Raw genomic sequence first — 144,179 nt, forward strand, 5'->3', positions numbered from 1 at the left:
TCAAATGATTTCCCCTTTTCTGGGTCCCCACTCCCCACAAGTCCCATAAGCCCTTTTCCCTCCCCCTGTTCCTCCATCTACCCCTTCTCACTACCCTGTTCTGGAATTCCCCTATACCCTTGCACTGAGTCTTTCCTGAACCAGGGGCCACTCCTCCATTCTTTTTGGACATCATTTAATTTGTGGATTATGTCTTGGGTATTCAAAGTTTCTAGGCTAATATCCACTTATCAGTGAGTGCAGACCATGATTGATCTTTTGAGATTGGGTTACCTCACTTAGTATGATGTTCTCCAGCTCCATCCATTTGTCTAAGAATTTCATGAATTCATTGTTTCTAATAGATGAATAGTACTCCATTGTGTAAATATACCACATTTTTTGTATCCATTCCTCTGTTGAAGGACACCTAGGTTCTTTCCAGCTTCTGGCTACTACAAATAGGCTACTACTGCTATAGTTGAGCATGTGTCCTTATTGCATGCTGAAGAATCCTCTGGATATATGCCCAGGAGTGGTATAACAGGGTCCTCAGGAAGTGACATGCCCAGTTTTCTGAGGAATCCCCAGACTGATTTCCAAAGTGGTTGCACCATCTTGCACTTCCACCAGCAGTGGAGGAGTGTTCCTCTTTCTCCACATCCTCGCCAACACCTGCTGTCTCCTGAGTTTTTGACCTTAGCCATTCTGACTGGTGTGAGGTGAAATCTCAGGGTTGTTTTGATTTGCATTTCCCCAATGATTAATGATGTTGAACATTTCTTAAGGTGTTTCTCAGATCTCTGAAGTTCTTCATGTGAAAATTCTTTGTTTAGCTCCATACCCCACTTTTTAATGGGGTTATTTGGTTCTCTGGGTTCTACTTTCTTGAGTTTTTTGGTATATATTAGATATTAGCCCTGTGTTGAATTTAGGGTTGGTGAAGATCCTCTCCCAATCTGTTGGTTGACATTTTGTCCTTTTGACAGTGTCCTTTGCCTTACAGAAACTTTGTAGTTTTATGAGGTCCCATTTGTCAATTCTTGATCTTAGAGCATAAGCTATTGGTGTTCTATTCAGGAAATTTTCCTCTGTGCCCATGTCCTCCAGGGTCTTCCCCAGTATCTTTTCGATTAGTTTTAGTGTGTCAGGTTTTATTTGGAGGTCCTTGATCCATTTGGAGTTGAGCTTAGTACAAGGAGATAAGAATTGATTGATTCACATTCTTCTGCATGCTGACCTCCAATTGAACCAGCACCTTTTGTTGAAAAGACTATCTTTTTTCAACTGGATGCTTTCAGCTCCTTTGTCGAAGATTAAGTGACCATAGGTGTGTTGTTCATTTCTGGGTCTTCAATCCTATTCCATTGATCCGCTTGCCTGATATTGTACCAATACCATGAAATTTTTTATCACTATTGCTCTGTAGTAAAGTTTTAAGTCTGGGATACTGAATCCCCCTGAAGTTCTTTTACTGTTGAGTATAGTTTTAGCTATCCTGGGTTTTTTGTTATTCCAAATGAATTTGAGAATTGCTCTTTCTAGCTCTATGAAGAACTGGGTTGGGATTTTTATGGGGATAGCATTGAATGTGTAGATTGCCTTTGGCAAGATGGCCATTTTAACTATCCAAGAACACATAAAGAACAATCATCCACCATGGTCAAGTAGGCTTCATCCCAGGGATGCAGGGATGGTTCAATATAAGGAAATCCATAAATGCTATCCACTACATAAACAAACTCAAAGAACAAAACCACATGATCATTTAATTAGATGCTGAAAAAGCATTTGACAAAATTCAGCATCCTTTCATGCTAAAAGTCTTAGAAAGGACAGGAATTCAAGGCCCATATCTAAACATAGTAAAAGCAATATACAGCAAACCGGTAGCCAACATCAAACCAAATGGAGAGAAATTTGAAGCAATACCACTAAAATCAGGGACTAGACATGGCTGTCCCCTCTCTCCATATCTTTTTACTATAGTTCTTGAAGTCCTAGCTAGAGCAATTAGACAACATAAGGAAGTCAAAGGGATACAAATTGGAAGGAAGAAGTCAAACTATCACTATTTGCAGATTTGCAGATCGTATACTTAAGTGACCCTAAAAAAACTCTACTAAAGAACTCCTACAGCTGATAAACAACTTCAGCAAAGTGGCTGGCTACAAAGTCATTGCAAGCAAATCAGTAGCCTTTATATATTCAAAGGATAAGCAGACTGAGAAAGAAATTAGGGAAATGACTCCCTTCACAATAGCTACAAACTGTATCCATTCTTCTGTAGAGGGACATCTGAGTTCTGTCTAGCTTCTGGCTATGAACATAGTAGAAAATGTGTCCTTGTTATGTATTGGGATATTTTTTTGGTATGTGCCAGTAGTGGTATAGCTAGGTCTTCAGGTAAAACTATTTCTAATAATGTTAGGCACTGACAGATTGATTTCTAAAGTTGTTTTACTCACTTGCAGTCACACCAAAAATGGAGGATTGTTCATTTTTACCCACAGCCTGGCTATCATCTGCTGTCACCTGTGGGGTGGATTCTCAAAGTTGTTTTGATTTGTATTTCCTTGTTGATAAAGGATGTTGAACATTCTTTAAGTATTTCTCAGGCATTACTGAGAATTCTCTGTTTAGCTCAGTATTCCTCTTTTTTCATAGGGCTATTTGGTTCTCTGGAGTCTAACTTGATGAGTTCTCTGTATATTTTAGATATGTGCCTACTATCAGATATAGGATTTAAAAAAAAATTACTCAATCTGTAGGTTGCTGTTTTGTCTTATTGACAGTATACTTTGCCTTACAGAAGTTTTGCAATTTTGTGAGGTGCAATTTGTCTGTATTTGATCTTAAACCATAGCCACTGGTATTCTGTCCAGGATGGTTGCCCTTTTGCCTATGTGTTCAAGGCTCTTCCCCACTTTCTCTTCTATTAGATGCAGTGTATGTGGTTTAATGTTGAGATGCATGGATCACTAGGACTTGAGCTTTGTACAGTGACAGGCAGGTAGATTAATAGAAATGAATTGAAGACCCAGAAATGAAACCACACTTCAATGGTTACTTGATGTTTGAAAAAGGAGCTAAAACCATCCAGAGGGAAAAAAGATCGCCTTTTCAACAAATGGTGCTGGTTTCAACTGCCGGTTAACATGCAGAAGAATGCAAACTGATCTGTTTTTATCTCCTTGCACAAAAATCAAGTCGAAGTGGATCAAAGACCTTCACATGAAACCAGACACACTGAAACTAATAGAAAAGAACCTGAGAAAGAGCTCTGAGCACATGGGCACAGGGGGAAAATTTCCTGAACAGAACACCAATAGTTTATGCTCTAAGATCAAGAATTGACAAATGGGACCTAATAAAATTACAAAGTTTCTGTAAGTCAAAAGACACTGTTAATAGAACAAAACATCAACCATCAAATTGGGAAAAGATCTTTGCCAAGCCTACATTCTACACAGGGCTAATATCCAATATATACAAAGGACTCAAGAAGTTAGACTCCAGAAAACCAAACAAACTTATTAAAAAAGGGGGTACAGAGCTAAACAAAGAATTTTCACCTGAGAAATATCGAATGGCTGAGAAGCACCTAAAGAAATATTCAAATTCCTTAGTCATCAGGGAAATGCAAATCCAAACAACCCTGAGATTTCACCTCACACCAGTCAAAATGGCTAAGATCAAAAACTCAGGAGACATTAGGTGCTGGCTAGGATGTGGAAAAAGAGGGACACTCCTCTGCTTCTGTTGGCTTTGCAAGCTGATACAACCACTGTGGAAATCAGATTGGTGATTCTTCAGATGAATGGGTATAATACTAGCAGTGGACCCTGTTATACCACTCCTGGGCATATACCCAGAGGATTCTCCACTATGTAATAACGGCACATGCTCCACTAAGTTCATAGCAGCCCTATTTGTAATAAACAGAGGTGGAAAGAACCCAGATATCCCTCAATGGAGGAATGGATACAGAAAATGTGGTATATTTACACAATGGAGTACTACTCAGCTATTAAAATCAATGATTTCATGAAATTTTTTGGGTAAATGGGTGGAATTGGAAAATATTATCCTGAGTGAGGTAACCCAATCACAAAAGATCACTCATGCTATGCACTCACTGATAAGTTCAGAAGCTTGAAATACCCAAGACACAATTCACATTATCAAACGATGCTCAAGAAGAAGAACAAACTATGAATACTCTTGTCCTTCTTAGCAGGGGAACAAAATTCCCACAGAAGGAGATACAAAGACAAAGTGTGGAGCAGAGTCTGAGGGAAAGACCATCCAGCCACTACCCAATCTAGTGATCCATCCCATATACACATACAAAACCCAGACACTATTGTGGATGCCAACAAGTTCTTGGTGACAGGAGGGAGATATAGTTGACACCTGGGAGGCTCTGCTGGTTCATGACAAATACAGAAGGGGGAGACTTTCAGCCTGCCATTGAACTGAGCACAGGGTCCACAATGGGGAAGCTAGAGAAAGGATTCAAGTTGTTGAAGGGGTTTGCAGTGCCATAGGAGGAGCAACGATATGAGTCACCCAGTACTCCCAGAGCTCCCAGGCATGAAACCATCAACCAGAGAGTACACATGGAGTTTCCCCTGGCTCCAAACACATAGGCAGCAGAGGATGGCCTTGTTGGACATAAAAGGGAGGAGAAGCCCTTGGCCCTGGAAAGATTAGATGCTGCAGTGTGGGATAATGCTGGTACAGGCAAGTGGTAGAGGGATGATTGGGAAGAGGGGAAGGGATGATGGGTTATGAGACTTGCATGGGTGGGGAATGAGAAAAGGGAACAGCATTTGAAATGTAAGTGAAGAATATAGCTAATAAACAAAGTAAAAAAGGAAAAGTGTGAAGACTAAATGTACACTAGGTGTTGGATTGCTGTGAGAGCTGTTAAGATGGGCTGGTGGAATCTTCTTTTACACACACACACACACACACACACACACACACACACACACACACATATTTTATTTTCAATATTCTTTGTATACATTCAAAATGATTTCCCCTTTCCCAGTTCCCAACTCCCCAAAAGTTCCTGAAGCCATCTTCCCTCCACCTATTCTCCTATCAACACCCTCCTACTTCTCTGTCCTTGTATTCCCCTACAATGCTCAAACAGGCATTTTCAGGACCAGGGACTCTCTTTCCTCCTTCTTGGGAGTCATTTGAAATGTGAATTTTGTCTAAGGTATTCAGAGTTTCTGCGCTGTCTGCTTTTAAGTGACTGTATTCCATGTGTGTTCTTTTGTGATTGGGTTAGTTCACTTAGGATGATATTTTTCAGATCCAAAAATTTGCGTAAGAATTTCATGAATTCATTGTTTTGAATTGGTGAGTAGTATTCCATAGTGTAAATATACCACATTTTCTGTATTCATTCCTCCATTGAGAGACATCTGGGTTTTTTCCAGCTTCTGGCTATTATAAATAGGGGTGCTAAAAACATAGTGGAGCATGTGTCCTTATTGCATGCCAGGGAATACTCTGAGTATATGCCCAGAAGTGGTATTGCAGGGTCCTCCACAAGGGTTATGTTCAGTTTTCTGAGGAACTGCCAGAATGATTTCCAGAATGGTTTCACCAAGTTGCATTCCCACCAGCAGTGGAGGAGTGTTCCTCTTTCTCTACATCCTCACCAATACCTACTCTCTCCTGAGTTTTTAATCTTAGCAATTCTGACGGGTGTAAGGTAAAATCTCAGGGTTGCTTTAATTTGCATTTCCCTAATGAGTAATGATGTTGAACATTTTTTTTCAGGTGCTTCTCAGCCATTCAAAGTTCTTTAGGTGAAATTTTTTTGTTTACCTCTATACCCCATTTTTAATAGGGTTATTTGGCTCTCTGGAATTATAAAATCACCTCAAGCAAATTAGTAGCCTTCCTATATGCAAAGGATAAGCAGCTTGAGAAAGAAATTAGGGAAAGAAACCCTTCACAATAACCACAAACAATATAAAGTATCTTGGTGTGACTAACCAAACAAGTGAAAGGTATGTATGAGAAGAACTTCAGGTCTCTGAAGAAGGAAATCGAAGATCTCAGAAAATGGAAAAATCTTCCATGCTCGTGGATTGGCAGGATTAATATAGTAAAAATGGCCATCTTACCAAAAGCAATCTACAGATTCAATGCATTCCCCATCAAAATCCCAACTCAGTTCTTCATAGAGTTAGAAAGAGCAATTCTCAAGTTTATCTGGAATAACAAAAAACCCAGGATAGCTAAAACTATTCTCAACAGTAAGAGAACTTCCAGGGGAATCAGTATTCTGGACCTCAGGCAGTACTACAGAGCAATAGTGTGAAAAACTGCATGGTCCTGGTACAGTGACAGGCAGGTAGATCAATGGAATAGGATTGAAGACCCAGAAATGAACCCACACACCTATGGTCACTTGATATTTGACAAAGGACCTGAAACCATCCAGTGGAAAAAAGATACCCTTTTTAACAAATGGTGCTGGCTCAAATGGAGGTCAGCTTGCAGAAGAATACGATTCAATCCATTCTTATCTCCTTGTCCTAAGCTCAACTCCAAGTGGATCAAGGACCTCCACTTAAAACCAGACAGACTGAAACTAATAGAAAAGAAACTGGGGAAAACCCTTGAGGACGTGGGCACAGGGGAAAAGTTCTTGAATAGAACACCAATAGCTTATGCTCTAAGATCAAGTATAGACAAATGGGACCTCATAAAATTACGTTTTTGTAAGTCATAGGACACTTTCAAGTGTACAAAATGGCAACCAACAAATTGGGAAAGGATCTTCACCTACCCTACATCCCACAGATGGTGGAATCTTGAATGCAACAGCATTACAAATAGGCTAGAAGAAATTCAAAAGTGGGTGTGGTGAACCCCCAAAATGCCTGCCCGTGAACAGCTGTGGACTGGACCACCGTCTAAATATTAGTAGCTCCCAAGCTCCCAGATATACATACCTGTTTAATGCTTTGAAATACACATTAAACGAATAATATAAGATTAGAACTAGTAAAGGGTCTGTCTGTCCTGATTTCTCATATTGGTAATTTTCTGCAAATCTGTGACCCATGTCTTCCTCCTGTCTTCTCCCTCTGTGCATTGGCCTGAAAGATTTTACTAGCCCCATAGCTTCAATCACCTAAACAGGCCAGGTTTTTCTCCTATGTTTGAGACATGGTATTGTCCATTAGATGTAGAATTACCTCAAACATCTCAGGTTCAGCACTTCACTATATCATTATTCTTAGTTCCTGTTCAGGTGTTGATCATTTGCAGATTAAATTCAGATACTCACAGAAATTAGAGGCCATTACAGGAAAGCCATCTGTGTTTAAGTGACACCTAAAGTATACTTGAAGAAATGTGTAGACTTGCAGAAAGGCCTCAATGGGTTGACCATTCTAAAACAGCAGGACTTGGTGCAAATGCTTAAAGATGGGTGGGAAGAAGGAGAACTGCATACAAGCATGATAACTTGTACCTCAGATCCCAGAATCCACAAAGGCTTGAGTGTGCTTGTGGGCATCTGCAGCCCCAGTGCTCCTACAGAAAAGAAGCTGACAGAGACAGGAGAGTCCCTGAAAACTTATGGATCAGCTAGCCTGGCACACAGAGCAGCAGGTGACAAGAGAACCTGAAACCATCTGGTCCTGTGCTTTTTTTTTTTTTTTTTTTTTTTGATTGGTAGACTTTCTATGACGCCTTCTATTTTTTTAGGGGTTATGGGACTGTTTAGATGATCTATTTGGTCCTGATTTAATTTTGGTATTTGGTGTCTGTCTAGGAAATTGTCCATTTCCTCCAGATTCTCCAGTTGTGTTGAATATAGGCTTTTGTAGTAGGATCTTATGATTTTTTGAATTTCCTCAGTTTCTGTTGTTATATCTCCCTTTTCATTTCTAATTTTGTTAATTTGGATACTTTCTCTGTGCCCTTTGGTCAGTCTGGCTAAGAGTTTATCTATCATGTTGATTTTTTCAAAGAACCAGCTCCTGGATTCGTTGATTCTTTGTATGGTTCTCTTTGTGTCCACTTGATTGATTTCAGCCCTGAATTTGATGATTTCCTGTCTTCTACTCCTCCTGGGTGAATTGGCTTCTTTTTGTGGGCCATCTGTGTGCCAACCCGGCCAGGAGGTTTTTAGCCCAGCAGTCTCTTCTGCACTTTCAGGGAGCACATGCTCGCCACCATCCTGGCCACCTGACAGAGCCAGTTAACACTCAGAGCCTGAGGGGAACTTTGCTTGGGCCTTGGCCTGCCAGGTTTTGCCTAGACTCGGGGCCTGAGCAGCTAGGCTAACCTTGTGTGCACCAACCCAGATGGGAGATCGGCTGCCCAGCAGAGTGTACATCACTCAGAAAAGGTCTCGCAGCATACACCATCAGCACTCCCTGAAGGAGCAAATGGGCACCAAACAGGCACCACCTGGTTCACAGAAACAATCTGGGGCAAGGCACACTAGGGCTCCAAGGGCACCCAAGAGGAGGACAGCCCATCAGCAATCTGTGACCAGGGGAATCCCAGCCATCCAGTGTTGCGGAAATAGCCCTAGAGCCTCAAAAGAGGATCAAATACTAGCCAGAGACAAGACCAATTAACTCCAGAGAACAAGATGCAAAGGCAGGAACGCTACTAACCGAATCTAGGCAATATGGCAGCATCTGAAGCAAACTCTCCAACATCAGCAAGTCCTGGTTACACCAACACACCAGAAAAACAAGATTTGGATTTAAAATCACTGGTCATGATGCTGCTAGAAGAACACAAAAAGGACATAAATGAATCTCTTAAAGAAATACAGGGGAACCTGAATAAGCTAGAAACCTGTATAATGGAAACACAAAAATCACTTAAAGAAATCCAGGAGAATAAGGCTCAAGAGATAGAAGCCAATAAAGAAGAAATGGAAAAAAAAACCTTAAAGAAATGCAGGAGAACTTGAGTCAACAGGCAGAAGTCATGAAAGAGGAAACACAAAAATCTCTTAAAGAATTAAAGGAAAATACAAACAAACAAATGAAGGAACTGAGCAAAACCATCCTGGACCTAACACAGAAGCAGAAACAACTAAGAAATCACAAAGGGAGACAACCTTGGAGATAGAAAACCTTGAGAAGAAATCAGGGGCCATAGATACAAACATCAACAACAGAATACAAGAAATGGAAGAATCTCAAATGCCGAAGATATGATAGAAACCATTGACTCAACAGTCATAGAAAATGCAAAATGCAAAAAGCTTGTATCCAAGAACATCCAGGAAATCCAGGACACAATGAGAAGACCAAACCTAAGGATTATAGGTATAGATGAGAGTGAAGATTTACAACTGAAAGGGCCAGCAAATATCTTCATCAAAAATATGGAAGAAAACTTTCCCAGTTTGTTTTATATAAGACAGGGTCAGTATCTATGTAGCTCAGGATAACTTTGAACTTCTGAACTGCTTAGTGAACATCCCAACTTTAAGCACTACATCTGTGTACCATCATGTCCAACTTATGTGGGGCTGGGACTCAAACCAGGGTTTCATACCTGCCAGGCAAGCACCTCTCAGTTATGCTACATTCCAAGCACTTTTCTTGTCTTTATTTGGAAATTAAGTGTAACATAGGAAGTGATTGGGTGTTAAAGGGGAAAGCATGTGATGGTTGGTCTCATTACCAACATAATGGGACCTAGAATGACCTGAAAAATATATTTCTGATTGTGTTTGTGAGAATGTTTCCAGAGATTAGCTCAACGTCCATCTTCAGATTAGGTGGCACCATCTAATAGGTAGCCTGTATGTAGAGAGGATCAAGGAAAGTCCAATGTGTGCCTGCCAACCTTCAATTCTTCCTGAGTGCATCTATCATTACTTTTGCCATGCTCCCCCAATATTATGCTCAAGGTTCTTCAGCCTTCCAACATGATCTCAATATAAAGGATCAGAGACTCTTGTGGGGAGTGGGGTGAGAGAGGGAGGAGCACCTTGTGTCCTGTGTCTTTAGTGCTGAGACATCCAACTCTGTGGACTGAATAGCCACTGAGTTCTTTTGTCTCTAAAGTAGTGGTTCTCATAGGGTCCCCCAATGAAAAGGACCCAAGGAGATGAAGGGGTTTGCAGTTCCATAGGAGGAACATCAGTATGAATCAACCAGTGCCCCCAGAGTTCTCAGGGACTAAAGCAACAATCCAAGAGTACACATGGCTCCAGCAGCAAATGTAGCAGAGGATGGCCTTGTTGGACAGCAGTAGGAGAAAATCTCGGATTCCAATGAGTAAAGGTGCTACTCATTGGAATAGTAGTATTTCCATTTTTACTCATGGAAACCTATTTAAGGAAAGCCAGCTATGCTCCCATGCTAAGTAGCATGAATTCAACCAGGAAAAGTGGCAAGCAAACAGCCAACCAGGACGTTCTGCGTGCAGAAGTGATTGGTTGGTCCCTGAGCTGTAGGCGTGTCCTGAAGCTCTATGGAAGCTGCCTGTGCATGATTCATGACCAGCCTCCTGTGCCCCTGCCAAGATTGCAAATTCTGGCAGGGAGAGATGCTGGAGCCCAGGACTTCATAGCGTGGTAATCTCCATGGAGTAGGAGGCAACAGCAGGCCTCATTGGAGGAAGACACAGGTCTGGTCCTCTTTACCCTCCCCTGTCCCCAGTCCCACTGCCCTAGGGATCTGCCTAGTGCCAGAAGGTCAGGAAGGCACTATTAGCCACTGCTCCCAGTCCCTAGCCTAGCTCCCTGCTGCTTCCAGGTTCCTCCCTGTCCCTTCAAGGCTCTGGGCATTAAGGACACAGAGGATTCCTGGTGCAACCTTTTCACATTGTTGGCTGCTAACGTCTCCCTGGAGAACAAAATCACATAAAGAAAGTTAAGATTTTACAGTTTTGTGTTTGCCCTGTATTCATAGCTGCTCTCAGCAGCAGGTTGGATTAGTCTGAGCAGTTAATGATTCAAACTCTTGACCAAGTAATTTATGTCTAATAAAATATCTCCATGAAAGGGGTGGGATTTGGGGGAGGGGGGAGGGGAAAAATGGATCAATTGGCATTCTACTATATTCTTAACTCCACTTGAACCAGCACTATTTCATGGAAATGCTGTGTTTATTCCACTGGATGGTTTTAGCTTCTTTGTCAAAGATCAAGTGACCATAGGTGTGTGGGTTCAATTCCGGGTCATCAATTCTATTCCACTGAACTACTTGCCTGTGCCTGTTCCAATGTCATGCAGTTTTTGTCAGTATTGCTCTATAGCATAGTTTGAGGCCAGGAATAGTGATTCCACCAGAAGTTCTTTTATTGTTGAGAATACTTTTCATTATCGTGTGTGTGTGTGTGTGTGTGTGTGTGTGTGTGTGTGTGTTATTCCAAAAGAATCTGAAAAATTCTCTTTCTTTTTTTTTCATTCTTTTTTTTATTCGATATAATTTATTTACATTTCAAATGATTTCCCATTTTCTAGCCCCCCCAACTCCCCGAAAGTCCCGTAAGCCCCCTTCTCTTCCCCTGTCCTCCCTCCCACCCCTTCCCAGTTCCCCGTTCTGGTTTTGCCAAATACTGTTTCACTGAGTCTTTCCAGAACCAGGGACCACTCCTGCTTTCTTCTTGTATCTCATTTGATGTGTGGATTATGTTTTGGGTATTCCAGTTTTCTAGGTTAATAACCACTTATTAGTGAGTGCATACCATGATTCACCTTTTGAGTCTGGGTTACCTCACTTAGTATGATGTTCTCTAGCTCCATCCATTTGCCTAAGAATTTCATGAATTCATTGTTTCTAATGGCTGAATAGTACTCCATTGTGTTGATCCTCGACAAAGAGGCTGAAAACATCCAATGGAAAAAAGATAGCCTTTTCAACAAATGGTGCTGGTTCAACTGGAGGTCAGCATGCAGAAGAATGCGAATTGATCCATCCTTGTCTCCTTGTACTAAGCTCAAATCCAAATGGATCAAGGACCTCCACATAAAGCCAGACACTCTGAAGCTAATAGAAAAGACCCTTGAGGACATCGGTACAGGGAGAAAGTTTCTGAACAGAACACCAATAGCGTATGCCCTAAGAGCAAGAATTGACAAATGGGACCTCATAACGTTACAGAGTTTCTGTAAGGCAAAGGACACCATCAAGAGGACAGATCGGCAACCAACAAATTGGGAAAAGATCTTCACCAATCCTACATCAGATAGAGGGCTAATATCCAATATATATAAAGAACTCAAGAAGTTAGACTCCAGAAAACCGAACAACCCTATTAAAAAATGGGGTACAGAGTTAAACAAAGAATTCTCACCTGAAGAACTTCGGATGGCGGAGAAGCATCTTAAAAAAATTCTCTTTCTAACTATGAAGAATTGACTTGGAACTTTGATGGGGTTTGCATTAAACCTGTAGATTGCAAGATTCTGAGATGTCATTTTACTCTGTCAATCATGCTGATCCCTGAGCTTGGGACATTTTCGCTAATATCTTACTCAGCCAATTTATACTTTGAGTAGAGGAAGGGCTGATGATTTGGTAGAATTAATTTTACATCCAGCCACTTTGCTGAAGTTGCAGGATATCTCTGGTAGAAATTTTGGGGTCCCTTTAGTATACTATCATATCAACTGAAAAGACTGATATTTTGTCTTCTTCCTTTCCAATTTGTATCCTTTTGTCCTCCTTGTGTTGTCTTATTGCTCTAGCTAGAACTTCAAGTACTATTTTGAATAGGTAGGGCCTTGCCTTGTCCCTGATTTTAATGGGATTGCTTTGAGCTTTTCCCCCATTTAGTTTGATGTTGGCTATTGGTTTGCTGTATATTGCTTTTCTTATATTTAGGTATGAAGCTTGAATTCCTGATCTCTCCAATACTTTTAACATGAATGGGTGTTGTCTTGTGTCCAGTGCTTTTTTTTCTGTATTTAATGAGATAATCATGGGTTATTATCTTTGAGTTTGTTTATAGAGTGGATTACATTGATGGATTCCCATACATTGAACCATCTCTGCATTCCTGGATGAAGCCTACTTAATCAAGGTGAGTGACTGTTTTGATGTGGTCCTGGATTCAGTTTGTGAGAATTTTATTAAGTATTTTTGCATTGATATTCATAACTGAAATTGGTCTGAAGTTTTCTTTCTTTTTTGGTTCTGTTTATGGTTTTGGAATCAGTATAAATGTGTCTTCATAGACTGAATTCGGTGATGTTCCTTTTGTTTCTGTTTTTTGAAAGCATTTGATAAGTATTGGTAGTACATGTTCTTTGAAGTTCTGATAGAATTCTGTACTAAAATCATCTGTCCCTGGATATTTTTGCTTGCAGGACTTTTAATAACTGCTTCTGTTTCTTTGGGTGGGGTATGGTGCTATATAGATGGTTTATCCTGATTTAATTTTAGTAAGTGGTATCTGTCGAGAAAAATTAACTATTTCATCCAGATTTTCCACTTTTGTTGAATGCATTCCTTTTTAGTAGAATCTGAATCTGAGTAGAATTTTTTTTTGTATTTCCCCAGTTTCTGTTCTTATTTCTTCCATTTCATTTCTTATTTTGTTAATTTGGAGAGTGTTTCTATGCCCTCTAGTTAGTCTGGATAAGTATTTATCTATCTTGTTGATTTTCTCAAAGAATCAGCTCCTGGTTTTGTTGATTCTTGGTATAATTCTGTTTCTTTCTCCTTGATTGATTTTCATCCTGAATTTCATTATTTCCTGCCATCTACTCCTCTTGAGTGTGTTTGTTTCTTTTTGTTCTAGAGCTAGGACATGAATTTAGTTCCAAGAACCAGTTTCAGGGAATCTGGTGCCTCTTCTGATCTTTGTGTGCACTAGGCCCTATATGCAGTATACATACATACATACATACATACACATATACATATAGGTAAACACTCATACACATAAAAAGTAAAAATAGAAATACAATTTGGTGCTGTCTATGGTGGCACATGCCTATGATTCCAGCATTTGTGAGGCAGAGGCAATGGATCTCAGTGTTTCAGGCCAGCCAGGGCTACAGTGTATTGAGACCCTGCCTCCAAAACTAAACAAGTTGGGGATAAAAGGAAATGGGGTGGGGGACAAAAGATGTTCACTGATAATGAGTCTTTTGCTAATTCAAGTGTGATTTTGCTATTTAATCCTCTTGGATGTATTTGCTTCTTTTTGTTTTAGAGCTTTCAGGTGTAGTGTCCAGCTTCTAGTGTATGTTCTCTTAATTTTCTTTATGGATGCATTCAGAGCTTTGAGTGTTCATCTTAGCACTGCATTCATTGTGTCCCATAAGTTTGGGGATGTTGTGTCTTCATCTTCATTAAATTCTAAAATGTTTTCTTATTTCTTCCTTGACCAAGTTATCATTGAGTAGAGTAGTTCAGCTTCCACATGTATGTGGGATTTCTGTTGTTTTTGTTGCCATTGAAGACCAGCCTTAGACTGTGGTGATCCAATAGGATACATGGAATTATTTCAATTTTCTTGTATCAGGTGTAGCTTGTTTTGTGATTGAGAGGATGATCAACTTTGGAGCAGGTACCATAAGGTGCTGGGAAGATATATTCTTCTGGTTTATGATAAAATATTCTTTTGATATCTGTTATAACAGGGTCAATAACTGCTGTTAGTTTCATTCTGTATCTGTTTAGCTTGGGTTTCCATGATCTGTCCAATGATGAGGATGTGGTGTTGAAGTCTCCCACTATTATTGTGTGAGATGCAAAGCATGATTTGAGCTTTAGTAAAGTTTATTTTGTGAATGTGGGTGCCTATTCATTTGTAACATAGATGTTCACCCAGGAAGACTTAGAGTTTCAGTTTGAGAAGCTGTGTTTTTGTCTTACTTTAATCTGGTACTTTCTCAGTATGACATTATTTAAATGGTGGTATATATCTTGTGATATTAGATACCTGTGATTTACATCTTTTGATTTTATAGGGGATTACACTTTAGAGATTGTGTGTATGTAAGAAGAGACTTTGAATTTTGGACTTTTAATATTTTTGAACCTCTTATGATCTATGGGACCTCTGAGTTGGATTAAGAATATTTTCTGTTATGCTATGGATTGGTATGGCCACAATAGACTCATCCATTTGATCAAGCTTATGTTAGCCAGAGAGTGGAATGTGTGGCTTCAATAAGCTTGACCAAGGCAATAACACTGTTAAAAGTTGTGGCCTACTTGGAGTAGGTGTGTGAGAGTGAGATTGGTCTTTGAGACCCTCCATGTAGCTATAAACTAGACAATCATCTGTTTGCATGCAGAAGAAGGCACAGCTCCTTCTCACAGCTCCTCCAGTGCCATACCATCTTCGACTCTGCTCTACTCTCAATGATGATAATGGACTAATGGACTGAACCTCCGAACCTGACACCCAGACCCAATTAAATGTTGCCACTTATAACAAAGTTGCTTTGGTCGTTGTGTCTTTTCACAGTAAAGGAAAACCTAACTAAGACACTGGGCTTTTTGTTTATCCATATGATCAGAAGAAGGGATCTATCAAGACCTGTAATTAATTGTGTTGGGATTTTAATAGGAATGTATTGTATCTGTAAGCTGCTTTCCATCAGATGTCTATTTTCTCTATGGTAATCCCTGTTAACTCTGACCATTGGAGCTCTTTCCTTCTCATGATAATTTTTTCCAGATTTTTCTTTGTATGGTTCTCTTTGTTTCTACTTGATTGATTTCAGCCCTGAGTTTGATGATTTCCTGTCTTCTACTGCTCCTGGGTGAATTAACTTTTTTGTTCCAGGCCATTCAGGTGCGTCCTTAAGGTGCTAATGTATGCTCTCTCCAGTTTCTTTTTGGAGGCACTCAGGGCTATGAGTTTTCCTCTTAGCACTGCTTTCATTGTGTCCCATAATTTGGGTATGTTGTGCCTCTATTTTCTTTAAATTCTAAACAGTCTTTGATTTCTTTATTTCTTCCTTGACCAAGGTGTCATTGAGTATTGTTCAGCTTCCCTGTGTATGTGGGCTTTCTGTTGTTTTTGTTGCTATTGAGGACAACTCTTACTCCATAGTGATCTGATAGGAGGTATGGGATTATTTTGATCTTCTTATATCTGTTGAGGTATGTCTTGTGACCAATTATATGGTTGATTTTGGAGAAAGTACCATGACATGCTGAGAAAAATATATAATCTTTTGCTTTAGGATAAAATATTCTCTCTATATATATCTGTTAAATCTAATTGTTCCAAAACTTCAGTTTGTTTCACTGTGTCCCTGTTTAGTTTCTGCTTTCTTGATCAGTTCATTGAGGAGAGTGGGGTGTTGATGTCACCCACAACTATTGTGTCGGGTGCAATGTGTGATTTGAGTTTTAGTAAAGATTCTTTGACGAATGAGGGTGCACTTGCATTTGGAGCATAGATTTGAAAATCTTGTCTTATAGGTCTTTCCTTGCTTGCATTAACTTATTCCAAGATAGTTTATTAATTCTGGGTACTGTATCTTGTGGCTTTTCTAATATTTTCAGCTTCTTTATCCTTTCAATAAAAACAGCTACTGACTTTTTTAAGTCCATTATGAATCAAGAGACTTTCCCTGTAGGTGCTTTTCATGTATAGTTCTTTTGTACATCTTTAGGAATCACTTAATTATACTATCATATCATGTGTAAATAGCAATACTTTGACATTGTCCCTTACCTTTTGTATGCCCTTGATGTCATTTTTTTGTCTGATTGCTCTAGGTAGAAATTCATGGGCTATATTAAATAGATAGGAGCTGCGGTCTCCATTCTAATAGAGTTCTATATTTTAGGAGTAGGAGGGTACATGACAGCATGGAGAGTGTATGTCAGTGAATACATCCTAAAGTGTGTATCCATGGGAGAAGCCACATTATTCATACAAAAGACCATTGTCTTGTATACCCTAGTAGGCTTGAAATCAATCTGTAGCCAGGCTTCCTGGGGCTTACAGAGATCCATCTGTGGTTGTGAGGTCTATGTCTACAGGATAGGACAGAAAACCTGAATAAGTAATATGGTCTCAAAAGTGAGGAGTTACAAATTTTTATTCATCAGAAATACATTTCAAAAACAGGCTTTTAAATATAATGACTATAAACAGTGAAAAGCATAAGGAAACAAAGCAATAACCATAATATTTAATATCCAATAACATAACAAGTAACAAAACAGCAAAAAAACAAACAGCAACCAAAACTCTAACAGTAAATTCTATGAACCAGAGTTCTCTCACTGCCCCTTCAGCAACAGGGACATACAGTCTGTTTCTTCTCTTGGACATGTGGTGGCAGGGCAGTCACCTCAGTTCTCCCCCAAGGGGTATTGTTTGTACAGGAAAGGGAATAAGTTCCTGAATTGATTGGCTCACTGGCTAGGTAGTTAGTGCCTATTCAACCTGAGGAGTTCAATTATGTGGTAGAAGACTCATCCAAGGTATTTTGTGGCTGTTGAGGATAGAGCTCAGCAGTGTCTTCCTGAGGTGGCAACTCATTCTGCAGGAGGCCCACTTCCTGGGCTATGGAAATTTCAGCTCTTGCTACACTCTCTGCATCCTAGAAGAGGAAGGCATCAATTAAGACAGAAGCTTGTTGGGAACCTAAATGTCAGCTGTCAGGCTGCTGCCTCCCACCCTCTCAACAGGAATGTTATCATTGATCTTTTAACTGACACCATTGCTGTTATAATTGCAGGCACAGCAAAATATCCAGCAACACTAACCTATTACATGGGCTGACAAGCTGCTACTCATTTTTATCATGGCACACCAAGAAATGGGCAATTGGAAGAGACCTCACTGGATTACAGGAGGAAAGGAAAATGCCACATGCCACACAGATCAAAGACAAGGAGAATAACATATTTCTTATTAGTGTTTGAATTTTAACCCTGTAAGTTACTTCCCACTTGGGAAGTCACATGACCCTTGCGTGACCTCTGTCACAGGACCTAGAACTTACTCAAAGCTCTGCAAAGTAGCCCACTTATCATGAGCAGGTATAGGAATTCTGCATGATATTGACCTATCACCCTTACTGGTCTTCAGAATAAAGAGGAGAAGAAAGGTATACTTGCCGTATGTCAGCTTATCTCAAGAGGTTCACAACCCAGAATACTTATGCATAGCCCTAGCAATGACCAACTACATTCCATGAGGTGGGTGGCTGCTTGGGACTGTACATTAGAATGGTGCTGTGTGAAAGCAAAGATGGATGCAGTGGGAAAATGTTATCAGTCAGTATAGGCCAGGCTGAGTTGCTTGTACCTACCTGATGTTGTTGGCCCTGGAGGATGCTGGTCTTGTCCTGTTCATCTTTATGATTCAGGTTCAAGTCAATCAGGTATTGCTGAATGATGGTCCAATCAGCATGTACTTCCTTGTTCTCCTGCTTCAGTGTAACCAATCTCTTATTCAAAATGTTCTTCTGCATCAGGAGCCGGCTGTGCAGGTTGCTAGAGACACAATCTTCATGGTAAGATCCTGCAGGCTCCTCCTCCCATTCCTACATCAAGGTTCCATTAACCCAACCAGGACCTAGGTTCCCAGGAATACCTAATGCAATACATCTCAATACATTCTTGAGAGGTATACAAACAGCAAATAGCAACTTGAGGGAAGAAAAAAAAATGATTGCTGCAGCCCAAACACCAATAAGGTTGCATGTCACTCCAAAAGAACTCGGTATCTGAAACTATCCATGACAACCCAAAGCATTTCAGCAACATCAATTAGTAGGTTGCAGATACCCTCAATGCGGTCAGTAGAATCAAGAGGAGGGCATTGTATCCTTTTGTTAGATTACATTTAGCTCTGTAAAACGATGCCTGAGTCCCACAGATCTATTACTGTACTATAACCCTCTCATGATCTGAATTACTCTTCTAAAGAGAGGCTCCTGATGATGCCTGTACAATGTTGGAGGAGTGACAGTCTCTTTCAGACTTTGAAACTGACAGGAGAAGTCTGAAGGCACAGTGATGGCTAAAAGGCAGAAGGGATAGAATCAGACCTGCAGACTCTCCAGTCCAGCAACAAAGGAAGTCAGAAATGGCCATTGCACACCTGGTGACCTCCATGAACAGTACTTACCGATAGAAGTTAATCTCCTTCTTGAGATCCTGGAAGGTCTGTTTGGCCTCAATATTCTCCTTCTCTAAGGTGTGTAGAAATGTCATAATCTCCTTCTCCTTTAACTTCAGTTTTTCATATAATGGATTTGGTGTGTAGTATGGCCTGTCCCCAGGAAGATAGAAATCCGTGAACATGTGCTTTTTTTTAAAAAACACCTTTTCAGAAACCAAGACACATACACATCTAAGTATTTTAATTTATTTTTATTTATTTATTTAGTTTGGTTTTTTGAGACAGGGTTTCTCTGTGTACCCATGGCTATCCTGGAACTCACTCTGTAGACCAGGCTGGCCTCGAACTCAGAAATCTGTCTGCCACTGCCTCCCAAGTGCTAGGATTACAGGCATGTACTACCATGGCCCAGCTGAAAATGTGTTTCTTTTTTTTTTCCTATTTTTTCTTCGATATATTTTTTATTTGCATTTCAAATGATTTCTCCTTTTCTGACTTCCACTCTACAAAATTTCCATAAGCCATCTTCCCTGCCCCTATTCCCCAATCCACCCCTCCCCACTTTCCTGTTCTGGTATTGCCACATTCTGCTACTGCTTTCCATAACCAGGGGCCACTCCTCCGTTCTAAGAACACATGAACACAGCCTGGGTCTTGTACTCCCAGCACAGGAAGATCAATTCCTGGATTCTGCATGCTGGGATCTTTTTCATCTTTGGAAACTTTTTAGCCTTTCCCAAGGACAGCATAAGCTATGTATCCAGATGGAGGGTGCCCTGGCTCCCTGTGTTTACTCATTAGCTCTGGAGGGGCAGTCTAGCCACTTGTGCTCTCAAGAGCCTAGGCCACACAGGTCGTTGCCAACTAGACACCTGTGATTATATTTTCCCTGTTTTGAGAACAGGGATTGTAATTCCTGGATAACTAATACTTCAGAGGCAGACATTACACATAATTCTTGAGGTGATACCATACATAATGACCTCTTTATAATCTGCCCAAGAGATGCAACTGTATGCATAAGTGTGCCCATTAAGGGAAGGATCAATACTATTTAATTGGATTCCTACTTTAACCACAAGAATCTCTGTCTCCTCTCCTCTCCTCTGCTCTCCTCTCCTCTCCTCTCCTCTCCTCTCCTCTCCTCTCCTCTCCTCTCCTCCTGTCCCTTCCCCTCCCCTCTTCTTCCCTTTTCTCCCCTCCCTTCCCCTCCCCTCCCCTCCCCTCTCCTCTCCTCTTCTCTCCTCCCCTCCCCTCCCCTCCCCCCCTCCTCTCCTCTTCTCTCCTCTCCTCCCCCCCATCTCTCTCTCTCTCTCTCTTTTTTTTCCTGAGGCAGGGTTTCTTTGTGTAGCCCTCGCTGTCCTGGATATCACTCTCTAGACCAGGCTGGCCTCGAATTCAGAAATCTGCCTGCCTCTCCCTCCCAAGTGATGGGATTAAAGGCATATGCTACCTCTGCCTGGACTGAACAGAACTATTTAAAGTAGGGGCTCCCAGATATCAGGACTCAGATCACCTTGAAATAGCATTTAAATCCTCAGTCCAAAACACAGAGCCCAAGATACCTAAGTGTGGAGGTAAGTATAAACACACAAAACAGAAGCACATGTATGTACATGTGGAAGCAAACAGACTCATAGACTGGCACACACAAATTAGGCGAAAAGGACAGAGAGCCACAGAATGAGAAATAAAGACAGAAACAGAACCAGAGAGAATAGGATGAGATTCAGAAAAAGTGTATGCAACATTACTGTCTCAGAGTATCCTGGATTTCATAGATCCCTGAATTTAAAAGAGTAGAGAGGAATGTAAACATTCAAAAATTCATTCCCAGGAGATAACACAATCTTGTGCACCCCCACACATGTACACACAAAAAAACAGACATACAGTCATGTATACACACATGAGAGGGAGAAAATTAGACACAGTCACAGAATGAGAGAGAGTGAATCTGAGACAGAAGCAGAGAGAACACAATGATATGCAGAAGAAATACAAAATTACTGTCTCAGAGTATAAGACACACAGAAAAAGAGGAACAGGCAGAGAGCCTCAGGTTTCTAGTCAAGAACTGAGATGAACAATGTGGGACCAGGCCCCGCCTTCTGCATCTAGCAGTTTCTAGCACTCAGTCACCTACCAGTCCAGTACAAACACTCACAGTAAACTCTCAGCTCCTAAAACCTCACAAAAGCCCCTCCTTTCAAGGGTTTTCAAAATGCTTTCTGGGAACTCACTCTCCATTTCCTGTATCCCTGTATCACTTCTACCCTGAATCTTCACTCAGACCACAAGTCCCACTTTTGACCTGGAGGATGCAGAGGACTCCATTTCCCATCTTACTCCTGTGAAAACTGAAGGTTATGCCTCTGCTCTAATAAGGGTTTAGGGACATGAGGTTTTGCCCAGGGATATCATGAAAATACATCTTCCTATGATTCACCATCTTAAAAAGACAAGTGCGGCATTTTGGACTCCATACAAACACCACAGCATTTGGAGCAATGCATACCTCTTGTTCATGGCTCCCTCTGTGACATAGATCAAGCGATCTCTCAGCTCATTTCTCTCTTGGGTAATGAGCTGCAGCTCTCTGGTCAGCCTCTCCTCTCCCTCCTTGGCCTGCTTCTTGCTTAGGACAGTTGCATGGGATGAGGTCTGCCTGCCAGCCCCTGTAGGTAAAAGAACACAAGTGAACTTAAATGTTGGGAATGCATAGAGTGTAGACAGACTACTCTGAGGCCTATAAAGGAGACAACAGGCCTAGAACACAGTGACACCACACGGAGTTTCGTCCAGGCTTTAGATGCATCCTCAGTGGATGTCAGTTCTCCCATCACTCTATAGAGATTAGGAGATGTAAGCAGCCATGTGTGTCCTCTGTCTCCCTATATATTCTTATGATGACCACAGAGATGGCTTCTCCTGACTTATTACCAAATGCACAGAGTGCAACTTGTCCTCAGAGTCCTCAGTTCTGTGGTTTCTCAAGTCACATGATGAATTCATGATGTTCAGATCTCCTACCCTGTTACTCTTGGCCCAGGACATGGCCTTAAAATGTCCTGCATGGGGAGAACATGGCTAACACACTGACCAATCGTTTCCTCTACTGAAACACCAAGCACTCCAGCAGTAGCCAGAGGGTGGAGTCTCTGGGTGTAGTTACAGTACAATAACACCTGCCATTCACAACCAATGATAAGCTAAGCGGAACTTTGAGGGAGAGGAGATCAGAGTAGTTCTGAGATCAAGAGGTGATCTCCAGGGGGCACAGCTCTCTTCCTTGTACTACTGTCAGAGAGAAACTGAAGCTAAAAGAAGCATGGTACTGAAGGCATTGATGCTCTGCCCTAAATTGGTGTAGGTTAGATCCTCTGTGACTCCTGATGGGCTAATTCTGTCCCCAAGGAACAACCACAATACCCAGTGAAAGAGAAAAATTGGAGTTTACACCATTACAGCTTTGACCTTGCCATCTCCTGCTTTTTTTTATTCGATATATTTTTTTATTTACATTTCAAATGATTTCCCCTTTCCTAGCCCCCCCACTCCCAAAAAGTCCCGTAAGCCCCCTTCTCTCCCCCTGTCCTCCCACCCACCCCTTCCCACTTCCCCGTTCTGGTTTTGCTGAATACTGCTTCATTGAGTCTTTCCAGAACTAGGGGCCACTCTTCCTTTCTTCTTGTACCTCATTTGATGTGTAGATTATGTTTTGGGTAATCCAGGTTTCTAGGTTAATATTCACTTATTAGTGAGTGCATACCATGATTCATCTTTTGAGTCTGGGTTACCTCACTTAGTATGATGTTTTCTAGGTCCATCCATTTGCCTAAGAATTTCATGAATTCATTGTTTCTAATGGCTGAATAGTACTCCATTGTGTAGATATACCACATTTTTTGCATCCACTCTTCTGTTGAGGGATACCTGGGTTCTTTCCAGCACCTGGCAACTATAAATAGGGCTGCTATGAACATAGTAGAGCATGTATCCTTATTACATGGTGGGGAATCCTCTGGGTATATGCCCAGGAGTGGTATAGCAGGATCTTCTGGAAGTGAGGTGCCCAGTTTTCGGAGGAACCGCAAGACTGATTTCCAGAGTGGTTGTACCAATTTGCAACCCCACCAGCAGTGGAGGAGTGTTCCTCTTTCTCCACACCCTCTCCAACACCTGCTCAACAAATATAAGATCGAACTAATCCCATGTCTCCTATCAGATCACTATGGAGTAAAAGTGGTCTTCAATGGCAACAAAAACAACAGAAAGCCCACATACACGTGGAAATTGAACAATATTCTACTCAATGATACCTTGGTCAAGGAAGAAATAAAGAAAGAAATTAAAGACTTTTTAGAACACAATGAAAATGAAGACACAACATACCCAAATCTATGGGACACAATGAAAGCAGTGCTAAGAGGAAAACTCATAGCCCTGAGTGCCTCCAAAAAGAAAATGGAGAGAGCATACATTGCCAGCTTAATGACACACCTGAAAGCCCTGGAACAAAAAGAAGCTATTTCACCCAGGAGGAGTAGAAGGCAGGAAATCACCAAACTCAGGGCTGAAATCAATCAAGTAGAAACAAAGAGAACCATACAAAGAATCAACAAAACCAGGACCTGGTTCTTTGAGAAAATCAACAAGATAGATAAACCCTTAGCCAGACTGACCAAAGGGCACAGAGAAAGTATCCAAATTAACAAACTTAGAAATTAAATGGGAGATATAACAACAGAAACTGAGGAAATCCAAAAAATCATCAGATCCTACTACAATAGCCTTTACTCAACACAACTGGAGAACCTGGAGGAAATGGACAATTTCCTTGATACCAAACATCTCTTGCTTTAAGAGTTGAAAAAATAATGTTCTGATATCCTTGATATTCAAGAGTTGTGAAAATCCTGGAATCTCTTTTGCTTCCAAGGAGCTTCAATTCCTTTGTCGCTTTGTTAGAAAGACTAGCTCAGGCCACCCTGGTAGGAAGCTGAATATCCACTTCCCACTACTAACTCCACATTCTCCATGACCACCTCTTTTGTCCTTCATTACTCTCAGATGAAAGACCAGCTTCCTTCCTCCTCTCTCTTATCTCTCTTGCATCCACATTGGTTCTCCGAAAAAGTTTTCTGTTTCGGGCAAACATGTCTATCAATGTATGCTCTAGACACTGACTGAGAAACCACAGGGCTTGTGCTGTTGCTACAACACTGGTGACATCACAGCTCATGCCAAGAACTCTCCAGGAGACAATAGAATGTTCAAGAAGGGACTGCTGATGTCATGGGTTACAGCCTTCTGCTCCCTGCTAATTTTCTTCCTTTACTTAACAGGAAGCTGAGGTGCCCTTTCCTGGAGACTCTCCTGGGGCATAGCCATTGAGCCCATCATCCTTACAAAACCAGGGTTTGCTCTAGGCTTGATTGACATAACCTCAGGAATCCCTGTGCATTTAACTGAGGGTTTTCTTTTCAAACCTTCTCAGAAATGTATCATCCTGCCTCACATTTCCCCCAATCAGCAATATGAGCCATTAACATCTCAGATGATCTACTGAGATATCACTCAAGTTTTAATATGCAGTCAAAACCTTTCCTGTCTTATGTACAGGTGCATGAAATCACATCCAGAGCCTGCAGGGCAAATCAATATGTGGATGAATGTTAGGGGCTACACTCATGAAGTCTTCTTAGCATTTGAAGTTGCCTCAAGATGTCTTAGCAGAGAAAGAGTTACACACATCATAGTGTTGGCAAGAGTCTGAAAATCAGTTGGCAGAGGAAATTAAAAAAAAAACCTTTTTGGGTTCTTCCCCCCCATAAATTCCATAAGCCCTCTTCCCTCCACCCATTCCCTAACCAACCCCATCCCACCCCTCTGTACAGGTAATCCCCTACATTTCTTCATCAAGGCTTTCCAGGACCATGGCCCTCTCCTTCCTTATCCTTGGGAATCATTTGATATGTGAATGTGTCTTGGAATTCAGAGCTTCTGAGCTATTTAATATACACTTATCAGTGACAGCATTTCATGTCTTAGGATGATATTTTCCAATTCCAACCATTTGCCTAAGAATTTCATGAATTTATTGTTTTTAATTGCTGAGTAGTATTCTATTGTGTAAATATACCACATTGTTTGTATGCATTCCTCCATACAGGGGCATCTGGGTTCTTTCCAGCTTCTGGCTATTATAAATAAGGCTGCTATATACGTAGTGAAGCATGTGTCCTTATTGCATGCCAGAGAATTCTCTGGGTATATGCCCAGGAGTGGTATAACAGTGTCCTCTGGAAGTATCATGCCCAGTTTTCTGAGGAACAGCCAGACTGATTTCCAGAGTGGTTGTACCAGCTTGCAAACCCACCAGCAGTGGAGGAGTGTTCCTCTTTCTTCACATCCTCACCAACACCTCCTGTTTCCTGAGTTTTTAACCTTAGCCATTCTGAGTGGTGTGAGGTGAAATCTCAGGGTCATTTTGATTTGCATTTCCCTAATGACTAATCATGTTGAACATTTAAGGTGCTTCTCAGCCATTCGAAATTCTTCAGGTGAAAATTCTTTGTTTAGCTCTGTACCCCATTTTTAATAGGAGTATTTGGCTCTCTGGAGTCTAACTTCTTGATTTCTTTGTATATATTGAATATTAGCCCTCTGTCAGATACAGGGTTGGTGAAGATCTTTTCCCAATTTGTTTGTTGCCATTTTGTCCCGTTGACAGTGTCATTTGCCGTACAGAAACTTTGTAATTTTTTGAGGTCCCATTTGTCAATTCTTCATCTTAGAGCATAAGCTATTGGTGTTCTGTTTAGGAAATTTTCCCCTGTGCCCATGTGCTCATTGCTCTTCCCCAGTTTCTTTTCTATTAATTTTAGTGTGTCTGGTTTTATTGGAGGTCCTTGATCCATGATCCACGTGGAGTTGAGCTTAATACAAAGAGATAAGAATGGATCATTTTGCATTCTCCTGCATGCTGACCTCCAGTTGAACCAGCACCATTTGTTGAAGAGGCTACCCTTTTTCCACTTGATGGTTTTAGCATTTTTGTGGAATATCAAGTGACCGTAGGTGTGTGGGTTCATTTCTGGGAGTTCAGTTCTATTCCACTGATCTACCTGCCTGTCACTGTACCAATGCCATGCAGCTTTTAACACTATTTCTCTGTAGTACTGCTTGAGGTCTGGGATACTGTTTACCACAGAAGGTCTTTAACTGTGGAGAATAGTTACATTCTCTCTCTACAAGTGTTTCTTGCTGGAAAGTAGGAAAAGTGGAAATTATCTTCCACATTTGTGCAAAATGGAGCATAAATGAGGACTGGGACACCAGCTGTGTCTCCTGGCCTTTGTATGCTTAGACCGGGTTCACAGGGAAGGTGGAGTGACAATTTTGTGTCACCTGCAGGGACAGAGTGAGGTGGAATGGACACTGAGAAAGCTGTGCAACACAGCTCTAGCACCTCCATTCAGGTAGAAAACACAATTTCTTTTCTGCGTCCAGGAGCCATTGTTGAGACCAACTTGTGTAAACATGGTAAGGTAACACAAAGGCATTTTTCTAATGATAAAATTGTTTTTGATGAGGTTTGCCTGCACAACATAACTGTAGCATATTTATCACACAGCAGACATCTATTTCATATTGTTACTGTAATATACCTCCTAGTCATGGATATAAATCAAAAGAAAAACATCTTAATTTGAACAGGGTCATCATGACTATGTTATGTTCTCTATGTTGTGAGGTTTGTTAATCTTATGAAATTCTACATCTATATGCTTTCCATAGAACCCATCAAATTCAAGGCCTGTATATAATATTATGTCTAAAATAACTTGAGTCAAGTTCCTCATAGGGTAGCATTTCCAGCACTTTGGCATGAGCTCTTTGGGGTTTATACACAAAGCTGTAGCTGAGAAATATCTAGTGCAGTTTTGATCTGTTGTCCTGATTGGTCAAACTTGTGGTGTGCCTTAGATAAACCATCCAAGTATAACTGAATTCCGTGTTTCTGTTGTTTGTTGGGTAACCCCTGAACATAAACCCTTCCATGCTGCAGCACTTAGGACAATGAGCCAAGGACAGGAATGGTAACATTGTGGAATAAATTATGTGAGAAGAGAGATGGATAGTTTATCCCTTGTGATAATGATCAGCTGTGTCCTTAGTACTTTTTTGGTTCTTATTGGCCCTTGTGCAACAGCTTCAAGAGCCCAGTTCTGATCTTCCTTGGGATCATTGTGTCCTCATGAATATGCACTCAGATGTGCCTGGAAACAAGCAGAACAATTGACAGAGAGCTTGATTTCTATAGTGGAGGGAACATTGCTAACTTAATGTTGCAGGATATTTGTTCACACTGTAAACCCCAAGATTGTGTTATTTACTGAAAAGAAAAAAAATATTTGTGTGCTCAGCCCTAGCACCGACCTTTAACCAAGGGCTTTCTATTTACTGTACTTTCTTGTTCTGTGGCTCAGCCCTAGCACACACCTGTATTGCAAACCAAAAGAAGGTCAACTCCAGGTCAAGAGGCAGATCAAGTAAGCAGTTGGAAGAGAATGAACATAAGTAAAGAAGTAGGAAGAACTAGGAAGGTCTCTAAGTTGAATGATGTTTAAGACAGTGTGGGGAGGGATAAAGAATGCTCTCCCTCTGGGAGGTCAGGGGAGTAGGAAGGTCAGCTGGGTGCTTTCCCTGTCTCTCTGAGCTGGCAGGCTTTCACCACAGCATCTGGCTCCTATGTCTTCATTGTTAAAGTTTAATGGCTGGCATATGTGTATTGTTTTAAATTTATTTATAAATTATTCCATTGGAATACATCTCAAATGATAAACCACTTCCTGGATAACCCACACAGACACCTCAAATCTCATTTTTCCTCTCACCCTCCCCTTTGCCTGAATGAGGGTGCTTCCCTACCCACCTACTCTCTCCTGCCCTACTGCTTCTGCATCCCACTATACTGGGCATCAAACCTCCACAGGACAAAGTGCCTTCCCTCCTATTGCTGACAGGCAAGACCATCATCTGCTACAATTTATCTGCATCTATAGATCTCTCCTGTACCTTGCTCAGTTTGCTGACTAGCTTCTGGGAGCAATGGTTGACCCTGCCAGCAGATGTTGTTCTTCCTGTAGGGTTGCATTTCCCATGTTCCTACAGCTTTTCTGCAAACTCACCCACTAGGATCCCTGAGCTCAGTCTACTGACTGGCTCCAATTGTCAGATGCTGGGCAGACCTTCCAAGGAGCCATGCCTGAGGATTCTGTCAGCAAGGGGTTCTTGACCAGAGCAACAGTGTCTGTTTTGGTGTCTGCAGACATGACGGATTCCCAGGTAGGGAAGTCCCTGAATGACCATTCCCTTAGTCTCTGCTCCATTTGTTTTTCCTGTTCTTCCTTTGCTCAGGAACATTTATGGGTGAAAACCTATAAGAGGGTGTGTGGCACCCTCCCTTAATGGAGGTGGTGACATGTGGATTCATGGGAGCCTTACCTATCCACTGGAGGTGGTCTCTACTGGTTCTATCTCCCCCTTCTCTATGCACTTTGGCTAAAGTCATCCCTTTCAGGTTCAGGGAGTTTTTCCTTTCCCAGAGGGAAAACTCATATAGCGATCCCCAGTTCATCATCCCCCCTACATATTTTTCTTCAATTTCCTGACCTTCTCCATTACATGATACTGCTCCCTTATTTCCTCCCCCTCCTCTCTCCCTCCACCACCCATGATCATCCTGTTCCCCCTCAGCACAGGACTGGAGCATCCATACCCTCCTCTCCCTTCCTTATAAGCTCCATATGGGCTGTGGGCTGTATTATGGGCATTGTGAAATTTAGGTCAAATATCTATTATCAGTAAACACATATCATGTGTGCTCCCTTTTTTGTCTGGATTACTTCAGTCAAGATGAGCATTTCCAGTTCCATCCATTGGCCTGTGAATTGTATCAAGTCATTGTTTTTAATTTGTGAGTAGTACTCCATATATAACCACATTTTCTACATCCATTCCTCCATTAAGGGACATCTAGGTTCTATCCAGCTTCTGGGTATAATAAATAAGGCTGCTATGAACACAGTGGAGCATGTGCTTTTGTTATATGTTGGAATATTTTTTGGGCATATGCCCAGTAGTGGTATAGCTGGGCCTTCGGGTAAAACTATTCCCCTTTTCTCAGAAACTCCCAGATTGATTTCCAAAGTGGTTTTACCAGCTTGCAGTCCCACAAGCAATGGAAGAGAATTTCCTTTTACCCACAACCTGGCCAACATCTGCTGTCACCTGCATTTTTGATCTTAGCCATTGTGATTTGTGTGAGATGGAATCTCAATGTTGTTTTAATTTGCATTTCTTTGATGACTTAGGATGTTGAACATTTCTTTAAATGCTTTTCAGCCATTCATTCGAGATTTCTTTGTTGAAATTCTCTGTTTAGTTCTGTACTCCAGTTTTTTTTCTATTTTTTTATTCGATATATTTTTTATTTAAATTTCCAATGGTTTCCTCTTTTCTAGCCCCCCCCACTCCCCGAAAGTCCCATAAGCCCCCTTCTCTCCCCCTGTCCTCCCACCCACCCCTTCCCACTTCCCCGTTCTGATTTTGCTCTATACTGCTTCATTGAGTCTTTCCAGAACAAGGGGCCACTCCTCCGTTCTTCTTGTGCCTCATTTGATGTTTGGATTATGTTTTGGGTATTCCAGTTTTCTAGGTTAATATCCACTTATTAGTGAGTGCATACCATGATTCATCTTTTGCATCTGGGTTACCTCACTTAGTATGATGTTCTCCAGCTCCATCCATTTACCTACGAATTTCATGAATTCATTGTTTCTAATGGCTGAATAGTACTCCATTGTGTATATATACCACATTTTTTGCATCCACTCTTCTACCCTTGAGGACATCGGTAGAGGGAGAAAGTTTCTGAACAGAACACCAATAGCGTATGGTATGCTCTAAGATCAAGAATTGACAAATGGGACCTCATAAAATTACAAAGTTTCTGTAAGGCAATGGACACTATCAAAAGGACAAATCGGCAACCAACAAATTGGGAAAAGATCTTCACCAGTCCTACATCAGATAGAGGGCTAATATCCAATATATATAAAGAACTCAAGAAGTTAGACTCCAGAAAACCAAACAACACTATTAAAAATGGGGTACAGAGTTAAACAAAGAATTCTCACCTGTAGGACTTCAGATGGCAGAGAAACATCTTAAAAAAATGCTCAACTTCATTAGTCATTAGGGGAACGCAAATCAAAACAACCCCGAGATTTCACCTTACATCAGTCAGACTGGCTAAGATTAAAAATGCAGGAGACAGCAGGTGTTGGCGAGGATGTGGAGAAAGAGGAACACTTCTTCACTGGTGGTGGGGTTGCCAATTGCTACAATGACTCTGGAAATCAGTCTGGCTGTTCCTCCGAAAACTGGGCACCTCACTTCCAGAAGATCCAGCTATGCCACTCCTTGGCATATAACCAAAAGATTCCCCAGTATGTAATAAGGATACATGCTCCACTATGTTCATAGCAGCCCTATTTATAATTGTACTCCAGTTTTTAATAGGGTTTTTTGGTCTTTTGGAGTCTAACTTCTTGATAGTATATTTTAGCTATGAGCCCTCTAACAGATGTGTGGTTAGTAAAGATCTTTTTCAATTGTTAGTTTACTATATTGTCCTGTTGAAAATGTCCTTTTCTTACAGAAGCCTTGCAGCTTTATGAGCTTCCATTTGTTGATAGTTGATCTTAAAACATAAGGTATGGGTATTCTGTTCTAGAATTTTGCCCTGTGTTCAGGTTTGCGAAGTTCTTCCCAACTTTCTCCCCTATAAGATTCTACATATCTGATTTTATGTGGATGTACTTGATCCTCTTGGACTTGAGTTTTGTATAAGGAGAAAGGAATGGATCAATTAGCATTCTTCTACATGCTGACTGCCAGTTGAACCAGCACCATATGTTGAAAATGCTGCCTTTTTCCACTGGATGGGCACTTCTTTGCCAAAGATGAAGTGACCACAGATGTGTGGATTCATTCCTGGGTCTTCAATTCTATTCCACTGATCTACCTGAGTGTCCCCATACCAATACCATTTAGATTTTTATGTTGATTCAGCCAGAATTTCTTTTATTGTTGAGAGAATTTGTTGCTATATTGGGTGTTTTTGTTATTCAAAATGAATTTGACAATTGCTCTTTCTAATTCCATTGTGTTGCAATTTTGATGGTAATTGCATTCAATCTTTAGACTGCAAGATTTTTAGATGGCCATTTTTACTCTGTTAATCATGCTGATCCATGAGCTTTGGAGATTTTTTCCATCTTCTGTGTTCTATTTCTTACTTTAGGGATTTGAAGTTCTAGTCATATAGAAGATTTTTTCGCTTGCTTGGTTAGACTCACAGCAAGATATTTTATAGAATTTGTGACTATTGTGAAGGGTGTTGTTTCCCTTACATAATTCCCAGCCTATTTGTACTTTGAGTAGAGTATAAATAGGATACTGATTTATTCTGTTAATTTTATATCTAGCTACTTTGCTGATCATGTTTTTCAGTGGTAGGACCTTCGTGGTTGAAGTTTTGGGGTCAATTATGTATACTATCATATCATCTGAAAATAATGTTATTTTGACTTCTTCCTTTCCAATAGGTATCATTTTGACTTCCTTTTGTTTTCTTAATTTTCTAAGTAGAACTTTGAGTACTATTTTTCATAGGTAGGTCCTTGTCTTTTAACAGGATTGCTTTGAGTTTCTCTGCATTTAGCTTGATATTAACTATTGTTTTGCTATATGGTGCTTTTCTTATATTTAGGTATAAAGTTTGAATTCCTGATCTCTCCGATAATTTTAACATCAATGGGTTTTGTCTTTTGTCCAGTACTTTTTCAGGATGTAATGGGATGTTCATGTAGTTATCCTCTTTGAGTTTGTTTATAGAGTGGACTACAGTGATCGAATTCCATACTTTGAAAAATCTCTGTATTCCTGGATAAAACCTACTTGATCATGGTGATTTTACATATTTTTGGGTTCAGTTTGCAAATATTTAATTGAATATATTTGAGGTGATATTTGTAAGGTAATTTGGTCTGAAGTTCTCTTTCGTTGTTGTTTTTATGATTTAGCTATCAATATACTTGTGAGTGCATAGATAGATCTGAGTAGTCTTTCTGTTTCTATTTTATGAAAGACTTTGAGATATATTGTTATTAGATCTTCTTTGAGGCCTGATAGAATCCTGCCCTAAATGTATCTGGCCCTTGGCTTTTCTTGCTTTGGAGAGTTCTAATGACTGCTTCTATTTCCCTAGAAGTTATGGGGTTATTTAGTTGGTCTATCTGATTCTGATTTTGCTTTAGTCCCTGATATATGTCTAGAAAAATCATCTATTTTTATCTATATTTTCCAATTTTGTTAAATATATTATTTTGTAGTAGCATCTGATTTTTTTCAATGTCTTCACTTTCTGTTGTTTCTGTTTCTGTTGTTATGTACTGTTGTTTCTTCTGTTTCTGTTTCTGTTGTTATGTTATGTCATGATTTTTTCAATTTGGATACAGTCTCTGTGCCTTCTGGTTAGACTTGGTAAGTGATTATCTATCTTGTCAATTTTCTCAAAGAACCAACTCCTTGTTTTGATGATTTTTTTTTGTCTAGTTCTCTTTGCTTCTACTTGATTGATTTCAGCCCTGAGTGTGATGATTTCCTACCGTCTACTATTAATCAATGAATATTCTTCTTTTTCTTCAAGAGCTTTCAGAAGAGCAGTTGAGCTCTTAGTGTTAGATTTCTCCAATTTCTTTATGAATGCACTCAGGACTATGAGATTTCCTCTTAGCAAGCACTGCTTTCATTGTGTCCCATAAGTTTGGATATGTTGTATCTTCATTTTTATTAAACTTTAAAAAATCTTTAATTTATTTCTTTATTTCTTCCCTGATCAAGTTCTCATTGAGTAGGAAGTTGTTCAGTTTCACTGTGCATGTTGTTCTTGTTGTTCCTTTTGTTTTTGAAAACTTGTCTGAATTTCTGGTGGTTAAATAGAATGCATGGAATTAATTCAATGTTCTTGTATCTGTTGAGGTTTGTTTTGTGTCCGTCTACATTTTCAGGCGAAGTGTTCTTTAGATATCTGTTAAATCCATTGGCTTTATAACTTCTTTTAATTTCATTGTGTCTCTTGTTTCTGTTTCCATGATCTGTCCATTGGTGAGAGAGGGGTGTTGAGCTCTCCTCTTCTTATTGTTATAAGAAGTCTTATTCTTATCTTGTGAGGGTTGTGCATTTAATTACAGTATTGTTTTCTTTGCAAATATGGGTGCCCTACTGTTTGCTGCATAGATGTTTAAAAATGAGTTAATCTTGGTGTATTTTTCCTTTGATGAATACATAGTATCCTTCCTTATTATTTTTTGATAACTTCTGGTTAAAAGTTGATTTTATTTAATATTAATTGTTTTCCAACCTTTTACTCTGAGGTAGTATCTGTCTTTGTCATTGAGTTCTATTTCCTGTATGCATCAAAATGCTGAGACCTATTTATGTATCCAGTCTGTTGGTCTATGTCTTTTTATTGGGGAATTTTTTTTTTAATTGGTGTTAAGACGTATTAAGGAAAAGTGATTGCTACTTCCTGTTATTTTTGTTGTTAGAATTGGGATAATATATGTTTGGCTATTTGGGTTTGTTTAAAGATTACCTTCTTCCTTTTTCTAGGTTGTAGTTCCCTCCAAGTGTTGCTGTATTTCTAATAATATCCTTTGTAGAGCTGGGTTTGTGGAAAGTTATTGTGTAAATTTGGTTTTGTCATGGACTATCTTGTTTTCCCCATCTATGGTAATTGAGAATTTTTCTGGGTATTTTAGCCTGGGCTCCCATTTCTTTTCTCTAATGGTCTTTATGAAATCTTCCCAGGATCTTCCAGCTTTCCTAGTTTCTGGTGAGAAGTCTGGTATAATTTAGATATGTCTGCCTTTATATGTTACATGATATTTTCCCCTTACTGCTTTTAATGTTTTATTTTGTTAAGTGAATTTGGTGTTTTGATTATTATTCGACAGGAGAAATTTCTGTTCTAGTCCAGTCTATTTGGAGTACTGTTGGCTTCTTATGGTTTATGGGTATCTCTTTCTTTAGTTTAGGGATGTTTCATTGATAACTTTGTTTTAGATAGTTATTGGTCCATTAAGGTGGGCATCTTCATTCTTTTCTATAACTATTATCCTTAGGTTTGCTCTACTCATTATATCCTAAATTTTCTGCATGTTTTGGGTTAGGGCCTTTTTTTCTTTTGCATTTCTTTGACTGTTGTGTCAATGTTTTGTATGGTAACTTCTGCTCCTGAAAGTCTCTCTTCTATCTCTTGTATTCTGTTGACAACTCCTGATCTCTTTCCTAGGTTTTCTAACTCCAGGTTTGTCTCCCCTTTTGATTTCTTTATTGTTTCTATTTCCATTTTTAGATCTTGGATTGTTTTGTTCATTTTGTTTGCCTGTTTGATTGTGTTTTCCTATACTTCTTTAATGGAATTTTAAGTTTCCTCTTAAATGGCTCCTGCCTGTTTACCTGTGTTCTCCTGTACTTTTTATGGAAGTCGTTCTTGTCCTTCTTAGGTCCTCCATTGTCATCATGAAAAGTGATTTTATATCTGAATCTTGCTTTTTCAGTGTAATGCTTTATGCACAACTTAATATGGTAGGGGAATTGGGTTCTGATGATGCCAAGTTCCCATGGTATCTGTTACTTATGGTCTTTTGATTGCTTCCTGCCATCTGATTATCTCTAGTGCTACCTGCCCTGACTAAATGTGACTGAAGCCTGTAATCCTGGTTGTGTCAGAATTCATGAGAGTTTAGCTGCCTCTGTGGTTCTGTGATTCTGAGATTTTGTGATCCTGAAATCCTGGATGTGTCAGAGCTCCTGGGAGTCAAGTTGCCTCTGGGATCTTGTAATCTTTGTGTGACCAAGCTCCTGGGATCTTGGGACCCAGGAATACTGTGATTCTGATCATGTTAGAGCACCTAGGATTATAGTTTCCTCTTGGTGTTGCTGGACTGCCTTCAGAGTTAGCAACCAAGGTAAACCAGCCAAGACTGAAATGTACCCATGCCACTGATCGGGCATTTATCCTGTATTTCTGGATCCCACTAGTCCCAGTGATGTCCAGTGGTGTTAGGACAGATGTTTTGTCCTCCTTATGTCTCATCCTATGATCCTGGGTGTCTTAGAGCTCCTAGAAGTGGAACTTCTGGGTGTTACAAGTCTGTCAACAGAGTTCATGACCAAGGTAAACCAGCCAGTCTAGTGCCCTAATCATTTAAAAGAGAGATATTAATAAGTAAAAACTTGATAAATGGAAATCACCCCCTCTAATAAATCTCTCAATGGAAAAGTTATCAAACAAAATTCTTTACAAAAAAACTTGAAACTTGGTTTTTTTGGAATCTGTTTTGGACAACAATTACATTCTAGAAAACAGGGTATTACTTCTGACAGTGTGTTACTTCATATATTCCTGGGCAAAACTGATACAGTTATATAATGACCTCAAATATGAATGAGTGACTTAAATTAAGCAAAGTTTTCTTTGTTTTTTTTTTTTTGTTTTTTTTTTTTAGTATTTTTATTTTCTATATTCTTTGTTTACATTCCAAATGATTTCCCCTTTCCCGGATCCCCCCTCCCCATATGTCCCATAAACCTTCTTCTCTCCATTCATTCTCCAATGACCTCCCTCCTTTTTTTCTCTGTCTTTATATTCCCCTCCAATGCTAGATCAGTCCTTTCCAGGATCAGGACCTTCCCAATAATTCTTCATGGGAGTCATTTGTTATGCAATTTGTGCCTTGGGTATTCAGGGCTAAGAATCGATCCATTCTTATCTCCTTGTACTAAGCTCAACTCCAAATGGATCAAGGACCTCCACATAAAACCTGACACAGTGAAACTAATAGAAAAGAAACTGGGGAAGACCCTTGAGGACATGGGCCCAGGGGAAAAGTTCCTCAATAGAACACCAATAGCTTATGCTCTAAGATCAAGAATTCACAAATGGGACCTCATAAAAGTAAAAAGTTTCTGTAAGGCAAAGAACACTGTCAAAAGGACAAAACATCAACCAACAGATTGGGAAAGGATCTTCACCAACCCTAAATCTGACAGAGGGCTAATATCTAATATATACAGAGAACTCAAGAAGGTAGAACCTAGAGAACCAAATAAACCCATTAGTGGGGTACTGAACTAAACAAAGATTTTTCACATGAAGAACTTCAGAGGGCTGAGAAGCACCTTAAGAAATGTTCAACATCATTAATCATTAGGGAAATGCAAATCAAAAGAACCCTGAAATTTCACCTCACACCAGTCAGAATGGCTAAGGTCAAAAACTCAGGAGACAGCAGGTGCTGGCGAGGATGTGGAGAAAGAGGAACACTCCTCCACTGTTGGTGGGATTGTAAGATGGTGCAACCACTTTGGAAATCAGTCTGGCGGTTCCTCAGAAAACTGGGCATGGCACTTCTGGAGGACCCTGCTATACCACTCCTGGGCACATACCCAGAGGATTCCCCAGCATATAATAAGGACACATGCTCCACTATGTTCATAGCAGGCCTATTTGTAGTAGCCAGAAGCTGGAAACAACCCAGGTGTCCCTCAACAGAGGAATGGATACAAAAAATGTGGTATATTTACACAATGGAGTACTATTTAGCCATTGGAAACAATGAACTCATGAAATTCGTATACAAATGGATGGAGCTGGAGAACATCATACTAAGTGAGGTAACCCAGTCTCAAAAGATCAATCATGGTATGCACTCACTGATAAGTGGACAATAACCTAGAAACTTGGAATACCCAAGAAATAATCCACATATTAAATGATGTCCAAAAAGAACAGAGGAGTGGCCCCTGGTTCTGGAAGGACTCAATGCAAGAGTAAATGGGAATACCAGAACAGGGAAGTGGGAAGGAGTTGATGGAGGAACAGGGAAGAGGGCTTATGGTACTTGTGGGAGTGGGGACCCAGAAAATGGGAAATCATTTTAAATGTAAATAAAGAATACATCGAATAAAAAAATAAAATAAAATAAAAAGAAAAATGCTTTTCAGTGTACACAGTTGGTTGTTTTTCAGTTTATTCCAGGTGTATTCAAGTTGACACTAAAAGTAGAGATCACACTAATTAGAAACAAAATAAACTAAGCAATAATGTGTGCATGTATATGTTTAAAAATGTGTCTGTGTTTGTGTGTGTGTGTGTGTGTCTGTGTGTGTGTAAGTGCTTCATTGAGATGTATTGGATTTCACAAAATGCTTGCTCAAGTATATAAAGTAATCCAGTATCTCCTCTCAACAAACCCAATAGAAGATAGCAACACAAACCTCATTTTTCCTTAATACCTCTTAATATTAATCAATTCAATTTCCCCATAAAAGACATAGACTAGCAGACTGGATACATAACCAGAACCCAGTATTTTGCTGTATACAGGAAACACACATCAGTGACAAAAAGAGACACTACCTCAAAATAAAAGGCAGGGAAACAATTTTCCAAGAAAATGGTCCCCCAAACAAGCTGCAGTAGCCATTCTACTATTGTTAAAATCAACATTCAACCAAAATTTTTAAAAAAGGAAAAGGAAAGAAACTTCGTACTAGTCTAAGGAAACATTTACCATTATGAACTCTCAATTCTGAACATCTATGCTCCAAATGCAAAAAAACCAACATTCATAAAAGAAACTTTATTAAAGCTCAAAGAACACACTGCACCTCATACAATAATAGTGGGAGATTTCAACACCCCACTATCGTTAGTGGGCAGACCATGGAAACAGAAACTAAACAGAGACACATTGAAACTTATAGAAGTTAATTGGGGATGTCTTACAAGTTCAGAGGTTCAGTCCATTATAGTCATGGCAGGGAGCATGACAGCATCCAGGCAGGCATGGTACTGGAAGATCCAAGAGTTCTACATCTTGTTCTGAAGGCAAACAGGAGAGGTCTGATGTCCTTAGAAGCTAGAAAGAAGCTCTCAAAGGCCACCCCCATAATGACTTACTTTTTCAACAAGGCCATACCTACTCCAACAAGACTCCAATTGTGCCAATCCCTGGGTCAAACATATACAAAAAAAACCCCACACAAGTATAAAAGTTAGCCACCACTAATAAAACTTCCAGGTTTATATCATTTTGGTTTCTAAATTTCTCATGACTCAATTTTATAATATCTTCAACAATAGGGTTGACTATCAAACTCTGGATGGTGACCAAGAGCAATAGCCAGTCTGTAATGTGTATGGATGGGAAGGTATCTATGGAAAACCACTGAACAACAATTGCAAAAGAAGTAACATCAATCTGGTGATAAAATTTATATTTCCTAGACTGGGTGTCTTTAAATTTAGTGTTCTCCTGCTGCAGATTAACTCCATTTAAAATGCAATGGTTCTCAGCCTTCATAATGATTCAACCCTTTAATACACTTGTTTGCCTTGTGGTGACCAATCTCCAACTACAAAATTATTTTGTTGCTTTTATTTACAGTTATGACATAAAGACATAACTGTAATTTTGCTACTGTTATGAATTGTAATGTTAATATCTGATATATAATATATCTGATATATGAGCTCCCCCCAAAGAAGTTGCAACACACAGGCTGAAAACAGCTACTCGTGTGTGTGTGTGTGTGTGTGTGTGTGTGTGTGTGTGATTTGTTTGTTTGTTTTGCCTCTTTGTCAAAACCCAGATGGATGTAAGAGCATAGCCTAATATCAGGGTTCTCACTATTACTCCATTAGTCAATGTGTCTGTTCTTATGATATTAACATGTTGTTTTTAATACTATGACTTGTAATCAACTAGAAATTATGAATGGTAATGGGTCAGCCTCTGTTTTACTGTTTTATTATTTAAGATTATCTGGACTACCCTGCTCATTTGTGATTCTGTATCAGTTTTTAGATTCTTTTTCCCTTATACTATGAAGCTTTTTATTGGAATTATGATGGGATGCATTTAAACCTTTAGATTGATTCTGGTAGGATTCCATATAACAATATTAATCCTATTATATTTGAACATGGAAAGGCATTCCATTTCGTGTTTCTTATTCAATTTTTTCTGTGTCTAAAAGTTTTCATTGTATCAGATTCAATGCATTCCCATCAAAAGTTTAAAACAATTAATTACAGTTCTTGATAGAACCTTTCTTACATTCATATGGAAAAGCAAAACGGTGTGTTATTTACATTTTCCATTACTGTGAAAAGACACAATTACCAAAGCAAATTTGTTATAAGGGACAACATTTAATTGGGACTGACCGACATGTTCTGAAGTTCAGTCCATTATCATCATTGAAAGTAGAGCAGAGTACAAGATGGAGGCACTGGAGGAACTGTGAGAAGGAGGGGTGTCTTCTGCATGCAAACAGGTGAAGGCTATCTAGCATATAGCCACAAGGAGGTCCTCAAAGCCCAACCCCACTGTCACACATCTACTCCAAGGAAGTCACACCTTTTAACAGTGCTATTGCTTTAGTCAAGTATATTGAAACCACACCTTCCACTCCCTGGCTAATATAAGTTTGTTCAAATGGATGAGTCTATTGTGGCCATACCTATCGATACCATAACAGAAAATATACTTAATCAAACTCAGATGTCCCATAGACCCTAGGAGGTTCAAGAACATTAAAAGTCCAAATTCATTGTCTCTTCTTGCATACACACATTCTCTAAAGTATAATCCCCTATAAAATCAAAAGAAGATGTAGATCACATATGTCTAAAAATCACAGGATATCTACTGTCATTTAAAAATGTCATACTGAGAAAGTACCAGACTAAAGCAAGACAAAAACACAGCTTCTCAAACTGCAACTCTAAATTTCCATTTCTGAACATCTATGTTCCAAATGCCAGGGCACCCACATTCATAAAATAAATTTTACTAAAGGTAAAAGCATGCATTGCATCTCACACAATAATGGTGTGGAGACTTCAACACCACATTCTAATCATTGGACAGTCCATGGAAACCCAAAGTTAACAGAGACAGAATGAAACTAAGAGCTGTTACTGACAATGGAATAATAGATATTGAAAGAATATTTCATCCTAACATAGAAGAATATACCTTCTTCTCAGCACCTCATGGTACATGCTACAAAGTTCACCATCCTCTTGATCACAAAAAAAGCTTGAACTGACACAAGAAAATTGAAATAATCTGATGCATCCTATTAGATATCCATGGACTAAGGCTGGTCTTCAATAGCAACAAAAACAACAGAAAGCCCACATACACATGGAAGCAGAACAATATCCTACTCAATGTAAGTTGGTCAAGGAAGAAATAAGACATTTTAGAATTTAATGAAGATGAAGGCACAACATATTCAAAATTATGGGACACAATGAAAGCAGTGCTAAGTGTAAAATTCATAGTTCTGAGAGCTTCCAAAAAGAAACTGGAGACAGCATACACTAGCAGCTTAATAGCACACCTGAGAGCTTTAGAACAGAAAGAAGCTAATACACCCTGTGTATTGCATGAGGAGTAGAATGCAGGAAATCATCAAAATCAGGGCTGAAATTAACCACGTTGAAACAGAAAGAACTATACTAATAATCAAGAAAACCAGGAGCTGGTTCTTTGAGAAAATCAACAAGATAGATAAACTTTAGCCAGACTAACCAGTAATGAAAGGGGAAAAATAAGAACAGAAGCTGAGGAAATTAAAAAAAATTGTATTCTGTGTATCTTAAGATGTTGCAATCCCAATTTATTTTTTAGCCTATACCATTTCAATAAAGATGTCTACTGACTTTCATAATTCATTTTGTATATAGATACTTTGCTGTAGTTGTTTATCAGCTGTAGTTCTCTGGTACATCTTTGAAATCACATCATTTGCAAATTCAGTACTTTAACGTTTTCCTTTACCTTTTCTATCCCCTTGATGTCGTTTTGGTTTATGATTGCTCTCACTAGAAATTAAAGGACTCTAATGAATATATTGTGAGAAAGTGAGTAGCCATTCCTTGCCTTGATTTTAGTGAAAGAGTTTTAAGTTTCTCTCCATTGAATTTGATGATCTCTATAGACTTGGTGTTTATTAATTTTATTATGTTTAGTTATTTGCCTTTTATCCCTGTACTACAGGACTTTTAACATGAAGGTGAGTTTGATCTTGCCAGTGATATTTTATCCATCTAATGATCATATGGTTATATTTCTTTCATTGTGGTTAATTCGTAGATTGCATTGCAGTGTTTTCCTATATTGTACCATGCTTGCATTCTTGAAAAGAAGCCTACTTGATCAAGGTAGAGAATGTCTTTTGTATGTCCTTGGATTCTGTTTGCAAATATTTTATGGAATAGTTTTACCTCAATGTTCATCATGGAAATTGTTCTGAATACCTTTTTCATGATGAATATCTGTGTGCTTTATCAGTTTGACTGTGGCCTCAGAGATTGAGTTTGGCAAGATTTCATCCATTTTTATCCACTGGAACTCTTTGAAGATTATTGGTATTAGCACTTTTTTAAAATTCTGGAAGAGTTCTACATTAAAATCATCTGGACTTTTGCTATTCATTTTGGGAGTCTTTTGATGACTATTTCTATTTCCTTAGGAGTTATAAGATTATCACCTTTCAGATCTGGATTGAGGTTGGATAATTGATGTCTGTCTAGAAAGTCATTTAGATTATCCTTTTTTTTTGGAGTTTAGGCTTCTGAAACTATAACTACTGATTTTTTTCATGCCCCCATTGTCTATCGTTATATCCCCCTTTTCATTACTGATTTTGATAATTTGGGTGTTTTTGTTCTGCCTTTTGATTAGTTTAGAGAAGGTATTGTCTGCTTTGCTGATTTTATCAAAGTACCAGCTCTTCATTTCCTTGACTATTTATATTATTCTCTTTTTTCAGCCCAGATTTTATTTCCTGCCATCAAATCCTATCTCTCAGTGGTTTCAGGTTTTGCCTGACATTGGGAACTGGATCATGCAATAAATGAAGCTCTTGCTGTTTTGTGTGTGGATGATGTATACCACACCTTTACTGGACACATTATACAGCCAGCATTTAGAATGTATTTAGCTATTCCATCATGTCAGTGTTATCTGCAAGTTGCCATGAGACATTAACAGAGCCCTGTACAAACCTCTGTTTGTCAGAGGTCAGTCGGAATTGATGACAGAATGCTTTTAAGCCTGGGAACAGTTCAGTTAGCGGGGAGAGAAAATACAGGAGGGTATTTCACATTGTACATTGAGGACAATTTAGTCTTGTTAGAACTGACATGAAATATCATCTCATAATGTATGCATTTGCTAGTGTCTATCAACCAAACCAAAAACAATGATAACCCATATGTGAGTAGGCTTATCAACACCCAGACCACTTATGTGTTCTACGATGCTCAAGGAAACCCCACAAATACAATAGTAACCTGGTAGTTTGTTCTAAATCATGTCTTACCTTGTTCCCATTGTGCTACTGATGACTCTTTCTCCATAAGAATCAGCTCGTAAAAGCCAGAGGACCTAAGGTAGAGAGTAACCAAAGCCTCTCTACCCTGATGCTCTGGAGGCTGAGCTAAATGCCGTGGTTTTCCAGTAGCTGTTTGTGGACCCACTGGCTTACTTCCTTGATATTTTTAACACTCTGACTATCCTAAGATGTCAGTTAGTAAGTTCTATTAAAAAAGTATGAGTCACTAGGAAAAAACTATCCATATCCTCTCAGAACTTCTTTGGCAAAAAGCAGCTCTACCTGTCCCTCCTAGGTTCCACACTTGCACAGTCATGCTTTCCAGTGGACACATGCGCTCACAGCTGCAGGCTCCCTTCTCTGTGGCTGCTCTTGAGCTTCCTATCAAAGCTCCTTAGATCAGCAGTCATTTTTTTTTTTTGTTAGCAAGAGTGATTCATTATCCCAGCACAGCCCATAGGAGGCTAGTCTCCATTCTGAATTTCACATATATGCCAAGTTTACAGTGTCATCCCAGATCAGAGGGGAAAAATCTGCACTAAATGTGAAAATAAGATTACTGGGGCAAAACCTGAACACCCAAAGAGCAGTGGTAATATCAGAGACCTGTACTGATGCCTGGCAGCATAAAACCGTGAGCATGTGCAGCTCAATTAGTGGTACCTAAAAATCTCCTGAGATGTCTGCTCTCAATTTTATGTGATACAGTCCACATAACATATCACATGATCTGGAAGGACAAGGGCCAAGTGTAGGAGATGTGATTAAGACTAACAGGTTAGAGAATCTAATGCTGACAGAAGACCAACATGGTACCTAACAATCATCTACTGCAACTGCCTGCAGTTATATCGAATGCATTACATGGAAGGGAAACTGGGGATGAATGGGAAGGCAGTGAGAAAGGAAGGAGACCATGACCACAGATTGCTGATCAAGGTCCAAGTTTTAATTGGTGAGTGAGAATTTAAGGTTGGGGACAAGACTCTTTCCCCCAAGGTTTGAGAGTCTGCTCATCCTGTGTTGGCTCCAACTCTCCACTGCTAGTTGAGTAGCCTGCTTAAATCAGGGAATTGTAGATCTGGAAGAACACTGGACTTCACCTTGGTCTGAGCACTCCACTCTATGTGTAGGAGATTGTGGCAAGCACTGAGGTCTGGAATTCCTGCTAAAATGGCTGCTGGGGGAAGGGGGAGGGCAAAATCTACAACAGGAGAAATTATTCCTTCTTCCTGCTTCTGAGGCAACTGCACACAGGCAGGTCACATACATACAGTAGGAAAGCACACAATTGTCATTAAAAATAAATATGAATCTAAACAAAGCCACCAAACAAAACAAAACCAAACAAAACAAAAACCAGAAAATGCATGATCAATGACAATAACAACTGTACATGAGAATACATGATAGCATTGATCTATTATGGCAGTAATTAAATCATAAACTGTGTATCATTGGGGGAAACCACAATATTCATACAGAAAGACATTGCCTTATATAACCTAGTTGAGGTTGAATTCACTCTGTAGCCCAGGCTGCCTAGAGTTTACAGAGATCCATCTCTGACTGTGAGATCTAGGTCTACAGAAGAGGACAGAACACATGAATAAGAAACATTGTCTTAAGAGTCCCGAGTCACAAATAAAATTTATTCCTCAGAAATACAATTTAAAGAAAATAGGCTTCAAATGACAATAACTATATGAAACAAAGATCTCTCACTGTGCTTTTAGCAACACAGATGTACAGCCTGTTTCTCCTCTTGTACATATTGTGGCAGGGCAGTGACCTCAGTTATCTCTCAGGGGGTGTTTTCAGAACAGCAAAGGGAATAACTTATGAATTGGATGGCTCACTGGCTAGGTATTTAGGGCCTATTCACCATAAGGAATTGAATTATGTAGAAGAAGATTCCTCCAAGGAGTTTTTTTGGTTGTTGAGAATGGAGCTCAGCAGGGGGCTCCTGAGGTGGCAACTCATTCTGCAGTAGGCCCTCTTCCTGGGCTGTGGAAATTTCAGCTTTTGCTACAGTTTTGGAGACCTAGAAGAGGAAGGGTCTTATTAAGACAGAAGCTTGGTCAGGAACTAAATGTCAGCTGTCAGGCTGCTACTTCCCACCAACTCAACAGGAATGTTATCATTGACCATTTAACTGACACCATTGGGGTTAGAAGTTGAGGCAGGGCAAAATATCCATAACATTTACTAAATACATGGGCTGACAAGCTGCTACTCAGACTTCCATCAGTGCATAACAAGAACATCATACTAAGTGAGGTAACCCAGACTCAAAAGGTGAATCATGGTATGCAATCACTAATAAGTGGTTATTAACCTAGAAAACTGGAATACCCAAAACATAATCCACACATCAAATGAGGTACAAGAAGAAAGGAGGAGTGGCCCCTGGTTCTGGAAAGACTCAGTGAAACAGTATTCGGCAAAACCAGAACGGGGAAGTGGGAAGGGGTGGGTGGGAGGAAAGGGGAAGAGAAGGGGGCTTACGGGACTTTCAGGGAGTGGGGGGCTAGAAAAGGGGAAATCATTTGAAATGTAAATAAATTATATCGAATAAAAAAAATTAAAAAAAAAAAGAAATGGGCAATTGGAAGAGACCTAATTGTGTTGCAGGAAGTAAGGAAAATGCCACAGGGCACCCAGATCAATGACAATGAGCAGCAAATATTTTGTCTTTCCATTTGCATTTTAACCGTGTAAGATGTTTCCATTTTGGAAGTCACAGGATCCTTTCATGACCTCTGTTGCAGGACCTAGAACTAACGTGTTCTAAGCTCTGCAAAGCATCCGACCTATCATTACCACATGGAGGAAACTGGCATGTTATTGATCTTTCATCCTTACTAGTCTTCACATTAAAGAGGAGTAGCAAGGTATACTTGCCAATACTTCAGTTTCTCACAAGGGACTAACATCTCAGAATACTTGTGCATAGACTGAGCAATGAACAACTACATTCCATGAGGTAGGTGGCTCCTTGGGGGTGTGGATTAGAAAATGCTAGGTGAAAGCAAAAATGGATGCAGTGGGCAAATGTTCTCAGTCAGTAATAGCCAAGCTGAGCTGCTTAAACTTACCTGATGTTGTTGGTCCTGGAGAATTCTGGCCTTCTCCTTTTCGAATTTATCACTCAGATTCAAGTCAATCAGGTATTGCTGAATGATGGTCCAATCAGCATGTACTTCCTTGTTCTCCTGCTTCAGTTCGGCCAACCTCTTATTCATAATGTCTTTCTGTATCAGGAGGCAGCTCTCCAGGTTCCTGGAAACACATTCTGCACGGTAAGATCCTGCAGGCTCTTTCTCCCATTCCTACATCAAGGTCCCATTAACCCCACTAGGATACAGATTCCCATGGAGACCTAAAATATCCATGAGAGCTGCACAAAGTGCAAATAGCAAATTGAGGAAAGAAAAAAATTATTGCTGCAGACCAAACACCAAAGGGTTGCATATCTCAGCAAAAGAAAGAGGGATCTCCAACTATCCATGACACTGCAGTGCATTTCAGCAATATCACTTTGTAGTTTGCAAATCCCCTCAACATCGGTCAGTAGAACCAAGAGGAGGACATTCTATTCTTGTGTTGCATCACATTCGGCTCTGTAAAACCATACCTGTGCCCCACAGACCTAGTAATGTATAATACATTTCTCATCATATGTATCACTCTTCTGTTGAAAGGCTCCTGTGGATGCCTAGACAATGCCTGTAGGAGTAATGGAGTAAGGAGTCTCTTAGAGATTTTGAAAACTGATTCCAAAAGTCCCAATGCCCACTGATTACTAAAAAGCAGAACAGACAGAACCAGTCCTGCAGACTCTCCAGTCCAGAATCAAGGAAGGCAGAAACATACATTCCATACATGGTGGACTCCCTGAACAATACTTACCGATAGAAGTTGATCTCCTTCTTGTGCTCCTCGAATTTCTGTCGGGCCTCAATGTTCTCCATCTCTAAGTTTTGTAGAAATGACATGATCTCCTTCTCTTTTAACTTCAATTTTTCATAGAATGGATTTGGTGTATAGTAGGGCCTGTCCCCAGGAAGACAGAGCTCCATGAACCTTTGCTTTTAGGAACACATGAACTCAGATTGGGTCTTGTATTACCCCAGCCCAGGAAGGTCAATTCCTGGGTTCTACATGCTGGGATCTTCTTCATCTTTGGAAACTTTTATTCTGTCCTAAGGACAGCAGAAATTAGGCATCCAGCTGGATGGTGCCCGGGCTCCGTATGTTCACTCAGTTGTGCTGGATGGGCAGTCTAGTGCCGTGTGCTCTCAGTAGCCTAGGCCACAGGACTTTTCCTACTACATACCTGTGATTATATATTTCTCTGTTTTGACAAAAGGATTCTAAATCCTAGATAATTACTTCTTTAGAGGCAGACATTATACATAATTCTAGAGATTAGAACATCCATCTCAAATGTTTTATAATGGCCCAGCATAAGCACATATGTACATGTGCACACACACAGAATGCCACAGAGAAAGAAGAAGGGTAAAGAGAGACAGCCAGAGAATGAGAAACAGAGACAGAGACAGAAACAGAGATATTAAATTAAGTACCAGTAGAACCAGTACTGTCTCAGAATATACAGTATTTCACAGATCCCTGAATTTCAGAGTGGAGAGAAATATAAACAAGAAAAATTCATGCACAGGAGAAAACACAATCATGTGCACACACACACACACACACACACACAAGTGGACACAAACATGGACATAGAAACACACACACACACACACAATCTTGGGTATACACTTGAGAATTAGAAAAGGAGACTGAGTCAAAGAATGAGAGAGAACATGATTCAGAGACAGAAGCGTTGAGAACAAAAGCATCTTGAACTCTCAGAGTATAAGGCATACAGAAAAATAGGAACAGGCATGAACCTCAGGTGTCCAATCAAGCACTGAGATGAACAATGTGGGACAAGGGCCTTCCAGGTGCATCCAGGAGCTTCCTTCACTCACTTAACTGCCAGGCATGTACAAAAACTCACCACAAACTCTCAAGTCCTAGCGGCTAACAAAGCCACCTCCTCTCAAAGTCTGTCCATGCACACTCTGGAAACTCACTTTCTATCCCTGAATTCTCTTTTCAATTGGAGGGATCAGAAGGGACTATTTCCCATCTCAGTCCTGACCCAGTTTCAGGTTATCTCTCTCTTCTAAGATGTATTTAGGCACATGAGATTGGGTACAGGGATATTATGAAGATATATCTTTATAGGATGAACCACCTTAAAAAGATTAGCATGACACTGGTGATCCCAGACAAATAATACAGAATTAGGAGGAATGCATACCTCTTATTCATGGCTCCCTCTGTGACATACATCAGGCGTTCTCTTAGAAGATTTCTCTCTTGGGTAACGAGCTGCAGCTCTCTGGTCAGCATCTTCTCTTCCTTCTTGGCCTGCTTCTTGCTTAGGATTGTTGCATGGCATGATGTGTTCATGCCAGCCTCTGTAGAGAGAATAACACAAGTGAACTTACATGGTGGCAATGCACAAAGTGTATACAGATGACCCTGAGGCCCATAAGGACAACATGCCTAGAACCCAGTGACAACACACAGAGTATGGTCCTTGCTCGAGATGTCTCCTCAGTGGATCTCAGCTCTCCCATCACTGTACAGAGACCAGGAGATGTAAGCATACAGGTGTGTACTCTTTCTCCATACACATGCTTATGATGACCAGAGAGATGACTTCTCTTGGCTTATTGACAACTGCTAGGGGTATATCTTGGTTTGAGAGCCTTCAATCCTGTGGTTTCACATGTCAGATGATAAATTCACTATCCACATTTACTTCAGTCCTTGGAGATGCTCAGATCTCCTGCCCTGTTACTCTAGTCCCAGGACATGGCCTTCAAAGGTCATGCATGGGGAGAACATGGCCAACACATTGATTAATTTCCTCTACTGAAACAACAAACACCCCAGAGATGGCAAGAGTATCTAGTCTCTGACTGAGTGTATCAACACTTACAGGTCTTTGGTTACAGTACAGAAATGCCTGCCACATACAACTAGTGATAAAAATAGCTATGGTGGAAACTCTGTTATGGAGTGGAGGTCAGAGGACTTCTGAGATCAAAACATTATTCCCAGGAGCACAACTCTTTCCCTGGTACTACTGTCAGAGAAAAGCTGAAGTTAAAAGAACCCATGGGAGGAAAAGCAGTGGTGCCCTGCCCTACATTGGCCTAGGTAATTCCCTCTGTGCCTCCTGATGGTCTCATTCTATCCATGTCCAGAACACCCAGAGGAAGTAAAGACTTGGAGTTCTCATCATTAAAGCTTTGGCCTGGCCTCTCCTGCTTTAAGGGATGTAGAAAATAATGTTCTCACATCCTTGATGTTCAAGAGTTTTGACAATCATGGAAATTCTTTTCTTTCCAAGAAGCTCCGAATCCCTTGCCCCTTTGCTAGAAAGGCCAGGTCAGCCACTCTGCCAGGAAGCTCCCCTTCCTTTCCCAGTACTTAATCCACATTCCCCTCAAACACATTCTTAGTCCTTCATTACTCTCAGATGAAAGGCCAACTTCCTTCCTCCTCTCTCTAGTCTCTCTTCCATCCACACTGGCTCTTCCAAAATGTTTGCAGAGTTTGGCAAACATGTTCATCGAAGTATCCTCTACAAAGTGAGTAACTTCAGTGCTTCTCCTGTTGCTACAACACTGGTGAGATCACAGCTAATGCCAAGAACTCTCCAGGAGACAATAGAATGTTCAAGATTGGAATGCTGATGTCATGGGTTATGGCATTGGCTTCTTGCTAATTTTTTTCCCTATACTGACAGGAAACTAAGGTGTGCTTTCTTGGAGACTCTCCTAGGTCATAGCCATTGAGCCCATCCACTTTCTAAAGACAGGGTTTGCTCTAGGCCTGATTGGCAACACATCCCCATGTATCTGAGTGTTTCTTATTCAAACACTTCACAGTAATGTCTCATATTACCTCAAATTTCCCTCAGTCAGCAATACGAGACATTAAAATCTACTAAGATTTCATACCAGTTTGAGTATGAAGCCACAAATTTCTCCTGTCTTATCAGGTACAGTTGCATGAAATCACATCCAGGCAGAGGGTGTATAGCATGTTGCTATGTGAGTGTGTGTTAGAGGTTATATTCATGAAGTATTGTGCTTAACATTTGAAACTTGTCCCAAGATTCCTTAGGGGAGATAGAGTTGTAATCTTCATTGTGGGGGCAAAATTCTTGAGATCTGTTGGCAGAGGATAGTAAAATATTGGAGCCACCAATGAAAAGACCCTCAGGCTGAGTATGAGGCTCTCATCTGTGAACCAGAGTAATCAAAGGAGGATTGCTTACAGACCTCTGTAAGTTATAAAATGAGATTTTTGTCAGAAAAAAATAATATAGTCAACAGAGTTAAGGGTGTATGGAAATGCATTAGATATAGGTAAGTGAACAGAGCAAGGGCCTAACATCTTGTTTTTGGTTTCATGATTGGCTCCCCAAACCAGATAAACATATATATCTGTGCAAAATGGATGATTTAACGAATGCAGATCCTTATACTGATTGAATAGAACCATAGCAAAGATTTTGGGAGGTGAGCCATGACCCCAGAAATCTTTCTCAATCTATAAAGCAAAAATTAAAACCATTACAAATAAACAAAGATAAAGTAAAAGTAGCTCATATGAATTTACAGAAAGTGTCCAATACTGAGTTCTGATCAGGCCATTTAAATATAACAGTGTACATTTGCCGTTAATTTGATGGGTCCTATGTAAAGCTTTGTGGAACATTGTTAGATTAACAAATGCCATAAAGAACATAAGAATATGTGACCAAATTAACTTGCTTTAAGACAAGTTATTTTTCTGTGCCAGTGATTGGCAGGCACATTACAGCAACAAGCTGAACTAGGGAGCAGACATAGATTAACTGGCTGTAACTACACTGGTGGGTACACACCTCAGCTTTAGAAAACCCAGGTCTCTATCACTGACTAGTGCTTTCCTAACATTCCTATGAACAACATTTGTAAGCCTAGGAATAGGAAAGTGGAAACAGGATTATCTGAGGTGAATGTTTACCTGGGCAGCCAGGTAGAAGACAACATGGAATATTTGAGACCCTGTTTCAGAAAACAACACTGAAACTCACCCTACATCCAAGGCCTTACCTACCAATTTTTGTCTATTATAAAGAACTTACCAGTCTCTCTCTACAAGTATTTCTTGCTGGGAAGACAGAGAAGTGCAAATGATCTTTCTGTTCTACAGACCTTGTTCTCTCTTTACCTGGGTTCATATTAAGAAAAAATGAGAATGGGTATCACCTTCTGAATAACTGAGTAATACCCTCTGCTGCTGGCATGATACTGTGCCAATGACAATCTCTAGCTTCCCTGAGTGCTGTTGTCCCATCATGAAGTATCAAGTGCTGAGGCTACAGCATAGTGAACCTTTCAAGGGGCTAGACAGAAGCCATCAGAGATACTACACTTCCTTGTCCCGAGATTAAATCAAGCAGACACAATGTGAACTGAGCGTGCTATTTAACAATACATCATTCTCCCACCTCACATTTGTGAGTTTTATCCAGGGTAGAGTTCATATACCACTATCCCAGATTTGTCTTGATATACTTCCTCAGGGCCCAGATCTTGCTAGCCTTAATCTTGATTCAAATCATGGTTATGCTGACCATTGTCCCATTTTATGTTCTTTATGTTGTCAGGATTTTAAACTTATGAAATTCCACATCTATAAGCTTCACCAAGGATCCATCTAATCCAAGGTCAATATGCACTATTATGTCTAAGACGGGTTGAGTCAAGGCACTCTTAGGGATAAAAGTATGGAGAGGGATAAAGAATGCTTTCCTTCTGGGAGATCAGAGGAATAGGAAGGTCAGCTGAGGGCTTTCCCTGCCTCTCTGACCATCCAGGTTGTCACACCAGCATCTGGCTCCTGAGTCTTCATTGTTAAAATTAAATGCCTGGCACATGTGCATTGTTTTAAATTTATTCATTAATCATTCCATCAATTACATCTCAAATGATATTCTGCTTCCTGGATATCATTTCAACCTCCCCTCAACTCACATCTGCCCCTTCCTTTCCCCTTTGCCTGTATGAGGCCACTTCGCCACCCCCTACCTTCTCCTGCCCCACTGCTTCTGCATCTCACGACACTGGGACATCAAACCTCCACAGGATGAATGGCCTTCCTACCCTTGCTGTCAGGCAAGGCTATCCTCTGCTGCAATGTATCTGGAGCTATAGATCTCTCCCTTTACACTCCTGGATTAGTAGTCTAGTAACTGGGAGCACTAGGTGATCCTGGCAGCATATGTTGTTCTTCCAATGGGGTTGGAATCCCCATCTGCTCCTCTAGGTTTTCCCCAAGCTCCCCCACCATGTTCCCTGATCTTAATCTAATGTTTGGCTCCAAGGGTCAGTTTTTGGAAGGATTTCCCTAAGAACATTCTCAAGTGGTTCCTAGGCAGAAGCACCTCTTGACTACACGAACAGTGTCTGGTTTCCTGTCTGCAGACTTGATGGATTCCAGCATAGGGCAGTCCCTGGATGGCTCTTTCTTCAGTCTCTGCTCCATTTGCTTTTTCTGCTCTATTTTGCTTAGGAAAATTTCTGGTTTACAAACTTTATGAAAGATGGATGGCACCATTCCTTGACTGAGGGGTTTCAGGAGGGTTATGTTGGTGGTGGGTGGTTATGCACCTATTCACTGAAGGTGGTCTCTACAATTTCTCTTTCCCCCTTCTCTGCACAATTCAGCTAAAGTCATAATGCTTTGTGTCCTTACATTTCCCTGGTGCCGAGTTCCCTCACGTGATTATCCCCAGTTCCTCTTCTCCCTGCTACATATTTTTGTTCCTTTTCCAGACCCTCTGTACCTCGCTTCCATCCTCTCCAGTACCTGATACTGCCGCTTATATCCTTCTTCTCCTCTCTCCCTCCCAGATCTCCTCTACCTCCACCTCCCAAGATCATCCTGTCTGCCCCTCAATGCAGGACTGAAGCATTGACCATAACCAGGTCTCCCTTCCTTAGGAGCTCTATAACGTCTGCAGGTTGAATCATGTGCATTGTGAACTTTAGGGCAAATATCCCCCTCTCAGTAAACACATACCATGTATGTTCCTACTGTCTGTGTTACCTCACTCAGGATGATATTTTCTGGTTCCATCCATTTGCCTACAAATTTTAAGAAGTTATTGTTTTTAATTGCTTAGTAGTATTCCATTCTGTAACCATATTTTCTGTATGCATTCTTCTGTAGAAGGTCTTCTGGGTTCTTCCCAGCTTCTGACTATTATCAATAAGGGTGCTATAAACTTAGTGGAATATATGTACTTTTAATATGTAGGAACATTTTTTGGATATATGCCCAGTAGTGATGTATTTGTGTATTCATGTAAAATCATTTCCAATTTTCTTACAATCCACCAGATTGATTTATTTTTTTTAAAAAAATTATTAGATAAATTCTTTATTTACATTTCAAATGTTTCCCCCTTTCCTGATTTCCCCCTGAAAATCCCCTAACCCATCTCCCTTCCCCTGCTCACCAATCCACCCACTCCAGTTTCCCTGTCTAGGAATTCCCATATACTGGGACATGGAATATTCTCAGGACCAAGGGCCTCTCCTCCCTTTGATGCCCAACAAAGCAGTCCTCTGTATTTGTTGTTCAGTAGCAGAGTCTCCCGTGTGAAAGGTATATCAGGCTCCTGTCGGCAAGCACTTTTTGGAATCCACAATAGTGTCTGGATTTATAACAGTATATGGAATGGATGCCTAGGTGGGCCAGTCTCTGGATTGTCTTTCCCTCAGTCTCTGTTCCACACTTTGTCTCTGTATCTCTTCCTCTGGGTATTATGTTCCCCTTTCTAAAAAGGAGAAGGAGGATCCATACATGAATGCAAGCACGAATGGTAGGTGTTTTAAAAATGTGACAATGTAAAATATCCTAGGATAATCACCCAGACCCCCCTTTTATTTGAGGCTGACTATGTTAAAATGTCCAGTGTTTGCCAGTGCTTCTTATGAAGTCCTAGCAACTGTTATTTCAATCATACAGGCTTAAGCACTCACAAGAAAGTATGTGTCTGATGTACCAGATGATTGCCTACATTGTCATCTTAATTCACAAGCATGCCAGGCTATAGCCCAGTGCAGGTGCTTAATCTGAAGCAGGGAAGTTCAATTACAGACTCATTAACTTGAACATTGATGGCAACCTGTCTAGGATTAAAATTCTTGACTTTTATGAAATTGCCTAATTAGTACTACCATATTCAGAAGCATAAACTGTTATAGACTTTGTAAGATTCCTTGTGATTTATAGAAGCATACATATGCTACTCAGAAGGAACCAGTTGAAAAGATTACTAGGATGACTAATACTAGAAACATGCTTTAGTTGGACTTATAACACACCCTATGATTATTCTGCTTCCTGCAAGGCTATCATCTGCTACAATGTATCTGGAGCTATAGATCTCTCCCTTAACACTCCTGGGTTTGTGGTCTAGTAACTGGGAGCACTAGGTGATCCTGGAAGCATATGTTGTTCTTCCAATGGAGTTGGAATCCCCATCTGCTCCTCTAGGTTTTCCCCAAGTTCCCCCACCAGGTTCCCTGACCTCAGTCTAATGTTTGGCTTCAAGGGTCAGTTTTTGGAAGGATTTCCCTAAGAACCTTCTCAAGTGGTTCCTGGGCAGAAGCACCTCTTGACTATACCAACAGTGTCTGGTTTCCTGTCTGCAGACTTGATGGATTCCAACATAGGGCAGTCCCTGGATGGCCCTTTCTTCAGTCTCTGCTCCATTTGCTTTCTCTGCTGTTATTTTGCTTAGGAATATTTCTGGTTTATAAACTTTATGAAAGATGGATGGCACCATCCCTTGACTGAGGGGTTTCAGGAGGGTTATGTTGGTGGTGGGTGGAAATGCACCTATTCACTGAAGGTGGTCTCTACAGTTTCTCTTTCCTCCTTCTCTGCACAATTCAGCTAAAGTCATAACGCTTTGTGTCCTTACATTTCCCTGGTGCCGAGTTCCCTCACGTGGTTATCCCCAGTTCCTCTTCTCCCTGCTACATATTTTTGTTCCTTTTCCAGACCCTCTGTACCTCTCTTTCATCCTCTCCAGTACCTGATACTGCCGCTTATATCCTTCTTCTCCTCTCTCCCTCCCAGATCCCCTCTACCTCCACCTCCCAAGATCATCCTGTCTGCCCCTCAATGCAGGACTGAAGCATTGACCACAACCAGGTCTCCCTTCCTTAGGAGCTCCATAACGTCTGCAGGTTGTATCATGTGCATTGTGAAGTTTAGGGCAAATATCCCCTTCTTAGTAAACACAGACCCACTCAGAACTCTAAGGTATGGACCATTCCAACCAGAAATCTCTAAGCCTCAGCCCACAGAGAAACACCTTGAACTTCCAAAGTCACTGAATTCTTTTACCTGACATTCTTCCCTTGATTAGTGTAGTCATCAAAATGAGATTGTGATTGTGCTGGCCTTGCATGCTGGCCATGTGTCACATGGATTTCTGTTAACTGGATTCCATGCAAGGTTGTCCTGAGTTCCCAGTGGGACAGTTTAAACAGCTCTGAGGGGAAAATATTCAACCAATCATATAGACCCTCCTCAAATATCTCTCAGAAATGTTTGCTTGCTTTTTGATTTTGAGGTAGGATCTCTCTGTGTAGTCAAGGCTAGCCCTAAACTCTTGAGAATCCTGTTCCTGGGATTACACACATGGGATCATGTCTGTGTTCATGAAGTACAAAGAGCAGCTAAGTGAAAACACATTCAGTCCCTGGGATGCTGGTCTCACATAGTGCAAAGGTTAAAACATTGCACTCCATGCTTTAGTGTGAGAGACAGACTGCAGGGCAGAGCATGCAGAACTGCCCCAGGCATGTGCACACTACTCTCTTCTCTTTCCTTCTCTGCTCCTGTCCTTCCATTATCTCTGAGGATGCATGGGAATGCCCCAAGAGAGACACAGGAATCAACCATTTTGGTGCCCGTGGTTACTGCCTAGCCAGACCCACTACCAAGGTTTTAACTTTTTTATTTTGTTAGACCAGTATTGCTTGATCTTTTTTCTTGAGAATGGAATGGTTGTAATATTAAAAAAATTAAAATAAAAAATGAAAAATAAAACGAAAGGAAAAGAGAATGATAAAAAAGATGGAAGGAAGCAGGAGAAAGGAAGGCAGGAAGGTCTGGGAATGTTGCTTAGGGATAGGGAGGAAGAGGAGATGGGGTGGGGAGAAGAGAGAGAGGAGGGAGGGGACAGCAGGAAAGGCCTGCACAATCACAGTCCTAATCTTGAAAGTGTGCCATAGGCCTGGGTACAAGGAACTGTCTGGTTCAGGCCTTGACTTCTGCATCCTGCCTCCCTTAATGTTTGTTAGTATTTATTTAGAAAGACAGAGTAGTAGATTCCAGAACATCTGCTGTTAGCTCTTTTCAGTACCTTTATCTCTTTACCTTAAGGTTCTATCTTTGAACTTCAAGGTTGGATCTCTTTGTATGTATGTATGTATGTATGTATGTATGTATGTATGTATGTATGCCTGCATGCATGTACATATGTCTGTATGTACATATGTATGTATGCATGTATGTTTGTCTATGTACTTGCATGTGCACACCAGCATGTACAGGCATGAGCGCTTACTTCCGTGAATCAGGCTTATCTGAGAGCTTCTTGCTCTGTCAGAACTGGAACTATTCTATTGGTTTACCTGAGAGGGCTTGCACCTCTCTGACTGGGAGCCTCTGTTGCACACACCAGGATGCCAGGGTGTTACAGTCCACATCTGCAGATGGCCTTCATCCTCCCTGGAAGCCTGTCCTAAAGGAGTGGGATTACACTTCACCAGGGGGATTTGGAACAGGAGCAACTTCCTGACTGATGGTTTCCTCTCATAGAATCTTTAAAAATAGAGTTGCTTCCTATTTGTCAGTTTTGGTTTCTGTTTTTTTTTTTTAATTGAATGAAAATACACAAGATAGATTTTTTAAGACTCATTTCATGAATTTATATGCTTGTGTTGTTAAGCAGAGACAGCTTATTCAAGTTAGAAACAACTTAGAATGCTTCAATTTTTTCCCTAACAATTTAGCATACATCAAAGGTATCCAAAAGTGCTTTAGCAAAATAAGATATAAACACGAAATATTTTGTTTATGGGACAATAAATGACTGACCATAAGTAATATTATTTTCTCATTATTAGCTATTTGAGACAAACCCTGAATGGCCCAATTGAATTTGAAAAGTCAGTCTTTATGTTGCTTATGGATTGATGGATGCTATGTTGCCAGCATATTAAGAGGTGATTGGAGAATGGATGGAGAGAAAAAGGTTTATGGGACATATGGGGAGGAGGATCCTGGAAAGGGGAAATTATTTGGAATGTAAACAAATAATATAGTATATATATATATATATATATATATATATATATATATATATATATATATATACATATATATATATGTATATATATATGATAAATATGAAGTGTCATTGCCATCTAGTGGCCACTTTGAGTCACTGCCACCATTTTAGTCAGAGCTGAGCCTCAACTCTGATACTAGGCTCAGAGCAGATAAGCAGCTGGACTGGGCAGAGTCCATTTTTCCTGCTTTAGGAGCCAATCAGAGGTTACCAACAAGAGCCAATGAGAGACTGTCAGACAGATGCTAGTGCTTAGAAAGTATCCTTTCACTTTTTGTTTACTAATTGAATTTCAACTTGGTGACAGAAGGGGATCCCAGTGATAAATAACTTTGGAATTTATTAAAAACTTCTTTTTGAAGTGTGTTTTTGTCACAGTTCCGTGGGCACTTGATGAACTTACTATTTTTCTTTTTATATTTGTGTGAGCATGTAAATTTCCATCTAACAAAGCAAGTTATATATTGGGTTGCTCCACCTTCTCATAAGCTTCCTTTATTCCTGACATCGTATTTCTGACACAGGCAACACAGACTTGTCCTCTCTAACTTTGATTCATTGCTTCTTTCTGTGCTGACATATTTGCCCTGTTGTTTACAGTGACTGCCCCTGCACTGAGGTCTCATTTATCCACTACAAATTCCCTTTTATGAATTGTTTCAGGAAAGAATTTGTTTGGTCTCTCTCTGTTTCTGTCTCATATGCATGTGTGCACACACAGGTGAATGGAGAGTCCATGTTGGGTTCCCTCTATTACCTGCACTTTCCCTTTTGATACAGGGTCTCTCTTTGGAACTGTAGCCTGCCAATATGGCTAGACTGGCTAGCCAGCAAGCCCTTGACATCCACAGTATCTCTTCTTCCGTGGAGCTGTCATCATCATGCATGCCATGTTAAATCCATGCCTGTTTTAAAAATTATTCTGCCTTCTTTTGTCAGAAACTATACGTCAATAGTTTTCCTGCTTCTTATTTGTTCTTTAGCGAACAGGATACGTAGCATTGTGTTACTGTTGGGTTTGATAATCATGTTGCTTCATGCATCTCTGGGGGATCAATTTTAACTCAGTGTGTGTGTGTGTGTGTGTGTGTGTGTGTGTGTGTGTTTCCCTGTGTGCATTTGCCAAATATGTGCAGATTGTACATGGAGTTAAGAGGAGGGCGTCAGGCTCCTCAGAGCTGGATTTCATTGTGAGTCAGCCATGTGGGTGCTAGAAACTGAACTCAGATCCTCTGGAAGTACAGCAAACATTCTTAACTGCTAAGCTATTATTTCAGGCAGGCATATGGTTTATGATTTTTGAGTATGTGAACTCTACTCACTCTCCTGTCAATAGATACTTAGTTTTTATTTCAAGTGATGCAAGACTCCACTGTTTTACTTGTTTATTTACACACTGTCAGCCTAGATTGTGCAGGTTTTGGAGCTATTCTGACTTACATCCCAGTCCTGTGTCCCTTGTTACTTGCTGTTTCTCCTGGCCAAGTGTTCATGGTCTGTCTCTCATGGTGGCTCCCTCCTCCTTTGGTCTCCCCCCTTCTCTCTCTCCTGTTTATACTTGTAGCCCCAAGTCAGATAACTAAAAACACACCTACCTCTATCTATTGCCCAATGCCAGGCTTTAGCCTTTTATTGACCAATTAACTTGTGGAGCAAGGTTACACAGCATCCCTTGGTGTAAGTGAGAATCTCCTCATGGGGCAACCAGATCTTGAGGTATAAACTTTAGCATTTGGGAACAAGCAGCACCACACCAACCCCCTACTGCTATGAAATTGATCAAAGTCATGTGATTATTGTCATGAACACTTCTTAGATATTAAAAATTTGGAAACATGTCAGGATGAAGTATTTCTGAGCTGACATTTGGACATCCATGTGCTTAGTGCTACGAAGAAGGGAGCATGGGCCCATTGCACTCCTGCTGCTGAATGCAGCTAAAGCTCCTAAGAACTCCTGTTGGCGTGACTGGGCATGGAATGCACATGTCTGCTATGTTTTGTCAGTGATTTGAGCTCATGATAAGTAATACTGTTCAGATGTAATGTGTCATGTGACTTCAAGTGCTGTGAAGAAAGCACCCATTGTCTCTGGGACCAATCATCGTCCCAAAACAAGCACTTTGTTTCAAGTGCATCGAAACAAAAGCACTTCATGGTATGGACAGCACAGTGATTTTCTGTCTTGGTTTCCAGGAATACTCAAGACATAATTCACATATCAAATGATGCTCAAGAAGAACGAAGAACAAAGTATGGATACTCTGTTCCTTCTTAGAAGGGGGAATAAAATATCCACAGAAGGAAACAAAGTGAGGAGCAGAGACTGAGGGAAAGACCATACACAGACTACCCAAACTAGTGATCCATGCCATCTATAGTTACAAAACAAAGACGCTATTATTGGTGCCCACAAGTACTTGATGACTGGAGCCGGATATAGGATATAACTGTCACCTGGGAGGCTCTGCTAGTACATGACAAATACAAAGGGGGACACTCTCAGCAAGCCACTGAACTGAGAACAGGATCTCCAGTGGGGGAGCTAGAGAAAGGATCCAAGGATCTGAAGGGTTTTACAGCACCATAGGAGGAACAACAATATGAGACACCCAGTACTTCCAGAGCTCACAGGGAAAAACCCATCAACCAGACAGTGCACATGGAGTTTCCTATGGCTCCAGACACATAGGCAGCAGATGACGGCCTTATTGGACATCAAAGTGAGGAGAAGCCCTTGGTCATCGATGCTACAGTGTGGGTGAATACTGGGACAGGGAAGCAGGAGAGGGTTGATTGGGGAACAGGGGAAGGGGAGATGGATTATGAGAGTTTGGGGGACCAGGAAAGGGGACAACAATTGAAATGTAAATGAAGAATATATCTAATAAAGAAAAGAAAAAAATAGAATTAAAGGCATGAATGTGGATCTCTCAAACACTGGCCCACCAAACAGGCAGCACACACTAGCTGATATGAGGCCCCTAGCAGACCTACAGTGGAGGTCTGCCAGGTCTGTGTTCATTTAGAGATGATTTAGCTAACCCTCAAGAGATATGAGGTTCCAGAGAATTTAGAGGTCAGGTGGCTTGGTTGGTGGGGAAATCCAACTGGAGATGGGGGAGAGAAGGTGGTATGGGATATGGATCCGTTGGAGGGTGTACAGGGGGTGGTGGGGTGGGGAATAAAATATGGAGTGTATAAAAATAACTCATTAATTAAAAAATGCACAAAGTGGCTTTGAAGAAAAGGAGTCAAGAGTTATAAATTAATTTTTCATTCATAAATAAATAAAAAAAGAAGATTTAAAATGACAGTTAATAAAAACAGTAAAAAGCATTAGCAAAAATGAAAAGTAATAACAACATATAACATCCCAATAACATAACAAATAGCAAAACAATAAAAAACAGAACTTCAACCAAAAGTCTAACAGTAAAATATATGAAGCACAGTTCTCTCACTGCACTCTTAGGAACACAGAGGTACAGCCTGTTTCTCCTCTTGGACACTTGGTGGCAGGGCAGTCACCTCAGTTCTCTCTCAAGGGGTGTTGTCAGAGCAGGAAAGGGAATGACATCCTGAATCAGCTGGCTCATTGGCTGGGTAGTTAGGGCCTATTCGCCCTGAGGAATTGAATTATATAGAGGAAGATTCATCCAAGAAATTATGTGGTTGTTGAGGATGGTGCTCTGCAGGGGGCTCCTGAGGTGGGAAATCATTCTGCATGAGGCCCTCTTCTGGGTCTGTGGAAATTTCAGCTCTTGCTACAGTTTCTGGGACCTGGAAGAGGAAGGCAGCTATTAAGATAGAGGCTTGGTGGGGACCTAAATGTCAGCTGTCAGGCTGCTGCCTCCCACCACCTCAGCAGGAAAGTTATCATTGATCTTTGAACTGACACCATTGCTGTTATAACTGCAGGCAGGGCAAAATATCCAGCAACACTCAAAAATACATAGGCTGACAAACTGCCACTCAGACTCCTATCAGTGCAAACCAATAAATGGGCAATGGGAAGAGACTTCATCGGGTTTCCCAAAAAAAAGCAGAAGGCCACATGCCACCTGATCAGTTAAAATGAGAAGTATGCAATGATATTTCCATTTGGATTTATTCCTGCAAGTTGTTTCCCACCTGGGAAGTCATACATCCCTTGCAAGACCTCTGTTACATGGCCTATCATTTTTTTCCTTTTTAAAATTATGTATTTTTATTTTCTATATTCTTTGTTTACATTCCAAATGATTTCCCCTTTCCCCTTTCCGCCCTCCCCAAATGTCCCATAAACCTTCTTCTCTCCACTTATTCTCCAATCATCTCTCTCCTTTTGCTCTGTCCTGATACTCCCCTCCAATGCTAGATCAAGCCTTTCCAGGATCAGGACCCTCTCCTTACTTCTTCATGGGAGTCATTTGTTATGCTAATTGTGCCTTGGGTATTCAGAGCTTCTGGGCTAATTAATATCCACTTATCAGAGATTGCATTCCATATGTATTCTTTTGTGATTGGGTTGCCTCACTTAGGATGATATTTTCCAGATCCAACCATTTGCCTAAAAATTTTGTGAATTCATTGTTTTTAATTGCTGAGTAGTATTCCATCATGTACATATACCACATTTTCTGTATCCATTCCTCCATTGAGGGACATCTTGGTTCTTTCCAGCTTCTGGCTATTAAAAAGGCTGCTATGAACATAATGGAGCATTACATGACCTATAATTTGCTCAAAGCTCTGCATGGCATCTCCCCTATAATGAGCACATGCAGGAATGTGACAGGTTATTCATCTGTCACCCTTATTGTACTGTAGTTTCAAGCAGAGCAGCAAAATACACTTGACAATAATTCAGTATCTCACAAGAGCCTAACATTCCAGAATACTTGCACATAGACAAAGCAATGTACAACTACATTCCATGAGGTCGATGACTGCTTGAGCATGTGGATTAGAAAGGTGCTAGGTAAAAGCAAAGATGGATCCAATGGAAAAATGGTATAAAACAGTATTAGCCTGATTGAGCTGCTTGTCCCTACCTGATGTTGGGTCCGCAGGTTGCTGGTCTTCTCCTGTTTGTCGTTACCATTCATGTTCAAGCCAACCAAGTATTTCTCTATGAGAGACCAGTCAAGAAGTACTTCCTTGCTCTCCTGCATCAGCATAACCCTTCTCTTCTTCACAAGCATCTTCTCCATGAGGAGCCGGCTATGCAGGTTGCTGGAAGCACACTCTGTATAGTAAGATCCTCCTCCCATTCATACTTACAGGTCCCATTAACCCCACCAGGAACCAGGTTCCCATGAAGACCTAATGCAATATCTCAATACATCCATCACAGCTGCACAAATAGCAAACAGCAACTTGAGGGAATAAGGATTACTGCAGCCCAAATACCAATAAGGGTCCACGTCTCTCCATGACAGCCCAAAGCAACAGGGCAACATCTATTAGAAGGGGGCAAATACCATCAAAGAAGGTCAGTAGAACCAAGAGGAAGGTGTTCTGTCCTTGTATTATATCACAGTCAGGTCTGTAAAACCTTGCCTGAATACCAGAGGCCTAGTACTGCATAATAACCCTCTCATGAACTAAATCACTTTTATATCTAGAGACTCCTGAGTCTGACTTGAAAATACTGGGAGGGGTAACAGTCTCTTACAGACTTATAAAAGTGAGTCCAATTCCCAAGACACACTGTTGGCTAAACATCAGAAGGGATAGAACCAGACCTGCAGACTCTCCAGTCCAGAAAGAAAGGAAGGCAGAAATGGCCTTTCCACAACTGGTGGCCTCCCTCACTGGTACTTACCTATAGAAGTTAATCTCCTTCTTGAGATCCTGGATGCTCTCTCGGGCCTCAATCTTCTCCATCTCTAAGTTGTGAAGAAATGACTTGACCTCCTTTTCCTTTAACTTCAATTGTTCATACATTGGATTCAGCCTCTGGAATGGCCTATTCCCAGGAACATAGAATTTCATGAATGTGGATGGTTAAAAATACATCATCTCAGGCTGGGTCTTGTACTACCCCAGGCCCAGAAAACCACATTTTAGATTCTATACACTGGTATCTTCTTCATCTTTGGAAACTTGTTATCTGGTTGCCGGGGCAACAGAAGCTAGGCATCCAGGTGGAGGGTGCCATGGCTCTCTGTGTTAGCTCAGTAGGGCTGGAGATGCAGTCTAAATATTTATAATCTCATGATCCTAGGCCACAGATCTTCGTCCATCAGAAACCTGGGATTATATATTTCCTGTTTTCACAACTGGGATTCTTAATCCTGAGTACCTTATACCTTAGAGACAGACATTACACATAATTGTGAAGATGAGACCAGACATCATCACATCTTCATAATCTGCCCAGGAGATACAAATGTATGAACAATTGTGACCCCAGAGCCAAAGAAGAGGGTTGATGGGAGCTCCCAGCGTTCAGCACTAACATATACTTGAAACTGTCTTACAGGTAAATCATCAAGACAAAAAACTTAGTCCCCTAGATTCCAAAGTGTGAAGGGAAATATAACCATACAAAGTGCATGTACAGGTAGGTGCATGTGCACCCACACAGACACACAAAATTGGACACACATACAAGGAGAAATGGAAACAGAATCAGAGAATGAGAGAGACAGAGATAGAAACGGAAAGAGCACAACGAGATGCAGAAGAAATGCATGCAACATTTCTATCTCAGAGTATAAGGCCTGTGAAGAGGAACAGGCAGAGCATCAGGCGTCTAGTCAAGTACTGAGATGAACAATGTAGATCAGGCCTCTCCAGCTGCTTCCAGGAGCTTCCAGCAGTCAGTCACCTGCCAGGCAATTACAAACACTCAGCACAAACTCACAGCTCCTACAAACTCACAAAGCCACCGCATGTCAAGGGCTTTCCAAATGCACTCTGGGACTCATTTTCCACTATTTCTATCCCTGAATTCTTCATCCCCACAACAAGTCCCTCTTTTCCACTGGAGGGATCAGAAGAGTCCATTTACCACATTGCTCCTGAGCAAGCTTCAAGTTCTGCCTCTCCTCTAAGAAGTATTTTGGGACCTGACGTTGGGCACAGGGACATTCTGGTGGTACAGTTTCCTAGAAAACCCCTCCTTAAAAGGGTGACATTGCTGACCCCAGAATGACACCACTGTGTTTGAGCAATGCATACCTCTTGTTCATGGCTCCCTCTGTGATGGAGATCAGGCGATCATTCACCTCATTTCTCTCCTGGGTAATGACTGCAGCTCTGTGGTCAGCTTCTCCTCTTCCTTCTTGGCCTGCTTCTTGCTTAGGACAGTTTCAGGGGATGATGTCTGCCTGCCAGCCCCTGTAGGTAGAATAACACAGGTGAACTTTCATGGTGGGGACACAGAGTGTAGACAGACGACCCTGGGACCCATACAGAAGGACAACAGGCCTAGAAACCAGTGACACCACACAGGGTTTGGTTCAGGCTTGAGATGCCTCCTCAGTGCATCTCAGATCTCCCATCACCGTATAGAGACCTGGAGATGTAAGCAGACAGGTGTGTCCTCTGTCTCCCTACACATGCTTAAAATGACCACAGAGATGGCTTTCATGGCTTATTAACATCTGCACAGGGTGCATCTTGGCTTCAGAGTCCTCAGTCCTGTGGTTATACAAGTCAGATGATAAATTCATGGTCCACAAGTATATGAGTACTTGGAGGTGTTCAAATCTCCTACCCTGTTACTTGATGCCCGGACATGGGATTATAACATCATGCAGCGTGAGAACATGCTCAACACACTGATCAGATCCCCCTACTAAAACCCCAAACACCCCAGTAGTATCAATTGAATCACATCTCTGTCTGGGTGTATCCAGATTTTTGTATGTAGTACAGAAATGCTTCCTACCTACAGCTGGTGATAAAGAAAGGTAGGGTGGGAACTGTCAGGGTGAGGAGAACATAAGGTCATGGCCTGGAGCACAATTCTCTCCCTGCTACTACTGTCAGATAGCCACTGAATCTAAATGAAGCCATGAGAGTGAAGTGCAGTGATGCCCTGCCCTAAATTTGCATAGTTTAGACCCTCTGTGACTCCTGATGCTCTCATTCTGTCCCCTGTAACACCCACTATGCCCATTGAAAGTAAAGACTTGGAGTTTACAGAATAACAGCTTTGACCTTGCCATCTCCTGCCTTAAGGACTAGAGAAAATAATATTCTGAAATCCTTGATTTTCAAGAATTGTGATAATCATGAAAGTTCTGTTCCTACCCAGACGCTGCAGGTCCTGTGCCTCATTGTTAGAAAGGCCAGCTCAGGCCACCCCTGCACATCCACTACCCCGAACTTACTCCGCATTCCCCAAGACCATCTCCTTCGTCCTTCAATACTCTCTGAAGAAAGGGCCCTTTCCTTCCTCCTCTCCCTAGTCTCTCTCCCATCTACCATCTCTCTCCCAAAAATTTTCTCAGTCGGGCAAACATGTCTATGGAAGTATCCTCTAGACACTGACTGAGAAACCTTAGTGTACGTGTTGTTGCTACAATACTGGTTACATCACAGAGGATGCCAAGAACTCTCTAGGAAACAATAGAATGTCCAAGAAGGGACTGCTGATGTCATGGGGTACAGCCATTGGCTCCCTGCTAATGTTCTCCCTATGCTGATAGAAAGCTGAGCTGCCCTTTCCTGGAGTCTTCCCTGGGGCTCAGCCATCGAGCCTGTCCTCCTTCCAAAGCCAGGGTTTGCTCTAGGCTTGATTGGCAACACCCAAGTCCTCCCTGTGTATCTTTCTGAGTGTTTACTTTTCAAAACCTTCTCAGAAATGTCTCATCCTACCTCAGAATTTTTGCAATCAGCTATATGAACTATTAAAATCTGCTGAGAACTCACTCCAGTTTTAATATGCATTCAAAATTTCTTCTTTCTCATCATGTACAGGTTCATGAAATCACATCCAGGCAGTTCCTGCAGGGCAGGTTGTAATGTGGGTGTGTGTTAGGGGGGGACAGTCATGAAGCCCTGTGTTTAGCATTTCAAAATTGCCCCAAGATGCCTTAGGAGAGAGAGAGAGTAACAGTATCTTTGTGTTGGCAATAATTTGAGATCTGTTGGTAGGGGAAACTAGAATATTGGAGCCACCAATGGAAAGGCCCTCAGGCTGAGTTGAGGCTCTCATCTCTGCACCAGAGTCACCAAAAGAGGATTGCTTACAGCCCTCTGTAAGCTACAAAATGAGATTCTGTCAGAACAAAATAAAATAGTTAACAGCAATAAAGTGTGTAGGATAAAATAATAGATATAGCTTGGTGCACAGAGCATCTCTGTTTGGGTTCATGATTGGCCCCGTAAACCACACAAATACTTATCTAAGGAAGATCGGGCAGGTTTATTGAATTCAGACCTTAATGCTGATTGATCAGAATGATAGCTAACGTTTTGGTTGTTAAGCAATGACCCCAAACATTTGTCTTTGTCAACTTATAAATTCAAAACAAGACAAAACAAAACTAAAGAAAACAAAACAACCACAAGTAGTTCATATGAAGTGGTCAGTTCTGATCAGGCCATTTCAGATATAAGAGTGCATAGTGGATCTTAATTTGATGGGTCTCATGTAAATGTTTTAGAACCTTGTAAGTTTAACAAACATCATTACTACACACAACAGGATTTGATCACCATGACCTTGCTCTGAGACATGTTTGTTTTTCTGTGTCAATGATTGGCAGGCATATTACAGCAACAATCTGAAATTGTCGGGGCAGACATAGAAAAAAAATGGCTGTAGTTATGCTGGTGTGTACATGCCTCAGCATTAGAAAACCCAGTTCTCTTCCAGTGACTAGTACTGACCTAAGAGTCCTAGGAGCCCCAATTGTAAGCCTAGCTACTAGAAAGTGCAAGCAGGAATGTTTGAGCTGAAGGTTAACCTGGAAAGCCAGGTAGAGGACAACATGGAATATTTGAGACACTGTTTCAGGAAACAACACTGAAAAATACTATACACCCAAGGCCTCAGCTACAAATCCTTGTTTATTATAAAGAACTTACCATTCTCTCATTACCAGTCTTTCATTCTGGGAAGATGGAGAAGTAGAGATGATTTTTCTTTTCTAAAGATTTTGTTCTATTGTTCCCTGGGTCCAGATTAATAACAAATGAAAGTGGTTATGACTTTTTGAACTACTGAGTATTATCCACTGCTGCTGGCATGATACTGTGCCAATGACAATCTCTAGCTTCCCTGAGTGCTGCTGCCCCATTATGAAATATCAAGTGCTGAGGCTAAAGCCCAGTGAACCTTTCAAGGGGATAGACAGAAGTCATCAGAGATACTCCACTTCCATGTCCTGAGATTAAATCAAGCAGACACAATGGGGACCTAGTAGTCCTATTAGCCATACATCCTTCTCCCACTCCCATGTTTCTTAGTTCAGTACAGGACAGAGTTCATGCACCTTTATCCCAGATTTATCTTGATTTATTTCCCTAAAGCCCAGACCTTTTAGAAAATTGGGTGTAGTCAAGCAATATCTGCCCTCAATAAGATTTAAAGATCATTGCCCTGCGGTCTGAGGTCACCACCATCTTGGCTCCTGTGACCAAGCAGCCAGCTCAGCCAGAAATGCAGGGAAGACGAGAGTGAAAGATTGCTTGGGACACAGCCCTCCTGGGTTCCTTCTGCATGTAGGAGCTGGGCAGCTCTACAGGTGTCTGGCCACGTATCCTGCAAGGGAGCATCTGACTTGCATGGAGTCCTGCACTTAGAGGGAGAGAGCCCTGCTTTCAGAGACCTGTGCCACATCTGACAAGGGGAAGATCTCACTTCCTGACACTCTCTAGAGAACTGGCAGGAGCAGGTTAATCGCCACTGCCCTGTTCCATTAGATGTGGTAGACATGTGCCACATCTGACAAGGAGAAGATCTTACCTCCTGATACTCTCTCGAGAACTGGCAGGAGCAAGTCATTTGGTAAGAATCATCCAGCACCCATAGAGGCCCAGAGCCGCTCCCTCACTACCTGGGCACTGAGAAGGCTGAGCAGCACTGCTCAGGCCCCTCCTTTCAGGTAAAAAACATAGTCTCTGTTCTCCTTCATAGGAGCTCCTGTTGAGGCCTCGAACTTGTCTAAACATGGTAAGGTCATGCTGTTATTTTCCCTAATGATACAATTCTTGATAAGGCTTGCCTCCTTCCATATCTGTAGCAAACTTGTCATATCACAGCCATCTATATCATGTAATATGCCTCTCAGTCATGGATATAAAACAAAAGAAAAATCTTGATTCAGAGCAGAGTCATGCTGACCATGTACCATGGAATGTTCTGTATGTTGTGAGGTTTGTTAATCTTATTAATTTCTACATCTATATACTTCCCATAGCCCCATGAAATTCAAGGGCAGTATTACTATTATCTCTAAAATAGCTTGAGTCAGGGTCCACATAGGGCAGCATTTCCAGCCTGTGTGAATGAGCTCTTGTGGTTTTAACACAGAGCTGGCCCTGAGAAATAGGCAGTGCATATTTTTGATCTGTTGCCCTGATTGGTCAGTCTTGAGGTATGCATTCAATAAACCATCCCTGTTTAGCTGGATTCAGGGTTTTTTATTTTTAGGTATTGGTGTTTTGAGTGAACCTTGGACAAGAACCCTTCTATTTCGCAGCATTTAGGAGTGTGAGTCAAGGTCAGGAATGGTGATATCTTGCAATACATTATGTGACAGTAGGATGGGTGATTTATCCCTTGTGATAAGGATCAGGGGTGTCCTTGGTGCTTCTTAGGTCCCTATTGGCCTTGTGCAACACCTTCAAGAGCCCAGTTCTGATTTCCTTGGGACCATTTTGTTCCCATGATGATGCACTCAAACATGCCTGGGAACAACCAGAACAATTGACAGAGAGCTGGATTTCTATAATGAAGGTAACATTGCCAACTTATGCTGCAGGATATTTGTTTTGATTGCAAACTATAAGATTGTGTTATTTACTGAAAACAAACAAAGAAAACATTTTACAGTTTAGCCCAGCCCTAGCACAGACCTTTAACCCAAGAGCTTTCTGTTTATTTTACTTTCTTGTCCTGTGGCTCAACACTAGCACACACCTGTATTGTAAAGCAAAAGAAAGTCAACTCCAGGTCAAGACACAGAGCAAGTAACCCTTGAAAGGGAATGGATATAAGTAAACCAAAGGAAGGTCTTTAAGTTGAAAGATATTGAGGGCAGAGTGTAGTAGGAGGGTCAGGTGAGGGCTTGACCTCTCTGACCTGGCAGGTTTTCACCCCAGCATCTGGCTCCTGAGTCTTCATTGTTAAAATTAAATGACTGGCATATGTGTATTTTTTAAATGTATTTATTAATTATTCCATTTGATTACACCTTAAATAATATACCACTTCCTGCTTACCCCTCCAACAACCCCTCAAACAACACCTGCCCTTTCCCACTCCCCTTTGCCTGTATGAGGGCGCTCCCCCACTCACGCACCCTCTCCTGACCTACTGCTTCCGCATCATACCCTAGGGCATCAAACTTCCACAGTACTAAGTGCCTCTCCTCCATTGCTGTCAGGCAAGGCCATCCTCTGCTACAATGTATCTAGAGGTAAAGATCCCTCCCTGAACACTTCTCAGTTTGTAGTCTAGTCATTGGGATCACGAAGTGGTCCTGGCTTCAGATGTTGTTCTTCCAACAGTGTTTCCATTCCCCTCTGCTGCTCCAGCTTTTCTCTCAGCTCCCCACCAGATTCCCTGAGCTCAGTCTAATGGTTGGCTCCAGTGGTCAGCTGCTAGCCAACCTTCTGTAAGAACCTTCACAAGAGGATCCTGTCAGCAAGCACCTCTTTACCACAGCAACAGTGTCTGGTTTGGTGTCTGCAGACATGATGGATCCCCAGGTAGGGCAGTCCCTGGATGGCCCTTCCTTCTGTCTCTGGACTATTAGCAGTCCCTGCTCTTTTGCTCAGGAACATTTCTGGGTTACAAATTTTGAAATGAGTTGGTGGGACCATCCCTTGAAGGAGGGTGGTCCCTGGGGATTGTGGGAGTGTGGGGAGGTGTTTCTATCTACTGGACGTGGTCTCTACAGGTTCTATCTCTCCCTTCTCTGTGCATTTCACCTAAAGTCATCCCCTTTGGGTCCTGGGAGCCTCATGTTTACCTGTTGTCTGTGTCCCTCAGGTGGCTATCCCCAGTTCCTCACCCTCCCTGCTAAATATTTTTGTTCTATTTCCAGACCCTCTACCTACCTCCTGTCCTCACCAGTACCTGAGACTGTTCCGTTATATCCTCCCCCTACTCTCTCCCTCCCAGGTCTCCTCTACCTCCACATCCCAACATCATCCTGTTATGTCCACAATGCAGGACTGAAGCAGCCATGCCCTGGTCTCCCTTCCTTCTAAGCTCCATAGTGTCTGTGGGTTGTATCATGGGCATTGTGAAGTTTAGAGCAAATATTCACTTATCAGTAAACACATAACATGTGTGTTACTTTGTGTCTGTGTTCCCTCACTCAGGATGACATTTTCTAGTTCTATTCATTTGCTTGCATATTGTATAAAGGCATTGTTTTTTTTATTGCTTCGTAGTACTCCATTCTGTAACCATATTTTCTGTATCTACTCTTCTGTAGAGGGACATCTGAGTTCTTTTTAGCTTCTGGCTATTATAAATAAGTCTGCTATGAAGATAGTGGAAAATGTGTCCTTGTTATGTGTTAGAATATTTTTTGGGTATATGCCCTGTATTGATATAGCTAGGTCTTCAGGTAAAACTATTTCTAATATTGTTAGGCACTGCCAGATTGATTTCTAAAGTTGTTTTACTCGCTTGTAGTCCCATCAAAAATGGAGGATTGTTCCTTTTTATCCACAGCCTGGCTATCATCTGCTGTCACCTGTGGGGTGGATTCTCAAAGTTGTTTTGATTTGTATTTCCCTGTTAACCAAGGATGTTGAACATTTCTTTAAGTACTTCTCAGGCATTCTCTGAGATTTCTCTGTTTAACTCAGTACTCCTCTTTTTTCATAGGGCTATTTGATTCTCTGGAGTCTAACATGTTGAGTTCTCTGTATATTTTAGGTATGTGCCCTCTATCAGATATAGGATTGGTAAAAAAATTACTCAATCTGTAGGTTGCTGTTTTGTCTTATTGACAGTGTCCTTTTCCTTACAGAAGTTTTGCAATTTTGTGAGGTGCCATTTGTCTGTATTTGATCTTAAAGCATAAGGCATTGGTATTCTGTCCAGGATAGTTTTCCTTTTGCCTTTGTGTTCAAGGCTCTTCCCCACTTTCTCTTCTATTAGATTAGATTGGGAAAGGATCGTCACCTACCGTACATCCGACAGATGGTGGAATCTTGAATGCAACAACATTCCAAATAGGCTAGAAGAAATTCAAAAGTGGGTGTGGTCAACCTCCAAAATGCCTGCCTGTGAACAGCTGTGGACTGGACGACCCTCTAAATATTAGTAGCTCCCAAGCTTCCAGATATACATACCTGTTTAATGCTTTGAAATACACATTAAACTAATATTATCAGGGTAGAACTAGTAAAGGGGTCTGTCTGTCCTGATTTCTCATGCTGGTAATTTTCTTCAAATCTGTGGCCCATGTCTTCCTCCTGTCTTCTCCCTCTGTGCATTGGCCTGAAAGATTTTACTAGCCCCCATAGCTTCAATCACCTAAACAGGCCAGGTTTTTCTCCTATGTTTGAGACACAGTATTGTCTATTAGATGTAGAATTACCTCAAACATCTCAGGTCCAGCACTTCACTCTATCATTATTCTTACTTCCTGTTCAGGTGTTGATCATTTGCAGATTAAATTTAGATACTCACAGAAATTAGAGGCCATTACAGGAAAGCCATCTTTGTTTAAGTAACACCTAAAGCATACTTGAAGGAAATGTGTAGATTGCAGAAAGGCCTCAATGGGTTGACGATTCTAAAACAGCAGGACTTGGTGCAAAAGCTTAAAGATGGGTGGGAAGAAGGAGAACTGCATACAAGCATGATGACTTGAACCTCAGATCCCAGAATCCACAAAGACTTGAGTGTGCTTGTGGGCATTTGCAGCCCCAGTGCTCCTACCAAAAGGAAGCTGGCAGAGACAGGAGAGTCCCTGAAAATTTATGGATCAGCCAGCCTGGCACACAGAGCAGCAGGTGACAGGAGAGCCTGTCTCAAAAAAGGTAGAAGGTGAGACTGAGGTTGTGTCCCATTGTTGTGTCTTCTTTCTACCACATATGTGTAATGGCACATGTGTGCCTACACTCACATTCACAAGAAAAGAAAAAAACAAGAAAACAAAAACCAAAGCCATAGGCAGATAATACCAGCTGTGTCCATATGACCATTTACAGAAATGAGGAGTATAAATGTCATGAGTGATTTTGTCCCATTTTGTTAAGGATTCATTTGTACATGTATACATAGGATAGATATCTATGTGTGCCTATGTGTGTCTTCTTGTATATAACATCCATGTTTTCCTTCCTTTCCTTTTATTATATAACATAGCATTGAGTTGATATGAGTACTTAAGTTTTTAATCTATATTAGCATATTTAAACTGTAAACATTCCAAAAGGGACTTCAATATCTTTTCTTGGAAAATAATTAATGTGTTTAGGTTGTATGGGGATAGTTATATCATGTTAGGTAAAATTACAATACCGTTGTCTTTTTGTTTGTTTTAGGACAGGTTCTCATAGATACCCAATTTGTTTTATATAAGAAAGGATCAGTATCTATGTAGCTCAGGATAGCTTTGAACTTCTGAACTGCTTAGCGAACCTCACAACTTTAAGCACTACATCTGTGTACCATCATGTCCAACTTATGTGGGGCTGGGACTCAAACCAGGGCTTCATACCTGCCAGGCAAGCACCTCCCAGTTATGCTACATTCCAAGCACTTTTATTGTTTTTATTTGGAAATTAAGTGTAACATAGGAAGTGGTTGGGTGTCAAAGGGGAAAGCATGTGATGGGTTGTCTCCATTACCCACTTAATGGGATCTAGAATGACCTGAAAAATATATTTCTGATTGTGTTTGAGAGAATGTTTCCAGAGATTAGCTGAACGTCCATCCTCAGATTGGGTGGCCCCATCTAGGCAGTCCATATGTAGAGAGGGTCAAGGAAAGCCCAATGTGTGCCTGCCAACCTTCAATTCTTCCTGAGTGCATCTATCATTACTTTTGCCATGCTCCCCCAATATTATACTCAAGGTTCTTCAGCCTTCCAACATGATCTCAATATAAAGGATCAGGGACTCTTGTGGGGAGTGGGGTGAGAGAGGGAGGAGAGCCTTGTGTCCTGTGTCTTCAGTGCTGAGACATCCAACTCTGTGAATTGAGTAGCCACTGAGTTCTTGTCTCTAAAGTAGTGGTTCTCATAGGGTCCCCAATGGAAAGGACCCAAGGAGCTTAAGGGGTTTGCAGCTCCATAGGAGGAACATCAGTATGAATCAACCAGTGCCCCCAGAGTTCTCAGGGACTAAACCAACAACCCAAGAGTACACATGGCTCCAGCAGCATATGTAGCAGAGGATGGCCTTGTTGGACAGCAGTAGGAGAGAATCTCCGATTCCAATGAGTAAAGGTGCTACTCATTGGAATAGTAGTATTTCCATTTTTACTCATGGAAACCTACTTAAGGAAAGCCAGCTGTGCTCCCATGCTAAGTAGCATGAATTCAACCTGGAAAATTGGCAAGCAAACAGCCAACCAGGACGTTCTGCATGCAGAAGTGATTGGTTGGTTCCTGAGCTGTGGGTGTGTCCTGGAGCTCTATGGAAGCTGCCTGGTCATGACTTATGCCCAGCCCCCTGTGCCCCTGCCAAGATCACAGCTTCTGGCAGGGAGAGCCTCTGGATCCCAGGACTCCATAAGCGTGGTAATCTCCATGGAGAAGGAGGCAGCAGCAGGACTCTTTGGAGGAAGTCACAGGTCTGGTCCTCTTTACCCTTCCCTGTCCCCAGTCCCACTGCCCTAGGGACCTGCTTAGTGCCAGAAGGTCAGGAAGGCACAATCAGCCATGCTCCCAAACCCTAGTGTAGCTCCCTGCTGCTTCTAGGCTCCTCCCTGTCCCTTTAAGGCTCTGGGCATTGAGGAGGCAGAGGATTCTTGGTGCAACCCTTTGATGTTGTTGACTGCTAACGTCACCCTGGAGAACAAAATCACATAAAGAAAGTTAAGATTTTACAGTTTTGTGTTTGCCCTGTATTCATAGCTGCTCTCAGCAGCAGGTTGGACTAGTCTGAGCAGTTAATGATTCATACTCTTGACCAAGTAATTTATGTCTAATAAAATATCTCTGTGAGAGGGGTGGGACTCAGGGGAGGGGATGAGGGTAAAAATGGTGGAATTGGCATTCTACTACATTCGTAACTCCACTTGAACCAGCACTATTTCATGGAAATGCTGTCTTTATTCCACCGGATGGTTTTAGCTTCTTTGTCAAAGTTCAAGTGACCATAGGTGTGTGGGTTCAATTCTGGATCATCAATTCTATTCCATTGAAATACTTGCCTGTGCTTGTTCCAATGTCATGCAGTTTTTGTCAATATTGCTCTATAGCATAGTTTGAGGCCAGGGATAGTGATTCCACCAGAAGTTCGTTTATTGTTGAGAACAGTTTTCATTATCTTTTGTGTGTGTGTGTGTGTGTGTGTGTGTGTGTGTTATTCCAAATGAATCTGAGAAATTCTCTTTCTAACTCTGAAGAATTGACTTGGAATTTTGATGCAGTTTGCATTAAGGCTGTAGATTGCAAGATTGTGAGATGTCATTTTACTCTGTCAATCATGTTGGTCCTCAAGCTTGGGACATTTTTCAATCTTTTAGTTCTTTGATTTCTTTCTTCAGGGATTTGAAGTTCTTGCCAAACAGATTTTTCACTTGCTTCATTAGAGGTTTAGTGTCATAACAAGATATTTTATATTATTTGTGACTATTGTGAAAGGTATAATTTCCCTAATATCTTACTCAGCCAATTTATACTTTGAGTAGAGGAATGGCTGATGATTTGGTAGAATTAATTTTACATCCAGCCAGGAAATGATTTGGTAGAAAAAACTTTACATCCAGTAAAGTTTCTGCTTTCCTGATCAGTTCATTGAGGAGAGTGGGGTGTTGAAGTCACCCACAACTATTGTGTCAGGTACAATGTGTGATTTGATTTTTAATAAAGATTCTTTGATGAATGAGGTTGCACTTGCATTTGGAGTATAGACTTGAAAATCTTGTCTTATAGGTCTTTCATTGCTTGCATAAACTTATACCAAGATGCAGGTTATTAATTCTGGGTACTGTATGTTGTGGCTTTCCTAATTTTTTTTCAGCTTCTTTATCCTTTCAATAAAAACAGCTACTGACTTTTTTAAGTTCATTATGAATCAAGAGACTTTTCCTGTAGGTGTTTATCAGGTATAGTTCTTTTGTACATCTTTAGGAATCACTTAAGTATACTATCATATCATGTGTAAATAGCAATACTTTGACATTTCCCCTTTCCTTTTGTATGCCCTTGATGTCATTTTGTTGTCTGATTGCTCTAGGTAGAAATTCATGGGCTATATTAAATAGGTAGGAGCTGCAGTCTCCATTCTAATAGAGTTCTATATTTTAGGAGTAGGAGAATACATGACAGCATGGAGAGAGTATGTCAGTGATTACATCCTAAAGTGTGTATCCATGGGAGAAGCCACATTATTCATACAAAAGACCATTGTCTTGTATACCCTAGTGGGCTTTGAAATCAGTCTGTAGCCAGGCTTCCTGGGGCTTACCGAGATCCATCTGTGGTTGTGAGGTCTATGTCTACAGGATAGGACAGAAAACCTGAATAAGTAAAATGGTCTCAAAAGTGAGGAGTTACAAATAAATTTTTATTCATCAGAAATATATTTCAAAAACAGGCTTTTAAAGATAATTATTATAAACAGTGAAAAGCATAAGGAAAAAAAGCAATAACAATAATATATAATATCCAATAACATAATAAGTAACAAAACAGCAAAAAAAACCAAACAGCAACCAAAACTCTAACAGTAAATTATATGAACCAGAATTTTCTTACTGCACCTTCAGCAACAGGGACATACAGTCTGTTTCTTCTCTTGGACATGTGGTGGCAGGGCAGTCACCTCAGTTCTCTCCCACGGGGTGTTATTTGTACAGGAAAGGGAATAAATTCCTGAATTGATTGGCTCACTGGCTAGGTAGTTAGTGCCTATTCAACCTGAGGAATTGAATTATGTGGTAGAAGACTCATCCAAGGAATTTTGTGGCTGTTGAGGATGGAGCTCAGCAGGGGCTTCCTGAAGTGGTAACTCATTCTGCAGGAGGCCTTCTTCCTGGGCTGTGGACATCTCAGCTCTTGCTACACTTTCTGAATCCTAGAAGAGGAAGGCAGTTATTAAGACAGAGGCTTGTTGGGAACCTAAATGTCAGCTGTCAGGCTGCTGCCTCCCACCCTCTCAACAGGAATGTTATCATTGATCTTTTAACTGACACCATTGCTGTTATAACTGCAGGCACAACAAAATATCCAGCAACATTAACCTATTATATGGGCTGACAAGCTGCTACTCATTTTTATCAGGGCACACCAAGAAATGGGCAATTGGAAGAGACTTCACTGGGTTACAGGAGGAAAGGAAAATGCCACATGCCACACAGATCAAAGACAAGGAGAATAACATATTTCTGATTAGTGTTTGAATTTTCACCCTGCAAGTTGCTAACCACTTGGGAAGTCACATGACCCTTGCATACCCTCTGTCACAGGACCCAGAACTTACTCAAAGCTGTGCAAAGCATCCCACTTTTCATGAGCAGGTGTAGGAATGCTGCATGATATTGATCTATCACCCTTACTGGTCGTCAGAATAAAGTGGAGTAGAAAGGTATACTTGCCATATTTCAGCTTATCTCAAGAGGTTCACAATGCAGAATGTGCGTAGCCCTAGCAATGACCAACTACATACCATGAGGTGGGTGGCTGCTTGGGACTGTGCATTAGAATGGTGCTGTGTGAAAGCAAAGATGGATGCAGTGGAAAAATGTTATCAGTCAGTATAAGCCAGGCTGAGCTGCTTGTACCTACCTGATGTTGTTGGCCCTGGAGGATGCTGGTCTTGTCCTGTTCATCTTTAACATTCAGGTTCAAGTCAATCAGGTATTGCTGAATGATGGTCCAATCAGCATGTACTTCCTTGTTCTCCTGCTTCAGTGTAACCAATCTCTTATTCATACTGTTCTTCTGCATCAGGAGCCGGCTGTGCAGGTTGCTAAAGACACAATCTTCATGGTAATATCCTGCAGGCTCCTCCTCCCATTCCTACATCAAGGTCCCATTAACCCACCAGGTCCTAGTTTCCCAGGAATACCTAATGCAATACATCTCAATACATTCTTGAGAGGTCCACAAACAGCAAATAGCAACTTGAAGGAAGAAATAAATGATTGCTGCAGCCCAAACACCAATAAGGTTGCATGTCTCTCCAAAGAACAAGGGATCTGAAACTATCCATGACAGCCCAAAGCATTTCAACAACATCAATTAGTAGGTTGCAGATACCCTCAATGCAGTCAGTAGAATCAAGAGGAGGGCATTGTATCCTTTTGTTAGATCACATTTAGCTCTGTAAAACCATGCCTGAGTCCCACAGACCTAGAACTGTACCATAACCCTCTCATGATCTGAATCACTCTTCTAATGAGAGGCTCCTGATGATGCCTGGACAATGTTAGGGTGAGTAACAGTCTCTTACACACTTTGAAACTGACAGGAGAAGTACCAAGGCACACTGATGGCTAAAAGGCAGAAGGGGTAGAATCAGACCTGCAGACTCTCCAGTCCAGGAACAAAGGAAGTCAGAAATAGCCATTGCACACCTGGTGACCTCCATGAACAGTACTTACCGATAGAAGTTAATCTCCTTCTTGAGATCCTGGAAGGTCTGCTTTGCCTCAATGTTCTCCTTCTCTAAGGTGTGTAGAAATGTCATAATCTCCTTCTCCTTTAACTTCAATTTTTCATATAACGGATTTGGTGTGTAGTATGGCCTGTCCCCAGGAAGATAGAACTCCATGAACATGTGCTTTTTTAAAAACACCTTTTCAGAAACCAAGATACATACACATCTAAGTATTTATATATATATATATATATATATATATATATATATATATATATATATATATATACATATATATATTGTATTTTTGAGACAAGTTTTCTCTGTGTATCCGTGGCTGTAATGCAACTCACTCTGTAGACAAGGCTGGCCTCAAACTCAGAAATCCATCTGCCACTGCCTCCCAAATGCTGGGAATACAGGTGTGTGCTACCATGGCCTGGCTGAACATGTGGTTTTTTTTTTTTTTATTCGATGTACTTTTTTTATTTACGCTTCAAATGTTTTCCCCTTTTCTGGCTTACCACTCCCCAAAAGTCCCATAAGCCCTCTTCCCTCCCCCTACTCCCTCATCCACCCCTTCCCACTTCCATGTTCTGGTATTGCCACATTCTGCTACTGCTTTCCATTCCTCTGTTCTAAGAACACATGAACACAGACTGGGTCTTGTACTCCCAGCACAGGAAGGTCAGTTCCTGGATTCTACATGCTGGGATATTTTTCATCTTTGGAACTTTTTATCTTTTCCCAAGGACAGCATAAACTATGTATCTAGATGGAGGGTGCCCTGGCTCCCTGTGTTTACTCATCAGCTCTGGAGGGGCAGTCTAGCCCCTTGTGCTCTCAAGAGCCTAGGCCACAGGTGGTTGCCCACTAGACACCTGTGATTATATTTTCCCTGTTTTGACAACACGGATTATAATTCCTGGATAACTAACACTTCAGAGCCAGACATTACACATAATTCTTGAGATGAGACCAGACATCACCAATGCTTTATTATCTACCCAAGAGGTGCAACTGTATAAAAAAATGTCCTCATAAAGAGAAGGAACAGTGCTATTTAAAGTGGGGGCTCCCAGACATCAGGACTCACATCACCTTGAAATTTCATGTAAATCCTCAGTCCAATACATAGACCAAAAGATTCCAAAGTGTGGAGGTAAATATAAACATATGAAACAGAAGCACTTGTATGCACACGTGGAAGCAAACAGACTCATATACTGGCCCACACAAATTAGGAGAAAAGGAAACAGAGCAATAGAATGTGAAATAAAGACAGATACAGAACTAGAGAGAACAGAATGAGAATCAGCAGAAATGTATGCAACAATATGGTCTCAGAGTACACTGGATGTCACAGATCCCTGAATCTAAAAGAGTAGAGAGAAATATAAACATGCAAAAAATTAATTCACAAGAGACACCACAATCATGTACACACACACATGCATACAAACAGAAAAAGATATACACACATGTGTACACACATGTAAGGGAGAAAAGAGAGTAACAGAAAGAGAGAGAGAATGAATCAGATACAGAAGCAGAGAGAACATGAGATGCAGAAGAAATGCATGTAACATTATAGTCTCAGAGTATAAGTCACTCAGAGAAAGAGGAACAGGTAGAGCCTCAGGCGTCTAGTCAAGCACTGAGATGAACAATGTGGGACCAGGCCCCTCCATCTGCATCTAGCAGTATACAGCACTCAATCACCTGCCAGTCCAGTACAAACACTCACCACAAACTCTCAGGTCCTAGAACCTCACAAAAGCACCTCTTTTCAAGGGCTTTCCAAAAGCACTCTGGGAACTCACTGACCATTGCCTCTATCCCTGAATTCTTCACTCAGACCACAAGTCCCACTTTTGATCTGGAGGAAGCAGAAGAGTCCATTTCCCATCTTACTCCTGACCAAGCTTCAGGTTCTGCCTCTCCTCTAAGAAGTATTTAGGGACTTGAGTTTTGACCCAGGGATATCATGAAAATACACCTACCTATGATCCACCACCTTAAAAAGACGAGTGTGGCATTGACTCCAGATGAACACCACAGCATTTGGAGCAATGCATACCTCTTGTTCATGGCTCCTTCTGTGACATAGATCAAGCGATCTCTCAGCTCGTTTCTCTCTTGGGTAACGAGCTCCAGCTCTCTTGTCAGCCTCTCCTCTTCCTCCTTGGCCTGGTTCTTACTTAGGACAGTTGCAGGGGATGACGTCTGCCTGCCAGCCCCTGTAGGTAAAAGAACACAAGTGAACTTACATTTTTGGAATGCATAGAGTATAGACAGTCTACTCTGAGGCCTATAAAGTAGACCACAGGCCTAGAACCCAGTGACACCACAGAGAGTTTCGTCCAGTCTTTAGATGCCTCCTCAGTGGATCTCAGTTCTCCCATCACTCTATAGAGACTAGGAGATGTAAGCAGCCATGTGTGTCCTCTGTCTCCCTATGTATTCTTATGATGACCACAGAGATGGCTTCTCCTGGCTTATTAACAAATGCACAGAGTGCAACTTGGCTTCAGAGTCCTTAGTCTTGTGGTTTCACAAGTCACACTATAAATTCACTATTCACAAGTACTTGAGTGTTGTATGATGTTCAGATCTCCTATCCTGTTACTCTAGGCCCAGGAAATGGCCTTAAAACATCCTGCAGGGGGAGAACCCACTGATTTATTTCCTCTATTGAAACAACAAGCACTCCAGAAGTGGCCACAGGATGGAATCTCTGCTGGGTTTATCAACTTTGATAGGTCTTTGGTTACAGTACAATTATTCCTGCTACCCACAACCAGTGGGAAAGCTAAGGTGGGAACTTTGAGGGAGTGGAAGTCAGAGTAGTTCTGAGAACAAGAGGTTATCAGCAGGGGCACAAATCTCTCCCTGGTACTATTGTCAGAGAAGCTGAAGCTAGAAGCATGGTAGTGAAGGCAGTGATGCCCTTCCCTAAATTGGTGTAGGTTAGATCCTCTGTGACTCCTGATGCTCTCATTCTGTCCCCAAGTAAGAACCACAATACTCAGTGAAAGTGAGGAATTGGAATTTGCTAGAAAGGCCAGCTCAGGCCACCCTGCCAGAAAGCTCAATATCCACTTCCCAGTACTTACTCCACATTCTCCAAGACCACCTCCTTTGTCCTTCATTACTCTCAGATGAAAGGCCAGCTCCCTTCCTCCTCTCTCTAGTCTCTCTCCCATCCACATCTGTTCTCCGAAATAGTTTTCTGAGTCGGGCAAACATGTCTATCAGTGTACCCTCTAGACACTGACTGAGAAACCTCAATGCTCTGCTGTTGCTACAACACTGGTGACATCACAGCTCATGCCAAGAACTCTCTGGAAGATTATAGAATGTTCAAGAAGGGACTGCTGATGTCATGGGTTACATACAGCCCTTGGCTCCCGGCTAATGTTCTCCCTGTACTGAACATGAAGCTTAAGTGCTCTTTCCTGAAGACTCTCCTAGGGCATAGCCACTGAGCCCATCTTCCTTCCAAGGCCATGGTTTACTCTGGGCTTAATTGCCATCACCTCAGTAATCCCTGTGTTTCTAACTGAGGGTTTCCTTTTCAAACCCTTCTCAGAAATGTCTCATCCTATCACAAATTTTCCTCATTCAGCAATATGAACCTTTAAAATGTACTGAGAAATAACTCCAGTTGGAAAGTGCAGTCAAAAGTTCTCTGGTCTTTGGTACAGGTGCATGAAATTACATCCAGGCAGAGCCTGCAGGGCAGGTTAATATGTGGATGTGTGTTAGGGGCTACACTCATGATATCTTGTGCTTAGCTTTTTTAAAGCTGCCCCATGATGACTTAAGAGAGAGAGAAAGACAGGAGAAAGAGAGAGAGAGAGAGAGAGAGAGAGAGAGAGAGAGAGAGAGAGAGAGAGAGAGAGAGAGAGAGAGAGAGAGAAAGAGACTGGCAAGAGTCTGGAGATCAGTTGACAGAGGAAAGTAAAATATTGGAGCCACCAATGGAAAGGCCCTCAAGCAGAGTCTCATTTCTGCACCAGTGTCACCAAAGGAGGATTGCTTATAGCCCTCTATAATCTATAAAATGAGATTATGTCAGAACAAAATAAAATAGACAAAATTGGTAAGGGTGTATGAAAATATAATAGATGTATGTTAGTGCACAGAGCAAGGGCCTAACATCTTGTGCTTGGGTTCATGATCAGCTCCACAAACCAGAAAATCACCTTTCTCAAATAAATAGGGATGGATTAATGAATGTAGACCATAACACTGATTGAACAGGACCACGTATCAGATTTTGGGAGCTGACCCATGGCTACAAACATCTATATTCATCAACTTTTAAGCAAATAACAAAAACAAACAAACAAGCAAACAAACAAACAGAAAACCCAAAATACATGTAGCTTCTCTGATGTTGTAGGAAGTGTCCAGTGCTCATTTCTGATCAGGTCATTTTAGATATAAGAGTGTATATTGACCATTAATTTGATGGGTCCTATGTAAATTTTGTTGAACATGATAAGTTGAACAAATGTCATAAAGAACATAAGAATATGTGTCAACATGACCTTCCTCTGAAACAAGTTACTTTTCTGTGTCAGTGATTTGTCAGGCACATTATAGCAGTAATTGAACTAGGGAGCTGACATAGAACAAAATGTCTGTAGCTACACTGGTGGGTACACACCTCAGCATTAGAAAACCCAGGTCTCTGTCAGTGACTAGTCCTGTCCTACCATTCCTAGGAGCCCCACTTGTAAGCCTAACAACAGTAAAGTGGAAGCAGGATTATCTGAGGTGAAGGTTAGCCTGGGAGGCCAGGTAGAGGATGAAATGGAATTTTTAAGACTTGGTTTCAGAGAAAACACTGAAACACATCCTCCATTCAAGGCGTCACCTACCGATCTTTGTCTATTTTAATGAACTTACCATTTTCTCTCTGCAAGTGTTTCTAGCTGGGAAGATGGAGAAAGGGAAATGTTCTTTCTTTTCTAAGGATTTTGTTCTCTCTTTCCCTGGGTTCACATTAAGAAATGAAGAAGGTTTATGGGACATATGGGGAGGGGGGATCTGGGAAAGGGGAAATCATTTGGAATGTAAACAAAGAATATAGAAAATAAAAATATTAAAAAAAAAGAAATAATGAGAGTGGGTATCACCAATTGGACAACTGAGTATTTATTATCCACTGCTCTAGCATGATACAGTTCCAGTTACAATCTCTAGCTTTCCTGAGTGCCACTGCCACATCACCACATATCAAGTGCTAAGGCCAAAACCCAGTAAACTTTTCATGGGACTTGACAGACACCATCAGAGATACTACACTTCCTTGCCCTGAGAGTTAATGAAGCAGACACAATGTAAACTCAGTGGGATATTTAACCATACATGTGTCTCCCACTCCCACATTTCTGCATTCAATTCAGGGCAGAGTTCATGCACCTCTCTCCTAGCTTTATCTTGATATACTTCCCTAGTGCCCACATATTTTATAGATTTGGGTGTAGTCAAGCAATTGCTGCCCTCAGTCAGATGAGAAGAGTGTCAATGTCAAGTGGCCACGCTGTATTTGTACAGTGTTGTACATGTACATTGTTGAACATGGAGCATAAGTGAGGAGTGGGACACCAGCACTGGTTCCTGGCCTTTCTGTGCCTAGAATGGTTCACAGGGAAGCTGGAAGGACAGTTTGGGATCCCCTGCAGGGACAGAGTGAGGTGCAATTGTCACTGAGAAGGCTGAGCAACACTCAGGCCCCTCATTTCAGGCAACAAACACCTTCTCTGTTCTCCTTCCAAGGATCACCTGTTGAGGCCACAGAACTTGTCTAAACATGATAAGGTCATGCAGAAATTTTTCATAATGATACATTTTTTTCTGATAATTTTTTGTGCCATTGCATAACTGTAGCAAATTTGTCAATTGCTCGCCATTTATTTCATACTGTTGTTGTAACATGCCTCCAAGTCCTTCATGGAAAACAAATGAAAAAAATCTTGACTGAGACCAGGGTCATGCTGTCCATGTACCATGTTATGTACTGTATGTTGTGAGGATTTTAATCAGGAAATTTCACATCTATATCCTTCACCTAGTACCTATCAAATTCAAGGTCAATATGTACTATTACATCTAAAATGTCTGGAGTCAGGGCCCTTTGCTTGTATGATGGTGCTCCCCCACCCATGCACCATCTCCTCCCCTACTGCTTCAGCACTCCACTCCACTGGGGGATCAATCTTCCATGGGACTAAGGGCCTCCCACCTGTTGAGGCAAGGTCATTCCCTGCTGCAATGTCTTCTGCTCAGGTTTGAGCTGTTGCCCTCATTCCATCTCGGGGTGTGTATTCATCAAACCTTCACTGTTTAACTTAATTCAGTGTTCCCTGTGGTTTGTTGGGTGAACCCTGGACACCAACCCTTCCCTTCAGCAGCACCTAGGACAAAGAGCCAAGGCCAGGAATGGTGATATCTTGGCCTAAAATATGTGACAAGAGGAATGGGTAATTTATCCCTTGTGATAAGGATTAGGAGTCTCCTTGGTGCTGTTTAGGTACTTGTTGGTCATGTGCAACAGCTTCAAGAGTCCAGTTCTGATTTTCTTTGGGACCATGGTGTTCCCATCATGATTTCTATAGCAGAGAGAACACTGCTAAGTTATGTTGCAGTTTATTCATTTACATTGTAAACCCCAAGATTGTGTTATTTACAGAATACATTTTTTTATGGTGTAGCTCAGAACTAGCACAGACCTTTAACCCAAGATCTTTCTGTTTACTGTAAACAAGTACTTTATTGTTCTTTGGCTTAGCTCAAGTACACACCTTTATTGCAGGGCAAAAGAATGTCAACTCCAGGACAAGAGGCAGAGCAAGGAACCAGTAGAAATGGAATCAATATAACTAAACAAAAGGAAGGTCTTTAAGTTGAAAGATATTTAAAACAATTTGGAGAGGGTTAAAGAATGCTTTCCTTCTGGGAGGTCAGTGAAGTAGCAAAGTCAGCTGAGGGCTTTCCCTGCCTCTCTGACCTGGCAGGTGTTCACCCCAGCATCTGGCACCTGAGTCTTCATTGTGAAAATTAAATGATTGGCATATGTGTATTGTTTTAAATGTATTTATTAATCATTCCATTCGAATACATCTCAAATGATATACCAATTCCTGGTTATGCCTCTAACAACCCCTCAAACCACATCTTCCCTTTCTCCCTCCCCTTTGCCTGTATGAGGGCCTCCCCCACTCCCCCTTTCCTGCCCTACAGATTTAGCGTTCTACTACCCTGGGGCATCAATCCTCCACAGGACTAAGGGCCTCTCCTCCCATTGCTGTCAGGCAGGGCCATCCTCTGCTACAATGTATCTGGAGCTAAAGATCCCTCCCTGTACACTCCTCTGTTTATCGTCTACTCACTGGGAACATTGGGTGATCCTGGCAATAGATGTTCTTCCAATGGGGTTGCAATTCCCCTTGACCCTTCAGCTTTTCCCCTAGCTTCCCCACCAGTTTCCCTGAACTCAGTCTAATGGGTGGCACCAAGGGTAAGTTGCCTGCTGGACTTCCCTAAGAACTTTCACAAGAGGTTCCTGTCAGCAAACACCTCTTGACCACACCATCAGTGTCTGCAATTATGATGGATTCCCAGGTAGGGCAGTCCCTGTATGTCCCTTCCTTCTGTTTCTGCTCCATTTGTTGTCCCTGTTATTACTTTGCTGAGGAACATTTATGGGTTAAAATTTCAAAATGAGTGTGTGGCATCATCCCTTTAAGGAGGGGGGTCTCAGGGTTGTTTAAGTCTGTGGAGGTGTACCTATCCCATGGAGGTGGTCTCTACAGGTTCTATTTCCCCTTTCTCTGCACATTAGAGCTAAAGTCCTCCCCCTTGGGTCCTGGGAACCTCACGTTTCCCTGGTGTCTGGGTCCCTCACATCGCTAACCCAGTTCCTCATCCCCCCTGCTACACATTTTTGTTCCATTTCCAGACCCTCTTTCCTTCTCTCCTATCCTCTCCAGTACCTAATATTGCCCCTTATTTCCTCCCTCACCTCTCTCTCTCCCAGGTCTCCTCTACCTCCACCTCCCACCATCATCCTGTTACCCCCTCAATGCAGGACTGAAGCAGCCATGCCCTGGTCTCCCTTCCTTCTAAGCTCCATAGTGTCTGTGGGTTGTATCATGGACATTGTGAACTTTATGACAAATATCAACTTTTCAGTAAACAAATACCATGTGTGTTCCTTTGTGTCTGGGTTACCTCACTCAGGATATTTTCTAGATCATCCATTTGCCTGCAAATTGTATGAAGTCATTGGTTTTTTAATTGCTTAGTAGTACTCCATTCTGTAACCATACTTTCTGTATCCATTCTTCCATAGAGGGGCATCTGGGTTCTTTCTGGCTTCTGATTATTATGAATAAGGCTGCTATGAACATAGTGGAATATGTGTCCTTTTTATATGTCAATACATTTCTGGATGTATGCCCAGAAGTGATATAGCTGGGTCTTCAGCTAAAATCATTTCCAGTTTTCTTTGGAACCACCAGATTGATTTCTTCTTATTCCAAGTGGAATCCACAGTTGACTTTGGAAGCATCCTTATGATTTAGGAAGCATGTGTAAGCTTTCAGAAGGAACTAGTGGGAAAGATTACTAGGATGACCAATACTAGAAACACGTTTTAGTTGGCCATAAGCTGTGCACATGCTCACACCTCTGTGCATCAGGCTTTTATCTGAGAGCTTCTTGCTATGACAGCTCTGGAACTATTCTGTTGGTTTACCAGAGATGGCTTGCACTTCTCTGACTGGGAGCCTCAGATGCACATCCTAGGATATCAGGGTGTTACAGTCCACATCTGCAGATGGTCTTCATCCTCCCAGGAAGCCTGTCCTAAAGGAAATGGGATTACACTTCACCAGGGGGATTTGGAACAGCAGCAACTTCCTGACTTAGGGTTTCCTCCCATAGACTCTTTAAAATAGAGTTGCTTCCCATTTGTCAGTTTTTGTTTCTGTTTTTTCTATTACCTGAAATTAAATACACAAGATAGATTTTTTCAAGACTTACTTTGTGAATTTATATCCTTGTGTTGTTAACATGAGACAATTTATTACATATTCAAATTAGAAACATCTTAGAATGCTTCAATTTTTTCCCCTAACAGTTTAGCATACAGCAAATGTCTTGCCCATATCTCTTAAAGGACCCATAAGTGCTTTAGCAATCTGAAGGAATAAACAAGGAATATTATGTTTATGAGACAATAACTTATTAACCATAAATATCATATTCTCATTATTAGCTATTTGAGACAAACCCTGAAGGGCCCAGAATAGAATCTGAAAAGCTAGTCTTCACCTTCCCCTCTGCCCCTCAGCTGGCCAGGTGAGTGAAAGCCTCTGGGCAGCAGCGGTGAAGGTGGACACAGCCTGAGGGAGAGGCAGGCAGGGCAGAGTGTGGTCAGGGAGGGCCGTGCCAGCTGAGGGGTGTGCATGGCGTGAGGCCCCCAGTGGGTCATGGCCGAGACCTGAGGAAGGTTGTGTCCAGATAGTGCAGACACTCAGCAGCGGCTTGTTGCCTTTAGAGGCCTTAGACTGAGAGCGCAGGGCAGGCACAGTGCATGACTCAAGCACCAGGCCTGGTGGCACAACTGAGACATCAATGCTGAGCTGTGGCTGCTGGTCAAGATCCTGCTGCTGGGCGCAGGCTAGAGCAGCAAGTCCACCTTCCTCAAGCAGATGCACATCATCTAGGGCCTGGAGTTCCACCAGAAGGAGCTGCTGGAGTTCCTCTACACCATCCATCTTCAACAACATCCTTAAGAATACTTTGATCTCTGCAGTTTCCCAACTGAGGCTTTCCTCTCAGAAGATTCTAGCTGTGGTCCTGAGAATCGAGACCCTCATGCCAGAACAGAGAAGGAGGTATGCACTGGCTGCAAACTTAATGGCGAGGCCCAAGGATGCTTGTAGACCCTCGCGACTAGCTCAGCATTCCCTGGCAGCACTCTGAGGAGAAGCAGGGATGTTTCTGATGGCCTTGAGAACAAGGCAGGCCTGCCTGTGGAGCACGCCACCTTCCAGCTCCTTGTGCCAGTGCTGCGTGCACTCTGGAGAGACTCGGGGATCAGGGAAGCCTTCAGCTGCAAAAGTGAGTTACAGATTGGTGAATCAGTGAAGTACTTCCTGGATAACATAGATTGCATTGGCCAACTGAACTACTTCCCCAGTAAACAAGACATCCTGCTGGCTAGAAAGGCCACCAAGGGAATCATTGAAATTGACTTTATTATAAAGAAAATCTCATTTAAGATGGTGGATGTGGGTGGCCAGAGGTTGCAGCGCCAGAAGTGGTTCCAATGCTTCCCTGGGATCACATCCATCCTGTTCATGGAGTCCTCCAGTGAGTACAACCAGGTCCTCATGGAGGTAAGGCACACCAGCTGGCTCGTGGAATCCATGAACATCTTCGAGACCATCATCAACAACAAGCTCTTCTTCAATGTTTCTATCATCCTCTTCCTCAACACGATGGACCTCCTGGTGGAGAAGGTGAAGTTGGTGAGCATTTAGAAGCTCTTCCCTGATTTCAAGGGTGACCCCGCATGGCTGGAGGATGTCCAGCACTACCTAGTGCAGTGCTTTGACAGGAAGCTCAGGAACAGAGCAACCCCTGTTCCACCACTTCACCACTGCCATAGACACCAAGAACATCCTGTCCTGTTTCATGCTGTGAAGGACATGATCCTGCAGGAGAACCTGAAAGACATCATGTTGCAGTGAGAGGCAGTCCCTCTGCCGTCCTCTCATGGCTTCCTTGGCCTGTGGCCTCGTGTCTCTGATGTGTCTGCCTCCTGCATGGACCTGCAGTGTTTGTCTCAAATGTATGCCATCCAAAACCTGACCCTAGAATACTGGACTAGCAGCCACATCAGCGAGCTCCTGGCAGGAGGACTTGGGTGAGTCAGTGTGAGCTACTGAGTCAGGGACTGCAAAACCGCTGAATCCACTCCATAGCTCTGGTATTGATTTGTAAAACCTTGGAACACAGCTTCCTCCCTCCCTTCAGAAACTCTTCCTTGCTGACACAACTTAACCAAGGTTCAGGTTTGCATAGACACACACCTGTGCTCCCATTAATGAAACACAACCCCAGCTGATCTTGCAGACGACTCTTCCCTTTGACATGCAGGTTCTCACTGAAACACACGAACATGGAAGCTTGGCCTCACATTAGGCTGTAGAGGGGCAAGCGATGCAGCTAAGCTCAGAGTGGCCAAGCTCAGGCCTCAGTGCCACCTCCCAAAGTGACCACACTGCCTTTAAGATTGTGCCATCGCCTTCCAAGGCTCTGCTCTCAGGCATTTCAGGATGAGCAAAGAGGCCGGGTGAGGGGTTCACTCTCCCTACTGCAGAGAACAGGTGGGAGCTGTGTCCCAGCTTAGTGCCCTGGCAGCCACTTTCCATGGCTCCATGCTCAGCAGGTCACAGTGTGGGAAGGTGGCAGCTCTGGCCAGCCTGTGCACACATAGTGGTGCTCTCTACTCCTTCTCCTGGCCCTCCATAGCCCATGGCAAAGATGCATAACCAAGTGCCTTGTAGGTTTTCTTACTTGATGGTGGCCTGTAGTGTCCCCTGTCCTGGGCTGTGACATTGGCCAGAGATGCTCTGTAGGCCTAGAGCATCTTCAGTCTTGGCTTCTTGGTGGGCCCCAGCCTCTGGCCGTTCAGGAGCAGCCCTGGGCTCTGCACACCATCCTCACCATTGCCTTCACACAGCATGCTCTGCTCTCAGAGCAGTCTGGCAGGCTGCATTCTGTTGCTGTGCATACAAAGCCAGTTGGCACCCTCCTTGCCCTGGTCCATGAGGGTGCAGAAGGCTGGGGACCTCAGTGTTACCTCCTAAGACTTGGCCTGTCCTGTCCAGGCTCCTGGCAGTCATCCTACTGTTTTTTTAATATATTGAATTCCAGGCCTGCCCCTCTGTACATTAATTACTTTCTGGGAGCTCGGGTGTGAATTATAACTTTTCCAGAGTGTTCTTTAGCTCTCTAACACATATAAGGGCCCTGTCTGCAACTGAACTGCTCCTGACACTTGATCCCTATTGCATCTCATTTCAGCCACCAGACACACAGGATTCTTAGAGCAGATGACAATCTAGGAGACAGAATGGGACCACTTCTTAGAGCCCTCTTTATGGCAGTGCTCTGACTAGGAAGTAGCCGTCAGTCTCTCGCTCACTTGCTTCCCCTCTGTGCTCAACGGTTTATATCAGTGCTTGCTGAGCTTCTGGCTCTTTCCTGTGAGGAGAGAACAGCTGTCTGCCTGCTTCACCAAGTCTTCACAAGCTGAGGGGTATGGCCAGGTTAGTACCAGGGACCAGCAACCTTTCAGGGATCCTTGGGGGTTTCAGGTCCACACACAGTGAGCAGCCCTCACCAGGTGTCCCCTGTATCTCAGTGCTGAGACTTCAAACAGACAACCTCTTCCCAGCCACTGCTGGGCCACAGTGACCGAGGTGAGTGTGGGGTTGCCAGGGAGAGCGCTGTCCTCTGATAGCCTGCACATCTGTACCAGTCTCTGAAAGCCGGCAGCACGTGAGTAGCAAGATGTGAACCTCAGCTGAGCAGAACCCATGTGAATGGGCAGAGGCCACCACCCCTGGAGCTGAGCCTGGCTGAGTCCTCTGTGCCGGGACACCCCACTCTGTGATCTGTGAAGTGGTGCAATCCGAAGACAAGGCTGGGGTCATTTGCACGTTTCTACATGTGGATTGTACTCAGGTTTCCTCCCAGACCTTAGATTTTTGTATATGCATTTTTTAATTTTAATTTCACTGTTACCTTGGCTATTGTCTTTTATGTTGCAAGGTTGGAAAAATAGGAGGTATTTGACCTCATCTATTACTGCAAAAAATTAAATAATGTGACAATAAACATCCTAAAAATAAAAAAAGAAAGAAAAGAAAGAAAAGAAAAGAAAAGAAAAGGAAAGGAAAGGAAAGGAAAGGAAAGAAAAGAAAAGAAAAGAAAAGAAAAGAAAACCTAGTCTTTATGTTGCATAGGGATTAATGGAACCATTGAAGCTCTCTGGTAAATGAAGATAAAGAAGAAGTACTGAAGTTGTTTATCAGGTGTAGGAGCTTTCTAGTGGAGTTCTTTGTGTCACTTAGGTAGACGATCATGTCGTCTGCAAATAATGATAGTTTGACTTCCTCCTTTCCAATTTGTATCCCTTTGACCTCCTTATGTTGTCGAATTGCCCGAGCTAGTACCTCAAGTACAATATTGAAAAGATAAGGAGAAAGGGGGCAGCCTTGTCTGGTCCCTGATTTCAGTGGGATTGCTTCAAGTTTCTCTCCGTTTAGTTTGATGCTGGCTACCGGTTTGCTGTATATTGCTTTTACTATGTTTAGGTATGGGCCTTGAATTCCTGTTCTCTCCAAGACTTTAAGCATGAAAGGATGCTGAATTTTGTCAAATGCTTTTTCAGCATCCAATGAAATGACCATGTGGTTTTGTTCTTTGAGTTTGTTTATGTAGTGGATTGTATTGATGGATTTCCGTATACTGAACCAACCCTGCATTCCCGGGATAAAGCCTACTTGATCATGGTGGATGATCGTTTTGATGTGTTCTTGGATTCGGTTGGCAAGAATTTTATTGAGTATTTTTGCATCGATGTTCATAAGGGAAATTGGTCTGAAGTTCTCTTTCTTTGTTGGATCTTTGTGTGGCTTTGGTATCAGCGTAATTGTGGCTTCGTAGAAGGAATTGGGTAGTGTTCCTTCTGTTTCTATTTTGTGGAATAGTTTGAAGAGTATTGGTGTTAACTCTTCTTTGAAGGTCTGGTAGAATTCTGCACTGAAACCATCTGGTCCTGTGCTTTTTTTGGTTGGAAGACTTTCTATGACTCCTTCTATTTCTTTAGGCTTTATGGGACTGTTCAGATGGTCTAGTTGGTCCTGATTTAATTTTGGTATTTGGTATCTGTCAAGGAAATTGTCCATTTCCTCCAGATTCTCCAGTTGTGTTGAGTACAGGCTCTTGTAGTAGGATCTGATGATTTTTTGGATTTCCTCAGTTTCCGTTGTTATGTCTCCCTTTTCATTTCTAAGTTTGTTAATTTGGATACTTTCTCTGTGCCCTTTGGTCAGTCTGGCTAAGGGTTTATCTATCTTGTTGATTTTCTCAAAGAACCAGCTCCTGGTTTTGTTGATTTTTTGTATGGTTCTCTTTGTTTCTACTTGATTGATTTCAGCCCTGAGTTTGATGATTTCCTGCCTTCTACTCCTCCTGGGTGAAATAGCTTCTTTTTGTTCTAGGGCTTTCAGGTGTGTCATTAAGTTGGTAATGTATGCTCTCTCCATTTTCTTTTTGGAGGCACTCAGGGCTATGAGTTTTCCTCTTAGCACTGCTTTCATTGTGTCCCATAGATTTGGGTATGTTGTGTTTTCATTTTCATTGTGTTCTAAAAAGTCTTTAATTTCTTTCTTTATTTCTTCCTTGACCAAGGTATCATTGAGTAGAGTATTGTTCAATTTCCACGTGTATGTGGGTTTTCTGTTGTTTCTGTTGCTATTGAAGACCACTTTTATTCCATAGTGATCAGATAGGAGGCATGGGATTAGTTCTATCTTCTTATATTTGTTGAGGTCTGTCTTGTGACCAATTATATGGTCGATTTTGGAGAAGGTACCATGAGGTGCTGAAAAAAAGGTATATTCTTTTGTTTTAGGATAGAATGTTCTATATATATATTAGTTAAATCTAATTGGTCCAAAGCTTCAATTAGTTTCATTGTGTCCTTGTTTAGTTTCTGTTTTCCTGATCGGTCCATTGAGGAAAGTGCAGTGTTGAAGTCACCCACAATTATTGTGTTAGGTGCAATGTGTGCTTTGAGTTTTAATAAAGTTTCTTTTATGAAAGAGGGTGCCCTTGCATTTGGAGCATAGATGTTCAGGATTGAGAGTTCTTCTTGTTGTATTTTTCCTTTGACCAGCAAGAAGTGTCCCTCAGAGTCTCTTTTGATGACTTTGGGTTGAAAGTCAATTTTATCTGATATTAAAATGGCTACTCCAGCTTGTTTCCTGAGACCGTTTGCTTGTAAAATTGTCTTCCAGCCTTTTACTCTAAGGTAGTGTTTGTCTTTGACCCTGAGGTGTGTTTCCTGTAAGCAGCAAAATGTAGGGTCCTGTTTACGTATCCAGTCAGTTAGTCTGTGTCTTTTTATTGGGGCATTGAGTCCATTGATGTTAAGAGATATTAAGGAATAGTGATTGTTACTTCCTATCATTTTTGACGTTATTTTTTAAATTTGATTGCTTAACTTCTTTGGGGTTTGATGAAAGGTTACTATCTTGCTTTTTTCAGGGTGAAGTTTCCCTCCTTGTATTGGTGTTGTCCTCCTATTATCCTTTTTAGGGCTGGGTTTGTGGATAGATATTGGGTGAACTTGGTTTTGTCGTGAAATATCTTAGTTTCTCCATCTCAGCAAAGTGGCAGGTTACAAAATCAACTCAAGCAAATCAGTGGCCTTCCTATACTCAAAGGATAAGCAGGCTGAGAAAGAAATTAGGGAAATGACCCCCTTCACAATTGCCACAAACAGTATAAAGTATCTTGGGGTGACTCTTACCAAACATGCGAAAGATCTGTATGACAAGAACTTCAAGACTCTGAAGAAGGAAATGGAAGAAGACCTCAAAAAATGGGAAAACCTCCCATGCTCATGGATCGGTAGAATCAATATAGTTAAAATGGCCATTTTGCCTAAAGCACTATACAGATTCAATGCAATACCCATCAAAATCCCAACTCAATTCTTCACAGAGTTAGAAAGAGCAATTATCAAATTCATCTGGAACAACAAAAAACCCAGGATAGCTAAAACTATTCTCAGCAACAAAAGAAAATCTGGGGGAATCAGTATCCCTGACCTCAAGCAATACTACAGAGCAATAGTGTTAAAAACTGCATGGTATTGGTACAGTGACAGGCAGGAGGATCAATGGAACAGGATTGAAGATCCAGAAATGAACCCACACACCTATGGCCACTTGATCCTCGACAAAGAGGCTGAAAACATCCAATGGAAAAAAGATAGCCTTTTCAACAAATGGTGCTGGTTCAACTGGAGGTCAGCATGCAGAAGAATGCGAATTGATCCATCCTTGTCTCCTTGTACTAAGCTCAAATCCAAATGGATCAAGGACCTCCACATAAAGCCAGACACTCTGAAGCTAATAGAAAAGAAACTGGGGAAGACCCTTGAGGACATCGGTACAGGGAGAAAGTTTCTGAACAGAACACCAATAGCGTATGCTCTAAGAGCAAGAATTGACAAATGGGACCTCATAAGGTTACAGAGTTTCTGTAAGGCAAAGGACACCATCAAGAGGACAGATCGGCAACCAACAAATTGGGAAAAGATCTTCACCAATCCTACATCAGATAGAGGGCTAATATCCAATATATATAAAGAACTCAAGAAGTTAGACTCCAGAAAACCAAACAACCATATTAAAAAATGGGGTACAGAGTTAAACAAAGAATTCTCACCTGAAGAACTTCGGATGGCGGAGAAGCATCTTAAAAAATGCTCAACTTCATTAGTCATTAGGGAAATGCAAATCAAAACAACCCTAAGATTTCATCTTACACCAGTCAGAATGGCTAAGATTAAAAATTCAGGAGACAGCAGGTGTTGGAGAGGGTGCGGAGAAAGAGGAACACTCCTCCACTGCTGGTGGGGTTGCAAATTGGTACAACCACTCTGGAAAGCAGTCTGGCGGTTCCTCCGAAAACTGGGCACCTCACTTCCAGAAGATCCTGCTATACCACTCCTGGGCATATACCCAGAGGATTCCCCACCATGTAATAAGGATACATGCTCTACTATGTTCATAGCAGCCCTATTTATAATTGCCAGATGCTGGAAAGAACCCAGGTATCCCTCAACAGAAGAGTGGACACAAAAAATGTGGTATATCTACACAATGGAGTACTATTCAGCCATTAGAAACAATGAATTCATGAAATTCTTAGGCAAATGGATGGAGCTAGAGAACATCATACTAAGTGAGGTAACCCAGACTCAAAAGGTGAATCATGGTATGCACTCACTAATAAGTGGTTATTAACCTAGAAAACTGGAATACCCAAAACATAATCCACACATCAAATGAGATACAAGAAGAAAGCAGGAGTGGTCCCTGGTTCTGGAAAGACTCAGTGAAACAGTATTTGGCAAAACCAGAACGGGGAACTGGGAAGGGGTGGGAGGGAGGACAGGGGAAGAGAAGGGGGCTTACGGGACTTTCGGGGAGTGGGGGGGGCTAGAAAAGGGGAAATCATTTGAAATGTAAATAAATTATATCGAATAAAAAATAAAAAAAGAAGAAGTACTATTGCCATCTAGTGGCCAATTGTGTCACTGCCACCCTTTGAATCCATGCTGAAGCTCTGCTCTGATTCCCAGGTTCTGTAAACAGTTAAGGGGGAGAGTCCATTCTTCCTGCTTTAGGAGCCAATCAGAGGTTGCCAAGGAGAGCCAATGAGAGACTGTCAAGCAGATGCTAGTGTCTAGACACTATCCTTTCTACTTTGTTTCATCTTGATGAAAGAATGTGATCTGAGTGATAAATCGCTTTGGAATTTATTAAAACTTCCTTTTGAAGTGGGTTTTTGCCACAGTTCTGTGGTCACTGGATTAACATACTATTTTCTCTTTTATATTAGTGTGAGTGTAAATTTCCATCTAACAAGGCAAGTTTAAATATTAATTCTTCTCATAAGCTTCCTTTATTCCTGACATCATTTTTCTGACACAGGCAGCATAGACTTGTCCTCTCTAACATTCATTCATTGCTTCTTACTGTGCTGACATTTTTGCCCCTGTATTTACAGTGACTGCCAATGCCTTCAGATCTTGTTTATCTGCTACCAACTTCCCTTGTATCGATTGTTTCAGGAAATAATTTACTTAGTCTCTGTCTCTTTGTTTCTGTCTCGTATGCATGTGCACACGCACATGCAAAGACAGAGTCCATGTTGGGCTCCCTCTATAACACCCACTTTCCGTTTAGACACAGGGTCTCTCTTTGTAGCTGTAGCCTGCCATTTTAGCTAGAATGGCTGGCCAGTGAGCCCTTGGCATCCACAGTGTCTTTTTCCCCTTGGAGATGTCATCATCGTGGGTGTCATGGAAAATCCATGCCTATTTTAAAAATTATTTTGCATTCTCTTATCAGAAACTATATCTCAATAGTTTTGCTGCTTCCTATTTGTTCTTTAGCAAACAGGATACTTAGCATTGTGTTACTATCGATATTCATGTTGCTTCATGCATCTCAGGTGGATTGCTTTTAGCTCCTGTGTGTGTGTGTGTGTTTGTGTGTTTTGCATGTGTGTGTATGTGTGTCTTTGTGAGCATTTGCCACATGTGTTCAGTTGTACATGGAGTTCAGAAGAGGGCATCACGCTCCTCAGAGCTGGACTTTCTTGTGAACCAGCCATGTGGATGCTGGGAACTGAACTCAGGTCCTCTTAATTTTATGGATCCCATGTAAAGTTTTTTAGAACATTATAAAGTTAACAAACATCATACAGAGCACAACAGGATGTGATCCCCATGACCTTTCTCTTAGTCAAGTTACTTTTTCTGTGTCAATTATTGCATATTACAGCAACAATCTGAAATAGGGGGCAGACATGGAACAAAATGGCTGTAGCTATACTGGTGGGTACAGGCCTCAGCATTAGAAAACCCAGGTCTCTCTCAGTGACTAGGGCTGACCTAAAAGCCCTAGGAGCCCCACTTGTAAACCTACACATTAGAAAGTGGAAGCAGGAATATTTGAGCTGAAGGTTAACCTGGCAAGCCAGGTAGAGGACAACATGGAATATTTGGGAGCCTGTTTCAGGAAACAAAACTGAAAAATACCACACATCCAAGGTCTCGGCTATGAATCCTTGTCTATTATAAATAACTTACCATTCTCTCCTTAAGAGTCTTTCATTCTGGGAGGATGGAGAAGTAGAGATAATCTTTCTTTTCTAAAGATTTTGTTCTCTCTTTCCCTGGGACCACATTAATAACAAATGAAAGTGGGTATTGACTTCTAAACTACTGAGTATTATCCACTGCTGCTAGCATGATACTGTGCCGATGACAATCTCTAGCTCCCCTGAGTGCTGGTGCCCTGTTATGAAGTATCAAGTGCTGAGGCTAAAGCCCAGGGAACCTTTCAAGGGGCTAGACAGAAGCCATCAGAGATACTCCACTTCCTTGTCCTGATATTAATTCAAGCAAACACAATGTGAACTTAGTGGACTATTTAAATATACATCTTTCTCCCACCTCACATTCCTTAGTTCACTCCAGGGCAGAGTTCATGTACCTCTATCCCAGATTTATCTTAATACATTTCCCCAGAGCCCACGTCTTTTAGAGAATTGAGTGTAGTCCAGCAATTGCTGCCCTCAGTAAGATGTGAAGAGCATCAATAACAAGTGAGCACACTGCATTTGCTTACACATGTACAGTCATGGAAAATGGGGCATAAGTGATGAGGGGCTCAACACAGTCTCTGTTCTTTCAAGGAGCTCAGGTTGAAGCCACAGAACTTATCTAAACATGGGAAGGTCATGCAGATATCTTTCCTAATGGTACAATTCTTCTTGATAAGCCTTTGCCCCTTGCAAATCTGCAGCAAACTTGTCACATCACAGCCATCTATTTCATAATGTTGCTGTAATATGCCTACCAGTCAGGGATGTAAAACAAAAGAAAACAAAATCTTGATTCAGAGTAGGGTCATACTGACCACGTACTATGTAATGTTCTGCATGTTGTGAGGTTAATCTTATTAATTTCCATATCTGTGTACATCCTATAGATCCATCAAATTTAAGGTCAGTATTACTATTATGTCTAAAATAGCTTGAGTCAGGGTCCACATAGGGCAGCATTTCCAGCCCTTGTGCATGAGCTCTTGTGGTTTTAACACAGAGCTGGCCCTGAGAAATAGGTAGTGCATATTATTGATCTGATTGGTCAGTCTTGAGGAATGCATTCAATAAACCATTTCTGTTTAACTGAATTCAGTGTTTGTTTGGTTTGTTGAGTGACCCCTAGACATGAACCTTTCCATTTAGGAGCACTTAGGACACTGAGTCAAGGTCAGGAATGGTGACATCTTACAATACATTGTGTAACAGTAGGATGGGTGATTTATCCATTGTGATAAGGATCAGGGGTGTACTTGGTGCTTTTTAGGTGCCTATTGGCCATGTGCAACACCTTCAAGAGCCCAGTTCTGATCTTCCTTGGGATCATTTTGTTCTCATGATGATGCACTCAGACGTGCCTGGGAACAACCAGAACAACTGACAGAGAGCTGGATTTCTATAATGAAGGTAACATTGCTAACTTATGTTGCAGGATATTTGTTCTGATTGTAAACTACAAGAGTGTGTTATTTACTGAAAACAAACAAACAAATGATTTTACAGTTTAGACCAGCCTTAGCACAGACCTTGAACCCAAGAGCTTTCTGTTTATTTTACTTTCTTGTCCTGTGGCTCAGCCCTAGCACACACCTGTATTGCAAAACAAAAGGAGATCAACTCCAGGACAAGAGCCAGAGCAAGTAACCCTTGAAAGGGAATGAATATAAGTAAACCAAAGGAAGGTCTTTAAGTTGTAAGATATTGAGGACAGTGTGGAGTGGGAGGGTCAGCTGAGGGCTTTCCCTGCCACTCTGACCAGGCAGGTTTTCACCCCAGCATCTGGCTCCCGAGTTTTCATTGTTAAAATTAAATGGCCGTCATATGTGTATTTCTTAAATGTATTTATTAATTATTCCATTTGATTACATCTGAAATAATATACCACTTCCTGCTTGCCCCTCCAACAACCCCTCAAACAACATCTGCCCTTTCCCACTCGCCTTTGCCTGTATGAGGGCGCTCCCCCACTCACCCACCCTCTCCTGCCCTACTGCTTCAGAGCATCAAATCTCCACAGTACTAAGTGCCTCTCCTCCATTGCTGTCAAGCAAGGCCATCCTCTGCTACAATGTATCTGGAGCTATCCATCCCTCCCTGCATACTTCCAAGTTTGTGGTCTATTCACTGGGGGGGACTGGGTGGTCCTGGCAACAGATGTTGTTCTTCTAACAGTGTTTCAATTCCCCTCTGCTCCTCCAGGTTTTCTACCAGCTCCACCACCAGGTTCCCTGAGCTCAGTGTAATGGTTGGCTCCAATGGTCAGTTGCTGGACAGACTTCTCTAAGAACCTTCACGAGAGGATACTGTCAGCAGGCACCTCTTTACCACAGCAACAGTGTCTGGTTTGGTGTCTGCAGACATGATGGATCTCCAGGTAGGGCAGTGCCGGGATGGCCCTTCCTTCAGTCTCTGAACTATGTGTAGTCCCTGCTCTTCTTTTCCTCAGGAACATTTCTGGATTGCACATTTTGAAATGAGTTGGTGACATCATCCCCTGAAGGAGGGTGGTCCCTGGGGATCGTGGGAGTGTGGGGAGGTGTTCCTATCCACTGGAGGTGGTCTCTACAGGTTCTATCTCTCCACTCTCTGTGCATTTCACCTAAAGTCATCCGTTTTGGGTCCTGGGAGCCTCATGTTTACCTGTTGTCTGTGTCCCTCAGGTGGCTATCCCCAGTTCCTCACCCTCCCGGCTATATATTTTTGTTCTATTTCCAGACACTCTACCTACCTCCTATCCTCACCAGTACCTGAGACTGCCCCCTTATATCCTCCCCCTACTCTCTCCCTCCCAGGTCTCCTCTACCTCCACCTCCCATCGTCCTACTGTTATGTCCACAATGCAGGACTGAAGCAGCCATGCCCTGGTCTCCCTTCCTTCTAAGCTCCATAGTGTCTGTGGGTTGTATCATGGGCATTGTGAAGTTTAGAGCAAATATCCACTTATCAGTAAACACATAACATGTGTGTTACTTTGTGTCTGGGTTCCCTCACTCAGGATGATATTTTCTAGTTCTATTCATTTGCCTGCATATTGTATAAAGGCATTGTTTTTTTTATTGCTTAGTAGTACTCCATTCTGTAACCATATTTTCTGTATTCATTCTTCTGTAGAGGGACATCTGAGTCCTTTCTAGCTTCTGGCTATTATAAATAAGTCTGCTATGAACATAGTAGAAAATGTGTCCTTGTTATGTGTTGAAATATTTTTTGGGTATATGCCCAGTAGTGGTATAGCTAGGTCTTCAGGTAAAACTATTTTTAATATTATTAGGCACTGCCAGATTGATTTCTGAAGTTGTTTTACTTGCTTGCAGTCCCACCAAAAATGGAGGATTGTTCCTTTTTACCCACAGCCTGGCTATCATTTGCTGTAACCTGTGTGGTCAATTCTCAAAGTTGTTTTGAGTTGTATTTCCCTATTGATCAAGGATGTTGAACATTTCTTTAAGTACTTCTCAGGCATTCTCTGAGATTTCTGTTTAACTCAGTACTCCTCTTTTTTCATAGGGCTATTTGGTTCTCTGGAGTCTGACTTGTTCAGTTCTCTGTATATTTTAGATATGTGCCCTCTATCAGATATAGGGTTGGAAAAAAATTACTCAATCTGTAGGTTGCTGTTTTGTCTTATTGACAGTGTCCTTTGCCTTACAGAAGTTTTGCAATTTTGTTAGGTGCCATTTGTTTGTATTAGATTTTAAAGCATAAGCCATTGGTATTCTGTCCAGGAAGGTTTCCCCTTTGCCTATGTGTTCGAGGCTCTTACCCACTTTCTCTTCTGTTAGATGCAGTGTATGTGGTTTAATGTTGAGATGCTTGGATCACTAGGACTTGGCCTTTGTACAGTGATAGGCAGGTAGATCAATGGAACAGAATTGAAGACCCAGTAATTAAGCCACACTCCTATTGTCACTTGATATTTGACAAAGAAACGAAAAACATCCAGTGGAAAAAAGATAGCCTTTTCAACAAATGGTGCTGGTTCAACTGCTGGCTAACATGCAGAAGAATGCAAACTGATCCATTTTTATCTCCTTGTACAAAAATCAAGTCCAAGTGGATCAAGGACCTCCACATGAAACCAGACACACTGAACTAATAGAAAAGCAACTGAGGAAGAGCCCTGAGCACATGGGCACAGGGGAAAAATTTCCTGAACAGAACACCAATAGTTTATGCTCTAAGATCAAGAATTGACAAATGGGACCTAATAAAATTTCAAAGTGTCTGTAAGGCAAAGGACATTGTCAAAAGGACAAAATGACAACCAACAAATTGGGAAAAGATCTTTAGCAACACTATATCCAACAGAGGGCTTATATCCAAGTTATACAAAAAACTCAAGAAGGTAGACTCCAGAGAGACAAATATCCCCCTTAAAAATGGGGTACAGAGGTAAACAAAGGATTTTCACCTGAGGAATATTGTATGGTTGAGAAGCACCTAAAGAAATGTATAACTTCATTAGTCATTAGGGAAATGCACATCCAAACAGCCCTGAGAATTCACCTCACACCAGTCAAAATGTCTAAGATCAAAAACTCAGGAAACATTAGGTGCTGGCTAGGATACAACCACTCTGGAAATCATTTTGGAAGTTTCTCAGAAAAATGGGTATAATACTAGCAGAGGACCCATTTATAACACTCCTGGGCATATACTCAGAGGATTCTCCACCATGTAATAAGGTCACATGCTCCACTAAGTTCATAGAAGCCCTATTTATAATAGCCAGAAGCTGGACAGAACTCAGATGTCCCTCAATGGAGGTATGGATACAGAAAATATGGTATATTTATACAATGGAATACTACTCAGCTATTAAAATCAATGAATGCATGAAATTTTGGAGCAAATGGGTGGAACTGGAAAACATCATCCTGACTGAGGTAATCCAATCACCAAAGATCCCCTATGCTATGCACTCACCGATAAGTGGATATTTGCCCAGAAGCTTGAAATCCCCAAGACACAATTCACATTATCAAATGATGCTCAAGAAGAAGAAAGAAGAAAGTATAAATACTCTTGACCTTCATAGAAGGGGGAACAAAATTCCCACAGAAGGAGATACAAAGACAAAGTGTGGAGCAGAGTCTGAGGGAAAGACCATCCAGTGACTACCCCATCTAGTGATCCATCCCATACACACACACAAAACCCAGACACTATTGTGGATGCCAACAAGGGCTTGGTGACTAGAACTGGATATAATTGTCACCTGGGAGCCTCTGCTGGAGCATGACAAATACAGAGGGGGAAAATTTCAGCCTGCATTTGGACTGAGCACATGGTCCACAATGGGAGAGCTAGAGACAAGATCCAAGTTGCTGAAGGGTTTTGCAGCGCTATAGGAGGAGCAATGATATGAGCCACCCAGTACTCCCAGAGCTCCCAGGGACAAAACCATCAACCAGAGAGTGCACATGGAGTTTCCCCTGGCTCCAGACACATAGGAAGCAGAACATGGCCTTGTTGGACATCAAAGGGAGAAGAGGCCCTTGGGCCTCGAAAGACTAGATGCTTCGATGTGGGAGAATGCTGGGACAGGCAAGTGGTAGAGGGTCGATTGGGAAGAGGGGGGAGGGATGATGGGTTATGAGACTTGCACGGGGTGGAGAATGAGAAAAGGGGATAACATTTGAAATGTAAGTGGAAGAATATATCTAATAAACAAAGTAGAAATAGGAAAAGTGTAAAGACTAAAAGTATATTATGTCTTGGGTTGCTGTGATAACTGTTAAGATGGGCTGATGGAAACTTCTTTATATATATATATATATAATATTTTATTTTCAATATTCTTTTTTTACATTCAAAATGATTTTCCCTTTCCCAGTTCCCCCCTCCCCATGAGTTCCTTAAGCACTGTTCCCTCCACCCATTCTCCTATCAACCCCCTCCTACTTCTCTGTCCTGGTATTCCCCTACAATGCATTTTCAGGATCAGGGACATCTCTTTCCTCCTTCTTGGGCGTCATTTGATGTGTGAATTTTGTCTTAGGTATTCAGAGTTTCTGAGCTATCTGCTTATCAGTGACTGTATTCCATGTGTGTTCTTTTGTGATTGGGTTACCTTACTTAGGATGATATTTTCCAGTTCCAACCATTTGCCTAAGACTTTCATGAATTCATTGTTTTTAATTGCTGAGTAGTATTCCACTGTGTAAATATACCACATTTTCTGTATCCATTCCTCCATTGAGGGACATCTGGGTTCTTTCCAGCTTCTGGCTATTATAAATAGGGGTGCTATGAACATAGTGGAGCATGTGTCCTTATTGCATGCCAGGGAATCCTCTGGGTATATGCTCAGAAGTAGTATTGCAGGGTCCTCCAGAAGTGTTATGTTCAGTTTTCTGAGGAAATGCCAGGCTGATTTCCAGTGTGGTTGTACCAACCTGCATTCCCACCAGCAGTGGAGGAGTGTTCCTCTTTCTCCACATCCTCACCAACGCCTACTGTCTCCTGAGTTTTTAATCTTAGCCATTCTGATGGGTATAAGGTGAAATCTCAAGGTTGTTTTGATTTTCATTTCCCTAATGACTAATGAGGTTGAACATTTTTTTTTCAGTTGCTTCTCAGCCATTGGAAGTTCTTCGGGTGAAAAGTCTTTGTTTAGCTCTGTACCCCATTTTTAATAGGGTTATTTGGCTCTCTGGAGTTATAAAATCAGCTCAAGCAAATCAGTAGCCTTCCTATATGCAAAGGATAAGCAGGCTGAGGAAGAAATTAGTGAAATGACACCATTCACAATAGCCACAAACAACATAAAGTATCTTGGTGTGACTAACCATGCAAGTGAAAGATCTGTATGAGAAGAACGTCAGGTCTCTGAAGAAGAAAATGGAAGAAGACATCTGAAAATGGAAAGATCTTCCATGGTCGTGGATTGGCAGGATTAAAATAGTAAAAATAGCCATCTTATCAAAAGCAAACTACAGATTGAATGTAATCCCCATCAAATTCCCAACTCAGTTCTTCATAGAGTTAGAAAGATAAATTCTCAAGTTTATCTGGAATAAAAAAACCAGGATAGCTAAAACTTTTCTCAACAGTAAAAGTCCTTCTGGGGAAATCAGTATCCTGGACCTCAAGCAGTACTACAGAGCAATAGTGTGAAAAACTGCATGGTACTGGTACAGTGACAGGCAGGTAGATCAATGGAATAGGATTGAAGACCCAGAAATGAATCCACACACCTATGAACACTTGATCTTTGACAAAGGACCTGAAACTATCCAGTGGGAAAAAGATAGCCTTTTCAACAAATGGTTCTGGCTCAACTGGAGGTCAGCATGCAGAAGAATGCAAATTTATCCATTCTTATCTCCTTGTACTAAGCTAAACTCCAAGTGGATCAAGGACCTCCACATAAATCCAGACACACTGAAACTGATAGAAAAGAAACTGGGGAAGACCCTTGAGGACATGGGCACAGGGGAAATGTTCTTGAATAGAACACCAATAGCTTATGCTCTAAGATCAAGAATCGACAAATGGGACCTCATAAAATTACAGTTTTTGTAAGGCAAAGGCACTGTCAAGTGGACAAAATGGCAACCAACAAATTGGGAAAGGATTTTCACCTACCCTACATCAGACAGATGGTGGAATCTTGAATGCAACAGCATTCCAAGTAGGCTAGAAGAAATTCAAATGTGGGTGTGGTCAACCCACAAAATGCCTTCATGTGAACCACTGTGGACTGGACAACCCTCTAAATATTAGTATCTCCAAGTTCGCAGATTTACATACCTGTTTAATGTAGCCGCCCTCGGCCACATGTGGGTATCTGGAAGAGAATTCTGGGGATAAGCTGGAAGGGGACGAAAGGGAAATGAGTCAAGACGACAGTTAGCGATAGAGACTGGGGAAGGGTGGAGGCTGCAGGCCAGGAGGGTCACAGCTAAATGCTGTGGGGGGTAGGGACAATTTAAAGCTTTGAAATACACATTAAACAGATATTATCAGGTTAGAACAGGTCTGCCTGTCCTTATTTCTCATGTTGGTAATTTTCTTCAAATCTGTGGCCAATGTCTTTCTCCTGTCTTCTCCCTCTGTGCATTGGCCTGAAAGATTTTACTAGCCCCCATAGCTTCAATCACCTAAATAGGACAGGTTTTTCTCCTATGTTTGAGACATGGTATTGTCTATTAGATGTAGAATTACCTCAAACATCTCAGGTCCAGCACTTCACTCTATCATTATTCTTAGTTCCTCTTCAGGTGTTGATCATTTGCAGATTAAATTCAGATACTCACAGAAATTAGAGGCCATTACAGGAAAGTCATCTGTGTTTAAGTAACACCTAAAACATACTTGAAGGAAATGTATAGATGTGCAGAAAGGCCTCAATGGGTTGACCATTCTAAAACAGCAGGACTTGGTGCAAATGCTTAAAGATGGGTGGGAAGAAGGAGAACTGCATACAAGCATGATGACTTGAACCTCAGATCCCAGAATCCACAAAGGCTTGAATGTGCTTGTGGGCATCTGCAGCCCCAGAACTCCTACAGAAAGGAAGCTGGCAGAGACAGGAGAGTCCCTGAAAACTTATGGATCAGCCAGCCTGGCACACAGAGCAGCAGGTGACAAGAGAGCCTGTCTCAAAGAAGGTAGAAGATGAGACAGAGGTTGTGTCCCATTGTTGTGTCTTCTTTCTACCACATATGTGTAATGGCACATGTGTGCCTACACTCACATTCACAAATAAAGAATAAAACAAGAAAACAAAAAAAACTAAGCTATAAGGAGATAATACCAGCTGTGGCCATATGACCATTTACAGAAATGAGGAGTATAAATGTCATGAGTGATTTTGTCCCATTTTGTTAAGGATACATTTGTACATGTATACATAGGATAGATGTCTATGTGTGTCTATGTGTGTCTTCTTGTATATAACATCCATGTTTTCCTTCCTTTCCTTTTATTATATAACATAGCATTGAGTTGATATGAGTACTTAAGTTTTTAATCTATATTAGCATATTTAAACTGTAAACATTCCAAAAGGGACTTCACTATTTTTTCTTGGAGAATAAGTAATGTGTTTAGGTTGTATGGGGATAGTTATATCATGTTAGGAAAAATTAAAATACCGTTGTTTTTTTGTTTGTTTAGGACAGGTTCTCATAGATACCCAGTTTGTTTTATATAAGAAAGGTGACAACCTCTTTACCCTCCCCTGTCCCCAGTCCTATTGCCCTATGGACCTGCCTAGTGCCAGAAGGTCAGGAAGGCACCATCAGCCACTGCTCCCAAACCCTAGTGTAGCTCACTACTGCTCCCAGGTTCCTCCCTGTCCCTTCAAGGCTCTGTACATTGAGGAGGCAGAGGATTCTTGGTGCAATCTTTTGACATTGTTGACTGCTAATGTCACCCTGGAGAACAAAATCGCATAAAGTAAGTTAAGATTTTACAGTTTTTTGTTTGCCCTGTATTCATAGTTGCTCTCAGCAGCAGGTTGGGCTAGTCTGAGCAGTTAATGATTCAAACCCTTGACCAAGTAATTTATGTCTAACAAAATATCTCCGTGAGAGGGGTGGGACTCAGGGGAGGGGTTGAAGGGGAAAATGTATCAATTGGCATTCTACTATATTCTTAACTCCACTTGAACCAGCACTATTTCATGGAAATGCTGTCTTTATTCCACTGGATGGTTTTAGCTTCTTTGTCAAAGATCAAGTGACCATATTTGTGTGGGTTCAATTCTGGATCATCAATTCTATTCCATTGAACTACTGGCCTGTGCCTGTTCCAATGCCATGCAGTTTTTGTCAATATTGCTCTATAGCATAGTTTGAGGCCAGGGATAGTGATTCCACCAGAAGTTCTTTTATTGTTGAGAATAGTTTTAATTATCTTGTGTGTGTGTGTGTGTGTGTGTGTGTGTGTATGTATTATTACAAATGAATCTGAGAAATTCTCTTTCTATCTCTGAAAATTGACTTGGAATTTTGATGTGGTTTTCATTAAACCTGTAAATTGCAAGATTGTGAGATGACATTTTACTCTGTCAATCATGCTGATCCTCAAGCTTGGGACATTTTTCCATCTTTTAGTTCTTTGATTTCTTTCTTCAGGGATTTGACGTTCTTGCCAAACAGATTTTTCACTTGCTTCATTAGAGGTTTAGAGTCATAAAAAGATATTTTATATTATTTGTGACTATTGTGAAAGGTATAATTTCCCTAATATCTTACTCAGCCAATTTATACTTTGAGTAGTGGAATGGCTGATGATTTGGTAGAATTAATTTTACATCCAGCCACTTCGCTGAAGTTACAGGATCTCTCTGGTAGCAATTTTGGGGTCCCTTTAGTATACTATCATATCAACTGAAAAAAGTGATATTTTGACTTCTTCCTTTCCAATTTGTATCCTTTTGTCCTCCTTGTGTTGTCTTATTGCTCTAGCTAGAACTTCAAGTACTATTTTGAATAGGTAGGGCCTTGCCTTGTCCCTGATTTTAATGGGATTGCTTTAAGCTTTTTCCCATTTAGTTTGATGTTGGCTATTGGTTTGCTGTATATTGCTTTTCTTATATTTAGGTATGAAGCGTGAATTCCTGATCTCTCCAATACTTGTAACATGAATGGGTGTTATCTTTTGTTGAGTGCTTTTTCAGTATTTAATGAGATAATCATGTGGTTATTATCTTTGAGTTTGTTTATAGAGTGGATTACATTGATGGATTCCCATACATTGAACCATCCCTGCATTCCTGGATGAAGCCTACTTAATCAAGGTGAGTGATTGTTTTGATGTGGTCCTGGATTCAGTTTGTGAGAATTCTATTGAGTATTTTTGCATTGATATTCATAACTGAAATTGGTCTGAAGTTTTCTTTCTTTTTTGGCTCTGTTTATGGTTTTGGAATCAGTATAAATGTGTCTTCATAGACTGAATTCGGTGATGTTCTTTTGTTTCCTTTTGTTTCTGTTTTTTGAAAGCATTTGATAAGTATTGGTAGTAGATCATCTTTGAAGTTCTGTTAGAATTCTGCACTAAAATCATCTGTCCCTGGATATTTTTGCTTGCAGGACTTTTAATGACTGCTTCTATTTCTTTGGGTGGGTGGGGTATGGTGCTATATAGATGGTTTATCCTGATTTAATTTTAGTAAGTGGTATCTGTCGAGAAAAATTATCTATTTCATCCAGATTTTCCACTTTTGTTGAATGCATTCCTTTTTAGTAGAATCTGAATCTGAGTAGAATTTGTTTTGTATTTCCCCAGTTTCTGTTGTTATTTCTTCCATTTCATTTCTTATTTTGTTAATTTGAATAGTGTTTCTATGCCCTCTAGTTAGTCTGGCTAAGGATTTTTCTATTTTGTTGATTTTCTCAAAGAACCAGCTCCTGGTTTTGTTGATTCTTGGTATAATTCTGTTTCTTTCTCCTTGATTGATTTGCATCCTGAATTTCATTATTTCCTGCCATCTACTCCTCTTGAGTGTGTTTGCTTCTTTTTGTTCTAGAGCTTTTAGATGATCAGTTAAGCTGCTAGAGTAAGATCTCTCTAATTTCTTTATGGAGGATCTCATGGCTATGAATTTTCCTCTTTGCATTTCTTAAAGTCCATAAAGTTCCTATTCATCCTACTATTAAGTTATAAAAATTCATGTTGGAGTGGGCTTCAGGAACAGCTTAGCTGCTAAGACCACAGGTTGGTTTAGTAGAGGACATGAGTTTAGTTCCCAGAACCAGTTTCATGGAATCTGGTGCCTCTTCTGATCTTTGTGTGCACTAGGTCCCATATGCAGTGTACATATATACATACATACAGGTAAACACTTATACAGATAAAAAAGTAAAAATAGAAATACAACTTGGTGCTGGCCATGGTGGCACAAGCCTATGATTTCAGCATTTGTGAGGCAGAGGCAATGGATCTCAGTGTTTCAGGCCAGCTAGGGCTACAGTGTATTGAGACCCTGTCTCCAAAACTAAACAAGTTGGGAACAAAAGGTAATGGGGTGGGGGACAAAAGATGTTCAATGATAATGAGTCTTTTGCTAATTCAAATGTGATTTTGCCATTTACTCCTCTTGGATGTATTTGCTTCTTTTTGTTCTAGAGCTTTCAGGTGTACTGTCAAGCTTCTAGTGTATGCTCTCTTCAGTTTCTTTCTTTCTTTTTTTTTTAATCTCAATTCTTTTTTTTATTCGATATATTTTTTAATTACACTTCAAATGATTTCCCCTTTTCTAGCCCCCAACTCCCCGCAAGTCCCATAAGCCCCCTTCTCTCCCCCTGTCCTCCCACCCACCCCTTCCCACTTCCCCATTCTGGTTTTGCCGAATACTGCTTCACTGAGTCTTTCCAGCACAAGGGGCCACTCCTCCTTTCTTCTTGTACCTCATTTGATGTATGGATTATGTTTTGGGTATTCCAGTTTTCTAGGTTAATATCCACTTATTAGTGAGTGCATACCATGATTCACCTTTTGAGTCTGGGTTACTTCACTTAGTATGATGTTCTCTAGCTCCATCCATTTGCCTAAGAATTTCATGAATTCATTGTTTCTAATGGCTGAATAGTAGTCCATTGTGTAGATATACCATATTTTTTGCATCCACTCTTCTGTTGAGGGATACCTGGGTTCTTTCCAGCATCTGGCAATTATAAATAGGGCTGCTATGAATATAGTAGAGCATGTATCCTTATTACATGGTGGGGAATCCTCTGGGTATATGCCCAGGAGTGGTATAGCAGGATCTTCTGGAAGTGAGGTGCCCATTTTTCGGAGGAACCGCCAGTCTGATTTCCAGAGTGGTTGTACCAGTTTGCAACCCCACCAGCAGTGAAGGAGTGTTCCTCTTTCTCCACATCCTCTCCAACACCTGAGGTCAAAGGATACAAATTGGAATGGAAGAAGTCAAACTATCATTATTTGCAGATGACATGATAGTCTACCTAAGTGACCCAAAAAACTCCACCAGAGAACTCCTACAGCTGATAAACAACTTCAGCAAAGTGGCAGGTTATAAAATCAACACAAGCAAATCAGTGGCCTTCCTATACTCAAAGGATAAGCAGGCTGAGAGAGAAATTAGGGAAATGACCCTCTTCACAATAGCCACAAACAGTATAAAGTATCTTGGGGTGACTCTTACCAAACATGTGAAAGATCTTTATGAGAAGAACTTCAAGACTCTGAAGAAGGAAATGGAAGAAGACCTAAAAAATGGGAAAACTTCCCATGCTCATGGATCGGCAGGATCAATATAGTTAAAATGGCCATTTTGCCAAAAGCAATATACAGATTCAATGCAATACCCATCAAAATCCCAACTCAATTCTTCACAGAGTTAGAAAGAGCAATTAACTAATGAATTAGTTAATTCTGGAATAACAAAAAACCCAGGATAGCTAAAACTATTCTCAGCAACAAAAGAAATTCTGGGGGAATCAGTATCCCTGACCTCAAGAAATACTACAGGGCAATAGTGTTAAAAACTGCATGCTATTGGTACAGAGACAGGCAGGCGGATCAATGGAACAGGATTGAAGATCCAGAAATGAACCCACACACCTATGGCCACTTGATCCTCGACAAAGGGGCTGAAAACATCCAATGGAAAAAAGATAGCCTTTTCAACAAATGGTGCTGGTTCCACTGGAGGTCAGCATGCAGAAGAATGCGAATTGATCCATCCTTGTCTCCTTGTACTAAGCTCAAATCCAAATGGATCAATGACCTCCACATAAAGCCAGACACTCTGAAGATAATAGAAAAGAAACTGGGGAAGACCCTTGAGGACATCAGTACAGGGAGAAAGTTTCTGAACAGAACACCAATAGCGCATGCTCTAAGATCAAAAATTGACAAATGGGACCTCATAAAATTACAAAGTTTCTGTACGGCAAAGGACACCATCAAAAGGACAAATCGGCAACCAACAAATTGGGAAAAGATCTTCACCAATCCTACATCAGATAGAGGGCTTATATCCAATATATATAAAGAACTCAAGAAGTTAGACTCCAGAAAACCAAACAACCCTATTAAAAATGGGGTGCAGAGTTAAACAAAGAATTCTCACCTGAAGAACCTCGGATGGTAGAGAAGCATATTAAAAAATGCTCAACTTCATTAGTCATTAGGGAAATGCAAATCAAAACAACCCTGAGATTTCTCTTCAGTTTCTTTATGGATGCATTCAGAGCTTTGAGTGTTCATCTTAGCACTGCATTCATTGTGTCCCATAAGTTTGGGGATGTTGTGTCTTCATCTTCATTAAATTCTGAAATGTTTTCTTATTTCTCCCTTGACCAAGTTATCATTGAGTAGGGTAAGGTTCAGCTTACATGTGTATGTGGGATTTCTGTTGTTTTTGTTGCCATTGAAGACCAGCCTTAGACTGTGGTCATCTAATAGGATACATGGAATTATTTCAATTTTCTTGTATCAGGTGTAGCTTGTTTTGTAATCGAGAGGATGGTCATATTTGAAGCAGGTACCATGAGGTGCTGAGAAGATATATTCTTCTAGTTTATGATAAAATATTCTTTTGATATATATTATAATATGGTCAATAACTGCTGTTAGTTTCATTCTGTATCTGTTTAGTTTGGGTTTCCATGATCTGTCCAATAATGAGGATGTGGTGTTGAAGTCTCCCACTATTATTGTGTGAGATGCAATGCATGATTTGAGCTTTAGTAAAGTTTATTTTATGAATGTGGGTGCCTATTCATTTGTAACATAGATGTTCACCCAGGAAAACTTAGAGTTGCAGTTTGAGAAGCTGTGTTTTTGTCTTGCTTTAATCTGGTATTTTCTCAGTATGACATTTTTTAAATGGTGGTATATATACCTGTGATATTAGATGCCTGTGATTTACATCTTTTGATTTTATAGGTGTGTATGTAAGAAGAGACTTTGAATTTTGGAGTTTTAACATTTTTGAACCTCTTATGATCTGTGGGACCTCTGAGTTTGATTAAGAGTATTTTCTCTTATGCTATGGATTGGTATGGCCATAATAGACTCATCCAGTTGATCAAGCTTATGTTAGCCAGGGAGTGGAATGTGTGGTTTCAATAAGCTTGACCAAGGCAATACCACTGTTAAAAGTTGTGGCCTCCTTGGAGTAGGTGTGTGACAGTGAGATTGGTCTGTGAGACCCTCCATGTAGCTATAAATTAGACAGTCTTCTGTTTGCACGCAGAAGAAGACACAGCTCCTTCTCACAGATCCTCCAGTGCCATACCATCTTGGACTCTGCTCTATTCTCAGTGATGATAATGGACTGAACCTTTGGACCTGTCACCCAGCCCCAATTAAATGTTGCCTCTTATAACAAAGTTGCCTTGGGCGTTGTGTCTTTTCACAGTAAAGGAAAACCTAACTAAGACACTGGGCTTTTTGTTTATCCATATGAACAGAAGAAGGGCTCTATCAAGACCTGTAATTAATTGTGTTGGGATTTTGATAGGAATGTATCATATCTGTAAGTTGCTTTCCCTCAGATGTCCATTTTCTCTATGGTAATCCTTGTTAACTCTGATCATGGGAGCTCTTTCCTTCTCATGATAATTTTTTCCAGATTTTTCTTTGTATGGTTCTCTTTGTTTCTTCTTGATTGATTTCAGCCCTGAGTTTGATGATTTCCTGTCTTCTACTCCTCTTGGTTTAATTAACATTTTTGTTCCAGGCGATTCCAGTGTGTCATTAAGGTGCTAATGTATGCTTTCTCCAGTTTCTTTTTGGAGGCACTCAGGGCTATAAGTTTTCTAGCACTGCTTTTATTGTGTCCCATAATTTGGGTATGTTGTGCCTCTATTTTCTTTAAATTCTAAATGGTCTTTGATTTCTTTATGTCTTCCTTGACCAAGGTGTCATTGACTATTGTTCAGCTTCCCTGTGTATGTGGGCTTTCTGTTGTTTTTGTTGCTATTGAGGACAACTCTTACTCCATAGTGATCTGATAGGAGGTATGGGATTATTTTTATCTTCTTATATCTGTTGAGGTATGTCTTGTGACCAATTATATGGTCGATTTTGAAGAAAGTACCATGAGGTGCTGAGAAAAATATATATTATTTTGCTTTAGGATAAAATGTTCTCTCTCTATATATATATCTGTTAAATCCAATTGGTCCAAAACTTCAGTATGTTTCACTGTGTCCCTGTTTAGTTTCTGCTTTCCTCATCAGTTCATTGAGGAGAGTGGGGTGTTGATGTCACCCACAACTATTGTGTCAGGTGTAATGTGTGATTTGAGCTTTAGTAAAGATTCTTTGACGAATGAGGGTGCACTTGCATTTGGAGCATAGATTTGAAAATCTTGTCTTATAGGTCTTTCATTGCTTACATAAACTTACACCAAGATGCAGTTTATTAATTCTGGGTACTGTATGTTGTGGCTTTCCTAATTTTTTTCCAGCTTCTTTATCCTTTCAATAAAAACAGCTACTGACTTTTTTAACTTCATAATGAATCAAGAGACTTTCCCTGTAGCTGTTTATCAGGTATAGTTCTTATGTACATCTTTAGGAATCACTTAAGTATACTATCATACCATGTGTAAATAGCAATACTTTGACATTGTCCCTTACCTTTTGTATGCCCCTGATGTCATTTTGTTGTCTGATTGCTCTAGGTAGAAATTCATGGGCTATATTAAATAGATAGGAGCTGCAGTCTCCATTCTAATAGAGTTCTATATTTTAGGAGTAGGAGGATACATGTCAGCATGGAGAGAGTATGTCAGTGATTACATCCTAAAGTGTGTATCCATGGGAGAAGCCACATTATTCATACAAAAGACCATTGTCTTGTATACCCTAATGGGCTTTGAAATCAGTCTGTAGCCAGGCTTCCTGGGGATTACAGAGATCCATCTGTGGTTGTGAGGTCTATGTCTACAGGATAGGAGAGAAAACCTGAATAAGTAATATGGTCTCAAAAGTGAGGAGTTACAAATAAATTTTTATTCATCAGAAATACATTTCAAAAACAGGCTTTTAAAGATAATTACTATAAACAGTGAAAAGCATAAGGAAAAAAAGCAATAACAATAATATATAATATCCAATAACATAACAAGTAACAAAACAGCAAAAAATCAAACAGCAACCAAAACTCTTACAGTAAATTATATGAACCAGAGTTCTCTCACTACACTTTCAGCAACAGGGACTTACAGTCTGTTTCTTCTCTTGGACATGTGGTGGCAAGGCAGTCACCTCAGTTCTCCCCCAAGGGGTATTTTTTGTACAGGAAAGGGAATAAATTCCTGAATTGATTGGCTCACTGGCTAGGTAGTTAGTGCCTATTCAACCTGAGGAGTTCAATTATGTGGTAGAAGACTCATCCAAGGAATTTTGTGGCTGTTGAGGATGGAGCTCATCAGGGGCTTCCTGAAGTGGCAACTCATTCTGCTGGAGGCCCTCTTCCTGGGCTGTGGAAATATCAGCTATTGCTACACTCTCTGCATCCTAGAAGAGGAAGGCAGTTATTAAGACAGAGGCTTGTTGGGAACCTAAATGTCAGCTGTCAGGTTGCTGCCTCCCAACATCTCAACAGGAATGTTATCGTTGATCTTTTAACTGACACCATTGCTGTTATAACTGCAGGCACAGCAAAATATCCAGCAACATTAGCCTATTACATGGGCTGACAAGATGCTACTCATTTTTATCAGGGCACACCAAGAAATGGGCAATTGGAAGAGACCTCACTGGGTTACAGGAGGAAAGGAAAATGCCACATGCCACACAGATCAAAGACAAGGAGAATAACATATTTTTTATTAGTGTTTGAATTTTAACAGTTCAAGTTGCTTCCCACTTGGGAAGTCACATGACCCTAGTGTGACCTCTGTCACAGGACCCAGAACTTACCCAAAGCTCTGCAAAGCAGCCCACGTATCATGAGCAGGTGTAGGAATGCTGCATGATATTGATCTATCATCCTTATTGGTCTTCAGAATAAAGAGGAGTAGACAGGTATACTTGCCATATTTCAGCTTATCTCAAGAGGTTCACAACCCAGAATGTGCATAGCCCTAGCAATGACCAACTACATTCCATGAGGTGGGTGGCTGCTTGGGACTGTGCATTAGAATGGTGCTGTGTGAAAGCAAAGATGGATGCAGTGGGAAAATGTTATCAGTCAGTATAAGCCAGGCTGAGCTGCTTGTACCTACCTGCTGTTGTTGGCCCTGGAGGATGCTGGTCTTGTCCTGTTCATCTTTAACATTCAGGTTCAAGTCAATCAGGTATTGCTGAATGATGGTCCAATCAGCATGTACTTTCTTGTTCTCCTGCTTCAGTGTAACCAGTCTCTTATTCATAATGTTCTTCTGCATCAGGAGCCGGCTGTGCAGGTTGCTAGAGACACAATCTTCATGGTAAGATCCTGCAGGCTCCTCCTCCCATTCCTACGTCAAGGTCCTATTAAACCCAGCAGGACCTAGGCTCCCAGGAATACCTAATGCAATACTTCTCAATACATTCTTGAGAGGTACACAAACAGCAAATAGCAACTTGAGGGAAGAAATAAATGATTGCTGCAGCCCAAACACCAATAAAGTTGCATGTCTCTCCAAAGAACAATGTATCTGAAAGTATCCATGACAGCCCAATGCATTTCAGCAACATCAATTAGTAGGTGGCAGATACCCTCAATGCAGTCAGTAGAATCAAGAGGAGGGCATTGTATCCTTTTGTTAGATCACATTTAGCTCTGCAAAACCATCCCTGAGCACCACAGACCTAGAACTGTACCATAACCCTCTCATGATCTGAATCACTCTTCTAATGAGAGGCTCCTGATGATGCCTGTACAATGTTAGGATGAGTAACAGTCTCTTACAGACTTTGAAACTGACAGGAGAAGTCCCAAGGCACAGTGATGGCTAAAAGGCAGAGGGATAGAAGGAGACCTGCAGACTCTCCAGTCCAGGAACAAAGGAAGTCAGAAATGGCCATTGCACACCTGGTGACCTCCATGAACAGTACTTACCGATAGAAGTTAATCTCTTTCTTGAGATCCTGGAAGGTCTGTTTGGCCTCAATGTTCTCCTTCTCTAAGGTGTGTAGAAATGTCATAATCTCCTTCTCCTTTAACTTTAATTTTTCATATAATGGATTTGGTGTGTAGTATGGCCTGTCCCCAGGATGATAGAACTCTATAAACATGTGCTTTTTTTTAAAACACCTTTTCAGAAACCAAGACACATACACATCTAAGTATTTTATTTATTTATTTATTTATTTATTTATTTATTTATTTATTTATATTTATATTTATTTTTTTTGTACTTTTGAGACAAGGTTTCTCTGTGTAGCCCTGGCTGTCCTGAAACTCACTGTGTAGACAAGGCTGGCCTCAAACTCAGAAATCCATCTGCCACTGCTTTCCAAATGCTGGGAATACAGGTGTGTGCTACCATGGCCTGGCTGAAAATGTGTTTCTTTTTCTTTTTATTCGATATATTTTTTTTATTTACATTTCAAATGATTTCCCCTTTTCTGGCTTACCACTCCTCAAAACTCCCACAAGCCCTCTTCCCTCCCCCTACTCCCTCATCCACCCCTTCCCACTTTACTGTTCTGGTATTGCCCCATACTGCTACTGCTTTCCATAACCAGGGGCCACTCCTCTGTTCTAAGAACACATGAACACAGACTGGGTCTTGTACTCCCAGCACAGGAAGGTCAATTCCTGGATTCTACATGCTGGGATCATTTTCATCTTTGGAAACGTTTTATCCTTTCCCAAGGACAGCATAAGCTATGTATCCAGATGGAGGGTGCCCTGGCTCCCTGTGTTTACTCATTAGCTCTGGAGGGGCAGTCTAGCCCCTTGTGCCCTCAATAGCCTAGGCCACAGGTCGTTGCCAACTAGACACCTGTGATTATATTTTCCCTGTTTTGACATCAGCGACTATAATTCCACGATAACTAACACTTCAGAGGCAGACATTAAACATAATTCTTGAGATGAGACCAGACATAACCAATGCTTTATAATCTGCCCAAGAGGTGCAACTGTTTACATAAATGTCCCCATAAAGAGAAGGAACAGTGCTATTTAAAGTGGGGGCTCCCAGACATCAGGACTCACATCACCTTGAAACTGCATGTAAATCCTCAGTCCAATACACAAACCACAAGATTCCAAAGTGTGGAGGTAAATATAAAGATACAAAAGCACTTGTATGCACACCTGGAAGCAAACAGACTCATAGACTGGCACACACACATTAGGAGAAAAGGACACAGAGCAAGAGAATGAGAAATAAAGACAGAGACAGAACTAGAGAGAACAGAATGAGAATCAGCAGAAATGTATGCAACATTACTGTCTCAGAGTACCCTGGATGTCACAGATCCCTGAATTTAAAAGAGTAGAGATAAATATAAGCATGCAAAAAAATAATTCACAAGAGACACCACAATCATGTGCATACAGACATGCATACACACAGAAACAGATATACACACATGTATACAATGTGTGTACACAAATGTAAGGGAAAAAAGAGACAGAGTAACAGAAAGAGAGAGAGAGTGAATCAGAGACAGAAGCAGAGAGAACACGAGAGATTCAGAAGAAATGCATGCAACATTACTGTCTCAAAGTATAAGTCACTCAGAGAAAGAGGAACAGGCAGAGCCTCAGGCATCTAGTCAAGCACTGAGATGAACAATGTGGGACCAGGCCCCTCCATCTGCATTTAGCAGTTTACAGCACTCAGTCACCTGCCAGTCCAGTACAAACACTCACCACAAACTCTCAGCTCCTAGAACCTCACAAAAGCACCTCCTTTCAAGGGCTTTCCAAAAGCACTCTGGGAACTCACTGTCCATTGCCTCTATCCCTGAATTCTTCACTCAGACCAAAAGTCCCACTTTTGATCTGGAGGAAGCAGAAGAGTCCATTTCCCATCTTACTCCTGACCAAGCTTCAGGTTCTGCCTCTCCTCTAAGAAGTATTTAGGGACATGAAGTTTGACCCAGGAATATTATGAAGATATACCTTGCTATGATCAACCGCCTTAAAAAGACAAGTGTGGCATTGACTCCAGATGAACACCACAGCATTTGGAGCAATGCATACCTCTTGTTCATGGCTCCCTCTGTGACATAGATCAAGCGATCTCTCAGCTTGTTTCTCTCTTGGGTAACGAGATGCAGCTCTCTGGTCAGCCTCTCCTCTTCCTCCTTGGCCTGCTTCTTGCTTAGGACAGTTACAGGGGATGATGTCTGCCTGCCTGCCCCTGTAGGTAAAAGAACACAAGTGAACTTGCATTTGTGGAATGCATAGAGTGTAGACAGTCTACTCTGAGGCCTATAAAGTAGACCACAGGCCTAGAACCCAGTGACACCACAGAGTTTCATCCAGGCTTTAGATGCATCCTCAGTGGATCTCAGTTCTCCCATCACTCTATAGAGTCTAGGAGATGTAAGCAGCCATGTGTGTCCTCTGCCTCCCTATGTATTCTTATGATGCCCATAGAGATGGCTTCTCCTGGCTTATTAACAAATGCACAGAGTGCAACTTGTCCTCAGAATCCTCAGTTCTGTGGCTTCACAAGTCACATGATGAATTCACTATTCACAAATGCTTGAGTGCTGTATGATGTTCAGATCTCCTACCCTGTTACTCTAGGCCCAGGACATGGCCTTAAAATATCCTGCAGGGGAAGAACACACTGATTTATTTCCTCTATTGAAACAACAAGCACTCCAGAAGTGGCCACAGGATGGAATCTCTGCTGGATTTATCAACTCTGATAGGTCTTTGGTTACAGTACAATTATTCCTGCCATCCACAACCAGTGGGAAAGCTAAGGTGGGAACTTTGAGGGAGAGGAAGTCAGAGTAGTTCTGAGAACAAGAGGTTATCAGCAGGGGCCCAAATCTCTCCCTGGTACTATTGTCAGAGAAGCTGAAGCTAGAAGCATGGTAGCGAAGGAAGTGATGCCCTTCCCTAAATTGGTGTAGGTTAGATCCTCTGTGACTCCTGATGCTCTCATTCTGTCCCCAAGTAACAACCACAATACTCAGTGAAAGTGAAGAATTGGAATTTGCTAGAAAGGCCAGCTCGGGCAACCCTGCCAGGAAGCTGAATATCCACTTCCCAGTACTTACTCCACATTCTCCATGACCACCTCCTTTGTCCTTCATTACTCTCAGATGAAAGGCCAGCTTCCTTCCTCCTCTCTCTTGTCTCTCTCCTATCCACATTTGTTCTCCAAAAAAGTTTTCTGAGTCGGGCAAACATGTCTATCAGTGTATCCTCTAGACATTGACTGAGAAACCTCAATGCTCTGCTGTTGCTACAACACTGGTGACATCACAGCTCATGCCAAGAACTCTCCGGAAGATTATAGAATGTTCAAGAAGGGACTGCTGATGTCATGGGTTATATACAGCCTTAGCTCCCTGCTAATATTCTCCTTGTACTGAACAGAAAGCTGAGGTGCTCTTTCCTGAAGACTCTCCTGGGGCATAGCCACTGAGCTCATCTTCCTTCCAAGGCCATGGTTTACTCTGGACTTAATTGCCATCACCTCAGTAATCCCTGTGTTTCTAACTGAGGGTTTCCTTTTCAAACCCTTCTCAGAAATATCTCATCCTATCTCAAATTTTCCTCAGTCAGCAATATGAACCTTTAAAATGTACTGAGAAATAACTCCAGTTCTTAAGTGCAATCAAAAGTTCTCCTGTCTTTGGTACAGGTGCATGAAAGTACATCCAGGCAGAGCCTGCAGGGCAGGTTAATATGTGGATGTGTGTTAGGGGCTACACTCATGATATCTTGTGCTTAGCTTTTTTAAAGCTGCCCCAAGATGACTTCACAGAGAGAGAGACAGGATAGAGTCAGTGAGTGAGAGAGAGAGAGACAGAGAGAGAGAGAGAGAGAGAGAGAGAGAGAGAGAGAGAGAGAGAGAAGAGAGAGAGACAGAGAGACAGAGAGAAACAGAGAGACAGAGACAGAGAGACAGAGAGACAGAGACAGAGAGAGAGACAGAGACAGAGAAAGATAGAGTGTTGCAGTCCTCATGGTTCTGGCAAGAGTCTGGAGATCAGTTGACAGAGGAAAGTAAAATATTGGAGCCACCAATGGAAAGGCCCTCAGGCAGAGTATGAGAGTCTCATTTCTGCACCAGTGTCACCAAAGGAGGATTGCTTATAGCCCTCTATAATCTATAAAATGAGATTATGTCAGAACAAAATAAAATAGTCAAAATTGGTAAGGGTGTATGAAAATAAAATAGATGTATGTTAGTGCACAGAGCAAGGTCCTAACATCTTGTGCTTGGGTTCATGATTGGCCCCACAAGCCAGAAAAACACCTCTTTCAAATAAATAAGGATGGATTAATGAATGTAGACCATAATACTGATTGAACAGGACCACATATCAGATTTTGGGAGCTGAGCCATGGCTACAAACATCTATATTCATCAACTTCTAAAGCAAAAAACAAAAACAAACAAACAAACAAATAGAAAACCCAAATTACATGTAGCTTCTATGAAGTTGTAGGAAGTGTCCAGTGCTCATTTCTGATTAGGTCATTTTAGATATAAGAATGTATATTGACCATTAATTTGATGGGTCCTATGTAAATTTTGTTGAACATGATAAGTTTAACAAATATCATAAAGAACATAAGAGTATGTGTCAACACGACCTTCCTCTGGGACAAGTTACTTTTCTGTGTCAGTGATTTGGCAGGCACATTATAGCAGTAATCGAACTAGGGAGCTGACATAGAACAAAATGTCTGTAGCTGCACTGTTGGGTACACACGTCAACATTAGAAAACCCAGGTCTCTGTCAGTGACTAGTCGTGTCCTACCATTCCTAGGAGCCCCACTTGTAAGCCTAACAACAGTAAAGTGGAAGCAGGATTATCTGAGGTGAAGGTTAGCCTGGGACGCCAGGTAGAGGATGAAATGGAATTTTTTCTTTAATTTTTTTATTCGATATAATTTATTTACATTTCAAATGATTTCCCCTTTTCTAGCCCCCCACTCCCCGAAAGTCCCCTAAGCCCCCTTCTCTTCCCCTGTCCTCCGACTCACCCCTTCCCACTTCCCCATTCTGGTTTTGCCGAATACTGTTTCACTGAGTCTTTCCAGAACCAGGGGCCACTCCTCCTTTCTTCTTGTACCTCATTTGATGTGTAGATTATGTTTTGGGTATTCCAGTTTTCTCGGTTAATAACCACTTATTAGTGAGTGCATACCATGATTCACCCTTTGAGTCTGGGTTACCTCACTTAGTATGATGTTCTCTAGCTCCATCCATTTGCCTAAGAATTTCATGAATTTATTGTTTCTAATGACTGAATAGTACTCCATTGTGTAGATATACCACATTTTTTGCATCCACTCTTCTGTTGAGGGATACTTGGGTTCTTTCCAGTATCTGGCAATTATAAATAGGGCTGCTATGAACATAGTAGAGCATGTATCCTTATTGCATGGTGGGGAATCCATTGGGTATATGCCCAGGAGTGGTATAGCAGGATCTTCTGGAAGTGAGGTGCCCAGTTTTCGGAGGAACCGCCAGACTGATTTCCAGAGTGGTTGTACCAATTTGCAACCCCACCAGCAGTGGAGGAGTGTTCCTCTTTCTCCACACCCTCTGCAACACCTGCTGTCTCCTGAATTTTTAATCTTAGCCATTCTGACTGGTGTAAGATGAAATCTTAGGGTTGTTTTGATTTGCATTTCCCTAATGACTAATGAAGTTGAGCATTTTTTAAGATGCTTCTCCGCCATCCAAAGTTCTTCAGGTGAAATGGAATTTTTAAGACTCAGTTTCAGAGAAAACACTGAAACACACCCTCCATTCAAGGTCTCACCTACCAATCTTTGTCTATTTTAATGAATTTACCATTTTCTCTCTGCAAGTGTTTCTAGCTGGGAAGATGGAGAAGGGGAAATGTTCTTTCTTTCCTAAGGAATTTTTTCTCTCTTTCCCTGGGTTCACATTAAGAAATGAAGAAGGTTTATGGGAAATATGGGGAGGGGAGATCTGGGAGAGGGGAAATCATTTGGAATGTAAACAAAGAACATAGAAAATAAAAAATATTTTAAAAAAAGAAATAATGAGAGTGGGTATCACCATCTGGACAACTGAGTATTATCCACTGCTGCTAGCATGATACAGTGCCAGTTACAATCTCTAGCTTTCCTGAGTGCCACTGCCACATCACCACATATCAAGTGCTGAGGCCAAAACCCAGTGAACTTTTCGAGGGACTTGACAGACACCATCAGAGATACTACACTTCCTGGCCCTGAGAGTAAATCAAGCAGACACAATGTGAACTCAGTGGGATATTTAACCATACATGTTTGCCCCACTCCCACATTTCTGCATTCAATCCAGGGCAGAGTTCATGCACCTCTCTCCTAACTTTATCTTGATATACTTCCCTAGTGCCCACATATTTTATAGATTTGGGTGTAGTCAAGCAATTGCTGCCCTCAGTAAGATGTGAAGAGTATGAATGTCAAGTGGTCACGCTGTATTTGCTTCTACATGTACATTGTTGAAAATGGAGCATAAGTGAGGAGTGGGACACCAGCACTGGTTCCTGGCCTTTGTGTGCCTACACTGGTTTACAGGGAAGTTGGAAGGACAGTTTGGGATCCCCTGCAGGGACAGAGTGAGGTGCAATTGTCACTGAGAAGGCTGAGCAACACTGCTCAGGCCCCTCCTTTCAGGTAACAAACACCTTTTCTGTTCTACTTCTAAGGAGCTCCTTTTGAGGCCACAGAACTTGTCTAAACATGGTAAGGTCATGCAGAAATTTTTCATAAGGATACATTTTTTTCTGATAATTTTTTGTGCCATAGCATAACTGTAGCAAATTTGTCACTTGCTAGCCATCTATTTCATACTGTTGTTGTAACATGCCTACATGACCATGTAAAACAAAAGAAAAAAATCTTGATTCAGACCAGGGTCATTCTGTCCATGTTCTGTGTTATGTACTGCATGTTGTGAGGATTTTAATCAGGAAATTTCACATCTATATCCTTCACCTAGTACCCATCAAATTCAAGGTCAATATGCATTATTATGTCTAAAATGGCTTGAGTCAGGGCCCTTAGCTTGTATGATGGTGCTCCCCCACCCCTGCACCTTCTCCTCCCCTACTGCTTCAGCACTCCACTCCACTGGGGCATCAATCTTCCATGGGACTAAGGGCCTCCTACATGTTGAGGCAAGGCCATTCCATGCTGCAATGTCTCCTGCTCAGATTTGAGCTGTTGCCCTCATTGGTCCATCGTAGGGTGTGTATTCATCAAACCATCCGTGTTTAACTTAATTCAGTGTTCCTGTGGTTTGTTGGGTGACCCCTGGACACGAACGCTTCCCTTCAGCAGCCCCTGGGACAATGAGCCAAGATCAGGAATGGTGATATCTTGGCCTAAAATATGTGACAAAAGGAATTGATAATTTATCCCTTCTGATAAGGATTAGGAGTCTCTTTGGTGCTCTTTATGTCCTTGTTGGTCATGTGCAACAGCTTCAAGAGTCCAGTTTTGGTTTTCTTTAGGATCATGGTGTTCCCATCATGATTTCTATAGCAGATAGAACATTGTTTACTTATGTTGCAGTGTATTCATTATCGTTGTAAACCCCAAGATTGTGTTATTTACAGAATACATTTTGTATCGTGTAGCTCAGACCTAGCATAGATTTTTAATCTAAGAGCTTTCTGTTTACTGTAAACAAGTACTTTATTGTCCTTTGGCTTAGCCCAAGTACACACCTTTATTGCAAGGCAAAAGAATGTCAACTCCAGGGCAAGAGGCAGATCAAGGAACCAGTTGAAATGGAATCAATATAACTAAACAAAAGGAAGGTATTTAGGTTGAAAGATATTTAAAACAGTGTGGAGAGGGATGAAGAATGCTTTCCTTCTGGGAGGTCAGTAGAAAAGTCAGCTGAGGGCTTTCCCTGCCTCTCTGACCTGGCAGGTTTTCACTCCAGCATCTGGCTCCTGAATCTTCATTGTTAAATTTAAATGGCTAGCATATGTGTATTGTTTTAAATGTATTTATTAATCATTCCATTGAATAAATCTCAAATGATATACCACTTCCTGGTTATGCCTCCAACAACCCCTCAAACCACATCTTCCCTTTCCCCCTCCCCTTTGCCTGTATGAGGGCCTCCACCACTCCCCCTTTCCTGCCTTACAGATTGAGCATTCTACTACCCTGGGGCATCAATCCTCCATATAAAGCCAGACACTCTGAAGCTAATAGAAAAGAAACTCGGGAAGACCCTTGAGGACATCGGTACAGGAGGAAAGTTCCTGAACAGAACACCAATAGCTTATGCTCTAAGATCAAGAATTTACAAATGTCTTCATCTTAGATTACAAATTTACCTCATAAAATTACAAAGTTTCTGTAATGCAAAGGACACCATCAAAAGGACAAATTGGCAACCAACAAATTGGGAAAAGATCTTCACCAACTCTACATCAGATAGAGGGCTAATATCCAATATATACAAAGAACTCAAGAAGTTAGACCCTAGAAAACCAAATAACCCTATTAAAAATGGGGTACAGAGTTAAACAAAAAATTCTCACCTGAAGAACTTCGGATGGCAGAGAAACTCAACTTCACTAGTCATCAGGGAAATGCAAATCAAAGCAACCCTGAGATTTCACCTTACACCAGTCAGAATAGCTATGATTAAAAACTCAGGAGAGAGCAGATGTTGGTGAGGATGTGGAGAAAGAGGAACAGTCCTCCACTGCTGGTGGGGTTGCAAATTAGTACAACCACTCTGGAAATCAATCTGGCAGTCCCTCAGAAAACTGGGCATGTCACTTCTGAAAGATCCTGCTATACCACTCCTGGGCATATACCCAGAGGATTCCCCAGCATGTAATAAGGATATATGTTCCACTATGTTCATAGCAGTCCTATTTATAATAGCCAGAAGGGGGCTTATGTGACTTTCGGGGAGTGGGGAAACAGAAGAGAGGAAATCATTTGAAATGTAAATCAAAATATATCGAATAAAATTAAAAAAAAGAAAAAAAGAACTACAGGCAAAAAAAAAAAAATCCTCCACAGGTCTCAGGTCCTCTCCTCCCATTTCGGTCAGGCAGGGCCATCCTCTGCTACAATGTATCTGGAGCTAAAGATCCCTCCCTGTACACTCCTCTGTTTATGGTCTACTCACTGGGAACATTGGGTGATCCTGGCAATAGATACTGTTCTTCCAGTGATGTTGCAATTCCCCTTGACCCTTCAGCTTTTCCCCTAACTTCCCCACCAGTTTTCCAGACCTCAGTCTAATGGGTGGCACCAAGGGTAAGTTGCCTGCTGGACTTCCCTAAGAACCTTCACAAGAGCTTCCTGTCTGCAAACATATTTTGACCACACCATCAGTGTCTGGTTTGGTGTCTGCAATTATGATGGATCCCCATGTAGGGCAGCCCCTGGATGTCCCTTCCTTCTGTCTCTGCTCCATTTGTTGTCCCTGTTCTTCCTTTGCTGAGGAATATTTATGGGTTAAAATTTCAAAATGAGTGTGTGGCATCATCCCTTTAAGGAGGGGGGTCACAGGGTTGTTTAAGTGTGTGGAGGTGTATCTATCCCATGGAGGTGGTCTCTACAGGTTCTATTTTCCCCTTCTCTGCACATATGGGCTAAAGTCCTCCCCCTTGGGTCCTGGGAACCTCACGTTTCCCTGGTGTCTGTGTTCCTCACGTGGCTAACCCAGTTCCTCATCCCCCCTGCTACATAATTTTGTTCCATTTCCAGACCCTCTTTACTTCTCTCCTATCCTCTCCAGTACCTAATACTGCCACTTATTTCCTCCCTCACCTCTCTCTCCCAGGTCTCCTCTACCTCCACCTCCCACCATCATCCTGTTACCCCCTCAATGCAGGACTGAAGCACCCATGCTCTGGTCTCCCTTCCTTCTAAGATTCATAGTGTCTGTGGGGTGTATCATGGACATTGTGAACTTTAGGACAAATATCAACGTTTTAGTAAACACATACCATGTGTGTTCCTTTGTGTGGGTTACCTCACTCCAGATATTTTCTAGATCGTCCATTTGCCTACAAATTGTATGATGTCATTGGCTTTTTCATTGCTTAGTAGTACTCCATTCTGTAACTGTACATTCTGTATCCATTCTTCCATAGAGGGACATTTCTTTCTGGCTTCTGGGTTCTTTCTGGCTTCTGATTATTATCAATAAGGCTGCTATCAACACAGTGGAATATGTGTCCAAATTATATGTCAGAACATTTTTGGATATATGGCCAGAAGTGATATAGCTGGGTCTTCAGGTAAAACCATTTCCAATTTTCATTGGAACCACCAGATTGATTTCTTGTTATTCAGAAGTGGAATCCACTGTCACCTTTGGAAGCATCCTTGTGATTTAAGAAGCATATGTATGCTGCTCAGGAGAAACTAGTGGGAAAGGTTACTAGGATGTGCAATACTAGAAACACATGTTAGTTGACCTTAAGCTGTGCACATGATCACACCTCTGTGCATCAGGCTTTTATCTGAGAGCTTCTTTCTCTGACAGCTCTTGAACTATTCTATTGGAGACATGCATCTCTGACTCGGACCCTCAGATGCACACCCCAGGATGCCAGGGTGTTACAGTCCACATCTGTCGATGGCCTTCATCCTCCCTGGAAGCCTGTCCTAAAGGAAATGGGATCACACTTCACCAGGGGGATTTGGAACAGGAGCAACTTCCTGACTGATAGTTTCCTCCCATAGAATCTTTAAAATAGATTTGCTTCGTATATGTCAGTTTTTTTCTTTTCCCTGAATGAAAATACATAGGATACATTTTTTTCAAGACTCACTTTGTGAATTTATATTTTTGTGTTGTTAACAGGAGACAGTTTTTTACATATTCTAATTAGAGACATCTTAGAATGCTTCAATTTTCCCCCCTAACAATTTAGCATACAGCAATGTCTTGCCCTTATCTCTTAAAGGACCCAAAAGTGCTTTAGCAAACTGAAGGAATAAATGAGGAATATTATGTTTATGGGACAACAAATTATTGACCATAAATAATATATTCTCATCATTATCTATTTGAGACAAACCCTGAAGGGCCCAGAATTGAATTTGAAAAGCTAGTCTTCACCTTCCTCTCCGCCCCTCAGCTGGCCAGGCGAGTGAAAGCCTCTGGGCAGCAGGGGTGAAGGTGGACACAGCCTGAGGGAGAGGCGGGGAGGGCAGAGTGTGGTCAGGGAGGGCCGTGCCAGCTGAGGGGTGTCCATGGCTTGAGTCCCCCAGTGTGGCACGGCCGAGGCCTGAGGAAGGCCATGTCTGGGTGGTGCAGACCCTCAGTCACTGCTTGCTGCCCTTAGAGGCCTTAGACTGGTAGCGCAGGGCAGGCACAGTGCATGACTCAGAGCGCCAGGCCAGGTGGCACAGCTGAGCAGCTGAGATGTCAATGCTGAGCTGTGGCGGCTGGTCAGCATCCTGCTGCTGGGTGCAGGCTAGAGCGGCAAGTCGACCTTTCTCAAGCAGATGTGTATCAACCATGGCCCGGAGTTTGAACAGAAGGCACTCCTGGAGTTCCTCTACACCATCCATCTTCAACAACTTCCTTAAGATTACTTTGATCTCTGCAGTTCCCTAACTGAGGCTTTCCTCTCAGAAGATTCTAGCTGTGGTCCTGAGACTCGAGACCCTCATGCCAGAACAGACAAGGCAGTATGCACTGGCTGCAAACTTAATGGCGAAGCCCAAGGGTGCTTGTAGACCCTCGGGACAAGCTCAGCATTCCCTGGCAGCACTCCGAGAAGGAGAAGCAGGGATGTTTCTGATGGCCTTGAGAACAAGGCAGGCCTGCCTGTGGAGCCCGCCACCTTCCAGCTCCATGTGCCAGTGCTGCGTGCACTCTGGAGAGACTCGGGGATCAGGGAAGCCTTCAGCCGCAGAAGCGAGTTACAGCTGGGTGAATCAGTGAAGTACTTCCTGGATAACTTAGATTGGATTGGCCAGTTCATGTTGGGCTCCTTCTATAACACCCACTTTCCTTTTAGACACAGGGTCCCACATTGGAGCTGTAGCCTGCCATTTTAGCTAGATTGTCTGGCCAGTGAGCCCTTGGCATCCAATGTGTCTTTTTTTCCTTGGAGCTGTCATCATCATCATGGGTGCCATCTTAAATCCGTGCCTGTTTTAAAAATTACTCTGCCTTCTCTTGTCAGAAACTATATCTCAATAATTTTGCTGCTTCCTATTTGTTCTTTAGCAAACAGGATACTTAGCGTTGTGTTACTGTTGGGTTTGATATTGATGTTGCTTCATGTATCTATGGTGGGTTGCTTTTAGCGTGTGTGTGTGTGTGTGTGTGTGTGTGTGTGTGTTTTGAGTGCATGTATGTGTGTCCCTGTGAGCATTTGCCACATGTGTTCAGTTGTACATGGAGTTCAGAGGAGGGCATCAGGCTCCTCAGAGCTGGACTTCATTGTGAGACAGCCATCTGTCTGCTGGGAATTGAACTCAGGTCCTTTTTATTTGATGGGTCCCATGCAAAGGTTTTTAGAACATTATAAAGTTAACAAACATCATACAGAGCACAACAGGATGAGATCACCATGACCTTGCTCTGAGTCAAGTTACTTTTTCTGTGTCAATTATTGCATATTTCAGCAACAATCTGAAATAGGGGGCTGACATGGAACAAAATGGCTGTAGCTATACTGGTGGGTACAGGCCTCAGCATTAGAAAACCCAGGTGTCTTTCAGTGACTAGTGATGACCTAAGAGTCCTAGGAGGCCGTCATGTAAGCTTAGCCACATGATATATTTTCCAGATTCATTCTTGAGATACTTGAAAATCTTATCCTATAGGTCTTTCATTGCTTGCTTAGACATACACCAAGATACATTGTTATTAATCCTAGGTATTGTAAGATGTGGCTTTCCTAATTCTTTTCAGCTTTTTATCATTTCAATAAAGACAGCTTCTTACTTTTTTTAAGTTCATTGTGTATCTAGAGAGTTTCCTGTAGGTGTTTATCAGCTGTAGTTCTATGGGACATCTTTAGGAATCACTTAATACTATCATATTATGTGCAGATAGCAGTTCTTTGACATTTTCCTTTCCATTTTGTGTCCCCTTGATGTAGTTTGGTTTTCTGATTGCTATAGGTAGATATTCATGGAATAAATTGAATAGATAGGAAGAGAAATCTTTTCCTGGCCTTGATTTTAGTGAAATACTTTAAGTTTCTCTCCACTGAATTTGATGTTTTCTATAGACTTGATATTTATTGCTTGTATTATGTTCAGTTATGTGTCTTATATCCCTGTATGACAGGACTTTTAATATAGCAGGGAGTTCAACTTTGTCAGTGATCTTTTCGTCATCTAATGAGATGATCATGTGCTTATATATTTCACTGTAGTTTTGATAGATTGAATCGATGGATTTTCCTATATTGTACAATACTTGTATTCCTGAAATGAAAACTGCTTGACAATGGGAAAGGATATCTTTAGTGTGTCCCTGGATTCTGTATGCCCGTATTTCATTGACTATTTTTACATCAATGTTCAAAATGTAAAGTGGTCTGGATTCCGCATTCATGTTGAATCTTTGTGTTTTAGGTATCAGCTTACCATGGCTTCAGAGAATGAGCATGGCAATATTCCTTCTCTTTCTATTCATTGGAATAGGTTGAAGAGTGTTGTCATTAACAGCTTTTACAAACTGGTAGAATTAGGCACCAAAACCATTTGGCCTTGCCATTTTTGTATTGGGAGCCTTTTGATGACAATTACTATTTCCTTAGGTAGTATAGGATAACTTAGTTAATTTAGCAGATTTAGATTACACTTGGGTAATTGGTATCCTTCTAGAAAACTAGCTATTTTATTTAGATTTCTAAACAAACCACAAACTGTTGTGAGAATTCATAAGTGAGTGTGAGATCCAGGCCCCTTCCAGGTTCTAAGATGTTCAAAGAGATCCCACAATAAGATAAAACATGCTAGTGTGACCTAAGTCTAGGATCTGCTTGTTTCCAGTGTACTACTGATGACCCTTTCTCCATCAGGATCAGCTTATAAAAGCCAGAGGACCTAAGGTAGAGAGTAACAGAAGCCTCTAAACCCTGATGCTCTATAGACTGAGCTAAAAGCCCTGGTTTACCACTAACTGTTTGTGGACCCACTTGACCACTTCCCCCATATTTTAACACTCTGACTAACCTATAGTGTCAGCTAGTCAGTTCCATTCAAAACCTAAAACAATCACCTGGAAGAAATTATCCTCACTATACTCACAGATCTTCTATGACAAAAGTGCAGCTTTGCCTGTCCCTCTTAGGTTCCACATTTGCACAGTCATGCTCTCCATCAGAAACATGGCCACAGCTGCAGTCTCTACTCACTGTGGCTGCCCTTGAGCTTCCCGCCAAAACTGCTTAGATTAAGATCTGTTTCTTGTTACCAAGATGGATTCATTATCCCATCACAGACTACAGGAGGCTAGTCTCAATTCTGAAGTTTACACATATGTCTACTCTACATTGTCATCCTAGATTAGAGGTGAAAACATTTGTAGTAAAATTGAAAAGAAGGGATATTGGGGCATAAACCTGAAGACACAAAGAGCAGTGGTCCTATCAGAGACCTGCTTTGATGCCTGGCCGCACAAGACAATGAGCACGTGCAGCTAAATCCCCTGAACCTACACATCTCCTGAGATTTCTCCACTCAGTTGGCGGTGATCCAGTTCACATAATACAGCACAAGTGATGTGGAAGGTAAAAAGCCACCCGCAGGAGATGTGGGGATGACTCACTGGTTAGAGCATCTACTGCACTCAGAAGACCCACAAGGTACCTTACAATCATCTACAACAGGGAAAGTTATTCCTTCTTGTGTCATATGAGGGGACTGCACTAAGAAGGGGACACAGAAATACAGAAGTGAAAACACCCAATTCCAATAAATAATAAAAATGAATCTAAACAACAAAAACAAAAACACAGAAAATGTCTGGTCAATGATAAACTGTCTGGTCATCTACCATAAGTTAATTCTGGGCAAGTGTATTCAAAGGCCACTATCTCTAGTCTTTTATTATCCCTGATTCTCTCTTGCAACAAAAGCCGAGCCACATAGCTCTGTGATTCCATGTTCTTTATGTACTCATTTGTGAATGTGGTAATTTTCCCAGCAGCTGTACATCAAATGATAGTATGTTACACAGTAACAGATACACAGGGCCAATAATAAATGTGTGCAATAGAGTGTTATATTCTAGTAATAGGAGAATATATGACAACATGGATAAGGTATTCATGTTTATCCATGGGGAAAGCAATATTATCCATAAAAAAGACCATTGTCTTATATACCTTGATGGGCTTTGAATTCAATCTATAGCCCAGATGTCCTGGAGCTTACAGAGATCCATTTCTGGTTGTGAGGTCTATGTCTACAGGATAGGATAAAAAACATGAATAAGGAACATGGTTTCAAAGGGTATGAGTTTCTAATAATTTTTTATTCATCAGAAATACATTAGAAAACGGGTTTGAAATGAAAATTACTGTAAACAGTGAAAAGCATAACAACAATTAAAAACAATAAAAATAATTTATAATATTCATAATATTCATATAATAACATTAATTTATAACATAACAAATATCAAAGCAACAAAAAGCAAAACATCAACCAAAACTCTAACAGACTGTTTCTTCTCTTGGACACAGGGTGGCAGGTCAGTCACCTCAGTTCTCTCCCAAAGGGTGGTGTCAGCACAGGAAGTGAATAACACACTGAATTGCCTGGCTCACTGGCTAGGGAGTTAGGGCCTATTCGCCCTGAGGAACTGAATTATGTGTAAGAAGATTCCTCCAAGCTATTTTGTGGCTGTTGGAGTTGGAGATCAGCAGTGTCTTCCTGAAGTGGCAACTCATTCTGCAGGAGGCCCTCTTCCTGGGCTGTGGAAATTTCAGCTCTTGCTACACTCTCTGTATCCTAGAAGAGGAAGGCAGTTATTAAGACAGAGGCTTGTTGGGAACCTAAATGTCAGCTGTCAGGCTGCTGCCTCTCAACATCTCAACAGGAATGTTATCGTTGATCTTTTAACTGACACCATTGCTGTTCTAAGTGCAGGCACAGCAGAACATCCAGCACCATTCACCCAATACATGGGCCTGAGAGCTGTTACTCAGACTTCTATCAGTGCATAACAAGAAATGGGCAATGAGAAGAGACCTCACTGGGTTACAGGAAGAAGGGAAAATGCACAGATCAAACACAAGGAGAAGAACATGTTTCCTATTAGCATTTGGATTTTAACCCTGCAAGATGCTTCCCACTGGGGAAGTCACATGACCCATGCATGACCTCTGTCACAGAACATAGAACTTGCTCAAAGCTCTGCAAAGCAGCCCAGCTAACATGAGCATGTGTGGGAATGTGGTGTGTTATTGATCTATCACCCTTACTAGTCTTCAGATTAAAGAGGAGTAGTAAGGTATACTTGCCAATACATCAGTTTATCACAAGGCTAACAACCCCGAATCCTTGTGCAGAGACCACGAAATGAACAACTGCATTCTCTGAGGTGGGTGCGAGTGTGGATTAGAAAGGTGCTAGGTGAAAGCAAAGATGGATGCAATGGGAAAATGTTATCAGTCAGTGCCTGATGTTGTTGGTCCTGGAGGATGCTGGGCTTCTCCTCTTCATCTTTATCAATCAGGTTCATGTCAATCAGGTATTGCTGAATGATGGTCCAATCAGCGTATACTTCCTTGTTCTCCTGCTTCAGTATGACCAACCTCTTATTCATAAGGTTCTTCTGCATCAGGAGCCGGCTGTGCAGGTTGCTAGAAACACAATCTTCATGGTAAGATCCTGCAGGCTCCTCCTCCCATTTCTACCTCAAGGTTCCATTAACCCCACCAGGACCTAGGTTCCCATGAATACCTAATGCAGTACATTTCAATACATTCTTAAGAGGAACACAAACAGAAAATAGCAACTCGAGGGAAGAAAAGTGATTGCTGCAGTCTAAACACCAATAAGGTTGCATGTCTCTCCAAAAGAACGCAGTATCTGAAACTATCCATGACAGCCCAATGCATTTCAGCAACATCAATTAGTAGGTTGCAGATACCCACAATGCAGTCAGTAGAATCAAGAGGAAGGCATTGCATCCTTTTGTTAGATCACATTTAGCTCTGTAAAACCATCCCTGAGCCACACAGATCTAGTACTGTACAATAACCCTCTCATGATCTGAATCACTCTTCTAATGAGAGGCTCCTGATGATGCCTGTACAATGTTAGGATGAGTAACAGTCTCTTACAGACTTTGAAACTGACAGAAGTCCCAAGGCACACTGATGGCTTAAAAGGCAGAAGGGATAGAATCAGACCTGCAGACTCTCCAGTCCAGGAACAAAGGAAATCAGAAATGGCCATTCCACACCTGGTGACCTCCATAAACAGTACTTACCGATAGAAGTTAATCTCTTTCTTGAGATCCTGGAAGTTCTGTTTGGCTTCAAAATTCTCCTTCTCTAAGGTGTGTAGAAATGTCATAATCTCCTTCTCCTTTAACTTCAATTTTTCATATAACGGATTTGGTGTGTAGTATGGCCTGTCCCCAGGAAGATAGAACTCCATGAACATGTGCTTTATTTTAAAAACACCTTTTCAGAAACCAAGACACATACACATCTAAGTATTTTAATTTATTTTTATTTATTTATTTAGTTTGGTTTTTTGAGACAGGGTTTCTCTGTGTACCCATGGCTATCCTGGAACTCACTCTGTAGACCAGGCTGGCCTCGAACTCAGAAATCTGTCTGCCACTGCCTCCCAAGTGCTAGGATTACAGGCATGTACTACCATGGCCCAGCTGAAAATGTGTTTCTTTTTTTTTCCTATTTTTTCTTCGATATATTTTTTATTTGCATTTCAAATGATTTCTCCTTTTCTGACTTCCACTCTACAAAATTTCCATAAGCCATCTTCCCTCCCCCTATTCCCCAATCCACCCCTCCCCACTTCCCTGTTCTGGTATTGCCACATTCCACTTCTGCTTTCCATAACCAGGGGCCACTCCTCCGTTCTAAGAACACATGAACACAGACTGGGTCTTGTACTCCCAGCACAGGAAGATCAATTCCTGGATTCTGCAGGCTGGGATCTTTTTCATCTTTGGAAACTTCTTATCCTTTCCCAAGGACAGCATAAGCTATGTATCCTAATGGAGGGTGCCCTAGCTCCCTGTGTTTACTCATTAGCTCTGGAGGGGCAGTCTAGCCACTTGTGCTCTCAAGAGCCTAGGCCACACAGGTCGTTGCCAACTAGACACCTGTGATTATATTTTCCCTGTTTTGAGAACAGGGATTGTAATTCCTGGATAACTAATACTTCAGAGGCAGACATTACACATAATTCTTGAGGTGATACCATATATAATGACCTCTTTATAATCTGCCCAAGAGATGCAACTGTATGCATAAGTGTGCCCATGAAGGGAATGATCAATGCTATTTAATTGGATTCCTACTTTAACCACAAGAATCTCTGTCTCCTCTCCTCTCCTCTCCTCTCCCCTCCTCTCCTCTCCTCTCCTCTCCTCTCCTCTCCTTTCCTCTCCACTCCTCTGCTCTCCTCTCCTCTCCTCCTGTCCCTTGCCCTCCCCTCTTCTTCCCTCCCCTCCCCTCCCCTCCCCTCTCCTCTTCTCTCTGTCTGTCTCTCTCTCTCTCTCTCTCTCTCTCTCTCTCTCTCTCTCTCTCTCTCTCGTTTTTTTTTCTGAGGCAGGGTTTCTTTGTGTAGCCCTCGCTGTCCTGGATATCACCCTCTAGACCAGGCTGGCTTCGAATTCAGAAATCTGCCTGCCTCTCCCTCCCAAGTGATGGGATTAAAGGCATATGCTACCTCTGCCTGGACTGAACAGAACTATTTAAAGTAGGGGCTCCCAGATATCAGGACTCAGATCACCTTGAAATAGCATTTAAATCCTCAGTCCAAAACGCAGAGCCCAAGATACCTAAGTGTGGAGGTAAGTATAAACACACAAAACAGAAGCACATGTATGTACATGTGGAAGCAAACAGACTCATAGACTGGCACACACAAATTAGGCGAAAAGGACAGAGAGCCACAGAATGAGAAATAAAGACAGAAACAGAACCAGAGAGAATAGGATGAGATTCAGAAAAAGTGTATGCAACATTACTGTCTCAGAGTATCCTGGATTTCACAGATCCCTGAATTTCAAAGAGTAGAGAGGAATATAAACATTCAAAAATTCATTCCCAGGAGATAACACAATCTTGTGCACCCCCACACATGTACACACAAAAAACAGACATACAGTCATGTATACACACATGAGAGGGAGAAAATTAGACACAGTCACAGAATGAGAGAGTGAATCTGAGACAGAAGCAGAGAGAACACAATGATATGCAGAAGAAATACAACATTACTGTCTGAGTATAAGACACACAGAAAAGAGGAACAGGCAGATCCTCAGGCGTCTAGTCAAGAACTGAGGTGAACAATGTGGGACTAGGCACTGCCTTTTGCATCTAGCAGCTTCCAGCATTCAGTCACCTACCAGTCCAGTACAAACAATCACAGCAAACCCTCAGCTCCTAAAACCTCACAAAGCACCTCCTTTCAAGGGCTTTCAAAATGCTTTCTGGGGACTCACTCTCCATTTCCTGTATCCCTGAATCTTCACTCAGACCACAAGTCCCACTTTTGACCTGGAGGATGAAGAGGACTCCATTTCCCATCTTACTCCTGTGAAAACTGCAGGTTCTGCCTCTCCTCTAATAAGGGTTTAGGGACATGAGGTTTTGCCCAGGGATATCATGAAAATACATCTTCCTATGATTCACCATCTTAAAAAGACAAGTGTGGCATTTTGGACTCCATACAAACACCACAGCATTTGGAGCAATGCATACCTCTTGTTCATGGCTCCCTCTGTGACATAGATCAAGGGATCTCTCAGCTCATTTCTCTCCTGGGTAATGAGCTGCAGCTCTCTGGTCAGCTTCTCCTCTTCCTCCTTGGCCTGCTTCTTGCTCAGGACAGTTATAGGTGATGATGTCTGCCTGCCATACCCTATAGGTAAAAGAACACAAGTGAACTTAAATGTTGGGAATGCATAGAGTGTAGACAGTCTACTCTGAGGCCTATAAAGTAGGACAACAGAACTTAGAACCCAGTTACACCACACAGAGTTTCGTCCAGGCTTTAGATGCATCCTCAGTGGACATCAGTTCTCCCATCACTCTATAGAGACTAGGAGACGTAAGCAGCCATGTGTGTCCTCTGTCTCCCTATGTATTCTTATGATGACCACAGAGATGGCTTCTCCTGGCTTATTAACAAATGCACAGAGTGAAACTTGTCCTCAGAGTCCTCAGTTCTGTGGTTTCTCAAGTCACATGATGAATTCATGATGTTCAGATCTCCTACCCTGTTACTCTTGGCCCAGGACATGGACTTAAAATGTGCTGCATGGGGAGAACATGGCTAAGACATTGACCAATTATTTCCTCTACTGAAACACCAAACACTCCAGCAGTGGCCAGAGGGTGGAGTCTCTGGGTGTAGTTACAGTACAATAATACCTGCCGCTCACAACCAATGATAAGCTAAGGGGAACTTTGAGGGAGAGGAGGTCAGAGTAGTTCTGAGAACAAGAGGTGATCGCCAGGGGTCACAACTCTCTTCCTTGTACTACTGTCAGAGAAACTGAAGCTAAAAGAAGCATGGTAGTGAAGGCATTGATGCCCTGCCCTAAATTGATGTAGGTTAGATCCTCTGTGACTCCTGATGGTCTCATTCCGTCCCCAAGGAACAACCATAATACCCAGTGAAAGAGAAAAATTGGAGTTCACATCATTACAGCTTTGATCTTGCCATCTCCTGCTTTAAGAGATGAAAAAATAATGTTCTGATATACCTAATGTTCAAGAGTTGTGAAAATCCTGGAATCTCTTTTGCTTCCAAGAAGCTTCAATTCCTTTGTCACTTTGCTAGAAAGGCCAGCTCATGCCACCCTGGTAGGAAGCTCAATATCCACTTCCCAGTACTTACTCCACATCTTCCATGACCTCCTTTGTCCTTTATTACTCTCAGATGAAAGGCCAGCTTCCTTCCTCCTCTTTCTTATCTCTTTGCATCCACATTGGTTCTCCGAAAAAGTTGTCTAATTCGGGCAAACATATCTATCAATGTATGCTCTAGACACTGACTGAGAAACCTCAGGGCTTGTGCTGTTGCTGCAACACTGGTGACATCATAGCTCATGCCAAGATCTCTCCAGGAGACAATGGAATGCTCAAGAAGGGACTGCTGATGTCATGGGTTACAGCCTTCTGCTCCCTGCTAATTTTCTTCCTTAACAAGAAGCTGAGGTGCCCTTTCCTGGAGACTCTCCTGGGACATAGCCCTTGAGCCCATCATCCTTACAAAGCCAGGGTTTGCTCTAGGCTTGATTGACATAACCTCAGGAATCCCTGTGCATTTAACTGAGGGTTTTCTTTTCAAACCCTTCTCAGAAATGTATCATCCTACCTCACATTTCCCTCAATCAGCAATATGAGACATTAACATCTCAGATTATCTACTGAGATATCACTCAAGTTTTAATATGCAGTCAAAACGTTTCCTGTCTTATGTACAGGTGCATGAAATCACATCCAGAGCCTGCAGGGGAAATTAATATGTGGATGTATGTTAGCGGCTACACTCATGAAGTCTTCTTCTTAGCATTTGAAGTTGCCTCAAGATGTCTTAGCAGAGAAAGAGTTGCACACATCATAGTGTTGGCAAGAGTCTGGAAATCAGTTGGCAGAGGAAATTAAAAAAAAAAACTTTCCTGGTTCCTCCCTCCCCATCAATTCCATAAGCACTCTTCCCTCCACCCATTCCCTAAACAACCCCCTCCCACTCCATTCGATATATAAATATATCGAATAAAAAAAAGAATTCAAATAGGCTGTCAATCTCACATTGCATAGAGGTTGTTTATCAGCTGTATTCCCCTGATAGACACTCCCTGCACTAGAATGTGCATATCCTTTCTGTGTGACCCTAGTCCCTCACATATTCTTGGCACCTATTGAATAAAAAGTAAAACGAGATAAAAAGAAAAAAAAAGAAGATGTAGATCACATATGTCTAAAATGACAGGATATATACTGCCATTTAAAAATGTCATACTGAGAAAGTTCCAGACTAAAGGAAGGAAAAAACACAGCTTCTCAAATTGCAACTCTTAAGTTTCCATGTCTGAACATCTATGTTCCAAAGGCAAGGGCACCCACATTCATAAAATAAACTTTACTAAAGCTAAAAGCATGCATAATAGTGGGAGACTTCAACACCACATTCTAATCATTGGACAGTCCATGGAAACCCAAAGTTAACAGAGACAGAATGAAACTAACAGCTGTTACTGACAATGGAATAACAGATATCGAAAGAATATTTCATCCTAAAACAGAAGAATATACCTTCTTCTCTGTACCTCATGGTACCTGCTACAAAGTTTACCATCCTCTTGATCACAAAAAAAAAAAAGCTTGAACTGATACAAGAAAATTGAAATAATCTGATGCATCCTATTAGATCTCCATGGACTAAGGCTGGTCTTCCATAGCAACAAAAACAACAGAAAACCCACATACACATGGAAGCAGAACAATACCCTTTTCAATGCAAGGTGGTCAAGGAAGAAATAAGATGACATTTTAGAATTTAATGAAGATGAAGGTACAACATATTCAAATTTATGGTACACAATGAAAGCAGTGCTAAGTATAAAATTCATAGTTCTGAGAGCCTCCAAAAAGAAACTGGAGACAGCATACACTTGCAGCTTAATAGCACACCTGAGAGCTTTAGAACAGTAAGAAGCTAATACACCCTGTGGATTGCATGAGGAGTAGAATGCAGGAAATCATCAAAATCAGGGCTGAAATCAACCAAGTTGAAACATAAAGACCTATACAAAAAATAAAAAAAAAAAATCTAGGAGCTGGTTCTTTGAGAAAATCAACATGATAGATTAACTTTAGCCAGACTAATCAGAGGGTACAGAGAGAGTATCCAAATTAACAAAATCAGAAATGAAAGGGGAAAAATAAGAACAGAAACTGAAGAAATTCAAAAAATTATATTTCTGTGTATCTTAAGATGTTGCAATCCCAATTTATTTTTCAGCCTATACCATTTCAATAAAGATGTCTACTGACTTTTATAATTCATTTTGTATCTAGATACTTTGCTGTAGTTGTTTATCAACTGTAGTTCTCTGGTACAGCTTTGGAATCACATCATTTTCGAATTCAGTACTTTAACGTTTTCCTTTACCTTTTCTATCCTCTTGATGTCGTTTTGGTTTATGATTGCTCTCACTAGAAATTAAAGGACTCTAATGAATATATTGTGAGAGAGTGAGTAGCCATTCCTTGCCTTGATTTTAGTGAAAGAGCTTTAAGTTTCTCTCCATTGAATTTGATGATCTCTATAGACTTGGTGTTTATTAATTTTATTATGTTTAGTTATTTGCCTTTTATCCCTGTACTACAGGACTTTTAACAGGAAGATGAGTTTGATCTTGTCAATGATATTTTATCCATCTAATGATCATGTGGTTATATTTCTTTCATTGTGGTTAATTCGTAGATTGCATTGCAGTGTTCTCCTATATTGTACCATACTTGCATTCTTGAAAAGAAGCCTACTTGATCAAGGTAGAGAATGTCTTTTTTATGTCCTTGGATTCAGTTTGCAAATATTTTATGGAATATTTTTACCTCAATGTTCATAATGGACATTGTTCTGAATACCTTTTTCATGATGAATATTTGTGTGCTTTATCAGTTTGACTGTGGCCTCAGAGATTGAGTTTGGCAATACTTCATCTATTTTTATTCACTGGGAGTCTTTGAAGATTGTTGGTATTAGCACTTTTTAAAAACTCTGGAAGAGTTCCGCACTAAAATTATTTGAACTTTTGCTATTTGTTTTGGGGAGTATTTTGATGACTGTTCCTATTTCCTTAGGGGTTATAAGATTACTTTATCACTTTTCAGATCTGGATTGAAGTTTGATAATTGATGTCTGTTTAGAAAGTCATTTAGATTATCCATTTTTTTGGAGTATAGGCTTCTGAAATTAGAACTACTGATTGTTTTCATGCCCCCAGTGTCTATCGTTATATCCCCCTTTTCATTACGGATTTTGATAATTTGGCTGTTTTCGTTCTGCCTTTTGATTAGTTTAGAGAAAGTATTGTCTACTTTGTTGATTTTATCAAAGTACCAGCTCTTCATTTCCTTGACTATTTATATTATTCTCTTTTTTCAGCCCAGATTTTATTTCCTGCCATCAAATCCTATTTCTAAGTGGTTTCAGGTTTTGCCTGACATTGGGAACTGGATCATGCAATAAATGAAGCTCTTGCTGTTTTGTGTGTGGTTGATGTATACCACACCTTTACTGAACACATTATACAGCCAGCATTTAGAATGTATTTAGCTATTCCATCATGTCAGTGTTATCTGCAAGTTGTCATGAGACATTAACAGAGCCCTATACAAACCTCTGTTTGTCAGACATCAGTCAGAGTGGATGACAGAATGCTTTTAAGCCTGGGAACGGTTCAGATAGCTGGGAGAGAAAATACAGCAGGGTATTTCACATTGTACATTGAGGACAATTTAGTCTGGTTAGAACTGACATGAAATCTCATCTCATGTCACAAGCGTCAGTTGAAAAATCCATGTTAATGTATGCATTTGCTAGTGCCTATCAATCAAACCAAAAACTGTGATAACCCATATGTGAGTAGGCTTATAAAAACACAGACAACTTACATGTTCTAAGATGCTCAAGGAAACCACACAAATACAATAGTAACCTGGTAGTTTGTTCTAAATCATGTCTCACCTTGTTCCCATTGTGCTACTGATGACCCTTTCTCCATAAGAATCAGCTTGTAAAAGCCAGAGGACCTAAGGTAGAGAGTAACCAAAGCCTCTCTACCCTGATGCTCTGGAGGCTGAGCTAAATGCCCTGGTTTTCCAGTAGCTGTTTCTGGACCCACTGGCTTACTTCCTTGACATTTTTAACACTCTGACTATCCTAAGATGTCAGTTAGTCAGTTCTATTCAAAAAGTAAGAGTCACTAGGAAGGAACTATCCATATCCTCTCAGAACTTCTTTGGCAAAAGAGCAGCTCTACCTGTCCCTCCCAGGTTCCACACTTGCACAGTCCTGCTTTCCAGTGGACACATGTGCTCACAGCTGCAGGCTCCCTTCTCTGTGGCTGCTCTTGAGCTTCCTCTCAAAGCTCCTTAGATCAGCAATCATTTTGTTTTTGTTAGCAAGAATGATTCATTATCCCAGCTCAGCCTATAGGAGGCTAGTCTCCATTCTGAATTTCACATATATGCCTAGTTTACAGTGTCATCCCATATGAGAGGGGAAAAATCTGCACTAAAAGTGAAAATAAGATTATTGGGGCAAAACCTAAATGCCCACAGAGCAGTGGTAATATCAGAGACCTGTACTGATGCCTGGCAGCATAAAACCGTGAGCATGTGTAGCTCAAGTAGTGGTACCTAAAAGTCTCCTGAGATGTCTGCACTCAGTTTTATGTGATACAGTCCATATAACATATCACATGTTCTGGAAGAACAAGGGCCAAGTGTAGGAGATGTGATTAAGACTATCAGGTTAGAGAATCTAATGCTGACAGAAGACCAACATGGTACCTAACAATCATCTACTGCAACTGCCTGCAGTTATATCGAATGCATTACCTGGAAGGGAAGCTAGGGATGAATGGGAAGGCAGTGAGAAAGAAAGGAGACCATGACCAAAAATTGCTGATCAAGGTCCAAGTTTTAATTGGTGACTAAGAATTTAAGGTTGGGGGCAAGATTCTTTCCCCCAAGGTTTGAGAGTCTGCTCAGCTTGTGTTGGCTCCACCTCTCCACTGCTAGTTGGGCAGCCTGCTTAAATCAGGGAATTGTAGATCTGGAAGAACACTGGACTTCACCTTGGTCTGAGCACTCCACTCTATGTGTAGGAGATCGTGGCAAGCACTGAGGTCTGGAATTCCTGCTAAAATGGCCGCTGGGGGTAGGGGGAGGGCAAAATCTACAACAGAAGAAATTATTCCTTCTTCCTGCTTCTGAGGCAACTGCACACAGGCAGTCACATACATACAGTAGGAAAACACACAATTGTCATTAATAATAAATATGAACCTAAACAGCCACCAAACCAAACCAAACCAAACAAAACAAAAAACAGAAAATGCATGATCAATGACAATAACACCTGTACATGAGAATACATGACAGCGTGGATCTATTATGGCAGTAATTAAATCATAAACTGTGTATCATTGGGGGAAACCACAATATTCATACAGAAAGACATTGCCTTATATAACCTAGTTGACTCTGAATTCACTCTGTAGCCCAGGCTGCCTAGAGTTTACAGAGATCCATCTCTGACTGTGAGATCTAGGTCTACAGAAGAAGACAGAACACATGAATAAGAAACATTGTCTTAAGAGTCCCGGGTCACAAATAAATTTTTATTCCTCAGAAATACAATTTAAAGAAAATAGGCTTCAAATGACAATTTCTATATGAAACAAAGATCTCTCACTGTGCTTTTAGCAACACAGATGTACAGCCTGTTTCTCCTCTTGTACATATTGTGGCAGGGCAGTCACCTCAGATATCTCTCAAGGGGTGTTTTCAGAACAGCAAAGGGAATAACTTATGAATTGGGTGGCTCACTGGCTAGGTATTTAGGGCCTATTCACCATGAGGAACTGAATTATGTAGAAGAAGATTCCTCCAAGGAGTTTTTTGGCTGTTGAGAATGGAGCTCAGCAGGGGGCTCCTGAGGTGGCAACTCATTCTGCAGTAGGCCCTCTTCCTGGGCTGTGGAAATTTCAGCTTTTGCTACAGTTTTGGAGACCTAGAAGAGGAAGGGTCTTATTAAGACAGAAGCTTGGTCAGGAACTAAATGTCAGCTGTCAGGCTGCTGCTTCCCACCAACTCAACAGGAATGTTTTCATTGACCACTTAACTGACACCATTGGTGTTGTAAGTTGAGGCAGGGCAAAATATCCAGTAACATTTACCAAATACACGGACTGACAAGCTGCTACTCAGACTTCTATCAGTGCATAACACGAAATGGGCAATTGGAAGAGACCTCAATATGTTGCAGGAAGTAAGGAAAATGCCACAGGGCACCCAGATCAATGACAATGAGCAGCAAATATTTTGTATTTTCATTTTCATTTTAACCCTGTAAGATGTTTCCATTTTGGAAGTCACATGATCCTTTCATGAACTCTGTTGCAGGACCTAGAACTAACTTGTTCTAAGCTCTGCAAAGCATCCCACCTGTCATTACCACATGGAGAAAACTGGCATGTTATTGATCTTTCACCCTTACTAGTCTTCACATTAAAGAGGAGTAGCAAGGTATACTTGCCAATATTTCACTTTCTCACAAGGGACTAACATCTCAGAATACTTGTGCATAGACTGAGCAATGAACAACTACATTCCATGAGGTAGATGGCTACTTGGGGGTGTGGATTAGAAAATGCTGGGTGAAAGCAAAAATGGATGGAGTGGGCAAATGTTCTCAGTCAGTAATAGCCAAGCTGAGCTGCTTAAACTTACCTGATGTTGTTGGTCCTGGAGAATTCTGGCCTTCTCCTTTTCGAATTTATCATTCAGATTCAAGTCAATCAGGTATTGCTGAATGATGGTCCAATCAGCATGTACTTCCTTGTTCTCCTGCTTCAGTTCGTCCAATCTCTTATTCATAATGTCTTTCTGTATCAGGAGGCAGCTCTCCAGGTTCCTGGAAACACAATCTGCATGGTAAGATCCTGCAGGCTCTTTCTCCCATTCCTACATCAAGGTCCCATTAACCCCACTAGGCTACAGGTTCCCATGGAGACCTAATATATCCATGAGAGCTGCACAAAGTGAAAATAGCAAATTGAGGAAAGAAAAAAATTATTGCTGCAGACCAAACACCAAAGGGCTGCATGTCTCAGCAAAAGAAAGAGGCATCTCCAACT

General features: G+C 41.3%; 3 protein-coding genes and 3 pseudogenes across 3 annotated transcripts; 2 read left to right on the forward strand and 4 right to left on the reverse strand.

Moving 5' to 3' along the window:
• Positions 1 to 17,377: 17,377 nt before the first annotated feature.
• LOC127677276 (uncharacterized) lies at positions 17,378 to 48,096 on the reverse strand. The gene is made up of 10 exons (XM_052172382.1): positions 47,945 to 48,096; positions 46,519 to 46,662; positions 45,705 to 45,888; positions 44,492 to 44,650; positions 42,595 to 42,659; positions 24,079 to 24,239; positions 21,569 to 21,728; positions 19,057 to 19,200; positions 18,236 to 18,419; positions 17,378 to 17,521 (listed from the first exon to the last, which is right to left on the reverse strand). The coding sequence occupies exons 1-10, from the start codon at positions 48,094 to 48,096 to the stop codon at positions 17,378 to 17,380; spliced, it is 1,497 nt and encodes a 498-aa protein (XP_052028342.1).
• Positions 48,097 to 60,669: 12,573 nt separating this feature from the next.
• LOC127677277 (uncharacterized) lies at positions 60,670 to 69,668 on the reverse strand (annotated as a pseudogene).
• A 6,694-nt stretch (positions 69,669 to 76,362) lies between these two features.
• On the reverse strand, positions 76,363 to 82,328 carry LOC127677278 (disks large homolog 5-like). Its single transcript, XM_052172383.1, has 6 exons — positions 82,325 to 82,328; positions 81,147 to 81,281; positions 80,111 to 80,270; positions 78,035 to 78,178; positions 77,217 to 77,400; positions 76,363 to 76,506 (listed from the first exon to the last, which is right to left on the reverse strand). Exons 1-6 carry the CDS (start codon positions 82,326 to 82,328, stop codon positions 76,363 to 76,365), a joined length of 771 nt encoding a protein of 256 aa, XP_052028343.1.
• A 1,830-nt stretch (positions 82,329 to 84,158) lies between these two features.
• LOC127677318 (guanine nucleotide-binding protein subunit alpha-12-like) lies at positions 84,159 to 88,802 on the forward strand (annotated as a pseudogene).
• Positions 88,803 to 114,338: 25,536 nt separating this feature from the next.
• LOC127677279 (disks large homolog 5-like) lies at positions 114,339 to 119,563 on the reverse strand. The gene is made up of 6 exons (XM_052172385.1): positions 119,546 to 119,563; positions 119,145 to 119,340; positions 118,111 to 118,270; positions 116,011 to 116,154; positions 115,193 to 115,376; positions 114,339 to 114,482 (listed from the first exon to the last, which is right to left on the reverse strand). Exons 1-6 carry the CDS (start codon positions 119,561 to 119,563, stop codon positions 114,339 to 114,341), a joined length of 846 nt encoding a protein of 281 aa, XP_052028345.1.
• Positions 119,564 to 122,571: 3,008 nt separating this feature from the next.
• On the forward strand, positions 122,572 to 128,122 carry LOC127677280 (guanine nucleotide-binding protein subunit alpha-12-like; annotated as a pseudogene).
• The last annotated feature ends 16,057 nt before the right edge of the window (positions 128,123 to 144,179 follow it).

The sequence above is a fragment of the Apodemus sylvaticus genome, chromosome 2 (assembly GCF_947179515.1).
Source record: "Apodemus sylvaticus chromosome 2, mApoSyl1.1, whole genome shotgun sequence".
NCBI classification, from domain to species: Eukaryota; Metazoa; Chordata; class Mammalia; order Rodentia; family Muridae; genus Apodemus; species Apodemus sylvaticus.

Excerpts from the sequence above, each read along its gene's own strand:
- LOC127677279 (XM_052172385.1), bottom strand. Across the intron at positions 115,377-116,010 it reads AAAGAGATTAACTTCTATCG|CAACCTGCACAGCCGGCTCC; the intron begins GTAAGTACTGTT and ends TTGTGTCTCTAG. Across the intron at positions 114,483-115,192 it reads TCCAGGGCCAACAACAGCAG|GATGCAGAGAGTGTAGCAAT; the intron begins GTAGGTACAAGC and ends TTCCTCTTCTAG.
- LOC127677278 (XM_052172383.1), bottom strand. Across the intron at positions 80,271-81,146 it reads GTGGTCTTGGAGAATGTGGA|GGGCTGGCAGGCAGACGTCA; the intron begins GTAAGTACTGGG and ends TTTTACCTACAG. Across the intron at positions 77,401-78,034 it reads AAGGAGATTAACTTCTATCG|CAACCTGCACAGCCGGCTCC; the intron begins GTAAGTACTGTT and ends TTGTGTCTTTAG.
- LOC127677276 (XM_052172382.1), bottom strand. The coding sequence starts at position 48,096 with ATGAACACATCATGCCATGCAACAATCCTAAGCAAGAAGCAGGCCAAG. Across the intron at positions 24,240-42,594 it reads AGTAGCACAATGGGAACAAG|TCAGTGTCTAGAGCATACAT; the intron begins GTAAGACATGAT and ends GTGGTTTCTCAG. Across the intron at positions 21,729-24,078 it reads GTGGTCATGGAGAATGTGGA|GGGCTGGCAGGCAGACCTCA; the intron begins GTTAGTAGTGGG and ends TTTTACCTACAG.